At 39.8% G+C, this 144,179-nt stretch overlaps 1 protein-coding gene and 1 long non-coding RNA gene across 4 annotated transcripts; one reads left to right on the top strand and one right to left on the bottom strand.

Moving 5' to 3' along the window:
* Positions 1-25,754: 25,754 nt before the first annotated feature.
* On the bottom strand, positions 25,755-52,313 carry LOC125326861. The gene is made up of 5 exons (XR_007204041.1): positions 51,918-52,313; positions 42,970-43,035; positions 41,650-41,739; positions 39,931-40,052; positions 25,755-27,522 (listed from the first exon to the last, which is right to left on the bottom strand). It is a non-coding gene; the product is annotated as an uncharacterized LOC125326861 (long non-coding RNA).
* A 257-nt stretch (positions 52,314-52,570) lies between these two features.
* Positions 52,571-142,531, top strand: SLC24A4 (solute carrier family 24 member 4). 3 transcript variants are annotated; one of them, XR_007204040.1, is made up of 18 exons: positions 52,571-53,000; positions 55,273-55,380; positions 105,538-105,614; positions 106,817-106,891; positions 108,786-108,870; positions 110,399-110,502; positions 111,243-111,317; positions 112,304-112,329; positions 113,023-113,076; positions 114,127-114,269; positions 118,861-119,030; positions 120,952-121,096; positions 130,930-131,096; positions 132,489-132,603; positions 133,774-133,886; positions 134,507-134,572; positions 136,171-137,612; positions 140,001-142,531. XR_007204040.1 is itself a non-coding variant. In XM_048305407.1 (17 exons), exons 1-17 carry the CDS (start codon positions 52,844-52,846, stop codon positions 136,321-136,323), a joined length of 1,776 nt encoding a protein of 591 aa, XP_048161364.1. In that variant the 5' UTR covers positions 52,571-52,843; the 3' UTR covers positions 136,324-142,531. The 3 variants fall into 3 exon arrangements, 2 of the variants coding, with proteins under 2 accessions (XP_048161364.1, XP_048161363.1); XM_048305407.1 differs by having other exon boundaries at positions 114,127-114,212; positions 136,171-142,531; XM_048305406.1 differs by having other exon boundaries at positions 136,171-142,531.
* Positions 142,532-144,179: the final 1,648 nt, after the last annotated feature.

Here is a 144,179-nt window from a genome sequence, read left to right as displayed (position 1 = left end):
AGTTGGCTGCAGTCATAAAAGTAAAACCTAGTGATGGTCCGCACTCCGTGAATACTAAAGTGGTCAGCTCTCGGTCACTGGGTGTGTCCCACCATGGTGTTAAAGCTGGGTATGGTCAAGGTCTGAGTGAATGTCAGCCCCAATGTAAGCAACCTGGACAGGGACTGCAGACATGTGGTGGGTTAGTGATAGAATAAATGGGTTATACTGGCAGAAAGTGCCTGCTTGCTGCTGCATTTTATGTTGGCAGGACAGGGATGAATACCTGTTGAATGGTTTAATCTAGGTCTCACACTCTGGGGATGTGCATTTTTATCTTGGGATATAATCTTGTTCATATGGCCTTCGGTTTGTGGAAGCATAAAGGTGGCTTTAAGTGCCAGATGGGCCGAGAAACGTGGATTGAACTGAGAATAGAGCAGCATTTGCTCTTTGTTTTTCTAGGTTTTATCTACTTTGGTTTACTTTCATTTTATTAAATGTACACAGACATGCTGGCAGCTCCAGGGTTCCCTTTAGGATATGTACTAAATTCATTGGATAAAAATGGTAGAAAGTAAGAGATAGTAGTAGAGTTGCATGTGCACTTTACTTCATTGACTGACTTTCGCTTCAATAAAACATGAATAAGAAATGCTGTCATACGAGATATGATTTTAGGTACTCTTTAAATCTTCCCAGCATGTCAGGAGTTCAGGAATCTTCTGACTTACGCCATTCTTATATTCACCTGACCTTGACTCAAGTGGTAAGTGAGGTACAGACACTCAGGCATTAGTGGTAGGGGCATAAGAAAAAACTGGAAACATGAGCCTTTTCTCCAGTAAATGGTTGTGTAATGACTCACATGGTAATAGTGGTATCACTTCAGCTACATGTTGATGTGTGATGCGTGTAACTTTTTTTCAGATGATCCTGAATTTTCTCCTCAAGTATAGGAGGTACTTGCAGAGAGCAAAAGAAGTCAGCCGGCCAAACTTTGCTCAGCTTTGCAAACAGAAGCTTTAGAAATAGAATGGCCGTAGAGGGGCATTGATGTCAGAGCATTTCCTCAGTTGAAAGCAAACACTTGTCCTTTCATCCCTAAGGGGACAAAGGGAATTGTTAAGGAAAAGAAATCATAAAAAATTGAAAAACAAGGCCACATAGTGTGCAGGGAGTGGACTTAATTGGTTGCACTGGGAAATCATCAAGAAAAGTCCCTTCTTTTGATTTGATTCACTCCAGACAGTCTTTCTCAAGTTGTTACTTGCCTGTGTGTGGGGTAGGTTAAATGGCATATGTTTCACATTGCTGTAGAAGTATGCCTGAACATAGGAAGTAAAGTTTTTGGTTGATTACATTTTTTCCCTAGTACAAGGTCTCCAGGGGATCATCCAATAAAAACTGGAAAGTACTACTATTAGAAATAAATGCAGAGCCCTTGAAATCAAATAAAGCTCACATGTAATTATAAAACCCACTCAGAGATGAAAAGCCAAAGCCAATTAGCAAATGGTATCATTTGCCTCTCTGGGATTTTTTGCTTACAGTCTCCACTTTTTGTTGATACCAACCACGACTGTAGATTTGATTGTCAGTAATGCTATACTATTTTGCCTTAAGGAATAAGATGCTGCCATGTGCCTATTGCGGAGACACAAGTTTTGAAAACCCTGGTGTGCTAGGTGGACCCAGCGGTTAAGCACCCACATAGCTGCTTGCTCACGCCTCCTGCGGTGGGCTGGGCACACAACGGGAAGAACAAAAGCAAGAAAATGTCTGGGTCAAAGGAAAGTTCAAAAGTGAAGGAAGGAGGGTAGAGAGAGAGTGCTGTACTTGCCATCTTTCACGATCAGACCGATGTCCTGCTAGACTCTGAGCAATGGCTGTGCTGGAAGATGTTCCATCCCCTACCCTAAGATTCTCATCTCTGAGCATGAAGATACACAGTATGGAATATCCCTTCGGCCGGTCTGTGTCAGCTGTCCCACCTCTGTTCCCTCCCAAATCCTTGCCCACTCCCAGAGAGACTAACAAGAAGGCTTTGATGTTGTGCAAGCACTGTTCAGCAGTAGACAAAACCACTGGGGTGTTAAGCAACGCTGTTCTAGTCACAAACTCAAACACAGCAGGACGTGGTCCCCTGTGAAGAAAGTGAATTCCATTTCAGCCAGAGCCTGTATAACACATTTGGATACAGCCTTTCAAAATGAAGCAGTCCTTTCTTTCTTAGATGAATGAGGTGCTGCAGGTCTGATGACTGATGAGGATATTTCTGGCTATCTGAAGCAAGGTAAAATAAGGATAAGTCTGGAAATGGGTGAAGTACCAAAATAAGAATCAAAGTTATGTAAACCTTTACCTAAACTTAGGTTAAAAGTTTCACTGATTTTTTTTCTTCTCCCTCAAATGCTTAACATTTTTGTGGAAATATCTTACAAATAGACTTTAATCAAGTACCATGACAATTAATAGACATTCTGATACATTTCCAAGAATAAACTCCGAAGAGCTATCATATGAGCACTAAGAAGAGGGAAGAACTCTTTCTCTATTGCTTAAAAATTAAAGTTGAGTGGGAGAAAGTAGGAAAAAGGGAGGTGAGAGAGAAGGAAAAAACAACTTTCTGATTAAATCTTACTTAACTTTCTGAAAGCACGACAAAGTATCTAATCAAATAGCAGATTAGAAAATCAGATTGACTGAGGGATCTAATACGAATTTTCATCCAAAGGTGGCACTAGCCTTTTGCTGTTGGAGTTTTTGTTGTGAGCTGGGAAATGCAGATACCAAGAAGCTCTCAACTAATCCAATGCTTACCATTAATCCCAAACAAACCATCATTAGTATCTGGATTTATCCTGCTTAGTCCTTGCTGGATAGTGAATTATGTAACCTTTGTTTTATTAACATTTAATGGAAGCTTATTATCAGGTAGGTTACCTCTGGAATAAAAGGAAGGCAAAAAAAATGTAAATTTTCTGCTTTCTGTTATTTGTTGTTTGTTTGAGGGATTTTTAAGGACTTCTTTAAGAAGTGAGTGGGTACTTCATGATAGTTCCATAAATAAACTAACTTAAAACTCACCAAGTACATTGCTTGGCAAAAACCAGCTGTTTGAAAAATTACATAGCCCTTTTCTACTTACCTAGCAAGTAAGGTTGATAACATAACTTAGGACTACAAAAACTAATCCTTTTGGTATGAAAGAATTTGATGTGATGGTCGGGTGCAAAAACAGATACTTTAAAGTCTTTTCAACAAATGCCTATTCTTGTGTCCTCATACATTGGTGCAGACTGATTTTAGTAGGTGTGGTATGAATAAGATGACAGAATTTCCACAGTCATGAAGTATGGATCATTATGCTCAAGATCTTGGCCTAGTTAGGGGGAGGGGTTGGTGCTGGAGTTGTAAACAAAAGTCACTAGGTGAGCACTGCAGGGAAGGGAAAGGATTTTGAGGTTAAAAAATATGAAGGCATCCAGTGCCACAGGATGTTAGGATTTTTACATGCTCGTGATGCAGTATTGCAGTGGCTAGTAAGCAAGTAATTTTGGAGCAGTTATCAGAGTTGCATCAGAATAAATGCTGATCTAAAAGGAGAAAAAAGTTTTGTAATCCGTGGTGTAAAGGTGTATGCTGAGCAGCAGACCTGCAGCAGATACTCTGTGATTTGAGCACGTCTAATGTGTGATGAGAGAGTATGTTTAATTCTATTTACCAGATGTTTCCTTTAATTTCTCTCTTTTTCTCAAATGATAATGGTTCATTATCAAATTGTCAACATTTTCTCAGTATTGATAAGACTCCAGAGATGGGAGAAGTCCCAGCAGTGTCTGAAGCGTTATTTCATGCCCACTCTGAGAGAGAAGCAGTAATAAAGACTCTACTATGGCAAGTGTTGGTACAGTGCTCTCAACAAAACCATAGGCTGGACAGTCCTGACGTAAAACCTGAGGAAGCTCACTGAAGATCTCAAGTGCATTTTCAGCTGAGTTTTTGTGTCCTTCTGAGCTTACACAGCAGTTCAGCTCCTGCAAAAGGCTGAAGATTTTAATTGTTGGAAAAAACTCCAGAAAGATGGTTTGCTGTGCATATGAGGTGTTGCATCAAAGTTGTGCCTGCCCTTGATTGCCACATCTGAGATTATCACTTGACACACTTTGATAATGATTAAATGCCTTTCCAGAAGGGACAGACTAATCAAAAGGAAATTTATTTTTTAAAGCTCTTCTTGGAAGATTTCTAGTTTTTGGGGGGTTTTTTTGAGTTTTTTTAATAAAAAAAGCTAGTTGTTCCACTCACATAGTAAGTGGATGGCATCTTGACTGTTGATGAAAGAGCACTACAACTGTAGATAATCAGTCCTAGTGTTGAGTCAAATTTACAGCCTCTGTCTTCTAGGAGAAATTACACTGAGAGTAGTATAAGATTAGAGGAACTTCCATATAATTTTGAAGGCAATGTTTGATGCCAATAGAAGTAAAATGTTGTGAGGACTATGTTTGCAACTACCTTTTTGTTTTGCTACAACAAAACAAATCTGTGATATTTGAATGATCCAAAATTGACTCAAGACATTTTCAAAATTTGGTAGAAAGAAAGCAACTCTTTTATTAGATTAGGTGATATGTTTTGAAAATAGAAATATTTTCATAATATCACTTTTTTTTCTAGTAACAGGTTCTGGTTTTGCCAACAAATTTTATCTCTGGTGTTATTAGACCATCATAGCTACTCTAGTGGTATATACTAATGAGAAAAACTTTTAATCATACAGAATTCTAATGAAAGTGTTTTGATGTATCTTCAGAAAGAATGAGTTTAATCTGCCTGTTGCAAAAAAAGTGTACTAGGATAATAAAATCACTGACTGGGAAAAATGCCAGCGGTATTGTGAACTCAGTAACACAGCATTACATGAACTTTCCTGTGACTGTTTATATCTGGGCATATCTGAGCATTGACTGTTCATTTAGATTATTTTGGAAAGTTCTGAACAAAAAAATAAAGTTAGGTATTTTCCAGATATTTCCAAGAATTGAATGTGTTTGGTTTCACAAATGTGTAAGAAACCTAGAAAATTGTGGATTTACCACACAGGGTGATTAAAATAAAATCCTGATGTAACTGCTGATTCCCAGATTAAATGAAGCAAACTTTTTTGCAAATAATTAATTTTGACGTGACTATAATATTCAGTAAAACTCATAATGACAATTTCCTATCCCTTGAATCATCTGAGTGAACAGATGTCTAGCTCCTTAAAATACTGGTTTTATAATGCATGTATTCTACCACCTTGCAATCTGTATGCTTGGATTTTACAGCACATGCCAGCTTGTGCTGCTGTTAAATAGTATTAGGAGAGAAAAAGTAATGTCAGTTAGAGGAAAGCATCAGGGACAGAGGTTTGAGTATCAAGATCCTGCAAGGTATGCTTGACTTTATTGCCTTGTGTAGGTATTAGCTATATTCCTCTTTCCTCTTTATCGATTGGAAAATAGGAATGCAAGAGTAATAAAAATATGGCTGGCTTAAAAGAAAGGTTGAGCAATAATTTATTCAGCTGATAAACATCCACATTGTGACACTTATACTAATAGAGCATGCTTTGCTTGGCAGCCAAAGGGATGATAAAAGCCCATCATCTCTGGGAAATGAAATTACATTGGAGGTAAGAAGCAAAGTGTTAAGAGTGAGGGTAATTAGCAACTGAGTGCAACAGCAGCTGACAGGGTAGTTTCCCCACTGGGCAGAATTTTAAATTGAAGGTGAAAGTCTTATGAAGATTGAAGGTGAAAGTCTTGTTTCAACTCAAAGTTCTGAGCCTTATAAATAGTGGCTTCAGAACTGGACCAGCCATGTGAAATCCTCTGAGTACGTGTACATAAGATAATGGTGGGTATCTGATCATCCCTGAGGAGGGATCTGTGAACATGAAGTCTGATGCCTAATGCTTGTAGTATGTTCTAGGAGCCTTGGCTAAGAGACAAAAATAATTTTTCACTGCGATTATTTCATCTACTTTATAACAAACTAGATAAACTAAATCAGCTCGACTTGATTTGTATGTAAATTATCTAAAAAATGAAAGCACAGGATAAACTTTGTTTCTTACATTTAATTTTCTGATATACATGGATAAAGGAGTGAATTACAAAGAACATAGAGTTAAACCTTTGCATTAGAATGAGGATTGACTTCTGATCAGTTAATTCAGAAAGGTATGAAAGCACCAAGCACTTGTTGATTCTGAAGGTTTTAATACTGAGAAATCACGACGGATGTTAGCAGAGTCAAGTTCTCAAATATAACAATCGCGTTCTGAGTACATGAATCCAGCTGGGACGTGAGGTTGTTTCCAGCGGGTGGAGCTGGTGCCAGCAGCATGTTGAGATGGAAGTGTGCTTGGAGTGGCTGGCAGTACGAACTGCTCGTGGGTAAGAAAGCGTTGTCTTATGCCAAATCTTACAAAGGTCTCTGTGTGCCAGTGTTCTGACATCCCAAAAAAATGTGGGGATTCCTTTGATTTTAAACAATTCAACAAGCTGCCAGCAGAAGTGCTGAAATATGTGGTTTATTCCTGCTCTCCCCACCTCCCTTCTTTACTATAGGAATTACTGTAATGGAGAGAGATCACCTATAGAATTCAGAATTCTCCATCAGTGGTTTTGACCCCCAAATGAAATTTTAGTGGCAGAACATCTCCCATATGGTCTTCCAGTCAGAGGTTCAGCAAAGAAACCCATTCTTTTGTAAATCATATAGATAGGGAACTTTTTACAGATGTTGTTAAGTTTCCATAAGTGTCATCTCTATTATGTTTTCAGGGAGTTGTGCTACACTCTGTTTCTTTCCTAAACACCAGGTATTCTCTTCTCCAGATTTGACATGTTGGCAAAATGCTGCAATAGAAGAGAATCCCAAGGTAAAGTATTTGGGCAGAGCAGAGATCAGTGGCTTCCTCCCTAGCGCCAGTTCTGCTTAGACTGTGCCAGGTAGCGGGGAAAAGGCGAGTGCTGTGGGCAGCAGTGGGGACTCTGTTAGAGATCTGTACTGAGCAACAAATGCATGTGAAGTAGCAGGTGGTTATCTGAGCTAAGTTAAGAAAGATGTGCCTAGGCACATTAAATCCAGCTCGAATAATCTTCATCAGTGAGGACAGCAGATTTATGTTCCTATGAACAGGCTGTGTCTGAAATAGCGGCCACGGCTCCCAGAAGGGATTTTCACAGGCTTTGGCAGGCAGTCTCCCGAGGGATTTTCACTGGGTGGGTGTTCCCAGAACAGATCGTGCACATTATTTTAAGGGAAAGTTAAGAAATGAAAGCATTTCCCCTCTACTCGAACACTTGGCCAAGTCTGAAATCCTTCCTAGTTGGGTTCCCGCTCTGCTGACCTGCCTGCAAGATGCCTGACAGGTGTAGATGAGGCTGGGAAAAGTTCTTGCAGTGTAATGTTGGCTGTCCTTGTGTTAGGTGTCCAGGGAGTGTGCTGTACCTCTATGCCTGTGTATAAGCCCCATAAAACTGCAGAGGGAACTGGATGATGCCGGAGAAAAGGCAGCTTGCTTTGCTCCCTGAACCAAAAACTGGGTGTGCTACCATAACCCCACACCCCAGCTCTGTCCAGTGAGAGCACTGAACGTCTCTCTTTTCCAAGCCCACCAGCACAAGGAGTCTTGTGGCTGAGCAGAGGGGAATCAATCTAGCAGCAGCACCAAGCACAGAAGCAGGACACAGGGAGGGCATCTTTCCAAAGGTCACAGCCTCCCTCCTCTGCCCTAAACACATGGGGAAACTTTCTCTGCCAGTAGCTTCTTCCCATGGCTCTGTCCCTAGCTGCAAGCCATTCACTGTGCTGACTAATGAGGAAGCAGCATCTCCTAGAGAGTTTACTGAGTGTCCTCCTCGCCAGACCCTGTGCTTCCATTGTACCTGTTTGCCTTCAGGCCAGCTGGGTTCTGCATCTTTACTGAGCAAAATTGGATCTTGCCCTGGGAAGTTAATGCGATTGATCTGGCAGGTGATTTCCAGGATCAGTTCTGATAATGCCGGGCAGGTAAAGCAGGACAGGCTGTGAGAAGCCACATATGTGGGAATTACAGTGCTTCTTTTCTCCAGGGCCTGAGGAAAATTGTGGAAAACTCCTTCAGCCTAAACGTGGCTGCTTCTTAATCTGCTCTTTCTTATCTATATAATTACAAACAATCTCTGTGTCTGCTGGTGTCCTGGAAGTGCAGTGGCTGGTATGTGCAGCACTAGTGAATCCCACTGCAGCACTGCCCCAGGGCACAATACCCAAGAAGGATATGGCAGCTCAGAGTGGTACAATGCTCCATTTTGCTGTAGTTTTGAAAACCTGATTAATTTAAGGAACAAGTAAAAAAGTTTTTTGGTTTGTTTCTATAATGACTTGCTGTTCCATCTGCTGCTTTTTATTCTTGGGTGCCACTCAGCTAGCCAGCAGCTCAGGTGCCTGCTTTCGCAGTAGCAGTGGGACCTGCAGCTAAACACCAGTGGTCCTGTGCCCTGGAGCAGCACTGGCAGAATCCCCTTGCTTCCAGGGAAAGGTGGCCAGATTTCTCTGTGCTACACAATCCATATCTGTGTCATTTTACTTACCTGTACTTTGAGGGTCTGGTACATACATTCATGCTTAAAAATATAGTGAACAGCACCCTGCTGATATCAACTGGCTCAAGTCCCTTGGAATCAGTGAAAGCTGTTTTATTCTGACTGGCAAAAAGATGCATATAGTTTAAGATGTTGATAGCCACAGACAGACATTTTACATTCTCAGAGATCAGTGGAAGTGAGATGAGAGGGCTGGTCTCACTCTTGCACCCATGTTACATAAATTCAGTGCCTCTGGTTGTGGTAGGACTATCTCAGATTTGTGTGTGAGTGGACATGGGGACTTATGCTCTGCACCACATCACTCAGTGACATTTGTACCAGATCAGAAACTGGGAAGACAATGGCAGACCATGCATGGCATCACACTGCCCATTGGTGTGGTTTCTCACAGTAGTTTTGTGGCCTGGTCATTTCAGGACATAGTTAATTATTATTAGTAGTAGTATTAGTATTATTGCTATTGCTATTATTTGAAATTAGTTGTGAATGCACTGTTGCTTAGAGAACACCTGTGGATAATCAGGTAAAAAAATCTTCTGAGCACTGATGGAAAGTCTTTCATAACCATATCTTTCCAGTTTAGCTAACTGAAAATATTAGAAAGCCTCTGCACTCCTACAAAATTTAAGTTTTGAAACAGTTTAGTTTTTAACAGTTGCCTTCACCTGTACTATTCTTTTTTGCTATTTTGAGCTAATATTTATTGATTCAAATCTCCTAATAATGAAGGGAAGTCCATAGACAGTGATAATGCAGAAAATGTGCCTTATGGTCTATTATTTATATTAGACAAATCATCTTGAAGGTATTCATGCCAGGTGTTTGTGTTAAAAATCATACATCAGTCTTGGAGAACACAGGGTTTAGTTTTTTTATATCTGGATTGTGACTTCTGAACATGCTGCCCAGGGAGGTTATACAGTCTTTTAATCTGGAGGTTTTCAAGCTCCAGCTCAACAAAGCCATGGTTGACCTGTTCCAGTGTTGGAAACAATTCTCCTTCAAGGGAGAGATTAGACAGCCCAGGAGTCTCCTCCCAATGGAGATTTCTGTTATTTTGAATCTGAATTACATTTATCATCTTTTTGCACAGTCATGAAAACTCAACTTTTACAACTACATGAAGTCATAAAGGAAACCTTCTAAAGCTGAGACTTGGAATGGCAGGGATGGCAGTGTTAAAGAACATCAGGGCCTGAGAGTGCCTTCATAACAAACTTGAAGGCAGTTTCAGCAAGTTTCTGGCTTAACCTTGAGAACTAGCCTGAAAAAGATACTTTGGGACCTTAATTTAGGAATATTGAAAAGACAAAGTGACATCCAATACAATAATAAAGATCTGTCCCAGCTGTATAACTTTAGGATTCTGTCCAGTGGGGGATTCAGCAAGGATGATTCCCTGACTAACATGAATATAAACACTTTGCTCTTTATAGAAGTATGTGGGAAAGTAAGGCTGTCGGCTATATAATGTGCTGTGGAATCACCAGCATAACAATTCTGATCAGAGCTGACACCTCCCATCTGTTTCTATATGCAGTCTGTTCAGCATAAATCATAAACAGATGGTGTCATGGTGTCAGTGTCTCACAAGTCATGCTGCAGTCACCGGGTGTTAGCTAGGGCTCACTCGATGCCTAACTTTGCCACTTTACCCTTAATTGTTGAGTGTGTTTCATCCATAGAAATAACCTTTTATCCCTCTGAAGCCAACTGCTTGCTGGTTTCCATGGCGTGGGTGGCCAGAGAACAGGTTTTTCCACCAGCCAAGCTGTTCATCTTCCAAAGCTCCCTGGCTGCAGCACCATTGTCAACAAGTTTTTCAGAGGATCAGGGGCTGGTAATGCATACTGACTCCCTCCAACCCATTTCCCATCTCTTTGCCACCCACATAGTTAGCCTGATTCTCTGAGCAGCACATGCTTTCACTCTCTCATCCCACTAATTTGTTAGCTGGGGTAGCCAGTCCTTTTGCTTTACTCCACTTGATCTCACAAGCTAGGCAGGGCTGGAAGAATAGCCTACCTTCATGTAAAAAGCCTCCCATCAGTCAAGGATTTTTAAGGATTGGATAATGATGATGTAGGGCTTAACCCTTATTATTTGTGACTACTGTTGAACATCTGGCACTTTAGTGGGAGTTGTTTCTGGTTCAAAATCCAATCAGCTAAATTCTTCCTCTCTGATTTCTCCCTGAAGTTGCAGCTGAGCATATTCAACTACATTTGAATGACTGAAATTAATTTCTCTCTTTTGTGGTTTCCTCTTTGGTCATATCAAGGACTGAGTTTGAAATTCATCTCTCTAGTGCTCTGACTTAGAGCCCAATCAGCAAAGCTGTAGGAAACTCCAAAGTTTCTTAATTCTTCTTGATATTGTTGAGATCCACAGTCTTGGCTGTCCTGTTCAGCAAGAGACTGCTGCTTCAAAGCTTGGATCTAAGTCTGGACCTGATGACTTCAAACAGCTGCGAATCATCTGTGCCTCAGTTTAACTGATACCTCTACCAGACTCCTGGGCAACTGCTTTTAGCAGTGCAGCTGCAGCTCTGGAATGTGACATTGGCTATTGATGGCTCTGTCCCAGAACCCATGACACGGGATGGACTTTGTCCAAGGGGGAATGACTCTTAGTTTGCAGAGGCAAAGATCCAGAATATTAATTCCTCACCTCAGCAGCAGCTTTAGTTCTTGGATTTCCCCAAAGCCTATGTTTGAGAAAACCACTGTGTGAGTCAACAGCACCTGAATGTCTTGCAAATCAGAATAGCCAAAGTTCATCTGCTGTCTTGTCACTTTGACATGTGTCTGTGTTCAGACGTGAGGCACCATACCCTGATTTATTTCAAATCAAGCAACAACAGACAAAACTCCAAAGCAATTTTCAGCCTGAGTAATCACTGCAAATTTGCTCCAAATGTTGAACAGATGGAATCTGTATATGACTTCTCTGAGTATAAACACAAGCACTCTGTCATATTTCAATTGCTGATGTAACAACACAGTGTGACTCTTGCTAAAGGGAAGGTACATGAATTTGGGGGTCTGATTATTTGTTTTCTCAGTGCAGTATAAGATCTGGTGTATTCACTTGCAAATAACATATGACACTTGCCAGTTGGTTCATCTCCATTCAAATATTTAATCAGCAAAGAAGTAGCATGAGTTCACTGCAGAAGGTGTATCATTGATATCGAAACCAATTTAGGCTTAATTTGGCTTCCTCTTGCCACATTTGGTCACTTCTGATGTGCAAACTGGCCTGAAAACAGAAGTGGAAGGGGGGGGGTTCTGGCCCCCCTGGAGTTGTGGCCTCCTCCCCAACTGAAGAGGAAGGAGCCTGGCAGTCCCCAAATAGGGCTCATCCACAGTCTCCTCACTTCCTCTCTGGCTTTAGGAAAGTCTCTTAACAATTCGTGGTTGTACCTGTGAACTGAGAATAGATGGTTTGGGATTTGTTGATGAAAAATATGCAAGTTAATAATCTGACTGTTATGGTTTAATATGGGAAATTCAAATGAGAGAGTGAGGTTCTGTTCTATCTCTGCTGCTGGTGTTTGTGGCCTTGCATAAACACTGTTGTAACAAAGGAGGAATAAGGGTAAGACCCCCTTAATTCTCAAAGGAATGACTGGAGACCCCACAGTCTTCTGGTGAGTTGTCTGGGGCAGGTTATCTTGACTCTTCATAGGTGTTTCCCAGAAGGGACCCGTACCCTCTTCCCCAGTACCTCCAGAGGTGATTGGGATCACAGTTTTGCTATGAATGTGTGGAAAGCACATTGCTGCTCCCTCCCTCAACACCTGGCTTTAACCTATTTTCCTTCTATTTCAATAAATGAGCTGGAATATTCCTCTCACCTTCTTCCCTTTCACTGCAGTGAGTCTCCTAGCACTGTTCTCACCTCCTGAGCACCTGAGATTGCTACCCTTTTTCGTTCTTCCCTCTCTGTCAGCTCCAGACCTGTGCAGGATGGGAGGCATCCCAATACTGCCCCCCTTGCTGAATCCCCAGTGCAGCAGGACTCTTCCTTCAGAAAACTTGAGCTGCTGCAGACAAGTGCCCTGAGCTTTTCCTGCCACCTTTTCTCAGTCACATAAATTCATTACATCTAAAACATATCCTGAGTGGAAGAGGGGCCAAGCAGCCAGATGATTGCTGTAGCTGATTGCAGCATCTGCTGGAGCTTCATTAGTGTTTTAGCTTTTGGATGTAGTTGTGGGATAAATTTGCTAGCTTCATTTGCTTCCAGCAAAAGCTGCTTTAGGCTTATACATGTGTGGCCGAGAACCCCAAGGGAGGATTTAACACGGCAGACCTATGTGTTAATGTTTTACATAATGTTTGATAAGAAAACCAGCTGTCATTTGCTCTTAGTCAGTTGACTAGATCTTCAGCAGATTCCAACACTTATGGCAAATTTCTGTCCTGCTGAAAATGCTAAAGGTGTCAAAACCTCACACATAGTATAATGTTTGGGAACGTGCCATATTCTGAAATGTGTGCAGGATTTTCCAGCTTCCGCTCTTTCCTTTTAGATCTTACTAATATCATCTATATAAATATAGAGACGTGCGGATTTTCACACCTCAAACTTCTTTTTACTTCTCTGTTATCTTCCTCTTCTGTTTAATAGATGTCTTAAATCTCTTCACTGTCGGCAGGTTCTCATCACCAGCCTCCACCCTGGATCTAGTTATATCTGCTTGAATTTCTTTTTTTAACTCTTTTCATTCTTTTCTTCTCCATCAGAAAAAGAGAGAAGGGGAAGGAAGGTTAGAGCAGTGTTCCCAGTACAGATCTTCCAAGGGACTTCTTGTCTTGTGGCTGTGGAAATCAATTGCTGGAATCTCTTAGCACTGCCACCGCTGTCATAAAGTGCCAAAGTTGGCCCATGAGCTTCCTATGGTATCACTTGCTGACTCTGCTGCCTTGTTTGCGAGCTCTGGCTGATCTCATATTTATGACAGGCACTTGCTGTCTCCCCTTTGAAATCTATTATACTTATGAGCTGTCAAAATATTTATCAATAATATTTGTAACTGAGAAACTGTAATCTAGGGGTTAAGTAGCTGTTTGCGATTTTGTTTTTCACCTTTGCTATTCCAAGTCTGTGCTCTGTATGCGCAATTACTTTCAAACGTACAGATTCAGTCAGATTTTTGTTGCTTTGAGTTATTTTTTGCTGTTTTTCAGTGATGAATGCTGTGTCATAGCTTGTAAGTCACAGGATAGTCTCTGGATTCTCACATGATCAAGTAAAGGAAATTTATTTTAGTGCCCCAAAGCTCCTGCTAGTCCCTGCATGCTATGTACCTTTTTCAGTTATGTGCTGAGAGGCTGCATAAATCTTTTCAGGTTGTATCATTGCTGAGGCTTGACATCCTTTAACTGGAACCTCATCACCCTAAATGGGCTTTCATCTTTGCTGGCTGGTTTCCATTTGATGTTCTGCTGCTGCGAATTGGGAACTGATGAGTTTCATCCCACTGTTGATATTGTGTGTATTTAATAACACCTTGCAGTCTGATACAGTGCCTTCCTAATACTAAGCTAGGTAATTGTTCTAGTAGTGCTATGTATGAGAATTAAATGAAAGCACATTCAAAGATACAGGTATCTTCTAAGTGATGGAAAAAGACAGTCTTGCTTTTCACTCCGCTCCATGATACAGAGAGACACAACTGAAAAAAATGCAGACTTTGGAAAATCAGGATAATAAAATCTTGTTGAAAAAATGATCATTAATATGTTCAAGGCTGAGATTTGTCTTGGACGTTGTGTAATAAATTCTGTGGGGAAGGTAGTACCAAATGTTACCACTCTGATGCTGTGCTTTAGAGCTTTATCCCTCCTCAATATTGCTGCCCAAGGGTAATCTACAATACCATGGGTCTAACCCAAGCTGCCTGCAGCAGGAACAGCCTTTAACCCTGCATGTGCTTCACCCTGCTCCCAAGGGAGAGGACTTGTCTTGTAGGATTCATCTGGTTTAATTTTTCAAGAGCCAGGTCATGAGCAAATGTTCTTCCTCTTCACTAGTGCCACTGAGAAAGTGCTCACTTTTTCTTTTACAGTTTAGTATCACATGGAAGATGCTTTTCTGAAGAAAGGGCAAGGAAGAGCATGTACCTAGGGACCTGACCTTGGTCAGGATGTGGTACTGCAGATGCTGCTGAAAGAATGGCCACTAAAAGATCATGAGATTTGTGTAGTGTTTCAAAAGCTATCTGCTTGCTTACCCCCATAAACATAGGAAAAGACATCATGCTGTATGTTATTATGTTGTTCTTACAAAATCAGAGTATATTTTTTCAAACTAGGTAAACTGCTCTAAATGTGTTTTGTCATCTGAACAATATTTAGCCCCATTGGCACTTTTTAACTTTCTGCATATTTTCAACTGCTGCAGAATTTTAAATCCTTCCTATTTAATATAGCTTTCACTGTTTGAATCTTTGAAAAAAAAACTTGAAGTGTTCCCTGTACTTACACTTTTGAGAGCTGAAGCTGTGCCAGAATGCCTTCACAGATCCTGAAAATGGTAATTATAGAAATGGAAGTTAGATGTATTCACCAGGAACCTGCAATGTTTCTAGCTGCAAATAGTTACATGACCTAGGAAAGTTTAGCGTGGTGATCCTTGATAACAGAGGCATGTAAGAAATGTGGACCAAAGCAAGTACTTTTCCTTCTTTTCCCATTATTCTTACTATTTTCAGTATTACTTTTGGTCACACATGGCTTCTCAGAGGAAAGCCCCCACTTAAGTCTCTTACTGGTCTCTACTCTCTACAAGTTTATGTGACAACTTGAGCTGTGGAAGGCAAAGAGAAAGAGGGGCTATACTGGGGAGAACAGGACAAGAACACTGCTGGGTAAGCAAATGCCTACTCAGACATGGTGAAATCTTCTTTTCTCTACATGGAAAATGCTAATTAAAAATAAAATTCATAAACATCAGTGTTGGTTTTTTTTTTTTTCCATTCTCAGCAAATGAACTCCAGAAAACTCAGTTTTTCACCTTAGCCAAGTTTATCTATATTTTTGCTTTCCAAAAGAAAAACGTATTTTTTTTTAGAAGAGTTTTACTCAGAAAAATATTTGGCTGAAACATGCTCTAGCTTCTCTTCAGATCATATAAATCTTTCATATATAGTGTATACTCTCTCTCTGTTGAATAAGTTTTGGAATAAAATTTCTGGCCAGCCTCAGTCTTTGTACTCAGCACTGCAGCTGGTCTGCAGCCTCAAATCAAGTGGAATGTAGATTGTAATCATGCTGCAAATGACCTTCCTCCAACGTTTCTGAAAGTTGCTGCTTTTTGACGGAATATTTTTGACTTGGTAGTTCCTGGCGTGTGGCAGCTTTGCATGCACTTCTCCTGTGCTGTATATAGCTGGTGCTGCAAGTGCTGCTTCTCCAAAGGGAAGCAGGCTGCCTGGGAGGATGAAAACCTAAAGCCCGGGCATCAGGCTGCGTTGTACTCAGTTCAGGGATCTAACACGCATAAAGAGAGCCCAGCACAGCTTTGTGATTCCCAGGGTACTGATGTTCTCCTGGCAAGTGTTAAAGCAGCCCCCAACTTGGCTTGGCAGCACGTTTACCCTGGTTAGATTTCCCTGGGGCCCTTCTGCAGGCAATTTCTCTCTGCAGGGCTTGTACTCTGGGCATTAACAGCTCACAGAGTTTGTCTTGTCTTCTCAACACTACCTGAAGATTTATGTCTCCATGCAGAGACAACGTGTACCTGCTTCTTGGAACACTTTTGTGGTGTCTTTGTGTTCCTGGAGCTGTGCATGGGCACTGTTTTGACAGCCTAGACGCTGTCAATCTAGTCTAGAGGAAGTCAGTAAGAGAGTCATGAGGTCAGCTTCTCTCTTTAGTGAGCTGTTTAATGTTTGTGTTATGTGACTTAGAGTGAAAGGGCACATTTAGCTTATGGAATCTCAACAAACAATCCTGTCTTTGTTGAGCTGTGATGTCTCTGGTGATGAAGGTCTTGCATTGCTGATCTCAAAAAGGGCATTTTCTGCAGCTGATCTTTGAATAGATGAACAGATCCTCTAACATCACCCTGAAGACATTTACATATGTTTTGAAACAAATTTAGTAGCTAGATATTTTTCCTAACAAATGATGGCTTGTTTATGATAATTGAAGTAATTGTTTTATTCTTCCTCTTGTATCATCTTGTGGTAAATAATTTCTTTAATCTATCACAAAGCTGTTGAGAACATTTGGAGAAAAAGAAAAATGTAAAAAGCCTTCACACCCAAAGCGCTGCTCTGCCTCCCTGATCATTCTCACAGCCATTAGCTCCTCAGTGCCCCAGTTCAGTGGAGATGGCATCTGAAAAGATTTCTGTTGTTTTCTAGAAACCTTTTTGTATGAACAGTATCAAAAAGATGACAGGGAACATCCACATGTATTATTCACTGTTAATACCTATACTCTCTTTTGGTCTTTTTATAAACGACACCAGGTGAAGGAATCTGTGACGACCTGCAACAGAGCAACCTACTTAGCTCTGCTTTGTGGTCCTAAGTAAAGGACTGCTCAAAACTTTTTGCAAAATTCAGTAACTTTTTTTTTTTTTATCAAAGAGGCAGTGTTGGGTTTTGTAAATGCCTTACTTGCCTACAATTGCTAATAGTTCTTCAAATTACAAGAAATGTGACTGTGTAAGAAACTTTCACTTCCTTTTCTCTGATTATCTTTTAAATTTTGCCTGGAAAAAAATCTGATCAATTAAAATTTTTTTTGAAACAGTCTCTCTGAAGCCTCATTTCTTTATAGGGCCATATACACTGGTGCCTTTATGTACAGCACGCTGCTGGCTCTGCATAGTTCAGCAATGGCCCATCTCAGAAAACATCCTGAAGGGATAATTTCCACTGCAAAATCAACCACTCACTTGTAGATTCATCCTTCTCCACTGTAGATAACTAACCTAACTGAGGTTTTAGGGGGATCTTACAAAATTGTATCTCATTTCTCTCTGTTAGCAGTAGAATTCAGGGGTGGCAGAGCTTCTAACTTGTTTGACTAAAGTTACATGTCTGAAGTGTGGTGGGATGAATCCAGGTTACTGCCCCTTGCCCTTTGTCCATCTGTAGTGGAGTTAAAAACAGCATCACAGAGCACAGGACCCAGTCTCGTGTGTTGGAGGCTGCTCTTGTTATTCACAGTAGGGTTTGCAGCAGGATTTCCTGTGTGCTCTTGGAGTCCTCTCTGAAAGCAGAACTGGTGTTTTCTGGACGGGCTTTGTCCTAGTGCTTATTGCCCTCTCTGTGCTGTGTGGACTGCAGTGAATTGATTGCTTCATCCCTGATTTGCTATTATTCGCTTTTTGCCGATAGGAAGTTGAGGGAGCGAGAAAGGGCAAAAATATCTGTAAGATTTGGGCTCTTGGGGTTAAAAGGTTATCTGCGCTTTTAGAGTTGGTCCCTCTTTTGCTGACATACAGTCCTTTTCTGGGAGGGTGTTTGGGTATAAGACTGTGTGTCCATATAGCTAAATAAACCAACACCTGCTAGTGAGCTTAAGCACTGGACAGTAATTATCCATGTCACTTATTTGGCAGGTTACTGCCTTATGTGGCTGGGCTATGCCAGTTGGCAGTTGGCATGGCTAAGGGAAGATGATGCTCCGGAGACCACCCCTCACAGGCAGGATGGAAAATACTGTGCAGTGTCTGACCCCTCCTCTGTCCCCTGGCAGGCTCCAGCAAGCCTTGCTTCCTCCAGCACTCCTGCATGCCCTTATGCCCTGAGGCATGGCACAGGTATTTCTCTGCACTTGCTATAAAATCATCACTCTGCTGAAATCACATAATGTGTTTAAGTCATGTTATTTCAGGCATTTTGAATTAAACACCATCCCCTGTCCCAATTCTTAAGGATACAAAGCATTACAAAGGCTGCAGAGGACATTTACAGCCAGGTCTATGCAGTGTGGATGTGAAGATGAGCAGAAGGCTGAAACACCTATGCAGATAGGCTGAGAGAATTGAGGTGGTTCCTGAAGAAGAGAAGGCACCTTCCAGTACCTAATGGGGCTCAAGAATGGTGGAAAGGGAATTTTTACAAGGGCATGTAGTGGCAGGACAGGGGGAATGGCTTCAAACTGAAGGGGGGCAGGTTTGGACTAGATATTAGGAAGATATTCTTTATTGTGAGCATGATGAGGCACTGGCGCAGGTTGTCAGGAGAAATTGTGGATGCCCCATTCCTGAAAGTGTTCAAGGCCAGGTTGGGTGGAGCTTTGAGCAACCTGGTCTAGTGGAAGGTGTGGCCCACGGCAGGAGAGATGGAATGAGGTCATTTTTAAGGTCCCTTCCAACCCAAACCATTCTATGATTCTATGACCCACTGTGGTTCACTTGGCCCCAGTCTCGGTCCTGTTGTTATTTAGCAGCACAGCCATAGGCAGAGAGGCTGGAGGTCTGGAGCCAGGTACCTCTGTGTGGGAAGGGCAAATGACAGGGGTGCTGACTGCAAGGCCTGGATCTGAGGAAACTCCTGGTGTTTAGGAAAAATGGGGAAGAGACATCTGCAACACAGAGGCACTGGCAAAAGGCTCTTTTTTGGGCCAAAAGTAATGTCATTTTGGGATTTATGAAAGCTGATAGTGCAGCCAAAAAACGTTGCCCTGAAAAGAAGGTTGAAACAGCTTCTGTCTGTTGGGATTTATCTGTGCTGTTTGTCCAGGTCTCCAGCCAATAGTCTAGGGCAAAAGTCTAAAATTATTTATGTGTCCCATTTTAGGTTTCTAAAAGATCTTTAAATCATAGCAAATAAAGCACACCCTGAAATCAGGTAGATAGCTACACATGCATGAATGACTCTCCCCTTTGGGCTGGGGCTTCTGGGGAAAGTTGACAGACTAAGCCTGTTTTGTTTTGATTTGGGTTTTTTTTCTTTTTTTTTTTTTTTTTTACTTTTTTCCCTGAAATGCTATTTGATACCCAAGTTAAATGCAGCAGAAGTTGTGCCCACTGGGAACTTCTGCACATTTGACACCTTACTGAGGTTTGGCACTGACTATTAGAACAAAGGTAGGGTGAATGAAATAGATAACAGATGTGAATTTACCTATCAGATATCAGAGTCCTTCAGAATCACAAAAAAGAGATAGTTATTTCTGATAATTTCCTTCATGTAAGTCTGCAAGGCTTTTTTCCCTTAGAAATAGAAAATGGGAAGTACTTTTTGGTCAGACGTCCTCTAAATTCTGTGGTTTATGCTCCTTATAACTGCAGTTGCTGACTAGCAACAAGTGATTACTGTTTTCTATTGTTATTTTTAGAACTTAGATATAAATGGTGCAATAAAAGCAGAAGGGACAAAATAGTGTAGTGCTTCAAACTTTCAGTGTTTTGAAAACAGCTGCTGAAGTCAGGCTCATGCACTAAGCTGTGGTGTACCTGGTAATGCTGTCAAGAGCTGGGTGTTTGTGTCTGCAGTGTGTTAACAGCAAATCTGAGGTGACAGGTTTTACAAGTAAACCAGACATGACATCTGTAGATCACAACCTGTACCAAAACCCAGTGGCTGCATTTCCTAAGGCTCACTAGGAGGCATGAGTCTGGAATTTTCAGTAAGCCACTATCTGTAGGCTCTAACAGCTGGAAATTATGAAGAGTGTTATCAACTAATGAATGCAGAGTTAGCAGCTCACTGAAAGCTAACACTGCAATGCTGTGCAGTCATAAAGGTCCTTCTGTAACTACTATAACTTTTCGAACTCCATTTCCTTGTCTCCAAAATAGGACAGTGGGTAATCATGTTTGCAGAAAAGATCCACTGATGAGGAGAACCAGATTATAACTTGGGGATATGGTTGTTTGCCCACAGGCTGAGCAAGCCTCTTCTTTGTTCTTGTTTTGCAATGGCCTTTTGCTTGTCCTCCCCTTTTCCTTGAGTGTGGCATTCCTCTAAAGGGATCCAAGTGGGAAGGGCTGTAGGAGATAACCTCAATGACACCTGTATTCCTGTGCTGAGTATCCTCTGTTAGCTGATTCTGCAAGGGTTTACAGTCAGCCCAGTGGCAGGCTCAGCAGAGGACTCTGGTGTGCCCTGCATTCGTCACTGTCTATGTACAGCAGCAGTCCATTCCCTCTGAATATGGGCCATAACGGCCAAGCAGAAGCCAGTGCCCTTCTTTTGCTTGTTTTGTGAAACTGAAAGTAATATTTATGTGACGTTCATCTGGACTCTGAATTCCTCTAGGTTCACTCACTAGGTTTAATCAGCATTACTCAAATATTTTAGTAGCTTCCTACTGACCCTCAGGAGTATAATAAAACCTGAAATGGAGCAATCTATTTGCAACCCTTTAAGACAATGAAGATCTTTTCTGAAATGCATCCTCCAGGAGCACAAAAAGTAATAGCTTTCCATTTCACCCACCAAGAGGGATGAAGTTTCATTTTTAGTTTGACTTTTGCACATTTCCAACCTTTCTTTCTAGGTTTTACTAACAGCCACAAAGCTTTCCAAGCTCTCAGAAAGGACTGTAAGAAGCAGAGGTTTCCATAGGACGCTGGGGTTATGCATGGAATGCAGACATGGTCCTTCTGTAGCTCAAACATTGTACCAAAGCCTCCTGGTCCAGCCCAGTGTGGAGGCCCTGGGCAAGAGCAGGGAGTTTGATGGGTGCTCTGGTTCCCTTCCACCAGTGCAGGATGCACTTCATGAGGCCAAGAAAAACTCAGCTACTCTTCCCCCCTCAGTTCTGCCACCATTTTTGAGCCTCACCTGCAAGAACTTCTGCCCTAACCTTTGCTGGGATAGCAAATGCCACAGCCTGAAGTTTTATTGCATTTAGACAAACATTCACTGATGACAAAGCACTCTGTCTACAGAGTCATGTGGGGCAGGGACTTCTTTGCACTAGGTCAGTTTGCTTATAGCCATTTCCAAACCGGCCTTGAACACCTCCAGGAATGGGACATCCACAAGTTCTCCAGGCTACTTGTTCCAGTGTCTCATCACCCTCATCATAAATAATTTTTTTCTTATAGCTAATCTAAATCTAACCTCTTCTACTTTCAAACTGTTGCCTCTCATCCTGTCACTACAGGGTCTGATAAAAAAAACATTTCTCCATCTCTTGTATAAGCCTCCTTAATAAAAAGCTGCAATGAGGTCTCTCCAGGTTGAACAACCCCAACTCTCAGCCCCCTGACAGTTTTTTGCCCATTTTCCATTTCTTACCCCGAGTGGAATCTGTTTTGCCAAATACAGGAATTGCTAAGTGATCTCCCTGTCTTTATCTCAATACATGAGCTTTCTTGTTCCTGGGGTTTTTTTCTTTTTCTACCCCATCCTTTTGGGTGTGTGAGAGTGGAGAGTGAGCAGCTGGGTGGGAGTTTGACTGTCAGCCAAAGCTAACCCACCAGAGTTAGCATCCTTGAAGCACATTTAAAATACAAATATAGAACATGTTTCTTCCAAAATGACTGTTCTTGTGTGGAGTGTTTGCCTATTACCCACTTCCAGCCCCTTTCTCTGCTTAAAAGGAGTCAAATTTTACCACCCTGCCCTGTTGGCTGTGTACTACTCTGGCTTTCTTCCTTCCCTATTATAGCTGTGATTCAGAAAAAAAAGATTAAGTGTTGGCTGGAACAGAGATAGAAGGGAAGAGTAAGTGGTGCACTGACTTGACAGGCTGGCACTGGCTACTGTCCTGACCAACTGTTTAATGTGCATATGTTATTGAGAACTTAAAAACAGCCCATGGAGCAGGAATCAGGATCTGGGGCATCAAACAGTTGGACTCTCTTTTTGTCTCTGGGGGATCCAAGGATGTCAGTCTTTAGTTTGAGAGCGAATAGTGCAGGGAAATTATTTGGTGAAAAAGGACTCTCTTCTAGGGACTAGAATTTCCCAAAGTATCTTTGGCATGCAGCAGGTCTCCAGAGCTCAAATGGATCATGAAGGCTTGCATCACAGAGTTCAATTCCTTTCTCCAAACCAGCCAAAAGTGAGGATCTGGAATTATCTAACCGTTAGCTGGACCTGTTTGGCTTTAAACAGTCAGTTTCAGAAATGGGCTCACAGCTGACATTTCTAAGCAGACACAACTGCATGTTCTCCTTGGTGGCCTTCCCTGTTGGCTTGGCTCAGGCAGCCCTTTGCTTGGTGTGCCCATTCACAGTGAAGCCAGCTCCCCTTTCTACTGCCCCGTAGCATTCCCTGGGGAGCCCCAAACACCCTACCCAGATCTGTGAGCTCTCTCAGGTTCTGACAAATTCGGGTCCCCTTTGGACTGAGACCTCAGGTGAAAGTATTGAATTTCTCTACTTTGTGATTGATCCTAATTTTTAAAGAAGGCCTTTAGAAAGCTGAAACATTAGTGTGTTGTATCCTCTAACTTCGCACACCACACAGGGACAGGTTGGAGACTGCACGTCTGAGCTAAACAAATCTGAGACAAACTTCTTCTAAGACCCAACATTCTTAGCATTCCCTTGAGTCCTCTCTTCCTGTGTTAATCCAAACACCCTCTTTTAAAAAGTCAAGAGGCTTGTACTCTTCATAATCCCAAAAAGACACTGCTAACTCTGCTGCATTTCAATACTCTGGGCACTATCTGATCAATTGTTTTCTCATGGAGAAAAGGCAGATTTTTCTTTTATTACCATCACTCCTGGAAAATAGAACATAGAATAAAATTATTTCAATTGAAAGGGAATGCCAATGATCATCTAGTCCAACTGTTTGACCACTTCATGGCATGTTAATAAGGGAACTGTCCGAATGCTTCTTAAACACTGACTGGAGGCATCGACCCCCCTCTAGGAAGTCTGTTTCAATGTTTGACCACCCTCTTGTAAAGAAATGCTTCTGAATGTTGAGTCTAAACCTCCCCTGGAAACAAAGTATGCTAATAAACTACTTTTGTCATGTCTATAATGGGAAATACCTCTACTTAATTAGCTCAGTGGGCTATAGCATTTACTCACAATCGCATATAGAGAAGCACTTGGTTTGGGAAAAGGCTGTATTGTATGTGGAAGGGTTAAACTGGATAAGTTCTTCCTGCAGAGCAGCCATATGTGGCTGTTTTCCTCTCCAGACAGACAAGCCCAGCAGTAGCCCTTCGAGGATATAAATCATGAGTTTCTGTGAAGCTCTACAGTGTGGGCTGTTATGGTCCTGGTTTCGTATTTGATCAGATGTGAACCCAAGTCTGGCAAGGATGTGGTCATGTTCTACCTGAAAGGCTTGTTTGGGTTTTTCAGGTGATTTTTTTTAACTTCTTCCTGCCTTGGTTCCAAGTTCCTTAGTCTGGTTTAGTTGTTAATTGTAGACCATTAGCTAGAGTAATAAGTGTCTATTTTGTGTGACTCTCCTCTGAGTCATGAAGTGTTGGAGACAAGAGCAGCTAGCACTGCTGGAAATGCTGCTAGAAAAAATAATCAGAGTTCCAGGTGCTACTTACAGCCTCTTCAGATTAATTTTTCAAATTGTCTTTTTAGAAATTATAAATTATTCAGATACGAAAACTGTCATAAAATATATTTTAAAGTTTTGAGTTCTCTGTTCTTTCAGCATCCACGGCTCTCTGTACCTATAAACCTAGAAAGACTGTGTGAAAACCAGTGCAAAAAACATTACTTTTCAGTCACTGGTGACAGATCAGATAGGCCCAAGCAGCTGGTCCATCTCTGTGGTTGTTCTTTCTCAGCAGTACTACATCTTACTGAAAACTTTGTTCTCAGGTTTTGAGTATGGCTTCAGTCTGTCTCGCTGGGAATGCACAGTGTTGAGCAATGCAGCTAATTTTTCCCAATGAATCTAGTCATCTTTCCTACATCCTAAACTGTCCTGATGGTCTGTATACCTGTTCTGAGGTCATTGTACTCTTTTGCTTGACTCTGATCAGGCACATGTGCTCCTACATAAGCAAACACCCTCCATTCGGACGGTTAGCTCAAAGTTCTGTTCTCTTCTAATTTCAGAGAAAACCAAATCCTCTGTGGCATTAACTTGGTGAATTAAACTTTTGTTTGAGTTGAATTATCTTGAGAGACAGAAATAAGCTGGAATTGAAACTTCACAGCTGAAATACTTTGCTTATATTTATTTTGTTTGGCTGTACCTTCCGTGAAGGTAACTTAGACCCACTGCATCTTCAGTTGATACTGAGAAAGTAAGACTTACAGCTATCTTGTGGAAACACAGATTTGATTCAAATGATAGTAATATTTCTCTTCCATCCTCTCCATCTCTGGCTTTGTTGAAAACTTCTATTATTGGTCTGCAAGTTTCAGTAGATGATTGAAAATTTCTTTGGCACATCCACATGAAGCTTGTGGATGTTGTTTACTGTTCCTTAGGCTGTAACAGTAATTATATATCAAATGGCAGAGTGAAGCCTCTAGAGATTGGAATTTCCTCTAAAACATTAAGCCTGTGACAATGTTGTCCACCTCATCTAACCACATACACCTTACATATGTGTGCATAAACTTCTTCCCAATTTTACTTCTATCTTAAAAAGACTGCATTAAATCTTGTTCAGATTTAAGCATTAGTTCTTAGATGCTGTTCTTGGATGTCAGAGATTTAGTTCTCACCACTCAAGGAAATGCTTTTACCCCAAACAACCAATGGCAAACCTGCAGTGGAGAACTCCAGTGTAGCTGCCATAGAGAGGGAGTGGTGAATAAGAGGCAGAGAAGGGCCATGAGGGTGCACAGCTGTGCCCAAGTCCTGTCTAACCAAGCAGAGCTAATGGGTTTGACCTGAGGCTGGGGGTTGTTGGTACTCATACTGCTTACAACAGGAAACCAGGAGTCCTCATTCTGTGCTCCTCAGTGACACCTTGTAAACACAGCTTGAGGACCTGGAGAGTGAAGAATTAGGATGATTTAAATTCATGATTTAAATAGATACACTGACTATCTTATTGACTCTCAATGTACTGTTTATGTAGGAACCTCCATTTGAAACAACCCCTAATTAAACACCAGGAGAAAGAAGCCTTTACATTTTCATTGAGCTCCAACCAATCTTCTATTTTATCTCATAATAATTATTTTTCTATTTTATTTCCTTTGGATTGAGCCTAAGATCAAAGCAATAACTTTGTTAAAAAGCAATCAATTCTAATCAGTTTAATAAGCAGCAAAGTAATTGCTTTGAATAAATGAAGGGGTTGTAGCCAGACCTCTGTGCTATGAGCCCGTGCCTGCTGGCACTGCTCTGTGCTTCATGTCTCAGCCTCCCTTGGTCCCTGCCCCATCCAGTCCCTGTCCTGTCTCATTGTGTTGTGGGTATGTGCCTACTTTTCCCACTCTGGGAGCTTGAGCAGCTTTAGTCTGTTCAGCTCACATGAGAAAGGCCTGAATAATTACACCTTGGAGACTTTCCTGGAGCTGAGTGTAAACAGCAGGGAAGCAGAATTTTATTCACTTCCAAGCAGAACTTACTCAGCTCTTGGTATCCAGTGTGGAACATTTCAGTTTCTTACTTTTTTCACTTACCACTGCCCAGTCCAAAATGAAGCAGTAAGTTGATGCATGTGCTCAGGCCATTTACTTCCTAGGGCTTTCACATACCAGGGCTACATTTCTGGAATTCCTCTCTATTCTTTAAAACATAAAGCTCCAGTTATATCCAAGCTCCTGGTGTTAACGAGTTAATTTACTTTTCAAATTGCACCACTGATCTGGAATGCCAGGGAAGAAGGCAATGGCTGGCACTGGCATTAGCATTAGCCTCAAGATGGAAAGCAGCATTCATCCATTCCCATTTGACTTTTTTATTAATAGATGGTAGGGCACAGTGTACCCTCAGCAAACTGGGAAGAGTGGCTGATATAACAGAGGGTTATGCTGTCATCCAAAGGGCCCTTGACAAGCTGGAAAAATAGGCTGACAGGAACATCATCAAGTTCAACAAGAAGAGCAAAGTCCTGCACCTGAGAAGGAACCAGTGTATACTGGGGACCCCCCAGATGGAAAGCAACTTGTAAGAAAAGGACCTCGGCATCCTGATGGATGCTAAGTTGAACAGGAGTCAGCAATGTGCCCTTGGAAAGAAGGGCTAATGATATCCTGGGACCCATTAGGCAAAGCCTTACCAGCAGGTTGAGGAAGTTGACCCTGGTCCTCTGCTCAGCACTGGTGAGGCCATACCTGGAGCACTGTGTCCAGTCCACAGAGGCAGATGGGCACAAACTGAAACACAGAAGGTTCCCTCTGAACGTCAGAAGACACTTTTCCATATGAGGATGACTGAGCACTGGCACAGGTTGCCCAGAGATACCATGCAGTCTCCCTCCTTGGAGATATTCAAGAGTTGTCTGGATACAGTCCTCAGGAACTTGCTCTAGGTGACCTTGCTTGAGCAGAGGGTTGGACTAGAGGACCTCCAGGGGTCCCTTCCAACCTCAATCACTCTGTGATTCTGTGATCTTTTCTGGTTACAGACTGTAAGGCAGAGGATGACCTTGTCACTCAAATTTAATACTGAGTGTCTTTGCTCTAGCTAATGTAATGTATTAGAACAATTTCTTGGTGCAATTCTTTTCTGAAATCAAATAGCTTGAGCTAGAGTGTATTAAAGGGATCCTTCCCCTGAGACCTTTGGGATTAAAGGAAGGACCCACAGGAAGAATTTCTAAAAATTGATGTGACAGGTGAAACTGAGCATATCTGGATGCCAAATTACATGTCATTCATGGTCCTCCTTTGCCACCCACAACTTCCTCTGGATACACCTTTTGGCTTAGGCAACATGAAAACAGCACTGGGGATCTTGCATCCTTCTTCAAAAGTAAAAGGTGTGAAGCAATTCAGCAAAAGGTGACTCTTAGGCAGCTGGTGAGTAGGCAGGCCCAGGTACAACAGGGTGCTGAGAGGCAGTGTCACAGAGAGCAGGCTGTACACAGACATGAAGTAGTTCTTTACACTATGAAAGGTCCCATTGCACAGTACTTGGACTGTGCTTTTCAAAGTACACTCTGCATAGCTGTATTTTTCATTGAAAAGCTCTATTAAGCTTTACAACAAGACTGTAATCAATCACTACTGTGTTTTCTGATGCTTGTGAGGATCAGCTGGAACATGCTATTTAATATGAAAGCAGTGTATGCATAATTTCTACTGCAGATTGGCACTGAATAACCTCACAAATATATTAAACTGTTAATTTGACTTTAGTTTGTCTAAATGCTTCAATCGAGGTTGTGAATTCTTTTACTTAGAGAGCATTCATCCCTTTCAAAATAGAGCACACTGCTTGCCTTCCCTTTTAAATACCTCAGCTATAAAACAGTTGCAAACACTAAAGTCAAACCAGCAAAATATTGTGGGAATCATCAGGTGAATAATATTATTTTAAATTTACTTTCAGGTACTTTTCCTAATAATATCAGGGATATATTTCTTGTATTTGATGATGCACATTTGCTGATAAGCCAGGTACTAATTAACATACCCTGCACTTAGGATTCCCTAGTGACAATCAAAGAAAAAAGGTCTTGGGTATGATTAACAATCAAAGCTAAAGATAACAGCTGACTTCAGATCAATCTGATCTTTACCAGAATGCATTTGGCTACAAAGACATGAAGTAACCCCTGTAATCCTTTAAGTGAGGTTACTCCAATCATACAGAGGCCATAAAAATAGCACTTGAAATTTAACAGGTTTATGATGGCCAGCGCACTACATGAAGAAACATCAAAAGGAAATATTCATTATACATAAAGTCTACTTAGGCTCAAGAGGCCATTTAACACCTATGGCACAGCCTTCAAGCTGGGAAAAACGCACTTCGTTTTCCTATCCTGTACACAACCAGTTAACTCTCAGTTCTGCCTCTCTCTCTGCCCCTCATCTTCACTAAATCCAAGTGATCTCCTCTTATACAACATTTAGGTGACTTACTTTCTTTCGAGTGTGCTGTTATGCTCCACTCTAAATGTGATCAACTCTTTGCTTTTTCACCTTAATGTTCTGCTTTAACTATGCTGAATCCTAAAGCATATTCTATTTTGGAAGCATCCTAGCTTTTTGGCATGTTTATAAATCAAGTCCTCAGCAACCTGAAAGTAGAGTGATGGTTAGTGTCCAAGGCTGCAAATCAGCTTAGCTTGGTTGCTGATAAATATGACAGAAACACATGTCTGCAACTAGTAATTTTCTCTTGCTAGGACATTTTTAGGGGCAAAAATAGAAGATTTTAACACATCCAATTGAAAATCTCTCCCAGACATGTTATCTGTATCTTCTTAACATACTGTTCTGGGGCTGCTAGTGTAGAAAGAGCAGGGAGAACAATTTAAACCGTATTGAAATTGAGCAAATTGGATTGTGGTGGCTAAGTTCAAGTGAAAGCTTCTTGTAAATGAAGAGCTTACAACTATTTGGCTGGCAGAAAGCCATGTGATCTTACTCATCTAATTCGCAGGAGACTTCTAGATAGTGACAAATCCTACTGCTCCAGTGGCTGCACGTGTGCAGGTGTAGAATCACAGAGCTACTGCAATGAATAGTGAGGCATGAACAGCAAGAAGGGGAGACAGGATACTGTTGCTCTGTTGTCAGTGCTGTCACTTGCTCCCTGTGACAATTCTGTGACTGATTTCTTATTTATCACCTTAATCTCAAAGACTCAGCAATGATGGAATCAGTTCCCAGTGTGGTAGGTGCTCTGCAAACACAGAACAAAAAGGCAATTTCTGCCTCTAACCCCAAGCCTGCCATCTAAGAATAAGATTCAACGCAGCAGAATGCAGACAGCTTAGTAGGAGTATGGAGGATCCAGTGGAGACATTATGCTCACTGTCAGAGGCAAGTTGCTCCAGCTACCAGCAGCCTGGCTAGCTGGTGACATTTTGGTGACATCCTGGCTAAAGAGATTTTAAGAAATGTTTGAGGGTACACATAAGCACGTCTGTGGAACTTCATTGACCACTTGTGTTGTGCAAGGGCAAGATAAAGTAAGATGACATGTTTTAGGACTCCAAATAAGTGGGTCCTGCCACAGTCTGTTTAGAAGCGTATTTTAATCCCTGTGAGAATGGCTAGAAGACAAGAACTAGGCAGGGGTAGAGGTTTGAAGAGCTGGGAGTGAAAAGATGAGAAAAAAAAGACATTAATGCAGTTCAAGGAGAGGATAAAGTGAAGGATCCAAATAGCAGCACAGGAAAATTATTTTCTAGAAGGATTTTGAAGGAGACAAATAGATAGCAGGGATACTGGTAAAAACGACCTGGCCTGGCCATGGAGACAGAGGATGAGACACAGAATGGCAGGGGTGAAAGGATGGCAGTGTTTCCCAAGTGAGCTGGAGAAAAGAAAGGAGAGATGGTGGGACAGATGGTAGCCCTGTTGACTCTGTGTTAGAGATCACACATGTATAAGGAGCTATCAGACAGACAGATTTGCACGCAAGTGGAAGACAGGCCCAGGTGAGGGAGGGCAGCATTTTTATGGACAAAAGGCCAGAAGAGGTTGGGGACTCTTAGTTTCAGTCCAAATGCAGTTCATAGTGAGTTTGAGTAAATGTCTTACCCTCCTCTACACTCCCTGTCATTCAGCTACCTGTATAAGGTAAGGGTAGTGTTAATTGGATGGTATGAGATTTAACAGAAACAGGTACAGTGCTTAGAAACCTCTGCATGACTCTGTTATCAAAGTGAAAAATATTATTTACCCCAATCTAGAAAATACATTCTTTCTTTCATAAGTTGCTTAGGTGACTTCCAGACACCTGCACTAGCTTCATTGCAGGTAGAAGAAAAACCCCACCAAAACTAGGTCCACGAGTTTCAAGAAACTTTGCTAATCTAAAGGAGCAGCCTTGAAGACCATGAAGTTGTGGGGGCTGAAGGTCTCTTCAGTTTCCATTCTGAAAGACACCTTAATCTAGCCAAACATCTCACATGCATTAAGCCAAGAGACTTGCAGTGGTTTCCCAGGTTACAGTTCATTAGTGTCTGTATCACAGCAGACCAGGAAGAACACTAAAGTAAGTACAATGCAGGTCTCATTGTTGCATGGTGCTGACAGAGAACTCGCTTCTCATACAGAATACTAGACAGGCCCTGGTACTTCAGGTATTTTTAACTCGTGTTATGATGGGAGTTTTAGAAATAGGAGAGCTGGCATAAAGGACTGCACGTAAATCCACAGTTCACAGCGTAAGGTGCTGCTCTTTCAAGCTTATGGCATCTAACAGCCACTGTAATAAATACCCACATGTGGGGAGGATTGATTTGCTGAACATTCTGCTGGACTTCTCCTTCTAGAACATGCATGCTGGCAAGTTTTCCAGCTACGGGGGGGATGGCTTGAGGCCTGAGGGACTGCTGGAAAACAGGCACTGCAGGCTAAGACACCTACCCAAGGATGCAATCACAGAAAATAAGCACCCTTAGCACTCTCCCAACCCTACTCCAAGGAAATATCTCCTTTAGCTATGTGAAAATGTGCTACTTCAAGGTCATGGGGAGACTGGGGAGATTTTCTGCATTTTTATGCATTCACAGGACCTGACCTTGAAAGGTGCTCCCTGCGGGAAAACCACAGAGTCTGCACAGAGCTCCAGCAGGATCAGTGGCCACCTTGTACATGCAGCATTCCAGACATGCAGAGCATTTTCCGAGGACCAGGGCCATCAGCAATCAGACTAGGAGCTGGGACTGCTCATCTGCTAGAATCAGTGCTTGTCATACTAACTCCTGCTGCTTCAGTGGTCCCTGTGCTCTGCTCCCTGGGGGTGTCTCTCCAGCTGTCTTGTTCTGGCTCCTAGGGGCATGCAGCTTTGATGGTCAGTGTTTAATAGTGCCCAACACCACAGACTCCAGCACAGTCTTACCACAGATTAACAGAAGCAACAGAAACAGGCAGGAGGGAACAGTGCACCTTCTGTGCTTGGTGCTGTTTCAAAAGAACTGCATAGCAATATACACCAAATATCTAGAGTCTGAAGTATATGTCTGAAGTGTCTGACTTCAGAGAAATTAACAACTAAGTTTCATAGTGATTAGAAGCTACTGAATGAAAAGACGATCTTGGAAAATGACAGCAGGCTTCCTCTTTCCATTTTTCAACTGCCCTGAAAGGAGGAAAAGGGATCTTTGCAGAAACTCTCAAAGAATATATTCCCTTCCCAGTTACTTTCCTGGATGGATGTCCCATCTGATGGATGGGACAGCTCACTGCAGAGGTTATTGGTACATTCAAACATGAGTTTCATAAGCCTATTATTACTAGAATCTGTGGGATAATTAATGCTTGCATGAGAAGTTAATGAAGGACAAAGATTCTTTACTGCTGATGGTGTCAGTGAAACAACTGTCTGGAACATATGAAAGAGCTATTGTCAGTAACAAATTACCATTACAGAGAGCCACATGAATATAAATCTCTCAGGAAAGGTGACATGCTCTTTATTTTGTGGCTCTTATTCCAACAGTGACCCTACTGTCCATGTGCACTATCTCTCTGATGCACCCATTTGGCTTCTTGGTGGGTGTCTGTACAGTTGAAAGTCCCATCATTCTGCAGTTCTGACAGAGTCCCATTTACCTGCCACCTGAGACCTGTTCTTCTGTCTAAAAACGCCTCATCTCTTCTCAGTCCAATTTAACTGTCTTTTGTGATCCCTGAGCCAAATATCCAGATGCAGAGGCAGCATTTTAAGCAATATTGATGTCATTGTTGTGTCACCGAACAAATGTCACACACCCTTCCCCTGTGCAACGTGCTTCTGTACAGTGCTGCTAACCTGAGCTTTCATTCAGGTGGTAGCTTTCTCTCTCTAATGGCTAAGGGCCAGCAAATCTTTGGATACAAACTTGGAGGTAATTTAACTCATATCTAGTAAATCAGCTGGATGAGAGTGTGCATTAGAGCACAAATCCTGATTGAATTTAGGTAATCTAAAGGTAACAGGATAGAGAATTGTAGGTCTGGTTCACACTGTTAACATCATCTGCAGATAGGATTGTGTTTGCTACTCACTTTAAAATTAAATGTGACATACAAGCTAGACGTCACCAAAACCTACATTTTCAGTGCCTTTCAACTTCTCTTAACATGTTTAAGAAAATGATATATAAAACAGAATTGCTTTTCCTTTAAAAAAAATTCTTCTGAGTTCTACTTGGCTGATTAATGAAATGACTTTCCATGTGGGTCACGATTATCTGGCTGACTGGGTATGAGTTGATCCTTATCCCATCAGGCTGTGATTCTTCTGAGATTTCTACAAATCTCACAAAAGTGCCTAAAAACTGTCAGGTTTTCCACTAGATTTAATTTAGCTTAGGTTTGTAAAGCTGCCGGGGAAAAGAGAACTCCTTGTGTATTTGGCTGCTTGGAAAGTTCTTGTACTTTATCCCTGCAAGTACTTGAAAAGACTTGCAAGGACAAATTGGTGCATGGTTTTGCTCAAGATGTCTGTGCATTGCTTAGGGTTAAACCCTGAAAATGCATACTGGCCAGGGGAAAATTCCTTGAATATGGCCAATCAAGCTTTTTCATATAAAACTAAGCCTCCAATAGAGAAAAGCAGCTCATCCCACAAAAGCCAGTCTGGTACTTGAAGCTATAGGTGACCCTATATCCTCCTCATTCTGTTTTGGGGTGGCAGTTCATGTGTAGACCTGGATTCTGAACCAAACCTTTACAGTGTCACCTCTCTTGGTCATTCTCCACTGATCTTGCTAAGACAGGAGCCCATACCTTGTTTGCAGAGAGGTTATTTTCATGCCATTACTTCAGTGTGGTTACAGTTCAAGGAAGAAGTGTTTTTACTGAAGAGGAAGGGAAGGGCTGCAATGCTAATGTTGGCATCTTCAGCCAGGTAAGAGCACACAATGTGCCAACACAATCCCATATGTATGGAGCATTCTTACATATGTCCATGCAGGGATTGCATCCTAGCATGACTAAAGTTTTATTACAATTCTTTTGAAAATATCTTTAACACAATAGAGAGCAAAACTGGCTTGATCTCTGTGCAACCTTGAGGAGCAAGAAGGGGAAAAATTGGAAGATTTTTTTCTGTCCTGTATTACTGTAGTAAATATTACCGTATCCCACAGCCATATGGAGGAGGAGAGGTATCCAGCAGGCAGGAATTGTGCAGCAAGATTGATTTATGTAACTATTTTACAAACTCTTTTATAGACTTTTTTCTTCATAGTCTAATTGGACAAAGGATCAGCCACCCCCTGGGTGGATTGGTTAGAAATCCTAAACATCCATTGTCAAAATATTTTTCTACGGTACCATAAACAAAGCTCTGCAAGGTCGCAGGTGTTCATAGTTTATAGAACTTCTGCTAATCTCTTCGTGAGAGAGAAAAGTATCCCACGGGCTTAGAAAGAAGCAAGAAAATTCTTGCTAGCAGCATTTTTGTATCCACAGTCCTGCAATAGATCTATTTCAGCTTGAGGAGCAAGATACTGATGACTTCTCTGCTGCAAACTTTATTAGTCTTATAATGGTCCCTGTGCATTTGTATTGCTACAGACCAGCCCTGTTTGACATAAATACAGCAGTTAAATATTTAGTCATATTGGACAGACAAGATGAGTGAACCCTCAAAGGTCATGCAGGAAGTGTAGAACTGAGCAGGGTACTGACCAGTGGTTTGCAGTAGACATTATTCCACATAGGTGAAGCTGTTGAATGATTATACCTCAAAGTTCAAGGAATTCTACTTTCTGGAAGTGCTAGAAGTGTGGACAGAGTAAGCGGAGAAAGGACTTGTCTGTTGCATGGTGTGGGATGTCTGTCTTTCATAACACTAAATAGCATACAGGAAAATAAGAAAAAAATAAAATCAAAGAAACGTATTTATAGCAACACTGTTCATTCTCTACCCTTGCAGTGCTGGACTTAAGGGAGGATCAGTTTAGTAGCACTTGTCTATAGACGTGATGCAAATCAGAGTAAACTCAGCCACACCAGCAGCCGCAACTGGTAAAAACAGCTACGTGTGTTAGCAGGAACATCGAAACAAGACAAACTGTAAAATCCCAGTGATGCTTTAAAAGTCATTTAATCTTCAAAAAGACATCATAAATAAAAGGTTTCTTTGTGAGAAAAGCTCTGGAAAAACAATAAACCAGCATATCACAAAACAGTCAGCTCCTGCATTGTCGTTTCTAAAGAGGTGAAAGTGTAAGAAATTATGGGAACAAGACAAATGTGCTTTACTAACACTGTTCAGGGAGCTCACATTAACTACTAACAGCCATAGACATGCACATGTGAACACATCAATCTGCAAATACAGGACATAAGTGGTGAAGAGACTGATACAATTAATTGCTCATGAAAAGCATGCAAAATACACCAATACTTGTGCCAATGAAAATGGCAGAGGCAACAAACTGAATATAAAGGAAAACATGAAGATATGATGGAGAGTGATGGAGAGTGATGGAGAGTGGAAAACATTTTGTGTGTTTGTTCACATGCAACAATTGTTGCAGAGTTTACAAATAAATAAAATGAAAAATAAATAGCGCTATACTAAAACAAAAAGCAGCAACTTCAAATGTGAGATTCGATATGTGTATGACATGATAGAAGAAATCGTTTTCAAACATATGACTGGCCTTAACTGCAGAGGTCAGACTGCGACACATAAGTAAAAGTAATGTAACATCAAAAGAGAGTGAACAGCTCCTTTATGATCAAGAGGAGAAACTGGAGCTGTCATCCAGCAAAAATGAGTCACGTAATACAGAGAACCGAGTGTGATAGATTTTGAACCACAATAGAGACGGGCAGCATTCTCATTAAATTCAAGTAAAAGCAATCTCTTAGGAATGCTCAGAATCTTGTGTGATCTCAGCAGAAAGATATAGACATCAGCTTCTGTATTGCCAACAGAAAAAAAACACCCTTGACACAATGGAGGGTGTCCTCAACGTAAGGACTGTAAGGACATGGAAGGACTTCGATTCAAAAATCTAAGGATGGGGAGCAATTCAAAGCCCTTCAATGTTGCCACAGGGAACCCAAAATAGTTTTGGTAAACTGCAAATCTGCTCTGCATTACAAGAAAGGGAATGACGGGGCAGACATACAACTCTTGCCTTATCTAGAAGCAGCCTTCTAGTATAAAAAGGCAGCAACAGAAAATAAACTATGCAAACAATACAGACACCACTTTTTTGTGAAACATAAATGAAGCAGTCAGACAAGCAACACATCTGTACAAATACAGCTGACTATTCACACCCAGGTCATTCTTTCAAATACACCTCCAAATCACTCAAACATTGATACTTAGAAAATGAGATTATCAGTTTTCCAGGTACATTGGTACAACAGTACCCAGAAAAAGAGGGAAGTTCTTAACTGAAACAAGATGAGCACAGCCCCACAGCAGAGATACAACAAGCTAGTTATGGATATCTGACACAATATTAAGGACCTTTAATTGCAAAGGATGAATCAGAAAAAAACCCCCACCTTACAAGAATGGGGAAAGCTGAACAGACAGATAAAATTGCTAAGATTTAAAAAGAGGTCTGCAAAAAGCAAAGAAAATGGCAATTAGTTGTTCCCAGATAAAATATTTTGAATAGTTCTTGGTAAAAGTAACCTGTCACAACGTCTGATACTGTAGCTGGCTTTGCAGTACCAGCACTACTCCAGCTCACAAAAATGGAAGAGAGACACTTGCCAACCAGCAAACTCAAGAACTCTGAGTACTGCGGGGCCATATAAGGATCTAACTGTTTTGGGGCAAAAAGGGCAGACTTCTATTTCATGGGTACATGAATATGTACAGTCAGTGCAAACATGAGGCAAAATCACAATGATGAAAGATGGTGAAATATTCAAATCTTGAGATTTGAGCATCAGCTCTTAGAAAAGACATAGATCTAAGAACAGCTGTTGGAGAGAGCACTCAAACCTGAACTGCAGCAGCAGGACCAGCTGCCAGGGATGTCCTGCATTTCCTGGAGACATGCACTCTTGCAACAACTTGCACTCTTACCTTCTCTGGAAAACTACACGGTAATAAAGCATGAAAGAGCTACTGTTCTAAACTAAGAAGGAAACATTTTTTGTTGCTAAGGGAAGCCAGGGCTTAGTTAATTCATTACCTTTTTCATAGCAGATACACATATATATGAGTACAGAATATGCCTCATGATGCACATTCATGGAACGATCGCTATGTGAATTGATTAACTCCTTTCATAGACACGATCCTCAGATTTAGTTTTGCTATTTACATTCTAGTAACTGCCATTCTTGATTACAGTGTGTGGAGATGTTCCTTCTCTACCTTTGAGCACTGGATACTCTTAGCAAGCCAGCAGACAGTTTGGTGACAGCTGATAGGGGTTGCTTTCTGGCTTCTTGTGCAGATGATATTTAGCCACTGGGCTGTTCTTACGGATGTTTCTTCTTTAACTCAGTCTTCATAGACACAGAAAAGAATTTTTCTGCATTTTACGTCTTGTAAATATGCCAGCTTTAGGTAACAATTTAGCTCTTTCTGGGACAATGAAGTATCATCTGGTGTAGAGAAGTCAAATGCACTGGTACTGTGATAACTCTCCAAATATTTTTGGTTGCTAGTCTTGGATTTTCAGTCCCAGGCAAAATGTACACACATCAGAAATATAACTACAGTGTAATGGCAACACTTGTCTTTTGCCTCCCCGGTACGGAGAAGTTTGAGGCTTAAAATAGTGATGTGCTTGCCACATGGATAGTATTAGATAGACAGATGGTACACTGTTCTCACTTTGTAATCATACAACCCATATTTCCATGGACCTACCTACTGCCTGGTAGTCAGCATGTGAATACAAAAGGTTAACTTGTTAGGCCTGCCCTGGTAACTGGAGAATTGTCAAGTGTTTTCTGCACTGCTGAGAACGCTGGTGCATGGTGATTATTTCCTAGGGTTTTAAAATATATCCTTCTCTTACTTTTAATAACTCTTGCTGGAATGGAGAAACATAACAGAAACTGATGTGCCTTCCAAAGAGAATTCCTTCTCTCTTACTGTTTATATACACACAACTGGCAAAGTAACGTTCTCCTCATGCATCGTAATTGCTGACACAGTGGCATATCCTATAAAAGAGGTCCAGTTATCAGGGGAATTGCTACATTTCCTTTGAGGCTCCTTCTAACACACTCTCATGTTGTAAGTGTCCTAGCTTGTTATTACTCTTTTCTTTTTGCATTAAAAAATTCAATTCATTTTGTAAATCATTCACAATAGTGGCTGCAGTGATATCGCTGTTTGGTTTAAGCACCTTTTTCCATTTAACTTTGCCAGGATTAAATGACTTTCTATCCCTACTGTGTAAGCTCTGTAGCAGTTGTTTTGGTCCCTTTGTAGCTAAGCTTATCTCAATGTGATTTCTATTTCTTTGTTTCTGAAATACTACCTTCATTAAACTTTTGTTTTCTTAGATAAAGTATGAAACAAGCATTGGAGAGGTACATAGGGAAACCCATTGTATAAACAAGCAGTATCTTCTTATGCAGATATGAAAAAACTCTTTGTCTGGGGATTCTTCAGATATACAAAGAGAACAAAACTCTGCAATTTCTCTCCATGTACACTCTATTGGTTTTGCTGGGGTTTCTCCAAATAAAAAATCAAATTACATTACTGGGTTATTACCCAGAAATATGTTCCCAGGGCTCTATGTAAAGGTTTTCCTTAATTCCTACTTCTCTGAAATAATCTTGTTATACAAGCCTAAAAAATGCTCTGGGAAGCCTTAGTGAGACATATTATCTTTGATTTTTTCTGTTGCCCTGCACACAAGTTTATCTAATCAGATGGTGATTGCAGAAGCCTGGATCCATCACAGTTGTTAACATCAACTGAGGTTTGCAGTCTTTCCTTTCATCTCTCTTAGCTTGTCCTGAGACAGCAGTTTCCAAATTGATCCAAAGCAGCTATTGCTGGAATGACTATAAGGAATAGTTCAATAATGGTGATTGGGCAGAATTCATTTATTATTCTTATTCTTTTCTGCATGGTCATCTCTTTTCTATGGCTCACTATGGTGTAAGGAAAAGATCTGTTTCCTATTAAAAAAAGAAAGAAAAAATCACATTGATTTCTCTAGCCTCTTATTCAGGTTCTGTGCCCCATTTTAGTCATAACCTTGTTAGGGTCCTGATCACAACAATTAGTGCATTATACAATACAAAACCAGTTTGAATGCTGAGAGCTGTAATAGTTGATTAACTAACAAGTGAATCCTCAGTTTTTATGTTCTTCAAAAATTCTGTACTATAGGGCTGGGAGCCATTCAAAGTTTCAGTGTTTTGCTGTTAATGAGAGCTTTTTATGGTTTTATGGTTGCGTATACATAATGGTATGGGCCAAAGAAAATTATCAGCCTTGTTAGGGACTCTGAGTCCCATCTGTATTCTGCAGCACACAGCTATCATTCTCTATATTTCTTTTGTAGGAAAGTGTTTTAATTCCTCTTGGAATTCCTACTGTGAAATCACTTTTGGAGAAACAGAGAAACCGATACTGATGCAGACACTAACACATCTGCCTTGAGGATATTCTTTGTTTTTCTTTTTTTTTTAGCACAGCCAGCCTAGCCCATCAAAAGAAAATACAACTATAGAAAAGGCAAATGGTTTCTTCATACTTTCTTTTTCATAAACAAACACTGAAACATCCTACTGAAGGATCAAACTCCTCCAAGTATCAGCATTTAAACTAGTCACCAGCTATCTGGCATTGAAAACAAGTCTTTTTGTTGAGACTCAATTTCTTCAACCTTGTTTTGCAACCTCCAGTACTAATTGGTGCTCAAGATACATGGTGGACTAGCTGGCTTTTATATTAATTTTCATCAGTAAAGCCTCTCTCTATCTTCAATAAATTATTTAATCCTTTGTGTGTACGGATGATCATTAATAGTGATTCTTACTAAGCCTCTACATACACACACACATACACATACATATAAAATGTGCAATTGCTTTCATTTTACTTAATGGAGTTACAGAGTGATCTATAATGACATGACACTGTGTGCATGTTGTAAATAATTCAAGAGTGAAAGAAGCTGCATGAACCTACAGAATAAGTATTGCACATCACCTAAAATCAGACAGATTTGATTCCACTTCTTTAAAATTCCTCAGGTAGCAAGAGGTATGAATGAGAAGTTTAAAAGTACTGCTGAGCTAGAGCTAAAACATTTTCTCTCCCTCCCTCAAAGTCTGCTTCTCAGTGAAGTCTGAGACTGTAAAATATTTTACTTGCTAAATAGCATTAAATTTTTAAAAGTGTGATGTATCTTAGTACCTGAGTTCAACAGAGAAATCATGAGTATTCATTCTAGACAGATATTTTATCAAGGCAAGGAAAAGATGTTCAGCATTTTGGATTCTGTTGCAATGATTTCTGGTTGAGGCTTTTCCAACAGCCTAAAAGTAAGAAAAATAGCAGTTACGATACTTACCTGTTGTAAGTTAGCACTTGAACATCACTGGTGAGCATGCCAGTGCTTGGTGTCTGTTGGTCACAAGTAACTCAGTGTAATGCCCTCCACAATGCTCTGAGTCAGGTGCACTGTCTCAGGGACAGCAAAATGGTCTGGATTTTATGTAACTCTACTCACATGAATTGGTTCACCCGCCTGTTCAAATGTGGAAAAAGTATCAGGCCCTGGACATGATTATTATTTTGTGTGTGTGACTTTTAAAGTATTTTTTTGTGGGTGACTGGCTTACTCAGAGTCTTGACAATCAGCTGGAAGAGTTTTCTTATCTTAGGACTTAGTCCAGGGTCCATCACTAGGAAAAGAGTGATATTTGTGCTTATTAGAACCTCGTTTTTCACATTAGCTTCCTAACCACCACAAACCGTGCAGCAGGGCAAATCCCAAAAGCTGGACCTTGCTGCATTCCCACCTCTAACAAGTGGTGTTACAGGATGTCTGCCATGGCAGCTAACACAGCCATGGCACAAGGCAGAGTAGGCTGTGCCAGGCACAGAGCAAAGAGAAAGCAGGACGCAGCCTCGCTCTTGAAGCTTCTGATATGTTCTGGGGGGACAAAAACAACTAAAACAAAGCTGTGCCCTTTCACTTGGTTTTCTTGGCAATGGCACACAGCTAAGCCTCTGGAGATTTTGTGGGTTTGCTTTGCATATAATTAAAAATTCATTAATTAGGGTTAATTTAAAAACTGAAAACAAATTTTAAGGGTAGTTAAATCTTCCAGAATTCTTGCCTTTTTTTTTAAATTGATTTGTTAGAGTTTGTAAGGCTAACATAGGAAACAGTTCAGTTACACAATAGCTTGCTATGAAACATTTACCTCCATGATCTATTTCCAGCTTATCAACCATCTTGATAGCTTGGGCAGGAAAATTACAATACATTTCCAACAGCAAGAACAAAATACTGCATAAAACACAGCCCCACCTCTCTTCTTTTTCACAGTCAATGCCAACAGCATAACCAATTCTGTGAGACTCCATCAGTCCCAAGGCTAAGTTCAACTTTTTAAAATGACTGTGAAAGGGACAGCAGATCAGTTTTCTCCACATAAACATTTATTTAGCTGTATTTTTATGCTATAATTGAAGATGTGTGTGCATAGAAAGAATTGTATAAATTACCTTTTCTCAAAAGCTGTGGAGTGAATATACTTTATGATGATCATTACAACCTGTCTGATGCCACAGTGCTCTGCCAGCCAGTTGTGAATTGGCCTGGCTGTTCACTTCCATGTGCTCCCAAGTCAGCTGGGTATAAGTAGGATCTGCTCTTCAGGGTTTGCTGGTAGCAAGGTCTCGCCAGTGTTCCAAGCCTCAGTAGACCAGTTCCCTCATCCTCCCCTCACAGCTGACTGGGGTTGTGGGCTATATGGATATCTCATTTACCATGTGACCCTCTGTGCAACCCTCCAAGAGAAAGGCACTCTCAATACTTCATCAAATCAGTGTTTCAGGCTTGTAGCATCTGGTCTGCCCTCCTTCACCTCAAAGTTTTCCTAATGTGCAGTGGCAGCTGCTTACCTGAACAGAGGTCTCTGAGTTGGAAGCTCCACCAGTAACGCTTCCATCTCCTTGTGGATCACTGTTTCAAGGAGAATGACTTTGGAGGAACTGGAAATCAGTAAAAAATTCAGTTGGTCCCAGGCAACACCAAGGGTGACTTTTTGAGCATATTCTGGCACCCTTCCTGGGGAAGGCAGCTCTGGCACCAGCATACAGGTGCTCAGTGTGCAAGCCAGACCAGAGCTGCCAGTTTGCTAGAGGTGCATCCCACTCTACAGTCTACAATTATAAAATTTTTCTAGTGTTGACTGATGGTAATAATGGTTCTTCTTTTAATCATCAAAACATTTTCCAGCCCTGGGAAGGGGTTTTAGTCATCTCCAAGACACTTCCTTTGCCCACAAGTGAAAATATGATGGTCTTAAACATGATTTAAAAGGCTATAAAGAGCAAATAAAGCTCAAGTCTCCAATGCTTTGTTTCTGAATCTGTTCTTACAGAACATTTTGTGTGGAATACTTAAACGTATTAAGTGCTTCTGTGGTCAATTTGCTGATGCCTGAAGTGAATATGATATTCATTACAGAGCTTTACTTGAGTTTTCTTGCCCAGAACATAGCTGAAACATTGGATTTTCCTTTGTTACCTTCACTACAGGCAATACATAGTTCAGTAAAGCTAAGGCTGAGTAAAGTCACAGGGAAACATTTTATGATGTGAGCACAGGCAAAAGCCATGAGTTGTTCCTTCCCATGCTTGAGAGAGGTAATTATGGTGTTTCAGGATATATAGTGACAGATGGACAAAGGTATGCTTTCATATTTATCCACAAGTATAATTTAATACCCACTTCTGAGCAGAATGGCTCTGTGTATTCATTTGCATAATTGGAAGGAGCTTGACATATCAAGCTGCATTTTCACTTCCAGTAAAGCTAATCTTCTTTTTCCCATAGTCTGATTAAACTTTGCAAGTATCTTGTATCACAACTCTCCAATGCTCACAATGCTATCAGAAGGGAGTTTTGATTTGTTTGAGGAAGCTGGTGTTGCTGACCCTTAACAATACCATTTCAATTGCCTGACCTCGCTGATAAGTAACTCCAGTGCTCATCTCCAAAGGGTGGTACTATCTCTTGTGTCAGAAAGGACTTCAGCTACTGAAAACTTTGTACAGGGAAGTTTTATTTTCTTGTCATATGCAAAAAAGTGGCCTGTTGTGACTTAGAAGAAAGCAATATGGACAAACAGATGCTCAGCAACAGCTCAATTAATTATCTATTTTATAATTTCAAGTTACCCTAAAGCATGTCTCTGGTTTTACTGATAGATGACTTACTTTTATGTTTAGCTGCTTCCTCACTCCATTGTTTCCATGGTAACACCTCTGAAACATTGCTTCTTTCTGAGGAGATGAAACGTAAAGTGGCTGGAATATTTGAGTGTTTAAATATTAAATAAAAACAACAGAAAAAATGGTGGAGTGAGTCACACATTACAGGCAGGTGACACCCACAATATCTTCTAGTAAATTGGACTATGGGGTAGCGCTATCTTTGCTGTTCTCCTCCTGCAAGCTGAAAACAGCAGCCAGCTCTTAGGAGCTGTCCTGAACCTGGGCTATCCCGATGCTGAGAGGCAGCTGAGCTCACTTATGACCAAGCCTGGCTGACGGATCCTGCTGCTAACCTCTGCAAGGACTTAGGAATAGTAAAGAAGTCAATTTGCAAGACTGCTCTATTTATTATTTGCCAGTGATAAACACTTCTTGTTAAAATTGGCAATAACCACAAATTTTCTTGGTATTTTGTGAAAAGTCTGTTAGGAAGTTAACATGGAAATACTGTAAAAAGCGTTCCTGCCAATGTTTGAAAACACGCCAACATTTGCTTTGACCATGTCTTTTCACTAATGGTAACAAACATCATTTATCTGGGTTTTGGAGGGGGCCATGCTGCAGATGTGGCCATTTTTGTAAACTTAAGGGGAACTTTTATGGAGGATTCTCAATGCGCTGCAGCTACAGTTATGCCTCTCCTGCTACACCAACCCCTTTCAAATTCACAGTACAAGACTTGATCTTCAAAGTGGATGTAGTGGTGCTCATTTCCCCAGTCTAGTTTGTTTCACTCATCCTTCTGATCCACTTTGATTCAGGATCCCTCTGTCTGATTCCACCGATGACTGTGCCCAGCCTACTTGCTTAGAACCATCTTTTCTTGTGTACCAAAGTTCTCCCTTCTGTCCCTTAAATGCCTCCTCAGACAAATACCTTTTTCCTTCCTGTTCTGAACCTGGACTTCAAATCAGCCTTCTCTGTTCTCCCCCCTCTTCTCTGAACATAATGGGGAGCAAACTAACCCTCCTTTCTGATCTTTCCCACATGCGAAAACATGACACAGCAATGAAATAAATGTCCTGAATTCCTCATACAAAACCTCCACTGAGCACTATTCCCACTCACTTGGTTTCTCTGACTGCCATTCCCTCTAGACTACCATTTTACATGATTTTATACACTAAATTAATCTTCCTAGGACAAGGTTGTTTTCTTCCTACTGTCCATAAAAGAACCTGATTTCTACTAACTTTACAGAAATAAATGGTAAGAATATTCTTCCCCTTCTCTGATTGACAGTTAAAATTACTTTTAGCTTTAACATTATAGGTTTTCAATAGAATAAACTTCTGTTTTTGAAAATCTGTGGTCATATGAGGGGGAAAATTCCCAGAACTCCCCAAGCTCTGCTCACTAACGGTGTTAAAAAAAGATGCCAGCCAAAGTAGGAGGTGTAAATTTTCTTAACATTTTTCACCATCATTTTATTTTGAAAGCTTTGATAGGCAGTCAAACAGCAATTTCAGTTTAAAAATGGGTATTAAGTTTCAGAACAAGCCCACTCAACATTAGGGAGAGTTTATGTTGCCTTAGGAAAAGGGAATGAACAAGATGACCTTTCCAGGTTCCTTCAAGCATGTGTTCTACAAGTCACTGAATAAAGACAGTTCTCACCTTTCCAACACTGTTGTTTCAAGGACATCAGTTGTCAGGACACACGTTCCTGCACTTGTATATATAGCGTTCGGAGTTTGCAGTTGTTTTTTTCCATAGTCACTAAGGATGAATACTTGCTCTTCTTCTCTTTCTAATCTAATGAGGGAAAGGAGCTGCCCTGTTGAATCTCTCCCAGCTACCCCAACAGGACTTTCACTGGAGCTCTTTGGCCTTCAGGCTTTCAAGCAGTGACACCATCTGAGGCATTTTTTTTGTGAGAGAATTCTCCACCACTTCCTCCTGTGTATTCGTAAGATCAGAGCAGCCTGCGGTTTGGGCTAAAAACACATAGCTGTTGAAAATTTTTCTCATTGTAATGAATCAATTTCTGCTTAGTTAATCATGCTTCTCATTCTGAGGGACTAGCAAAGGGTTTTGGAAAAAATTCCCAGTAGGTATGAAAGCTAAATAAAGGTGTGGTTGACTGAGGTGTGTGAAGATGTCTCCTCAGTAACTGTTTTGAATTTCACTTATTTCAGACATACCAAAACTTTCCAGAAATAAAACAAATGGAGAGCATTTCATGGAACTGAATTTAGTTTCTTTATCTGGGAGCAGAATGAGATTATGAAGAGCAAACAAATGTGTTGTATACTGATGGAAAAAAGTGCTGTGATTAGCCTCAGTCCCTTGTGTTTAGCATGATGTCAGCTAACCTCATTCCTTACAGTTAAGGGTAAGCACAGTCAAATTTCCCCTATCCTCTGGGAGTAGGACTTAGTACTAAGCTCGAACCCATGTGTAGATTTGAAGACGAGAAAAGAATTCTGTTTACAGAGAGAGGAAGAAATGAAAAATTTGCACTGGGCCTAGAAGATCAAGAAGTGGGGAACAAAGTCGTGTAGCAAACGAGGGAAAGCACAAGGGAAGTAGTGAAATAAGCAGAAGAGAAAGTGACTGTGAGAGCAGAGCAGAATAGAAAGTCACTGGCAAAATGAAAACATAGTAAAATTAACTGACACTGGAATTCACTGGAGACAGCAAACTTGAGAAACTGAGAGAGATAGTATGTGTGTAGGGGAGAATATTGTCTTGGTTTAATATTGTCTGCTAAGGAAGGCAGGAGCCTCCCTTGGAATGGAAAATGTAACCCCCTTCCCTCCAAATTTTTATAATTTTGATATTAAGGGGCTTTCAGGCAATTATATGAGAAATAGGAATAACAGTTCTTTACTAGTATATATAACAAGGCAATAATACAGAAATACTGGCTTAACCTGACAGAGTCAGGATATGACCTGACACCCTGCTGGGCAGGGTGGTGGTAGCAGTCCCATGAAGGGGTGTATGAAGCCCTCTTTGAAGTGGTAGATACGGTTCTGTAGAAGCAGTGATCCTGTAGAAGGGTCTGGTCTTCCTCTGAAGGTCCAGTGGTGGTCATGTAGCTCTTGTCCTCTGGAAACCCAGTAGGTGAGGGCTCATTGTGGTGTTCCACACCTCAGATTATATCCAGGTAGGAATGCTTGGTTCCTCCCCCTGGGTGGAGCATCTCACAACGGGATGATGTAATTTTAGGAGTCATGCAGTGAGGCTGGATGGCCCATTAACAGAAGATATCTCCTGAAGGGAGTTGACAGGGATGTGTCATGGCAGAGATAAAGAACTCTATCCCACCTGGTTTTAAGAGATGGTGATAGAATACATACTTTTGGTTACATCTTACATTGTAACCTAAGAACATGCAGTTTAACTCCCATTTCAGTACGGCTTTATGCACATGCATGAGTTCTTCAAATCTGGCAAGCATTTAATCAGATGCCTATACCCCTGAGAAATCTAGAGGGCATTAAACATAGATGCTGTGATGAATTTGGAGGGCTTAGATAATATTGATTTAAGGGGGCAAATATTGAGGTTTTTCTAACAAAATCCCTTTTTCAGCTAGATGTTGATTGAAATCTTATGACCGAAGAACACATTGAATACCACTGATATGCATAATGTCTCTCATTCTGTCCGGCAAGAAGACATTTTGGTGGTCTTGGAGAAATGAATAAAGCCAATGTACCTAAACTGTGTTAACAGCACATGTGGGAGATCAAGAGTCAACTGACCTTATTTTCTTGCAGTTTAAAGATGACATCAAGTGTATAGATCTGGCTGGTACCATTTGTTCTTACTGTATGGCAGGAAGATTATTTACATCAGCTTGACCTCCTTCCTGGGCTTATGTGAGGTTGTTCATGGCATGAAGGATATGAGGAACTCTTGCTTGTAGCACCTCTGCATACTGTGGGAGAATCCCATTATTTTTGAGTTACTGTTGTTGAACTCCCAAGTAGGGTCTTGGTGAGCATGTGGCTTCTAGCAAGTGTTGAAGGTGGGGTGTAGTCATAGATGCTCCTCAGAAATACAAAGCAGCATTACCCAAGATTATTAAAGAGAAATCAGCAGTAGGAAAACTGCACGACATAAAACACAAGAGGAGCTGGGTAAATTAAAGGAAAACGTGGTTCCATATTTACAGTGTGAGACTGACTTCTTCAAGGCATTTAAATTTCGGTTCACAGTTCAGTTATTTACAGCCTTGGAAGCAAAACAAAGGTCTGAGTTAAACTACAGAAATAACCCTTTATTAAGGAATACTTCTGCCTTTGAAGCATGAAAAAATGCTATGTGATAACACAAGTGGCAACTCTCCACTAGAACAGGGAGGTAAAAATCTGAGAATGCACAGAAAGACATGGAGGATCTTAGCACAAGGGTAAGTCCTGGGTACTACAGCTGGAGCTTCTCTGTAATATAATGGTCCCAGTCAAGGGTTTACATTACAGAGGCTCTGGATGAACCCTCAGTGCTGATGCCAATAATGGACCTGCTTTCTAAATTTCAAGTATGGTTCAGCAAAGCACCTTTCACCAGTGCTTAAAGAACCATCTGGGTATATATATACACCTAAAGAGGTAGAGTGGCTGGAGTTACAGTTCAACACTTGAACATTGATTTACTTTCTGCAAGCTTGTATTGTCAATTCATATTTGTGTGTTCTCCTTTGCCAGGGACTAGGTCCTAAATAAACACAGGATTGCCTCTTCCTTGACAGTCAGGTAATTATGGACAGTGCCAAACTAAGGTTCTCTCCATGGCTCCCTTATATGAACCACCTGGGCCAAATACCAAAGGCAGGATCCCAGTCTCCTTTCAAACCAATGCCTTTCCTCGCAGTTAAATTCTTATGGCTTATGGGAGATTTTTGGGTCTTTTTTTAAGGGAACATGGTTGGCTTTTCTTTGATTTTATCTCTCGACCTTGCAGACAGGCCAGAGGGTTTGATACTGGGATGCCAGTTGTATCAGTTAGAAAAGCTGCACTTGAAAAGGCTCCTAGGGCTGGTTGGGTACCTGTCACAATCACCTTCTAATCATCCAGGCTTCTCAGCTGATGCACTCCCAGCTCTTCTGTGCTGGAACAGTCTTCATGGCCAACTAACAGGCCCTCAGCTTCCAGTAACCCTGCCATGCTGCTGCTTTTTCTGCTCCTTTTAGGGGGTGCCATAGAAAATTAATCCAAACATATTTCTCCTTCAACTCTCAGCAGCATCAATATTTTCTTCTCAGATGAGCTGCATTCATGGATCTCCTGTGAGACATTTCCCTAATTCAAAGCCTTTTGGCTGTTTCTCAGTTCAAGATACTAATTGTGCTTGAGATGAAAAACAAGCACATGTGGCAGTGCTAGATGAAACTAACATTAGTATGCGCTTCTAGTGAGACATTTTGGTGTGGGACATACACAAAAGTTAAATTATTACAATGATAAACACAGCAGTAAGAAAGAAGATTTGTTTCTTGTGTTTGGCTTAAAGACAAGTGCTACTTAATATTTTCTTCCTCTACACTTTGTTTTGATGATATTTCCCAAATATCTTTAATTTTCAAAATGTAATTCTTTCAGCATTCCTAGACCTAGTCTGGAAAACATTTTGTTCTGATTATACTGGAAACAGAACATCTGAGGTATCACCAAACCACTCACTGTGAAAGCATCACTCAGAAGATCATGTGTGTCTCACTCTTTTTTTTTTTTTTTTTTTTTGAGACTATTAATGGAAGGCTTCATCGAATTTATACACAGTTTTTCTGGTTGCAGTAAGAGATAGCAATAATTAAAGATTTAAAAAATAAATGCAAATTTCTCTAATGTCACCTTATGCAGAAAGCACTTGCTTCTTTTTTGCCTTCAACACCATGTCACTGTACCCTCATACACAGCATGCATGTCTTAAATCAGGTGTAATTGTTGGAACATCACTCCAGTAACAACCTCCATGTGAATGGCTCAAATGTACTCAAATAGACTCTCCTGGTGAGAGGTAACTGGAGCTGAATTCTGAAGCACACCTCTTCCCTTTGAGACATCCTGCACTAAGTGTTACTTGACATATTTCTCAAAAAAACGGCAACAAAATAAAAGTGATTCGGAATTCTTTTCTGAAAGTTTAGTATTCAAGAACAATTTTGAGGCTACCCTGTGATCACCAGACTGATTAAAAATCAGAAGCTTGTATGATTAGGAGATTAGTACCGTCTGAACTTTGATCTGCCTCATTTGTGTACACAGGAAAGGGAGAGACACACACCACCATGCTGAGAACTGCTTTCATGGGTAGCAGATTTTTCCTCTGTAAGGGATTCATGAAAGAACCCTTCACTGTTTTGGTTCCTGTTTCTTGCTTTCAGTGGTTCCCAGGGAAGGCCTCAAGGTTTCTATAGTCACTAACTGTTAACTCCAAACCATACAACTTTATAATAGCCAAAAAAAAAGGAAAAAAACTCTATGTCAAACCAGGCAATATTATAATTGCATTCCTGTTACTAACCATGTGCTTTGGTTTGATCCATGTGATATTCATAGGATCCGACAGAATTAATGAAAATCCCTCACTTGTGAAACTCAGGACCTCTAACAATGGTTCACTTCCACGGTCTTTGTGTAAACAACACATTGACACACTGTAGTGAGTTGAACTTGAGTTGATGGACAGTCTTTTAGACTAATGACACTTCTCACCATTTACATATTTAAACTGCACGGAAAGGTGAGAATTCCCTTTCATTCCAGCTCGCCTGTGGGAAGGTGAGTGGGCTGCGGAGACTCTGGGCCCCACCGGGCCAGGCCGGGGCCCCTGTCCCCTTCCCCTTTTCCCAACGCCGTGGCACAGACCCTGGGTCTCTGGGGAGGGAACTGTCCCAGAGCCGCAGGGAGCTAAAACCAGCCATGGACTGCCACACAGCTCAAACCAGCCATGGACTGCCGCACAGCTCAGACCAGCCATGGACTGCCACACAGCTCAAACCAGCCATGGACTGCCACACAGCTCAAACCAGCCATGGACTGCCACACAGCTAAACCAGCCATGGACTGCCACACAGCTAAACCCAGCCATGGACTGTCACAGCTAAACCCAGCCATGGACTGCCACACAGCTAAATCCAGCCATGGACTGCCACACGGCTCAGACCAGCCATGGAGTGCCACACAGCTAAACCAGCCATGGACTGCCACACAGCTAAACCAGCCATGGACTGCCACACAGCTAAACCCAGCCATGGACTGCCACACAGCTAAACCAGCCATGGACTGCCACACAGCTAAACCCAGCCATGGACTGCCACACAGCTAAACCCAGCCATGGACTGCCACACAGCTAAACCAGCCATGGACTGCCACACGGTTCAGACCAGCCATGGACTGCCACACGGCTCAGACCAGCCATGGACTGCCTTATAAGTGAAGAATGGTATAGGCGTTGGAACAAGCTGCCCTGGGAAGTGGTGGAATCACCAACACTGGAAGTGTTCAAATAATACGTAGATGTGGCACTTCGGTACATGGTTTAGTAGTGAATGTGTCAGTTGCAGTGTCTCTGCAATCCCCTCAAGTGTCACCACCCTTCTATTGCTCTATAAAATCTTCATACGGAAAACTACAGGCTTGTCAGCACTGCAACTCTCATTAAACACAGAAGAAGGGGGGTGGCAGACTAATATTTGCATCGCCACTTTGAGTAGAAGGGGAGGCTTTAGTCCCAGAAAACAGCTGATGGAAAGCCACATGAAGAATTAGCTCCCATCTATTATGACAGCTGACAGAGTATAAAGTGGCATCTCTACTGACATAGCCAATCAACACCTTCACTGGAGCTTAAAGGTCTTCAATGAAAAAAACCAAGTTCACTATAAATAAAGGTGCTGCTCTAAAGACCTTCAGTTGCCTTTATCTGGCTTCTATTGCTTCTGTGTCTGATTAGCCTGTAAGTTCTTTTGGTCACGGATGGCTTTCACCGTTCTGGGTTCAACTTTGAGATTTCCTATCTGGTCATGGAGAGAAATCAAGGGACATATAATCTGATTTATAATCTTCTCTACTACCTTTTTTTTTTTGTAGTAGGCAAGAGCTCTCAGAGTTGCTTTTCCTCTCTCAGCAGCTATATAGGGAATGAAAGAGAGGAGATTGGAGCACGTCTCAGTGCCATTCTTCTGATGTGCAGTTGTTTTCCTGCTTTAATGTCAATCAGAAAGTCAAAAGCCCATCAAAGCCTAAGTGCCTGTGGAGCTTGGACAGTTAAGACACACAAGTTTCTGTAGCTACATGCATGTCAAAAAGCAACAAGGTTAACATAACTGGTTCTCTTTGGTTCCCCAGCTTGAGTAATGCCTTTTGCACTTGAGACAACTGGCAGTCTTCAGCATGACTCCAGAGCAATTTCACATGCAGTGTGTACCAGAGTATCCTGAGCATTGTGCTGATGCATCTTACTTTAGTGGATAGAATTCACAAGCTAAACTAAAAACCACATTCGAACAATGATGGCAAAACAGAGGATTAGTGCTATTTTGTTTGTGATGATTGTTTATGTAGGCTATTTGTATTATAATCATGACACCATGAGAAACAATGCCAGATATGCGTTGTGTGTTCTGAAGAACACAGACAACGATCCAGAGGGAATCACCTGAAAGGCCTTCCGTCGTAAACCAAATGCTGTATCGAAAAGAAGATCAGATGAGTAAATCCCGTTTTGTCTACATACTCTTCCTCACATGCACAGCGTTTCTGGGAGGAATACAGAACCAATGCGTGTGCGTGGAGGAAGTTCCCACCACTCGTTGGCTAAGAGTAATCACTTAATTAATGTAAACATAAAATTTTAGTTAAAAAAAGAAATGAAATGGCGGTGGCACAGCCTGGAACTAACCACCGTTTCACAAAATGGGTCATTAATTTGTCACCTTGAACACCACTCGTTCGTTGCGCGCAGAAGCACCATTCTCCCCATGGAAGCCCATCTTGAAACGCATCTCCTAGAGACAGGTGGAAGAGCCCCGAGCAATCAGTGCTCCCCGCCAGCCCCGGGGCGCTGCTCGCGTTCCTGTCCGCTCCAGCTCCTCAGGAGGGACCTGGCCACGGTCCGCACCTCGGCACTTGCCGCTGCCCGCTCCCCTCCGCGCAGGGACGCCAGGCGCGACACTGAGAGCGGGTCATTCCTGCACCGTTTAGGGGAAAGGATTAATTTCGCCAGTTAATTCCTTCCCCCCGGCCCGGCGGTGGGGGAAGGCTCATGCGCGTTGCCATGGGTGCCGGAGGAGCACCCAGAAAGTTGCGGGAGAGGGGCGGGGAGAAGGGGCCGTGCCGCCCGCCGGGGCTTAGTGCCCGCCCGGCGCCGCGCTGAGTGCCCGTGGGCAGCTGCTCTCGCCGCGGCGGCTGAGTCGCCCACCTGCTGCCTACGGCTGGCGGCGGGGGAGGGAGGAAAGGGATAAACTTCAAACTTGGCCGGGCGTGCAGGGAGCCGCATGGATGTGTCCGTCCCTCGGCGCTGACTCGCAGCCCGCGGCGCGCTGTGGGGCGGCCGCTGCCCGAGGAGTGCGGGGCGCCGCCGCGCCGCTTCCTCCGCCGCCGGCCATGGGGCGCGGGGCTCAGCCCGGCCCCTGAGCGCGACGCCTCGCCCCCCCGCTCCGGGCTGCCGCCGCCTCCCCGCCCGCCGCCACCTGCTTCTCAGAGCTCCGCTGCGTCGCTGCCGACCTGAGGCCCTGGGCATCGGCTTCTCTTCGCGCTGCAGCCCGACCGATATGGAGACGTCCGCGGGAAGCCGCCGGGAGTGATCCCCGCTTTCTCACCGACCCATTTGGCCGTCCCCTCGGCGCCCGCGCTCGCTCCGATGGAGCTGGAGGAGACGCCGCTTGCCACCCCAAAGACCATGCTTCTTATGCTGAGGAAAGTTCGCAAGAGGCGGGAGATGCTGCTGCAGCAGCTGGGCTTCATCTGCGCCATCCTCTTCTTCGCCTGGTGCATGTCCAGCCTGCTCTCCAGAGCGGGTGAGTGGCAGTGGCGGCGGGACCGGCGGACCCCGGCAGGGCCGGGCGGGTGGCTGGGGCGGCCCCGGGGACTGCAGCTGCCCCGGGGCGGCCGGGCTTTGGCGGGGTCAGGTGGCGGTGGCTGTTCCCGTTTGGAGACTCCCCGTGGAAATGCCCCGGCGTGCGGGCGAGGCGGGGGAGCAGCACGGGTTCCTCGGGAGAAAGCCCAGCTCCGGGCGGATGCGTGGCCGCAGCCGCGGGGAGAGGGGGAAGCTGCGCCGCTGGCGCCTGCCCGTCCACGGCTCCCCGGCCCCGAGCCCGCCGCGCCTCTCGGGTCGGGAACCGAAAGGGCACCACGGGGCAGCTCTGTGCCTGGGAACGGCCCTGAAGGAGTTTCCCCCCTGCTGTTGCATCAGAGTGGAGTTGTCTCCAGCCGCCTGTGGTCCCCTCTGCAACTTCGGGCTACCTTCCGTTTTGTCCTTAGGTTGTAAACCTCCATCAGCTATAGCTGCTCCTTTTATCTCAACCTCACACTCACCCCCAACACCTCTCCCCCCGTTACCGTATAGATTTGACAGAAAATTCTGCATTTTAGGCTAGGAACAGTGCTAATCTTACGTTTTGCAGAGAGAGTATTATACAGTCTTTTGCATCCTTTGTGCAACTGCTGTATTGGTAAACTGATGCATTTATAATTAACCAGATCATTCCCACTTGTTTTTCTGCCTGCTGGCACAGTTTGGGCTGTAAGTGTGCAGTTTCAGGTCCTCATCAAATACAAAGTCTAAGGTTGCTGGGACAGCACTTGGGTCTCTAGGTAGGGCTGCCAGCAGTCCTTGAAGATTTAAGAACAAAATCAACTAAGCCTATCACTAAGCATCTCTGTTTAATATAAGAAACTCAGATTTCAGCACAATTAGGATGGGTCATCTGCTTAAATTATAGCTGAAGTTCAAGTGTGTGCTTTAAGGAAGAAAAATCTGCTGGAACTTGTCATAGTTTGTAATGCTCTTGTGCTCAAATTATTGCCTGGCTTGTTTGAGCTGCATCTATGATGGCAACAAGCCATCCATATAAGAATTCGGTGTCTTAGACCATATTGCTCATCTTAAAACTTTCAACTTGAAAACAAGTAATGGGGTTATGAATATGCTTGCACAGCTTGAGGGGTTTTTTGGTGCAGTTGTTGTGTTCTAGAACTTTTTTATGTTTTCATGAAAAATGTCATGACTAATGAAAGGTTTTAATCTCCTGGGTTATCAACTAAATCCCTCATAACCTAATTTTTGATGGTATGCTGCATCAGGTAGGGTTTTTTTTTAGCTGGCTAATTTGCAGTACATATTATCCATAAACACCAACCATCTGTTGTCTATGTTTCTTATAATTGTGGCTCAGAATATTTTACTCTTGATAAACTAACTTCCAAACAAGATTTCTTTTTCCAAGAGTCACTAAGAAAACACAAGCATTACATGATGAGTGTATAAACTAAAATTGGCCAAGAAAGAATTTTTGTTGTTATTATATTCATTTGAAATAAATGATTGAGGTAGAAGTGATTTAATTAAGAGGCTCTATTCTTTCTTTGATTATTATAATTGCATATGGTACATGATATCACAAGTGCACCTGTACTCTCTTTAACAGGTTTCATTGAGAATGATTCTGGAATATGAGTTTTGGCAAAAGCTCCATTGACTGCTAAAAAAGTTCGGGTTTTTTAAGACTTAGGAGGATTCACTGTGATTTCCATTTTCTTTGACAAGTTATGAATGGTTTGATATTATTAAGCATACCCAAGACTGAAAAGTTCAGAATAAACTGAAATGTAACTGGAACATATCCATATGCATTTTATTTTTTCGTGAAAGCAGTAATGTAATATGTGCAAGTACAGATGACTAAATGGAAGTGTGATTTTTGCTCATGTCAGCATAACTGGGCTGGTTTCATCTATAGGAACTGCTAAGTGTTGACTTTCACAGGTACAGGCTTCAGCATTTGCTTGCTGCAGAATATTTTCCTGCTGTGGGTAACAGCCTAGTGTTCTGATAGTTCTGATAGCCAGGACATGCCAAGAGCTTGGATGTGGTGCCTGGTTGCACCCTTTGGAGCTAGGGGCACCTAGCACATGTCTGTTTTCACGTGCTCCGGTCACACCTTGGATTTTGCCCCATTTGCATTCTGATGGTCTGTCCATGCTCCTTGATAGTGGGCACATGTAGTCCAGTAGGGATGATGCAGGAAAAAATTTGTGCTAGTGGGCATAACATCTTTTTATTTAATATAGGCCAAGAATCAGCTATTCCAGACAGAAGCATTGTATCAGGAATGTGGAGGAATAGAAGGTTGATGGCATCGCCTAATGGGACACACGAAGAGAATTGTACAGAGCCAGGTAAGATGGGAAAACTTTGCAATGTCCTGTAAGCTCTTGAGATGTATTGAGTAGTTTTGTCATGACCAACCAAGCTGCATTGATGTGTAACCACCAGCATTAAACTCAAAAAACCCCAACAAACTAGGACTGTTCTGTGTAGAAATAAGGTTTATTGTGCTACATAATGACATGATTTTATGTATCAAAGGTAATGTTTAGTTAGAGGAGTGTTTTGGGATCATTGTGAGACTAGTGCTGACAATTTGATTTCTGTAGTTTTGTTCCTTTGGTGATTATTCATTTCTGTCCAGCTGATGCTGTGTGTATTGCACAAGTCATGAGAGCTGTGCTCCTCTTAAAACTGTGGGTAGCTAAACATGCAGTGTTTTAGATGGCATCTGAGCGCAGTGATTTATGTTCATTACCATTACACAGTTAATCATGTTTTGCTAGTTTAATGATAAGCTATGTATTCAGAGTAGGAATTTATGTTGTGTGGAGGGGGATGATAAGTGATATGGAAACCCTGGAATCCATTTTACTTCAGGATATCTATCTTGGCCAGGCAAAAAAAAAATTGATTGAGGGCAGGAATAGATGATGCATTTTAGTATCAGTGTTAGTCCACAATGCTTTCATCTTCCCATCTGTCTTTCCAGTGTGTATTTCCTTTCTCTCTTTCCTGCCTCTCTGTGGTTTATGGTGTGTGGGAGATGAGACATTTTGCCAATGGCACTAGCCAAGTTAATTTAAAGTTCAGATTTTTTTTTTTAATGTGACTCTTTGATAGCAATGGAGTCTATGCCTTCTTGCCAACAGTGTCAAATGAGTTCTAGGATACCATCAGCCCCAGGTACTAGGAGAGTTTGGAGCAGTATTCCTGCCCTCACTTACATGTTTGTTGTAATACTGAGCTGCCTGTTGTGTAGATTGAGGATCACTACTGTGCTTATACACTCCTAAAAGAGGGGTGGAAGAACATTGCTCAAAGTATGTGGGTCCAAAAGTTTTAACTGTATCTTCTTGATGTCCAAGAGCTTCCCTGTGCTTTTGTTACAAACTTCATGGGTCAGTTTGCTGTTGTCTGCATCTGTAACCTTATGATGCTCTTGATTTGTATGGCAAAGTTGTTCACAAACAAGAAAGAACACAGAAAGGACCTTTTGGAAATACGTAATGATTCTTGATGAGTAGTCAGAAAATACTATTCTTTCCCACTTCTCTTTCATTTTCCTCCGTGTGTGGATGCATCAATGTGATCATGTATGTTTGCACATACTTGGCAGCATACTTGGAGTCCAGGCAATGGAGGCCACAAAATTGTAGAAGCTAGATCAGAAGGATACCTGTCAAAGTTCTGATGGGGACTTCCATTTAGCATGAATGAGAACTTTTTCGCAATGATATGATAAAACTACCAAGGCAAAAACATGCATGTAAATTGGAATTCTGGAAGCAATGCTGACTTCTTCACATGTTTAAAACAAATAGTTCGGCTTCCTCCATTCTTCTAAAATTGTAAGATTAAAGAACAATTGGAATGGATAAATACAGCTGGGTCATTTTGATATGCTTTCTGAAATTCAGGTCTCTGAGGTACACTTTTCTCTGTAACCACAAGAGATGGACACAAGGGAGGTCCAAATGTGCCTCAGGATGCTGAAGTTCTAAGAAAAATATCACAAGACTTGCGTTAAATTAATAATTTCCAGTCACAGTGATGGTGGTAGCCTTTCTTTTAAAAAGTGTTTCTTCAGTTAGAACACAGATTTCCAGATCAAATCTGTCACAGGATTGCAATTGTAGCATTTTTAATCACTTCCTGTTATTCTGCAGTTATGTACTGCTTATCACTGTGTATCTTCTGCAGCTGAAGGGGGAATTGAGATGCTGCAAGAGTGACTAGATGTAAGCTGCAAATAAAGGGAACATCTGAAAATAGCTGAAAGTGATGTTTGTTGGGCAGGAGTGGGTCCATAAGAACCCATTGTTGTTGTTGCTCAGTAACAACTTCTGTAGATTTGGGGTGAGGTTTTTTGTTGGCTTTGTTTTTTATTCTTTTGTTTTTTTAGTGCATGAGATGCTGACTTGCTTTTTTTTTTTCTTTTTATTTCTTTTCATTCTTGTCTGGTAGCCAGGGATTGAGATTTATCATGTAACGAGAAGGTAGCAATGACTGAACACTCATCAAAAAGGAGCAAGTAGCATAGCTCATCTTTGTGGGAATGTAGCTTCCCATGAATATACACATCCCATCATGTGTAATCACATGACTACAGAGAGAGAAGTCCCAGGAAAGGTCAAGAGACTTGATGGAGATTGCATAGAAAATTGGTGAGAGTGTGGATTTTCAGTTGGAATATGAATACATGGATCCCTGTAGGCTCCTTTATGAGATGTAGTTATTCTTACCTGTGTCATTTCTGTGTCTGCTCTAAGCATGAGGGGCCATACAATGTATGTATGGTATATAGCAGTTTTCTTTTGTTATGTGGATGTTTTTATATGTTTTTAGGATACAAGGATTTCATAGTACCTTGAGAAATACCGGTTCTTGCTGAGAGCCTGTTAATCCCCTGTGTCATTGCTGTGCCACTGATGTGCTCCCTTTTCTTTAGCTTTCCACACAAGTCTGCAGCTTTACCTCCCTTTTTCCAAAGGCTTTCAATGAAGTTAATATATTTACCACTTCACACAATTTTCTTATTTACGTGTAAGTAAATAAAATAAAAATCCTTATTGTTAGAAATGGCAGCTATAGAAGTTTATAAGACCATGAGATCCCTGCACTTCATGACACTGGCAAGAAAGGCTCAGCCTTTGTAATATATCTTGGGATAAAAACTGCGTAAACTTCTAGAAGTAATGTTAGAAGCTTGTGGGAGTTGCTATCTTCCAGAAACTCACATAATCTACACTGTTTGAGATTAGTCTCATTTGCTGAAGTAGATAATTTTGTATTGTGTTTTTCTGGAAACATTGATAATGTTTCTGGGGCCATTGTAGCAGAAGAGAAAAAATGCTGAAGTCTTGGCAATGCTGTTTTTAACAAGAACCAGAGGACCCTGAAAAATGAAAAGAAAATATATGTATGTGTGTGTATATAACTAGAGGAGATTAAAGATTCCGTTAAAGATCCTTCCTGGCTTTAAACTTCCCCATTGTTGAAAGCTCCTCTGCCATGATAAGATATCGGTCTTTATGTTGTCCTGTAGGCTAAAGGGCTTATCGATTGTATGTAGAAGGCTCTCGACTTTAGAAATTTCATGAGAGCCTGAGATTTTTGAATTATGAATCTTATGTTTATTTGGTGTTGACTAACTCTCTGGATGGCTGCTGTGGGTATTCCTCTTGGAAGGAAACCAAACTACCTTTTCTTTATGGGTCTGGGTAGATTTCTGTGGGAGGAGGAGTTGACCTGACCCTCACTTAAAGCAGAGAGATCAGAAAGGAGGAGTAGTTGTCTCTAGCATCTTAACATATCTCATTAGTTTGCAACCGATTTTTTTGCCTTATCCAAGCTCTCACTTCCATCTGCGATCAGCTCGCTAGCTTGCGGTGCCATCTGCCCAGCAAGTCTGATTTGTAGCTTCTCTGCTCCAATGGCTTGCCTCTTGTTTCAAAATGTTCCTATGTCTCCATGTCCTCCAGAACTCCCAAGTAATGTTTCCAGGGCACTTACAAGGTGGGGTGACTGGGTGTCATGATGTTTCTTACCACGTCACTCCACTGGGGCATGTTAGGCTATTAAACAACTGATCCAGACTCTGCTGTTGCGAATATTTTCAAGTAATCCCTGTATACAGACAGAAAATATTTTTTTTTTCTGTGAATCAGAAATGTATGGAAATTTATTTCCATTGTCTTCTGACATTAGTCAGTGAGTGGCCTTGAAGCAGAAAGGCAGGGGGATTTTCTTGCCCATGGTTTGTCAACCATGGACAGTTCATGAGCTACACTGGTTTTAAATAGTTGGTGATTTGGTTCAAGCATGTTCCTCCCATTGTTATTAGTGGCTAAAGATTAGTTGTGGACTGGGGGGAAAGATGGTTAGCATTTCTTCCTGAGCCGTGCTGCATTTTTAGTTTACAATTAAAAGGCACATTGTAGCAATGCTTTCTGTTCTTGCAGTGAGAGTAAAAGAATCAGTCCTCTACAGTAAAGTGTATTTTCCAGTAGCATGTGTGCAACTGAGTTCTGACTCAGGATCAAAGTCATTAAGTCTGCGTATATTTTACACTGTTAGTTATAACCTTGGGGACTCATGTAAGATGTGATACATTGTAGAGGAACTATAGAAGTCTTAGACAGTTTTGTTAGTGTACCATAGACAGAACAAGAGCCTGTTATTTTTTGCTGCAAAAATTGATGATGACTAGAGAAGACAGGACTGACTCTTCCAAGCAATTTTCCAAAGGTGCAGAAAGAGTTATTTCTTACACACTTGTAGTAAAGACATTATAGGAACTATTGATTTCCATTAGTTTTATTTAACAAACACAGTGCTTATTTAAATGCATAAGTCTTAACATGATGGATTGATGTATCCTTTTTTTCCTTAGTTCTTATAGAAACCTTAATATAGAAGATCATAAACTTAGAGTAATAAATGCTGGTGGAATATGTAATTTTGTGCTGATGTAAATTTTCTTTAAACAGTGTGATAGTATGTATTTCTTTTAAACAATGCGCTCATGATCTTCCCTAGATCAAACTTCCATTTCGTAGCAGGGATAAATGCCTTAGACCTCCACTTTAAGGATGTGGTATTAATAATTTCACTGTAAACCTTTGTTTCATGAACAGCCTAAAAATTAGTAAGCTCAGCATGACCTGCATGTGCTCTTACTGTGCATTCATACAATACCTAGCACAGAAAGACCATGGTCTCATTGAGATAATACAGGCAATTACTGTGTTCTGTTATTTGCAAATATTCCCCACTTGCATATTAGTCAGACTTGTTCTCTGCCTTGATGCATAGAATATGTGAAACTATTGCAGTATGATAGATTTATCGATAGTGCATAAATGTGGATTTAAAATATTTTGTCACTCCAGTGTGTTATGCCCTGAAAGACCAGGAACGTTATCAGCCATAAACATTCTATTTTTGTATTGGTCTAAAAGGAAATGAAAATGAGGAAAGGCTTAAGAAAAAAATTCTTAGTTACTTTATGCATATGGTGTTCACATAACATATAGGTGCAGTGTCCTGTGAATGTGTATTTATTGATGTAGTTGAAACACTTACTAATCAGCTTGCATGTAGCTTATTTTTGTAGCCCCTTGTCATATGGTGGTGGGGTTTTAATTGTTTGGGGCTTGCTTCGGGTTGTTCCCCCTCACCCTGTGACTCCAGACTCCCTCTTGACGCTGTAGATGCTGAGTGGTAAACTTTATTGATTGTGATCTCATTTGTATGGCTTCTGATTCTGGGGAAGATACATGTGTGACAATGTGAAACTACTTCTAGTGGGATAGTTGATGGCAAATGACAAACACTTTATTACAAGTTTTTCTTATGTGACTGCCAAGGTCTCTTAAATCAGAATTCACACCTATGCTGAGGTTGAACTTCTGACATTTTTGTATGGCCTATGAATGTGGGTATTAAATGGTTATACAGGTAGGTGTAGTTGAAGTTAGCTGGGAAAAATGGAGGGGTTTTTGGTTGTGTTGGGTTGTTTTGTTTTGTTTTGCTTGTTTGTGGTTTTTCTGTGAACCAGTGTAGGAAATGTGCTTTGACTGAACACAGAATTTGGAAAATAATCATCCTTCTTTTTGAGCTGTTCATTTTCTAGCAGCGTATTAATACTGGCATCCAAAATAGTAGAAAGAAATGAGACAAACATCTCTCTGTGCTTTGACTCAACCTGCCAGCAGCATCCCCTGGAGAGCTGCGAACAGAAAACGAGCTCCAGGGTAATTTATCCACTTCACCAGGTCTAGGTGTCAAGTTTGCTGGAAGCAGTTTAACACACAGTAAATTAAGGTCTGACTAAAATGTCATGTAGAGATGTAGTAAACAAAGGCAAATTAAACAAATAGTATTTTCTTATGTTACTGTATATTCTTAAACCTAGTAAAAATATTACTTAATATAATCTTCATTTCATATGACTCAGATTTATTTACAGTTGGCTTGGGTCCAGTTGAAGCACGCTGTGGATAAGGACTTTTATAAACTAAGTCTTTGCTTTGAAACCAAGAAGCAGGCCTTAAACAAAAATTCAAATTTTTAAAATGTAGCCACTTCAGAACTAAATTTAATGTCTGTGGATGCAGGTTCATACTTGAAACATCCAGGTTGAATACTCTGGAGTGCTAGACTAAGATCTCAAGTTTCCTATATTAGCCCAGCTTTAGTATTTAGATACCTGATTTGCCTGTATTTCAAACCACATTACCTGAGCATTCCTTAGATGTTAATGTAGCAATAGTGCAACATCTCTTTTTCTGTAACTGCAGACAACTCAGCCAGAGACCAGCTGTGTAAATTATTGGCCTGAGGTGAAAGAGGAAATGTGCGATAGAATCAAGTCCAGACACCTCAGTTTAGATTTGGGCTCCTGGAAAAATGATGCTTGAATGAAAGTTTGGGCTAGTATGACCTCCTGAAGTTCCATCCAACCTGATCTGTCCTGTGATATGGTATGGAAGTCAAATGAATTACATTTCACTCAGGATATATGTGAAATCCTGAATTTGGGATTTCAAAATCAAAGTTAACGAGACTTGGGCGTGCAGCTCTCTGTGCTGTTGCTGACTGATTCACCTTTAGTGGGGGATAATGTGCATGTATTTGGATACGTTCTTCTCTAGTATGACCGTGGAGATAGACTGTTTTGTGGATATGTGCCCCATTTTCCACTCAGAAAATGGTGATGTTGGTATAAAAGGTGTGTTTATATGTACCCATCCTTGTCCATGTCTGATATCACTTCTGTGATGTTGCCTTGTACTTCAGCTGAGACTGAAAGCACTGGTGTCTCACCTTGTATCATGTGCAGTTGTTACCGCACCTGACATTTGTAGGAAGTAGGTTGAAAAGGCCTTGTAAATCAGCCTGTGAGCATTAATCCATACTCCAGGGCTTGGCCTAGCGCTGTCTTTATGAGATACTGGTTGCTTGACAGATGCTAAAACACTGGATTCATCTCTTCATCTCTGTGGTCTCAATGTTTCATCAGTCTGTGGCTTGGACCACCAGTGTGGAGGATTCAGACAAAACTGTACAAGCGCAGAACTGGGCTGCAGGGAAGTAGATTGTGAAACGCACCTAGAGATAGAAGATTGTCACCAGAAGCTGCAAGAGGAATGGAGAAATTTGGGGGTTGGAATTGTGGGGTAGAAAGGCTAAGATTATCCTGTCAGGCATCCTGGAGCTGGAGGATAGATGAAAGAGACATGTGAGTGAAGGGAGACTGAATTTGGATAGTGAACCATGGGAGAATCTTGGGAATAGCAAGGCAAAGAGGTAGGCCCTGGGAAGTAGTAAGCAGAAAAATTGATAAAAGAAAGTGAAAAATCAAAATGTAGAGAGAGGTTTGGTTTTTGTTGGGCAAGGAATCTAGAACTTCATTATGGTAAATTAGTTTTAAACTTTGTTCTGCCAATATTTCTGATAAAAACCCTTATAATTGTTTTTTTCCAAAGTTATAAATTTTATTATACATATTTAGTTCTGTATTCATTATGACAATGACATTTTACAGAATAGATGTGGTTACCCACCTAGCAGGCTGAAACCTGCTGACAATTCAACTGGCATCAGTCCTATTCTACCAGGAGGCAAGACTTTCAAGCAGTAAAGAGTGGTGGTTTTCTGTATTATTTGAAGTTGACAGACATTGAAGACATTTTATTAGAAATTGTAATAGCCTTAGTAACCGAGTCAGATTAATTCCTGCTGGTACTCTACTGGTAAGTTGTAGTACAGCAGAGCAAACACTTCAGATGGAATGCAGGTTACCATGTGTATGTTGTCAGCCAATTGCTTCTTTTTTGCAACATGAGATTAATGGTTTTATATTAATGACAGGTGCTGCATTAATGATGCTGAGGGTGACATTATCTGCCCATAGTGAGTAACAGTGGTAAATGTGCCTTCCTGCAAGCAAGAAGATGATAATTTAGACTCTGCGTGTTCAGTTTCCATACATGCTTGTTGGAAGATTCTCAGAGATTGCCTAAACCTGATGAATTATTTTTCTCCTGCATATGATACACTCTGTTGTTTAGTGGGTTGAGGGTAATATGATTGAATCTATTGCTATTCAAAGGTATTTAAACCTTTTAATAGCAAGATGTAAGATATTCACAGATGGTGGGAAACATTTAAACTTCTGGAATGGAATTTCTGAATGATATTTATGTTTAGAAGTTTAAATTGACTAAAATGTGGAAAATAGATTTATTACCCAGTCCCTCCATTTACTTTGAATCAGCTTGTGCTTTGAGTTTTGTGAGCTCCTAGACCAAAACCAACTCTTTGAGAGAAGCAGTTGTCCTTTAGAGCCTCAGGGAGCATATCTGTGCTCATCAATACATCATGACATCAAAACATCAATACAACCATGACAGTTTACAGCAGCTGAGGCTCTGCCCTACAGATTTAGTGCTGGATGGTGGGATGCTGCTTCTGTTTTTCTTTGATGAGGATTTTCTTCTTTTACTTTTCATGCCTTTGCAAAGGTTGCATTCTGTACTTGATTATGTCATGCTTTTTTAAATCTCTCCATAGGATCTTTGACTGCTGTTGCCTAAAATTGTAAGGCTTTTTTTACCTTCTGAAGCCTTTTGCAAGCCCTCTTCTTCCCTGTTGCTGCTGTCCTTTGTCTGCTTCATTTACCTGCACTGACACTTTGAGATGTTTCCAATGTCCATTTACCTTTTCTTGTTATTTTTATGCAGACCCTTCCAGAGCAGAAGATGAAAAAAACTATCTGGGATATTATCACTCTCTTCTTTCTTAAATCTCACATCATGAGCCATGAGTACCACGGTGCTCTCAGAAATTGGCCAGGCAGGATTGGCTAGACAGGGAAGAAGTCAAAGCTAGCATATTAATTAGTCCTGTTTCAGTGATATTTCACTAGTTGAGAGTGGGAGGTCCATATAGAGCTATAGTGTTGTCTGTCCTTGTTATGAGATGCAGTGGTAGTCCCCAAGAGTGCCTAATGAAAATGGACAAGGAAAAGCAAAAGAGGACTGAAAAAACGCTAAGTGACTTACCCAAAGTCTGCAGAGAAGGTCAAGTCACTAGGCTCCATTCCCCCCCCCCCCATAATCATAAATTGTAGCCATATTAAGTTCATTGAGCCTGGAGCTGTTGCTGCTGCCACCATCACCTCTCAGCCCTCCTTCCTGATCAGCTCCTGACTTGACTCTTTTACTGTGCTTCTTAAAATGAAAGATACAGCTTTTCACAATAAGTAAAGTGTTAGCACTCCCCAGCTAGTTATAAGTGGTAGCTCAATGCTACACTACAGAGCACTTGCGATTTCTTCCTGTCTTCCACTTAGAGGGAGAAGAAGCCTTGGAATGTATAAATCTTTTTAGTTGCTCCCTAGAAGGGGGTGAGTACATTCCTGGCTGACCCATCTTTGGGCCAGCTGCACTCCACAGAGAATGGAGATGAAAAATTGTGACTGGGGAAGTTGCAGGTCTCTGCTGTGGTGATGTTTCTACCACTGGGGAATGCTTTTTGGGACTGCTTTTTGGGACTGCTGTGTGAGAGGCACTGTGTACAACACCAACATTGTTGACATACCAGGGATAAAATGAGGACCTCTTGCTGCTTGCAGGCTGAAAAAGGAAAGAAAATGTTCAGCAGTATTTTCTCATGTGTGAACAAACCTGTGCTTGTGCCTGACTCAAAGCTCTTTGAATTTTTTTTTTTTTTTTTATTTCATGGAGGGTAAGGGGAGGGTGTATCTAGGCCAGTTGACTTTTGAGTGCAGAATATGTACTTCAGATTTGAAGTTAATCATTTAATCAATTGTGTTTTTCAATACTGTATGTGTTTACTCTAGTTATTTGGTTGTACAGGGTTGTTTAGTAATAGCACGTCATGAGGGAGGTCTTACTTGGAAAGACTATCTGGGATCATCTCCAGAACTGCTTTAATCTGTGGATATTTAGGGCAACTAAGTTTAGTAAGTACTACTTAGGTAATTAAAGGTTGGAGCTGGGCTGCTTTCTCTGCAAGACAGCAGACTGATAATGGGAAGTTAGTCAACTTGGTTCAATGCTATCTTCTGAATAGCACCGAGCCTGGTCACCCAACTCAGTTGTATTTTTCTATTGTCTTAGGGGGGTTTGAAAGTCAATATTATGTTTCATGTAGTCTAGGAGGTAGCAAAATACCTCAAATTGCTTAGGTTGAATGGAGTACTTAGAGCGGGTTTTGAAACAGTCACGATACCCATTTTGCACTCTGAACTCTAATTTGCTTTAAAGAAAAGAATGCAGACTGGCTAAAGGATGATTAAGTCTCTGCTAAATAACTACTTGTGAATTTGTTTTTACTCAGTGTTTTACCAGTTGCTCCCTAGAGATAGGTACAAAACCAATTTGCACATGTAAGAAAGATGTTATATTGAAAAAGGATAGTTGCCCATATCATGCAACTTTTTCAGGGTCTTAAAAAGTACTATATAAGTTTCTATGTAAGCTCAATGGCTTTTAAAATTGTTCATATTTGGTGGAGTGCATGAAATTACTTGCAGAATCTCTTGGCTTTATTGAACACTTCCAAAATTTGATGTTTTCTCCCCCATTCTACTTGTTGCTGGATTGAATACTACACAAATGTCACTAGCATTATTATTATTCTGGGATGAAATTGCAGATGGGGTGGGAATAATGATGTGTGTACTCTCTGCTTCTTACAAATAAAATTGTAATCTTCACAACTAAAATTCTTTCCTTCCATTCAGTAACCAATTCCAAATATTTTGGTCCTACTGCATTGCTGACTCCAGGCTGGACTATGAATTAAGCAGTGCAGTTCAGCTCTGAGGAACCTCTGAGGATACTTTCTGACACGGGCTCAACTCTGTGGGTTAAATCAGTCCTCCAAAAGGTTTTCATCTGTGAGAGGATGCACATCTGGTAATTTGTGGAAGAGGTGAGAACCTCCTGTATCCAAAGTGTGAAGGGGAGAATGGCTGTGTTGGTCAATGCTGGCTGTGTGCCTGTGCTAAGACTTGTGACATCTCACTGGGCTGACTGTGATAGGGGGTGATACGTCCTGACTCTCGAGTGCTAGCAGACATGACCCCAAACTGAGATCTTGAGCATTATTATAAGAAACCAGATTATTATCTGTTTTGTGTAGAAGACTAAGTTCAGTGACTAAGTACTTAGTGGAGAGAAGTTTTTTGTTCTTTTTGTTTGGACTTTTTTTACAACAAAATGTTGCATCTCCTTTTGTAAGTAACTGATATTTTGTAAGTCTGTTGTTTTAATGGCAATTTTATTATAGTAGCTGTAGAAATTTGTGTTTGGTAGTTCTGTGCATTGACATGAAACATACCCTCAATTCTAGCTGTGCTTGCAGCAGTGAATTTCTTTGGAACTTTACCCTATATTCCTTCAGTCCAGAAAAAAACCTTTTTTTTTATTCCCCAGGGAGCAAAAATATAATTCAACACTAGCAGGGAACCCTGATCTCTTTATTCCTTCTACAAATATTACGTATTTGGTTTGGGCTCTGAACATGGAAAGCATCTTTATAATAGTAAGCCTTGTTCTCCATAGAGAATGGAGATGATCTTGGGTTTCCCAGTGGTAGATTTGCAACTACTTTGGTGCCACAATATAAATTCTGATTTAGAATGAGTGTAAATATGATGTAGCTTGTCAATGAGGCACCTGTTTCTTGCCCTCAGACCATTCAGTTCATTGCTCTGATTGTTTTGTTTTTTCCTCTGCAAAAATACCTTTCCTCCTTTTCTGTCTGTAAAATTGATCTTTTATATGGGAAAAGCAAATGGTTTGCTTGTTTTAAAGTAATGTAATCAGATTAGGCATTTACAGGAGTAAAAATTCAAATTTACAGTCATTATGTTCCCAAAGAATGCATTTATATTCTGCTAGTATGTGTACTTAAATTTTAAGGAAACAGTAGTAACTTTTTTCTTCTTTATGCAAATACTGTAACATACCCTTTGGTGTCTTGCTATTTTAGTTGCACAGTGACTTTATATACTTAATCTTGAAGAGGCATTTGGGTCGTACTATTTAACAGCCGTGGGTAAAAGCCTCTTGCAATTATGAGATTAACAAGAGTTACACTATGTTTTGATTTTCCTGAAGACTGATGCGTGAATATGTGTGTGCTTTGACTGGATATGTGTTTGACTTTATATTCTCTCTCTTTTGGTTTTTTCCCCGCTATTTTTCCTTTAGAGAAAAATTCTGTTAGCGGAAAGATTTTCAAAGAATGTAAAAGGCTTAAATGCCATAGGTGTTCCTTCACATGCTTCTGTGAGTGTCAGACACCTTTACAGCTGCAAAGTAACAAAATCCAAGAATAGAAATTTGGAATTTGGCTTTACTGGCTGTTGAGCTGTATGGCCTATGTTTTATGAGAGGATAATTTGGATCATTTGATTTTCTTTAAAACAAACTTGGGAAAGTAGTAAGAGTTTTCTCCCTTCTGGGAAAATGTTCACTCTCCAATATATGAAGTTATAAACATGTAATTAAAGTTGTGAGAAAAATCATACTGTTGTAAGGTATTAATTGCTGGTAAGTTTATGCTAACTGTAAAATAGCTCTGGCTTTTTAGAACATCATGCATCACTGCATTTATTAGTTCTTAACTAAAATATTTAACTTTATGATGTTGAATAATTTTATGGAGAAAAATACCTGCTAATTCAGAGGCTTGAAAGTAGTACCAGGTTGGCTTTCATAAATCAGCACAGCTCCTATTTCTTGATGTTGTGTAACAGCTGTTGATGTGATGCTGCAATTTAAACTTCAGAAAAAGCTGATTAGTGTAAACCTCCCACATAGTGTTGAGGACAGGCTGTAGGCACAGCTAAAGTGAAATGACCCATGCAAACATGGTCACATTTCAGTATTATGGGAATAGTCCACTCTTGCAAAGTTAATGTAAATGTGTGTATAGGTTTAGAGGTTTGTATTTATTTACTTTGTTTTGTATTTATTTACTTTAGGTGTTTTGATTATTTTTTTGTTCAGTTGGTATTTTCTTGATCTACTTTTTGAAAGCAAAACCTGTGGAGTGGAGTGTTGCAGTTGAGGTACTGGTGCACAGAGGGCAGTACTTGGAGGGACCATTTCTGCCTCAGGACCAAGCTGTCTAGAACTGGAAGTTTGTTACAACACTCCATACTACAGTGTGTTCATTTCAGTTTGAAGGGCAGATTTTTAAGTATACTCAAGGTGGATCTAATCTGTCATTTCACTTGGCTCACTTGAGCCAATATTCAGGTTTAGTACAGCATTTATGCAGAATTTTCACACTGATCATGTAATTGACCTGAAGTTGTTGATCTTGTTGTGAGCTGAGACCTTCCCAATGCCTTGAGTATCCATTGGAGGGGATCATTCATGTTTCAGCCTGTGTTTGGACAAAATGGGGACATAGACTCAGGCAGGAATCAAAGGTTTTGGGTTTGTTGGGGTTTTTTTTTTCTTCAAAGGAGTATTTTGGTGGTGTACTCTTCCTAAGCCACTGTTCACATCAGTAGGACCCCTATGAACACAGCAAATGCAGCACTGGACTGCTTTATCTAGGAGCTTGCTATTATTACCTGCGCGTATTATCTGCGTGCAGGCTCTCTGATTTACGTGAGGGATGACATGCTCTTAAGAAGCACTGCTACTCAAAATGGAGAATGGACATTTTGTATGTCTTTCGTCTATTATATTTTCGTGGTCTGTAAGTCTAGTGTGTGAGCTGACCATCTAATGACCTTTAAAAATGCAGCCTTTGGAGAGATGAAGAGGGATTTGTTAGTTGGCAGATTTGTGCTAGCAAGCTTCAGGTTATTTACGGAAGTCTGGAATTTTGTGCTCTTGGATTTAAAGAATACTGTGTAATTCAGATCAAAGGCAAAGTATTAAAATCTTAATTCCACTGAGAGAAGTACCCTTTATTTTGGCATTCTCAGACATTATTCTCGATTGATGTTACTAATGCACCTTATAAAGAGAAAAAAGTTAATGTTTTCTCATAATTTTTTGTGAAATAATTTTTCTTTCACAATAGGACTACGTAGCAGTCTGTGAAGGTTATTTGTAATTTTAAACAGTGAAACTGTTCTGATATTAAATCAGACAAAATCATAGTTACTGTCAGGTGTTTGCATTTCTTCCACTAATTATATAGTGGAAACATTGACATGTTCAATGTCATTGTCAAAGTACTGAAATATCCCTGTGTCATCAAAACTATTAAACAGTGTATAGGTAGGAGGAGGAAGGAAGGGAACCAAGGGAAAGGACATTTCAAAACTATTACAGTTGCTGTTCTAGAAGAGTGTTTAAATCTGTACAGATGGAAGATGCTAAATTGCATTTCTGTGGACTTTTACAACCAACTTAAAAATTCATGGGTTATACATCTGAAAAAGATCACAGTGAAACTAATTTGTCTGGTGGAAAGCAAAGTAACCATTGCTTGAAGTGTTTCCCTCTAAAATGATGAAAACTGATCTCAGTGTGCTGTCTGGTGCACAGAAGTACCTTGAATCTTGGTAGATGACTTTGGGTGGTAAAGCAGAAACTGTAAATCTCTGTGTTTGAGGCTGTTTGTTGTCCTTGGCCTGTGGAAAAGTGCCAGATGACGGTAGAAAGTGTTCTATGTGGTCTGAAAGCACTGTGTCATCCTTAAAGTTTAGTTTCTTTACCGATTTCTGTGCATCCAGAGCTATGGAACAGATACTGGCAGTGTAATAAAGCAAAATGTTCTTGTAGTGTGAGTTGTACCTCTGTCCATAGAAATTGTATCTCTGACAGTGAAATAATGGGGTATAATACTGAAAGCTAATTGATTCCATTCTCATAAAAGTCAGTAAGGAAAATTCCCTTGAACGGGAAAGAGGAATGTGGTGTAGAGTGGGATTTTAAGGAGCTCAGTACTTAGATATAGACAGATTCTCTGTGAAATCTTTAGAGTAAATGTGCTCAATTCTCTGGATCTCAATTGGAGTTGGATGTCTTTGGCAATCTCACTAAGTGCATGCTTAGGTACCTGGACATCTTGGCACTTCAGCAGTAGGGGAAAAGTTAAATAAAACTTTCTATTGTGTTTTAGAAGAACTGTATTTTCTTTCTGAAATGATGTAGGCCTCTAAACATGAATACCTGCAGTGCGTCCAGTAAAGTTGGTGAGGACTTCTGAACACAAAATGAGCTTTTGACAAGTGGATGAGTAGCCCTCACTGCAGAATCTGTCGCAGTAAACACAAGGAACAGATGAGGGACAGTAAAGCAGCAGAGAGCATAAGTCTCTGACTGTAGGAGAAAACTCATGTTCAAAAGTTAGCAGTTCTTGTGGAGCAGGTTGGGAACTTTGGAGCTATTTTGCCTTGCTAGCAACACTTTCTTGTTCATTTTGGACAGGCTTACTAGCAAATGTGCAAGGATGCAAAACTGTTCTGCTGTATGAATCAACTTTAGGGCTATAGTTGACATAGTTATAGTCTCTATCTTTTGGTTTTTTGTAAGGAGAGGTTTTCTCCTTAAAATTTCCTTGAATTAGTGACCAGTGGGGTGTGACAGAACTAGTCTGGAAATGGAAGGATTTAAGTTTAACCTTTTCAATTAAAATGGCCATAGTGGCTTGTGCTGAATTCAGTCTTACTGAGGTGTGTAAGGAGTACTTTGAACACAGCTAATCGATCTCGCCTCTCTAGAGGCTTTGGCAGATTTCAGTGCTCTTTCACCTTGCTGCTGGAGTGTAGTGTTGCTTAGGTGGAATGTAGTTGTCTCTTTCCCCACATGAAAGCTCTGCCCAGATGAAATTGCCTAGGGAACCTGCAAGATAAATAGGGAGGTGCTGTATTCGTGCTTCCTCCAGGGATAGGTAACTGCTAATGCAAACTTTATGGATGATTTATTTACTCAGATTCAGTATTAATCCTGGTTTAGTGCAAAATTTGGTAGTTCTCATCTAATCCTCTATGTTTCAAGCCTTATTTGTGCACTTTGACTAAAAATAGTTTTATGTCTCACAAATGTACAATGAAGTTTTGTGATTTAGACAGAAATGCTGTGCTACAGTAACGGAAGCTGCAGAACGCTTGACACTAGGCAGTTATGTTATACTCAAGATACACTTAAATTGTTTCTCAAATCAAACATTGCATTTGAAATAACTCCTCCCTGAAGATACTTAATGACAAAATTACAGACCTTTCAAATGACATCTTACGCTAAAGTTATTTTAGCTGCAAATTTTAAATAATATTCACCTGTTCAGAAACAGTGATGACAGTGTTTTGGATTTTTTTTTTACCTGTTTAATATTTGGCTCTTTAGACAGTAGTGAGCACTTACCATTAAAAGTTTGGTTCCCTGTAGTGCATATTATATTGGTTGTTTATGGTGAGAGTAGCTTGCAAGTGACATCAACCATTTAAAATTGAGATTGTTAGTCATGGAGACCATGTTTATCCTCAGTGGAGACAAGCATCCCAAATAGCTTGTACACTGATAGATGAATTTGGTGTCTTACTTATCTGTTCTAAAACAAGCATCCTTTATGTGTTACGTTAGTGAAATTCAGTCTCCAGAGACACAGTTCTAAGTAAGTTTTGGTAATGGCCCAGCTAAGATGATGGAAAGAAATGTGACCAACTTCTTTCTTAATTTGCTGTTTCTTTGTAATTCCTTTAAGTTTTGCCTATGGCTTTTCATTTTGCTTTGACTTGTCTTACGTTTTTGTGAGTTGCTTTCTTCAAGAGACTTTTCTATGTTTTTAGAAGAATTTGTGTATATGTGACTTTGAATGATGTTTTGTTGTCTCATTTGTGTTGCTGCAGCAATCACTAGTTTGTCTCATAGAGCAAGTGACAAGAGATGTATCATATACCTGGACATTTCCTTTATTCATGTCTTACTGATTATATATAGTAGAGGGAGGAAGTTTAGAAAGTAAGAAGTAGGATATTGTGTGTACTGTCACCATTTGCATATAGAGAATGCGATTTAAAAATGGCAGCTGATGCTTTCTGCCAGGATTTGGATCTCTCATTGAGTACGAGAAATACTTTAGGACTCTTGTTCTCTCCCTGCTCTTCCAGGGTGGCAATTAATCTTCTAAGCATTGTTAGTATAGAGTGCTCCAAATCTACTCTTCTCACCAAGCAGGCATTGCTGACTTCGTCCTCAGATGCTGCTTGTCACCAAATTTGTCATGCGGGTTCCTTTAGTCAGGCAGCCCAGCCACCCACTGGTGTTGCTTGCTGCCCCAGGCTACAGCTCAGTGCTCTTCACTTCTGATTGAAACCTGCACTGAAAGATTCAGTTCTTCAGAAGGCCAAGTCTGCAGAAGCTGAGACTGTTCCTTAGACACTGTACCATCCATCATCTTACTGGTTATCTTCTAACCAGTGTACCTTTGAGTGGTTTTTTTAGTGATTTCTTGTTCTTCTGAGCATGCACACATGATCTATCAGTAGCAGCATTATATATCTTCTTCATACTATGTATTTTTGAGTTACGTATTTAAATAATTCCCAGTCATATTGTCATTGTACATTATCACTAGCTCCTGTGTGGAATGTCACTGATATGTGTGGACTGCCTGTTTCATTACTTACTGGTTTCACTTGCAAAGTATCTTTCAGCTGAGTAGGTAGTAATTAGATGTCATAATTTTTAGGCACACATAGTAATGCTTCTTCCATCCAAAGAATGTAAACTGTAATAAACTTGGGGCACTTCCTGTAGTGTGGATCTCTTTTTAACTGGAGGAGTTGAACTGAGTGAGGCTATTTATGGGAAATCTAAGGAAATTGGTCTATCACAAGAAATTGATGTGGTACCATTTGTGCCTCTCTCCTGCTACGCTTACAGCTCCCTCCTCATGTTCACTTATTTATCTTATCCCTTTTGGGGGAACGTCCCTCACCTCCCAGATCCTTGTATCAATACTGGCATGCTTCTGTCTGTTCAGCAGTATTAATGTTCTGATTGAGTGACTAGAAAACAAATATTAATGTGGGTGGGGTTTTTTAATGTAAATAAGTGTATGCGTTTGTTGCACATAAAAGCTGGAATACTTTTTTCCATTTTTATAGTCTTTATAGTCCTACCATGTTCTCTGTTCTCCCCTCTGTGAAAAGCAAGTCCACCTCGTATCAGTCAGATGGGTGCCCTGTAGCAGAGGAAGTGGAAATTCATCTGACCAGCCAAACTAATAGAAAGGAAACATGCAGTACCTGAGTAGACACCCTCAAGAACAGTGCTTATAGCCATGTTCCTCTGCTGTAGCAGAGCATTTCTGTTATGTCCTCTTACTTTGGAACAGCAGCCAAGCCTGTTCTTTTCAGACATTCAGTGGTCAGCATTATTTTTATGATTTTGGGCACTTGTGTGTAAATGGATGTAAATAAAAAAATGCCTTGAAGCACTTGTTAAATATAGATTTCTTAGGGAAACAGCTCAGTATTTTGAACTCTGAGAGACAAGATTGCAAGAGCAAGCCATGTTCCTTCACCCCTACAAATCGATGGGCCCTGACAGTATCTGCCTGAGGATGTTAGGAGAGCTGGCTGATGTTGTGAGGCCACTCTCCATAATCTTTGAGAAGTTGTGGAGATCAGGGGACATCCCACAAAACTGGAAGAAGGTGAAGATCACCCCCATCTACAAGGGCTTAAAAGAGGATCCAGGAAATTTTAGACATATCAATCTTACTTCAGTCCTTGGGAAAATTATGGAATGAATCCTCCTGGAGGCTGTCAAGTCAGATGAAGCACACAGTTGGGAAAGGACAGTATGGATTCACCAAGGGCAAATTGTGCTTGACAAACTCTATCATCTTCCTTGACAAAGCAGTAACCCTCTTGGCTGATGTGGGGCGGTGTCTTGGGGTGACTTCATGATGTGTATCCCCTATCGCTGCTCTATGCCCAGAAATTAATTCTGTGCCTTTCTGTGCCTTTAAACTGAGCCTGAGAGGGGGGAGAGGAAAAAACCGAGCAAAGTTTTCAAAGCAGTTGTTCAAGGACACAGGTACACACTCCTCTGCTGCTGCGGTAGCAAGAGCGGAGGAAGCATCCTGCTTGCTTTTTTCAGCCAGTTTTCGGCTCCTCTTCTCTGGAGGGAGATGGAGAGTTGAACTTAGTCCAGAAGAGAAGAAGGGGAAAACCAAAGTCCCAGGAAAACTGTTTCAACATCAGAACACATTGGGAGAATTTTCCACTGAGGCCTTGGAGGTGGGCCCATGACCCGGCTCCAAGGAGGAGGAGAGAGACTACAACTGTGGAAGGACTCTGAAATTTTCCCAGATTTCTCTCCACAGCAAGAGGTTTTATTATTTAGCATTATTATACTTTTCCTGTGTGTTTGTTAAATAAATAGTTTTTATCTCTTACACTTTCCTCTGAGGAAAATTTCTTTTTCCCCAAACCTGGTGGGGGAGGGGTGGTTGTAACGTGCCTTCTGTCAGAGGATATTTTCCTCCAAATTTGTGCAAATTGGCACAGGTGGGCAGCGGGCATTGTCTACCTGGATTTCTCCAAGGCTTTCACTATGGTTTTCCACAGCCTCCTCCTAGAGAAGCTGGTGTGTTGGGGTCTAGAGAGGTGCTCTGTGCAGGTGGGGAACTGGCTGGCAGGCATCACCAGGGTTGGGGTAAGCAGCTCCTTTTCAAACCAGCAGCCTGTCACAAGTGAGATCCGCCTGGGATTTTGAGCACAACACTTTAATATCTTCATAAGTGATCTGGAAGATGGGATCAAGTGCACCCTGGTGAAGATGGCTGATGATACCAAACAGTGGGGAAGTGGACACATCAGAAAGGAGAGCCACCCTGCAGGGTGACTTGGATTGGCTGGAAGAGTGGGCTAACAAGAGCCTTAGGAAGCTCTACAAGGACTAGTGTTAGGTTTTTACACCCGGGAAAACATCATCCAGGAGTGCAGCACAGGTTGGGATCTAACCAACTGGGGAGCAACTCTGTGGAAAGGGACCTGGGGATCTTGGTGGACAAGCTCGGTATGAGTGAACAGTGCACTTTGGTGGAAAAGTAAAGACAACAGGGTGCTGGTTTTCATCAACAGGGACATCAGCAGCAGAGATAAAGATGTCACTATCCCACTCTACTCAGTGATTGTCAGGTAACATGTGGAATACTCTGTTCAGTTTTGGTCTCAGCAATAAAAAAAACAGCTGTGCACAGGCTGGAAAGGGTCCAGAAAAGGGTCATGAAGGTGATCCAGGGACTGGGAAGCTGGCCATATGAGCAAAGGCGGAGGGAACTGGGTTTGTTCAGCCTTGAGAAAGGAAGGCTTAGGGGACACCTTTTCACCGTGTTACAGTATTTAAAGGGTGGCTGGAAAGATGGTGGAGACTCCCTTTTTACAAGGAAAAGATGAGGGTAATGAGTACCAGTTACCCTTGAGGAGATGCTGATTGGATGCAAGAGGAATATATTTCACATTGAGAACGATAAGCCACTGGAATCTCTCCAGGGAAGTGGTGAATTCCCAAATATTGGACACTTAAGATTTGTCTGGACAGGATGGCTGGAACATCTTATCTAGACTGTGCTTTTGCCAAAAAAGGTCGGACCAGGTGATCCTTCAGGTTCACTTCCAGCCTGGTATTCTATGATTCTGTGTTCCTCTGGCATAACTGTCTAAAATCCCATAGGGCTGATTTGCCCAATTGGGAGATCCTGCTGTGTATGTCACATGCCTGCTGTCACCGACGTGTGTGTGTGTGTAGTGAGTGATCCAAGCAGGAGCAGAATATGGAGTTGCATTTTGTCTCGTGAACATTTTGTTAGTTTTGCAGTGTTTGAATCTGCTAGTGGGTAATAGATGTCATCCCAGGTGGATACAAATAAAGCCTGTACAGTATAGTGCATCCTACTCTGTTTTTGTTTACTCTAGATAATTAAGGCAAAATTGCTCTTAAGTAAAATGTTTAGGAGGTGGGTTTTTTTTTCACAAACATGTATTTTCCTGTCTCCATGTTCTACTAAGCAAACAGCCATAGTAACCATAAGTCAAACCAGCACAAGCTTCCAAGTGATGAATTATTATTAGTACATTTTTGCAACCTCATTAAATAATCTAAAAGAGCTTAATGATATAAATCTACATCTGTGGATGTTTTAAGGAATTATTTCAAAATCGGCTGCCAGCTTGATCTCATGCAATGGATAATTAAATTATGGCCCTAATTCAGGAGAGCATTTAAGCGTGTTGTTAACAGAGTCTGCTGAAAGTAGAAAATTTGAGTGCTCCTAACCAGAGGCCTTGGAGAAAAATTAGTTTGTATTTGAACTGATATTACTGTGGGAGGAGGGTGCTCTTTCCCAAACCAATGAAAAGTGAAGCAATACTCTTGAAAAGAAAGATATTGTTTCCTCTTATACAAGCAGTCTGTCTTGTGAATATTAGGCATTCTATGCATATATTGAATTATGATCAAGATTAGCATAGAGCAGTGCTTTTAATCTCGAGGAGTGAACATCATGTCACCACTTCATTTCTTCTGTTCTGAGTTTACAGCTGAAGCTGACAGTTTCTTCTTGAATGAACTATTGATCTCATTCCAGCTATCCCCAGGTCCCCTGGCCAAGTCCTTCTACAGATCATGTAGCTCTGCAGAACTGGCCAGCGGACAAAAAATCAAACATTTGGAGCTTGCAGAAAGCAAAGAAAAAAGTTGAAAGAGTATGTACCTTACCCTTTTTAGGGATCACCCCATCAGTAATTTTGTTTTTCTCAGTGATCTTTTTATTAAGCAAAAGTATTAAATAAATATTTGTCAGAAAATTGAGTCATCTGTGAACACATGCTAAAAGAGAAGAAATTGTGGAGTACATTTTGATCTAAACCCCACTGTAATTGTGAACCATTTTCCAAATGTCTCTTGAAACTGTACCTGCTGTACTGTAAGCAAGATAATGCCTGCTGTTTTTTACTACTACAGATTATCAGATGTGCTGTCTTAGAGTGTTAAGGCACCTAGATGAAGTTTTATTCTCAACATAATATTTTCCAGTTTAAAAAGGGGTATTTTGGTTCTGTTCATATTGTGCTTTCTGGTAATATCTGCAGCAGAAGTGCTGATAGTGAAAGAAAATGGAGTTCCCAATTACTGGCATGCACATTAATTGCATACACATGCATGGATGTCACACATCCATTACACACTTACACCCCACACATGTGACATACGACACAACTGAGTGAGAGAAGAAAATCCATCTAACCTCTTTAAAGAGGATACGGAGATCTATAGCAGAGCCTACTTTTATTTTTGTAGCATTTTTGTCTGTCTGGGTGAGTAAGGGGATTTATACAGCTTCCCATATGCCAGTACAGCCAATCTGTCAGAACCTGGCCTTAGCCACGAGTAGTACGCTAAGATGCTGCTCCTGGAGCAGTGCAGCTGGGTAGGAAGGGTCTGGAAGCAGGTGAAATCTTACAGCTCCTTTTGCAAGATGCTGGCTCTAGTGATAAAACTGACTTAAGAAGTCCTAACCTTTGACTTCTTGTTTATGACTTGTTACTCCCACTTACCTTTACCTTTGTTGTGCTGTAAGGAGCTCAGGTAAAGTTCTAGGTAAAGAACTTCCTTATTGGAAGGTATCTCAAGGTAGAGGTACATGCACAGCTTGGATGGTAGGAAGAAAAAAGCAGGAAAAAATGCTGTGACGGGGCACATACAAGACAGGAACTTCCTCCTCCAGCTTTGCCACCACCTGAGACTTGGTGGGCTTTTTTAATTGCATGTGGATTTACATGAGTAGTGCAGCACCACCTAGGAAGGCTCATCTACTCTCCAGCCCTGCACAGTTGGAGGGTGCAATACTGAAATGCCCACAGTGTGTCTTCAACAGTGTTCTGCTGATTCTGGGACTTCCAGAAATCTAAGGCTATATGTGATTCTTCCTCTATCAGGATAATACTTCCATCCCTGCCCCAGATAAACTGAGGACTGAGGGACACTTTCTGTTCTGAGGTGTGAGGAGACATTGAAAGAGACATTGGAAACAAGAGAATGACTTCAGTTTCCTATAAGGAGAGTGGATACTGAGTGTGGATCTGACAAATACTGTATTCTGAAATCTGAGCATACATGTCCAGACATGGCAGTCATGAGCCTCAGTTACCTTACTGCCTTAATCATGAGTGCTTCAAATATGAACTGTTTCTTACTCAGGATGTATTTTTTAAGGTTAAAAATTCTTTCAACTGCTCTGGTAAACACAATAGTGCAGGTATATCAAGTGACCCTGTACCTAGGACAGTAGAACAGAACTGTTTCTGCATCCCTCATACTTTATTTTCTTTTTTTCTCCTATCTAGTGAATGCAGTTTGCAACCTCTGTTCACTCTTCTCTAGAATCTAGATATTTGAAAAGCTGTTCTTTTCTTGTGGAAATCGCAATCAATTACTTTCTGTGCCATGCTAAAAAAAAAATCAGTAGTCTTGCAGATAATTTTCTTACTGATGACATGAAAATTTTCCACTTGAGGGTAGCTCCATGACAATATGAGAAAGCTCTGAATATTCAACAGCGAAAAGTTTGTAGATGTGCTGCAGGCAGGTGTGTGATTTAGTTGGGGTCACTGTTGCCATTTTGGAAATGAGCTTAAGGATCATGTTGGTCTGGGAAGTAGTCTACTATGTAATTGTCTTTTCATTCTAGGTACAGGTGTTCTCAAAGGAACTGTCTTAAGGCCCAATTCAAAAAGGTTTCTAGATATTATTTAAGCTAATGTTATTTGCACATTTTAGTGCTTTGTCGAAATGGTGTAATAAAGAAATGAAAGCATAAAAGTTATATGCAGGTGTCCATACTCAACTTTGTATCGCTGAAAGCTGTTATTAGATTATTAGTTTCTTCTGTTGATTTAACTCAACATTTTATACAGTTTGTAATAAAGTCAGTCAAATGCAACTCTTAATTTTGCTGTATGTTGGTACACTGATTATAACACTTGTCTTCTGGGGAATGACAGTGCGTTTCAGAGGCTCTTTTAAAAACACTGAAATTGCTACTCTGTCTGAGGACCACTCTATTTTCCTTTCTTTTATTGACCAAATTACATGTAAAATGTAGGTTCTTACGTGGTGGACAAGGGTTTCTCCATCTAAGTAAAAATTTTGAAATTTCCTCAGTTTCATGCATCAAGCATTTCTTGGCATTCAGTATACTAAAAGCCACTGGAACCAAAGAATTAAAGCTGAGACACATCTCTTCTTTCTTCTCTCCGCATGCGTAGGGGTTACAGTTATGTACAGTACCTTTAGCATTAGATGGGATTTGTCTGCAGTTGTTTCTTGCCTGCCTTTTAGAAAGAAGTTGGACTGCATTGTCTATGAAATTGGGTCTATTTTATATTGTATCCAATTTCCATTTTGACTACATTCAGCCAGGGTTTCGTGTGGATTTTTGTTTCATGCCTCAAACCTTAGGACAGTGGTGGAAGTGCTGTTGGGATTTTAGGATGAAATTTACTTTGTAACTAAGGAACATTACATATTTATGTTGTTGTCTTATCACTAGCTTTACCATTGTTGTCCATGCTGTGGCTCTCACTATTTGGTTGTATGTAGTGAGGTATGTGCATAAGCATTTTGTTTAAGGAAACAGCTTGATCTTTTTTGTCAGTAGAGTGCTGGTACTGCAGTAATGATAAGAAGTAGATGCTGGTCTACTTGATACATGTTCTCACTGCAGTTAGAAGTATTTTTAATCTCTAGAATAACCTGGAATTCAGTGCTGCACGTATGCTCAACTCTCTTAGTTCTTTTAAATCTATGAGTATCTAGTTTAGGTGTTCTAGTAGCTGCTCAAGCTTGTGTATTTCTCCCTCTGGCCCATAAGTACTTCCCAGTGTGGTCTCTTTATGGTAGTGCCTATTTCTCACTGAGCACTCTGGAATTACTTAAGAGAATTCCTGTACATCCAGCCATCTAGCTGAAGAGACTGGGAAGAGTGTCTGTGCATGAGGACTGAAGATCATGATCTCTTCACCTACTGCTCTTTTAAATGCATATACTTAAAGGACCTTCTCACAACATGTAAATGACATTTTTTCTTGTTTTGAAGTACTATTAATTCATGTTTTTTTTCTAAAGTCATTTGTTACTGCTGTTGTCCTTAGGGATCCCTCAGGTGTCTGTCATTGGTATTCTTTTTTCTTTTCACTACTTCACTGCCATCTTTATGGCAGTGACTCTCATATCTTTCTTTTTGAATTGCTTCCTGACTGTCCTCAAAATGAAGCTGCTCCTAAGTTATGTCTTCTCCAAAAGTGTTCGAAACTTTGCTTTTGTTCACTGAGGCTGTCACCTTTGGTGAGACCTCAGGAGAGAGACAGCTTATTGCTTTGTCTCATATGGCTTGTAGCCAAAGACATCTTTCTTAATATTATTGTTAGGTAACAATAAGAAATGGAGGAAGGTAAGCACGCCAATAAATGTGTTTGGAAGGCCCATTTTCCAGCAAATCTGTGGTTCTTCACCTTCTCCTTGCCCTCTCCCCCTCCCCCCCCAAGTCTTTTCTTCACTCTCTTTTCATATCCCTACTAAAGTAGGTACAAGTGATGAATTGCTGAATCTGACCATTTTCCTGTTATTGCTAAATTTTATCCTTCCTTTTGTTCCCAATATTCATTCCTCTTGTACTCTTTCTGGGCTTCTTACCATTCATGCTTGCAACTTCAGCACTGTTTTCAGCACATTTATTCAGTTATGGAGTACAGCTAAAACATGTAAACACAGCAGTCACCTGTTACATGTGCATATTTTTGATTCATATGCATATTAGTAATTGGATAGTAATTAGCTACTATTAGCTAATGCAGATATTTTTCCTCTTGACATTGAAATCCTTACTTTTGAAGTGTTCTTGTTTGTTAATGATGTACAATATAGCCTACATTTTCCTTATTAAATTATTTATGTGTTTGATGGCATAATCTGATATTTTATTAAAAATAAGATCTTCTATAATGTGCCATTATCACACCAGCTTGAGATTACTCTGATTGTAGAAGTTCTCTGGATCCAGCTATTTTCTTCATTTTTCATGATATGGATTCAGTGCAGTATAAACTGTTTTGCAGTTGTGGCACTTGAGTGGTGCATCTGGCATTCAGCATCTCAGCCTCAGCCCAGCAGGGATCATGTGGCAGGCAGCAGCACTCCCTGTCAAGGGAAGCTACAAGCCGTGGGCTCTTTCCGGTCTTAGTCACCTCACCCATTTCACTGTGGTTACTCTCCATATCTGAACTGCAAATCAGAAGCAGTTGTCCAGCTGGGGTTTTCAGGGTGTTCTGAAAAGATGTGTGGGATGCTGCTTTCACAGAACAGGTTGCAGCAGGTGTTTACCTCTGTGTAGAATATACTGGTATGGGCATATGAACCTGGCAATTTCTCTTCTGAAACAATGAAGAAGAATACAGAAAAAATTATCTGCTTCATGTATGTAAGACCTGGGTAACTGTTATCTTGCCTAAAAAACAAGTGGATTAATTTGCTGCGTTTGGTAATTGCTTTATGTTTGTGCAGTGATGTCTAAGTATCGGTCTGGAACTAAGTTATTCTAGTGTAATATGATCTTATAGCACTAAAATGTAATGCTGTTTGTGTCTATAATGTGCAGATACGCTACATTAGCCACCAAGAGCCCCTGTGAGGAATAGAACCTGCTTTTTACAATTATTTATGGAGATAAGCTCATGTCTGCCTCTGTCACTTGGGAACACAGGAATACCCATACCTGACTAAAATAGCTCAACATCTTTTTTTTCTTCTTCCAGAAGTGAATGCCTCACTGCCCATATGCTTATCAGAAATTCGAAATAATTTATTTGATAAGTTGTTGAAAATCCTGCAGTTTCACATCTCATCATGTCTTATGCAGTAATGATGCATAACTATACCCTGGGATATGAGATCCTTACCTGATAGAAATGAGCATAACTGTCCCGAAGTCTTTGAAAAACTGGCATTTTCATCTGGCAGGAAATGGAAATTACCACCAAGTCTATCATAATTTCACAGTAAAAAGCAAATGAATGTTTTAACAATGAGCATAATCCAGCTTCAAAATAGATTACTTAGCAATGTAATGTATTGCTTTAAATCCCCAGCGGATTAATAAAAAAATGATTGTGTGGGGTTTCTTGGCATAACCTATCCTACTGTAGGCTAAATTGAAGATTAATATATCTGATTAGAAAGGTCCTTTCTGGCTCCAAAATGTGCAAGTCTATGAAAACTAATTGGAAAAGGGACAAAAAATAGCATTTGCTGTGATGGAAACTTTTGCTAGCATATCACCTCACTGATTTTTGCATGTGTTTGATAAATTGATATGAAATATTCAGAGAACAAACAATAGTGCATTTCTGATTTGAAACTAGGAGAGTACTGAAAAAATGAACCCCTATCAAAGGAAACATTTAAAAGAAACCACACCAGTTGCTCTTTGGAAGAATAGTAGTTAGCATTTAGAAACTTGATTGTTTAAAAAAAAAAATAAGAGTAACTGAGGAAATGGGCACTCTGCCTCTTCCTTTTTGAATACTGTGAGTCTTTCAGATTCTTGGACATACAACTGCATTTGAATTTTTTTGTTGTTTTATTTTTTTTAAAGATTTCAGCCTTTCTGAAGCAGGACTGCCCACAAATGAAGCATGTATTTCTAATATTAGACTAAATGGATTGCTTTCTCCCTTCTAACATCAAAAGTAGTGATGGGTAAGCTGGAAGAGATTTTTCCAAGATCCCTGTGTGCTAAGAGTGACTAAGGTGTTTCATACAGATGACTTTAAATCAGTAGGCAAAACATTATACCAGAGCAAGCTGGACACCTTCTATGCAGTTCCCAAGAATCACGAGACTTCCCTAAGCCCATTTTTGCACATACTTGATGTTTTTAGGTAAATGTTTGTATTATATTGATAGATAAGTAGAATGGAGATCGTAACTTTAACCACTTTTCAGGCAGTTTGTACTATTCTTGGTAAAAAAGCATTCTTGAGTTATTATTATTATAATTTTGATTGGTAAACTGTAAGTTTAGATTTAGAGAATTTGTACTATGGTTGGGATAATGATATACATTATTTATTAGTACAAATTCAAAAGCACTCGATCTTTCATTTTCTCTTTTTTCTTTTTTTTGCTTTGTGTATCAAAAGAGAAATTAGAAATTTCCAAGGCAAATGGCATCTTACAGAAGAGGTGAAAGGTTCTTGTCAGCTTACTTTGTCAAAAGCATACACCTAATTGTTTTTTCAGTATACTGACAAGGATTTACAGATACTTTGCTCACTTAATTTTCTTGCAGAGGGAGTAGTTTCTTTGAAAATTATTTTCAAAATTGCCTGATATTCTTTTACCTAATTTAATTGCTGGCAGTTGATGATATTCTGGCATCACATACTTTCTAGCTCAAAGAAAGGAAGCTGAAAAAGTAAGAATAGATTGGTCCTAAGGGAAACTTTGACGAGTTATATATGCATAGAATTAGACATGAAGGGGATAAGTAAACAGCAAAATGAATTTTTAATTGCCACTTGAGCATAGTGTGTATTTGTGACTAACATTCATGATATTTTTTTCTTTGAAACATGCTCCTCTGTATTTAAGAAAAGCTTGGCAGGTGGTGTTTTTTGTATAACAGATCTCCAAAATGAAAACTGTAATAAAGGAAATTTACTAGTTCCTCTAGGCTGTTTCAGCATGAGGGATAGTGTTAATGCTCAGTCTATTTTTAGGGGGTTATCTTACAGGACAGTGGGTGATGTATGTGCGCAAGATTTTTCCATACATACTCAGAACCTATGGAAGGTTCGGATTCCTTTTTGTAATGGCATTGCAATTACAAAAGAATCTATTTAAAAATTGCCAAAAGTTTCCGGCAGAATTTTAGAGGTAATTAGAAACTTAGCAAGCTTCTGGTTGTAAAGAAAGGCCTGTCTGCAAGTTGCTTGGCCTTTGTTCAAGCTTTTGACAGTGAAAGCAAGACAGTTGATAGTGTTACTGTTGAGTGTTTTAGAAAGCAGCTGTGTCCATCCTTCAGTGTTAGTTTCACCTTTCCTTTTGTTTATATCTCTAGTGAGATATACCAGCTTATTCTTGAAAGTTTTATTGCTATTTGTTGTCAGGAATGCTCTTCCCTTTGCAGAATGGAGGACAGTGGATTACTGTGTACAGGAAAATCAATTTTACAGAATATTTAGACACCAGGATTTGGCAAGATTTGTGTTCTGTACTAAATTTTGGTGCTTTTGTTTGACTAGACAGATGCCAGCTTGCACTGTACCTAGCCAGAGGTACACCTCTCTGCCAGTAGCCTGGGACAGAAAATAAACATAAGCACCCAAATATGTGCAGGACAAATAGAATTGAGGTAGCTGAGCACACCAACTCACCTCTTGTCTTTGAGAAGAGACTGGTCTGGTTGCTGGAATAGAGGCTTTTGGGACAGGTTTTCTGTTAAACTATAGCAGTTCACATTTTATTGAATTTCATGCACTTCCTCATTTATGACAACAGAAGACGTAAGTAAGGCCTTTTGCTTTTTGGATTACGTGTTTCATACAGGAACTTTTCTTATTTAGCAGAGAAAGCGAGGGGGAAGTGGAATACTTTATAAAGCAATGCATTGGGTGCCTGTGTACCAGATACTTAAGACATTTTAGCATGTTTCTGTCCTTCTTTGCTAAGGCTGTGTATCCTAATATTGATAGAATAACTAAAGAATTAATTTATCTTTTATGACTTGCCAAGCAGCTAAGTGTGTAAACAGGTAAGCACAATGCAATTAAGTGTGCTGTGTAATCCTCTGTGTAATCTCAGCAGAATGCCCCTTCATCACCTGATAGAAAGATCATCTCTTATAGGATTTGAGGGGTCATGCTGCTTTGTATCGTGATCTTTGCTAATCCACCTTACGTTTTCACATTGAGATTTCACATTTTTCTGCTTGTAACACTTAATCAACTTATATTTCTGAGAAGATAGTGGCATGTTGTCTTGCATGCCTGGTAGTCATCATGAAGTGGGAAGTCAACAGCATTTACGAACAGCTTATTTGTTAATTAAAACTGAACTGTCAGTCTTGTGACTGGAATTTTGTTTGCTACTTCTGCAAGAAATACTGCTCAGAGATCTGATTAGATATGAATTATGTCTTCCAAAACAAGTGATAAACGAAATTAAAACCACCAAAGGTATGTTACAGTGATATATTCTGCACTGGTTGACATGTAAATTAGATGACCTGGTAGGTTTTGTTCGCTTAAAATCTGTATCCATGGCAATCCACACCAGGTGGTGCTGTAATACATAAGCTTTGCAGTTCTTATTCCTAGCCGAGTTAATGCTTTCTTTGGAGGGTAAGCTGTATATTGGCACTTTACTTTTTATTCCAGGTTCTCTGAAAAGAGAATAGTTGAAGCAGTACGGGACTCATCTTGAACCTTGATTTTTGTACGAGAGATTCTGATTCTTTACATACAATACTGGGAGCTGAACTCTTAGATTGTCAGTATTGGCAGCTTTTTAGCTGGAGATATTTATTCTGTTTTACATGACATTTTCAATTGTGTTCTGAGATGATTGGCATGTTAGAAATGTTACTTGAAAAAATTTGAAATATGGTCTTAATGGAATTTCTTGTTAGATCCATGGTGTTGTATCTTATGTTACATTGCATTACAGTGCACATGGAAATCAGAATTTTAGACATTTTACCCCTAGTATCGTGGAATCTGAACTTCCCAGATGAAATTTGCACAATTGAGTAAGGAATTTGGATACACACTTTGAATAAAGTCAAAATAGCACTAAATCCTCCAGTCATCTTTGAAAACTTGCATTTTTATTCTTTTGCTACTAAGTTTTCCTCTTTTGTCCTGCAGTTTTGTAATGGCAAGAATCATGCTTCTGGCTTCTTAATTGCTTTTTTTATTGTATGGGACAAAAGCTGTTTATCTCAGTTGTTCTGTATCCTGTTGTGACCAGACTTAAGATTACTGGTTTTGAGAACTTTTAAAAGGTGCGAGTAGAAGGAGAAGGGGGAATTATTAGATGTTTGGGGCTATATTGTAGTACAAAAGAGAGCTGTATATTGAAAAGACTAGGAAGAATATATAGGAAAATTTTATATACCCTTGCTCTGGCCATCAGTCTCTTAAAATAAAAAGCCCTAAACCAATCCCCGAATGCAGTCTCTTTATTGTTTTCTTACAGCTGTGTTTCATAACCACTTTCAATTATATTCTAGTTCAGTAACTTAAAAGCAACGTGAAAACTGTTCTCTGATTTTTTTTCTTCCTGGGGTCTGTAAGTTTACAAACCTGTAAACAGGATACCTGGAGAGATACTTATTCCTGTGCCCTGCCCCAGCTTTCAACATGAAGCACAGTCCCAGACTTTGGTTTTGTATAATGTGTTTTAATGTCTAAACTAGCAAGTTTAACCACACTGTAAGGTGATTCCCAAGATTAGGGTCTAAAATAAAATGTAGGAAAGTGACTGAGATGAAAGAAGGTCCTGTGAGTGCTGGAGAGACAGAAAGGCTGTGGATTAGAAGTGCAATTAACAAAGGGCTGGGAGCAAGTTTGGTGTAAAGAGAGTGGGAGGCTGAGGTAAGCATGGGTGACAAGATGGAAATGTGAAGCTGAGAGCTCAAGAATTGACAGCAAATGGTCAGCAAATACCCAGAAATAGGCATCTATGGTGATGATACTCAGACTTCGTTTGGAGCACCTGCATTTGAATAAATTAGCCAGATAAACCTTCTGCACCTCCAGTCACAGAAATACAGGGCTGGAAGTCAAGTTTTGGGTCATCTAGACTTTGTTTTTGGGGCAGAACTGGAACAAACACTCATATAGGAGAATCAGGTCTTAAAACACTCAAAGTATCTTCTGCACAACAAGAATACACACCACCAGCCCTGAAGTTTTATAATGGAGGTAAAATGGAGCTTATTGTCTGTTTCATTGTAAATATAATTGCAAGATCTCTAATAATTAGGACTTTGGAAGTGATATTTGATAGTCATTAAAACTGTTCACCTTACCCCTAATGATGTGTTCTTTCTTTCTCATTTTGGTCTGGAGTTGCTTTTAAGTATGTGTCATTCAGCACAGTCTTCTAATAATCTCTGGCACCCCATTATATTGCTTGTTTATGTTTTAATAAAAGCTAGAATGCAAGTTATTTTACACTCTTCAGGAGGGTTATATAATTTATATGGTTGAATGGGAGAGGGAAGGTATATTAATACCAAGTTAAGTAGGGGATTACTTGTATGTGGTCGTACAGGTGATTCAAACCAGAGCTACCTGTTTTGCTTGGTTGTGCAATTCAGGGAAGTCCAAGTAGAAGAGGATGCTTCCAGTTCATCCAACTCCATTCTTTGCTTGGTGTAGTCAGTCTGCTTCAACACACCTGATAAAAAGCAGTATTGTTTCTGCCTCTGCAATTCAGTGATTCTTTTTGCTGGTGGAAAGGCAGATGCTAACAGGATCAGATAGTCTCAGACTTGATAGAGTTTAAACCTTCGAAGCATGAAATGTAACACTGTCTAATAATATTTTCTCTGAGATCACAATGGCTATTTTGTGACTCTACACAGCATATACTCACGTTAGACAGTATTTTTTTCCTTTCCTGAATTTCTGTTTAAGAGGCAAAATCTTGAGACTGTTATGTTTGGTACCACTGAAGTCTGAGATATTTTCATCAAAATCACCTAAATAATACATGCACATAAGTATTATAGACACATTTATCAAAACTAGAAAAACACAGCCAGCACACGTCTGTTTGATAGTGTTAACTGAGCTTTCACAAAAGTCGAAGTAATAGCAAGTCCAACTAACAAATGTCTAAACGATCTAGTCTCCTACATCTCAGTAGATGTCTTGAAAGTGTATTCCTTACTGTTACTGGCATGTTTACGTTTGATAACAAGAAGGGTATTTTCATAGCTTGTCCTTTAATGTGGACACTATTATTTACCAAGTCTTCAGTTGTAAAACCTCTTTGCATCTCAGTTATCAAAAGTGACAAAATGGTGAGATGGGAAATGGGTGATCTGAATGATCTGAATCCAAATGGTTTATTCAAGATTATATGTCAGGGTATTGCCTGAGTTGAGGACAGAATAGTAGCCCAACTGTTACAGTTTATTAATTAATACTGTTCAAAAGTCATCCAACAAGTAATTTAGATTTTGGCAGAGAAAAGATTTTAAAATCTAAAGAAAAATGATGAGTTGGGCCAAAATGTGCAGTCATATTTCAGGGAAAAGCCGCTGTGAAAATAATTGGGGGTAAGTAAGTACTGCTGGGTTTAATTTACTGTGTTTTAGAAATCACTATTACAAATTATTTAAGTCTTTCTGATCACCTGATTTGAACTGCAAGTTTTACTGTTCAATCAGGCTCTTTACACATTAGTTATTTTTGTGGGTTCTTTGATGGGAGTTACAGTTTTGGTGTTTTGGTTAAAATGTTTTTAACATCTGTGTTTGCCATAGGTTCACTCCTAATGAAATATGTGGGGTAATTGGGATTTCTTTTTGTGTCCTTAGGGAGACCACTGGGACAGTTATTGATCTATCTGTATACTTCTGCTGATACTATTGTCACTCTGTTTATTCGTTTCTCTTGTCTTCTTTGGTGTCACGCTCTGTTGGATATCTTATGCTTTACTCATAGTTTACTTGGCCTCCTTTTTAGTTTTCTTTTGACATAATTCATGTTTCTTCCTTCTGTTGCTTTCTTTATGACATCTTCATCTCTGCTGGTTTCAATCATCGCTTCTTTGATGGTTAATTTTCACGTATGTGTATCTGTGCCTGATTCTCACATATTTTTCTGTTCTCAGATCTTCAGGCTTTTCTTCCTGGATGTCCTTGTGTCTCCTGAACACATCCCTGAATGTTTAGTCAAAAACAGCATTTTGCATCTTAGTAATTATTCCTTACTGTGCATGTTTTGTGTAATTTCCCACTCCTCATTTAATTTTCTAGACTTCTCTCTGTATGTTCTGCACTTGTTTCAGTCTTCTCTTTTTTAGCTCTTTGTGTCTTCATAAAAAGTTTTTGATTTTTTCTTCCTCGAAAACCCTGGATGTACATACGGACAGAGGAACAAGATGCTGGAGAGCAAACACTGTGGAAAGGGACCTGGGGGTTGATGGCAAGTTGAACATGAGTGAGGAGGGCCAACCATGTCCTGGGGGGCATCAGGCACAGCATCACCAGCTGGGCAAGGGAGGGGATTGTCCTGCTCTGCTGTGCTCTGGGACGGTCTCACCTCGAGTGCTGGGGGCAGTTTCGGGTGCCACATTTTAAGAAAGACATTAAACTATTAGAGTGCATTCAAAGGAGGCCAAAAGAACATTGAAGGGCCTTGAGGGAAAGCCATATGAGGAGCAGCTGAGGTCATTTGGTCAGTTCAGTCTGGAAAATAGGAGACTGAGGGGAGACCTCACTGCAGTTACAACTTTCTCATGAGGGGAAGAGGAGGGGCAGGCACTGATCTCTTCAGTCTTGTGACCAGTGACAGGACTGAGAGAATGGCCTGAAGTTGTGTCAGGGGAGGTTTAGGCTGGATATTAGAAAAATGATCTTCACCCAGAGGGTGGCTGGGCACTGGAACAGGCTCCCCAGGGAAATGGTCACAGCCCCAAGCCTGACAGAGTTCCAAGAAGTGTTCGGACAGTGCTCTCAGATGTGGTATGACTCTTGGGTATGGTCCTGTGCAGGGCCAGGAGTTGGACTTGGTGGTCCTTGTGGGTCCCTTTCAGCTCAGAATATTCTGTGATTCTGTGGTTCTTATGTGCTGCTTTTTTTCTGTTAAAACCTTTTACTCTTGTAGCAATTACTTTATCAATAATCTCTTAATCCTGTTGAGTGTTCTCTATGATTTCTTTTTGGTTTTATGACATTAACTATTGTGCTCAGCTGTGTTACTGTTTACATAAGTTTTACAAATAGTGTATTTGGAATAATGTATTTTAAGAGTGCTGTGAAGATAATCCACTATTTCAGCTTTTCTTAAGAAGGAGAACATTCCATAATGATGGGATGACTTTTGTGTGAACTGTTTAGCAGCTCTGCTTTGTTGGACTTGAACAGTAGGATGTTCTTTGCAAAATTAGGCTACTACTTTTTTTATTGATTAGTATGTGCAGGCCTGTGATCTCACTTTCATGTCTCTAGCGTGTCAGTATGGTAGTATTTAAAGGCTTATTTAAAGTGCAGCTGACATTTAAGCCAAATGCATATAAACTGGGTTTTGGAATCTCCTCTAAACACTTCCCTCTTGCAGTCTATATCCCTTAACCCAGAGCTATGCCAGTGGGGTGTTTTTTTGGGCTTGTTTCTTTGTTTTTGGGGGGGGAGAAGGGATGGGCTGGGGCATTTTTTTGTTTCTTTTTGTTGTGGTTTGTTTTGGTTTGGGTTTTTGTGGTTTTTTAGGTTTTTGGTTTGTTTTGGATTTTTGTTAGTTTTTGTTGGGTTTTTTTGGTGGGAAAATAAATGTATGATTGCATTTCAAATGTGTGGAGAATTGTGACTTTGTAAAGACTGTGGTTTTGTTTGTTTTTTTTTCTATAGGCATTAACACTGTTTTGTGTCCTGTATCTAGTTTTCCTACAGCACTCTTGCTGTCAATACCTTTACCAGTGCTTTATTTGGAAAGTTATTCAATGTTCCGATGCCTTTATGTGGCTGCATTTATTGTTAAGAAAAGGTTCTACTCGTCTTTTGATTGTTCATGTCAGGTATTCATAGTACAGTGTTCCCTCTTTACATGTTAATTTTAGACAATTGCCACCCCCTCCTCAGCTTCTTCCAGCTGCCACTGACACCGCCTCAGCCTGCTCGTACACCTGTGCCATCCTCCTTTCCTTGGAAGTTGTGCCTTCTCTAGATTTTCAACCAAATTTCTTCCTGCTTGATGAGGTGGCAGAGGAGCCCTGTGGACTCCCCATCACTCTTCCTTGGCTGCAGCCTTTTCTGTCATTACTAACATTGCTGGTATTTGTTAATGTCTACAGTTATTACTGTATGTGTCAGAATCTGGCATTCCTTACATTTTCACCGTTCACAGCCCAGCCTTGTGTGTGGTGTGTCACATCCAAAAACCAGGGCAGGCCTCTTCCAGTGTGGAACACCGCTTGCATCTGAGTCCTCTGATGATCTCCTGTGTTCCAAATACTTCCACAAATAATGGAGTGTAGTTCAGTCTGGCAATCACATTCCTAAGTGCCACAGCATCGCTTGAGTAAAAAGGGTTAGGCCTCGCTTGGGCTGCTGTTACTGTATGTTACTGTATATGGCTGGAATTCTCTAATACCTCAGGCGTTATCCTTCTGCTTATATCCTTATGCTTCCTTAAAGGCTCATATTAGAGTTGCTTTCTATGAGACATTTGCTGTGGGTGGACATCACATTTTATTAGAATGACTGAGTAATTCAGAGCGTTCCAGGGCTGCCACTCCTTCACCATACAGGTAGCAGAGCACAGTGCCCACGATGTCTAGGTTAAAGGCTGGAATAAGGAGCCCAGTTGACATTGATGTCTCTGCTTTTCCCCATCAGTTGTGTAGAAAGCCTTACATTATGGCTTTGAACAGCATGGCCTGTGTACTAGCTCAGCTTTATTCTACAGCCTGTGCTGGTGTTGTAGCTGCATGAACTGTTAATGGTGTGAATCCATTGGAAAAAGGACACCAGTGCCATTGAGTACAATGGCTAAATTGTCAACATATGTTTCTCAGTAAGTAGAATTTTGTTTTGCCTACTATTGGTGTATATGTAATATATAATTGGTATAATATACAAGTATAATAATTTCTCAGCGTAAATAGTGCTGTAGTCTAACAGAATGTAGTTTTACTGTTTAGTTACAGCTGGAACTCTCTTCAGTGAAATAACTGCAAAGGCAAATATGTCTTTGCTTGGCGGCTTTATTTTTGATAAGATTATCACAGGAACTTTATCAGAGTAGTTAAATAGGTGTCTGACTCTAAAAAGAAGTTGGGTAATTGAAATGAGACAATGTTAATGGGAACTTCTGTAACTGGTGGGCTGGATTTGTGCTGATGACCTTACTCGGATGGAGCACTCAGCCCATTATGGAATCTAGGTCCTTGATTTGTGCCGTGTAATTGTTATGAAACACCATGAAAACCTTTTCTATGTTTTTTGAAATATATCATCCAAACAGTTTTTCTACTTCAGAATTCTTTTGTCTAGTTCTAAACTCAAACTTCAGAGCAACATTATGCACTTAAAATGTTTGCACTGTTTATGCCTCTGAACCTTTCTAATTAAAGCAAAATATGTGGGCTGGAATCTCAAACTGATGTAAATCAGCAGAGCTCCATTAACTTCTTTAGAGCTATGCTTCTTAATTTCAGTATTAGCTTTTCAGCAAAAATGTGGTTAAGAAATGAGAGTTAAAGGGAATGGAAATTAAAATGAGTTTTACTCTAATTTATGTCTGCAAAGTGTAAATATGTTAAAATCCCCATGTTGACCAAAAAAAATCCATACAATTATTTTGCTCAGTGAACCATTTAAGCTGTTGATTCATCTGCAGGCACATTTCAAAATCTCCCAACTGTTAAATTTAGGAAGAAAAAACCAAACTGATAAAAACAAGCTGTTACTTGGTTAACTGCCCAGTCTTGTACTAAACCACAATATATGCTTTCACTGTAAGAATGGGAAGGGGTTTGTCTAGTGGATGGAACAACTGCTGGAAATCAAACTGGTACATATCATTCCCAACTGTGGCATTAATTAGACCATGCAGTTGGGGAAATCATGTTCTGTCATTCAGCTTGTGTCTTCACTGCAAAATTAATTTGAATGATCTATCTTGAATTAGTTTAACATCGACGAGAGCAACTGCGCTGGAAAATAACGCATGAGCTTCACACAGTGATTGAATGACTGCAGTGATTGTATTAGTGGCTGATGAGAGGTGCTGAAGTAAGCAGTAACTAGTGCTTTCTGACAGGCTAGCCAACTGGAATCAAAGCACTGCCATGCTCAAGTTAAGGATTTTAAAAGACATAATCCATTATTAAGCAAGAAAGGTTTATCAGGCCTTACTGTTTCACAGACCAGGTACAAGATTTTATGCACAGTATTTGTTGTTTGCCAAGTACCAGAAGAAGCATTTTCACAGAAGAAAGAAAATGGTACTTGTCTGGTAGTGTCCTTTGGTGTTTACAAGTCCTTGATTCTAGGTAAATTGAAATACACAAACAGGTCAGTTGGCTTGCTGTATTCATCAGCTACATTGCGCCAGGCTGGTGAAGGGAGTTAGAAAGAGTATGAGGCACTTTCATACATTTTCCCTCTGACTGTGAAAGAGATTGGCACAGTGACACTATTAAGTTAGTGATTTAGTAATCCAAAATGGGCATATAAAGAAGTTTTGAAATGTTAGGTCTGGCTCTCTGGGCAGATGAGATATGGTTGATCAGATCAGCAGTTTAAGGCTCTGTTTTTCTTACATCAGGTGAAAGCAGATGAAGTTTGTGGTGAGGCTCTGCTGTCTTAAGTACTCACTGTCCTAGTCCACATTTTTTCATTTTCTGACCACTCTTCCAGCCACCTTCTGCTTCTGCAGTCATATTCTATCAGATTTCTTGTTATGACTGTCTCTGCTTTCTGGTGCACAGCAGGAGTACAAGGAACCACCTTATTTGTGCACGTTGGGTTTTTTTCACCTGTTTGAGGAAAATCTGAATAAATACATATAGAGAGAATATGAACAGAATATATATGTATGTTCTGTGTATTTCTAATATATGTTAGAAAGTTGGAATTGCCTCTTCATCTAAACTAGTACTAAGAGAGCAAAATCAGTTTCTGAACTACCTGATGTAATGAGATGAAGATGATACAAGTTTATTTTAAGACAAGCTTATTTTAAGAAGAGTAATGCAGTGTTGTTCCTATATGGGCCGAAGTGAAAGCACTCTGTGTGTTTTGCAGCTTTGTGTTTAGGTTCATTGAATGGCACTGCAGAGTGTGATGTGGGTAGTACTGGAGTCTCACCTCATTGAGACCAGACTCAAAAACATCCTTTGAATGAGCTATATCTACATGTGTTTTGTGGGCACCATCGTGGTGTGATGTTTCTTAAGAAAATTTTGGATGTTATTGTGAGATTTTTAAAATTTGATGTGTATGGTCTCAGAAAGTGCTTTATAATATGTGGCCTAAATATGTGCTACTGTTGGGTATGATTAGATGAGTATGTCATTTTCTCCTCTTGTTGAGAATTTAGTGCATATACTTAACTGATTTTTTTCCTCCTTCCTTAGCTTTCAGATGCTGATTCTTTTCCTACCGTGTTCTGAGACTCCATAATTCTCTGTATTTTATAGTTACCTCAGTGATATTTATAGACAGTGATTGTTTCCCGTGGTGCCTTTCTGATGGTCCAGGTAAACGTACCTTTCTTGCTTCTCAAGGCCGGACAGTATAGTTTGGTGCCTGTTAAGCCTTTTGCAAGCGTCCATCAGGTACAAATATATTTTTGATTTTTGGGATTTTCTGCTGAATGTTACCTCATAGTCTGTGTGCATACTGAGTAGTAAACCGTTGCAGAATAAGCTGGAGAGAACTCAATAATTTGCTTATCAGGCAGCGAAGTTTGGAAAGAAATTAAAATCTGCTGGCACTCTCTAAATAGTTCGCACTATTGATGGCTACTTTGGCATGAGAAGCGCTGCCCTCTGACTTGGTTTCAGACAGTACATGCACACAGGATTGTGACAGGATTGGGATGCATGGTTTTACAAAGCAACACTCCAAACTTGCAGCTTGAGAATTTTTGCAGTAATGGAGGAATACCTGAGTTTAAGTGAGCTATTTGTAGTACCAGCAGCAGTGAAGCAGAAGCTCCAGCTATGACCTATATATCCAGGCTTCCAGCTGGGCTTGTGCCATATGAGCTGAAGCTTGTGTGACAGTACTTCCCCTATTAATGGTGTCTGACCTAGCTGGATTAAAGGGAGACGTGTTGTGTTAAACTGTACTTTCTTCTATGCTTAACTTCTAAAGTCTAAAAAAAACCTGTATGGATGGTTGGGCCCATGATTGGGCTGTGACATTACTAAATCGATGTACCTTTTTTCCCCTTATTTCTTTCCTTCTGCTCATTTCACTTCAGTGGCTTTTGGCCTTGTACTCCGCTTTGTGTACCATTGCTCTAAGTAGAGTTTGTCTCTTCTTTCTGTGAATTGGTATGAGCTTCATTGCAACATTTATTTACAGATACTAAATAGTCATGGAATAGGATTCCATGTGCTAGAACACAGCATGAGAAGGACTGTAATTTTGGATCGTGAAATTATTGTCATGTTTATCTTACTACTTTCCAACAGTGGACTCTGTTGCTGTTTGCCTCTATTCTACATCAAGATCACTTTTATTCTGGAATAATTACTATGCATTTAGGAGATAAATCAGTTTCCCTCCCTCAAATCTCCAGTGCTGCTTAATATGTGTAAGTCTGCAGATGTTCTAAGAAAGCTGGTTTTTACTTACTAGATTTCATATCAAATGTGAGGCTGTTGAAGTATGTAGTAGAGGCTAGAACCTAAAAGAGATTGTTCTTGAAGTACTGCAGTACTGTTTACAGCTTCTTACTGAGTTTCTAGACTAATGAGAAAATGCTCCAAGGGATGTTGTCTGGGGAGGACAGTGCAAATCTGCCATTTGAAAAAATATTTGTGTAGTAAAGGAATCATGAAATAGGAGCTGGAGATTTAACTCTCAGTTACCTTAGATGGGATTACTAATGTGGAAAAGGTGAAGGAGATGTTAGTCTGTGGCATAAGAAACATGTTGACGTCATTTTATATTCTTGAACAGAAACCACATGCTGGAACATTCATGTATTTGTGACTTGGAGATAAAGCATATGAACTGAGGAGTGATGCTCGTAATCCTGTGTGCTCACAAAGTGTAAACCTAGCCCTGTAAAACTGTGATGTTTGTTTAAAAGATAAACAAGTCCAGGTCTCTTTTCTGTTTGTCTTCTGGGTTTTGTAAATTTTTAGATTTTTGGGCTCAGGCCCTCTTCTACAAACACAAAGGCTTGAAGCAGATTTTTTTGTTTTAAGTGAAAGCGGATGTTCTTACATAATTGCATGATTTCAGGACCATGGTTTCAGAAAAAGTAAAAAAACGAATATTATATGTTTTACAGAGAAGTAATGAGAGTTGGCTATTCCACTTGAGCATGGCTCACACGGAAAAACTGTTGTGCTTCTGATTTCCATATGAAAATGAGTATTTGAAAGCACCAAGGGGGTACATGGAACCAAAAATTATACTAAATGGTTGACTTCAAAGCCTGACTTCATCCAGAGGTTTTTAACACTGTTGGAGGGGGTTTTTTTGAGAGCTTAGTAGGTGCAACTTGAATTAATTTTTCAAAATTCAACTTCCTTCCAAAATAAAAACAAAATTCAGAGAATTAACTGGCAGATTGCAGCTTGTGGCATCAACAGCCTGATTTTTATAAGGGCTGGGTAGGACGTCTGAGTTCCTTGAAAATTTTGGCTTGCTTGTACTGAACTCTCTTGGGTATTCTGGCCTCAGAAAGGTCACCAAAGAGGCCTTAAGGCCTCTGCCTTATCGCAGCATCTTTGAATTTCACCTGTTCGTCTTGGTTAAAGGAGCTTTTTGGACAAAGCACAGGAAAACTCACTGTTGGAAACAATCCTAAGTTGGCATGGGTGGAATAAATGTTTGAGTAGGTCTTTTTACAACTGCCTTCCGTAATTTTCCTTCTATATCTAGAAAGAGAAGCTGCTAAGTAAGGAAATGAAGCCATGCCCAACTTCATTTTATGCCTTTCTCTGGTCTTAATATGACTTAAAGTCTGCTGTTGCTCTGCTATCTCATGCCCATTTGTTTCTAGCAGTTTGTTTGACTTAATCTTAGCCTGGTATAGTTTCTGTGCTATTTCAACTTGGAGAATGTAACAGTTTTACCGGAGGGTTAAAATCCCTATTTGGATGGGGTATATTTTAAATATTAAGTTTCCTCTCCTTATCCATGCATTTGGGGAAAAAGAAAGGTGTGTGCCAATACAACTGCTTTTAAATGAGCCATGCTGAAGCTTTTACTGAAGTAGAAGGGATTCAAAAGCCTATTATTATGCATTAACTGTACTGAAGGCACAATAGCACAGTTATGTTTAACATGGACTTCTATTCTGAATGATAGCTGCTGTGGCAGCTCTTGTGGTTGCTTATTTCTTTCTTCTTAGTGCTTTCTGCATGTGATCTGTTCAGTTTTCAAGTAACCTGGTAGCTTTTCTGGCTACCAGCTGTTCAAGCTTAATTTGTGGTCTGGCTTGGATCAAGTCAATTTTGCCAGTCATTTTGCTATTTGAATGTGGTTGTCACTTCTACTGAGGGTGTACCAGGCAGGAAATAGCCTCATATTCTGTGTTATTTGAGGTCTATCTCCAACGTGTGTAAGGAGGTAGTAACCACCCTGAAGAAGGACAGGTAGAAGGAGCTCGGTTGTACAGAAAAGTACTTTTGTAGTCATTTTGCAAGCAGAGATGTTAATGGAAAAGGTTCCGTGATATTTTATGAGGAAAGATGTTATTTCCTGTCACTTCATTTATATCTGTTCATAGATGCAATCGTCCTTCTTACTAGCTCTGAAATGGTAGCCAGCTTTTACTTTTTGAAGGGCAGTTTTGATCCCATTGTTCACGTGGCATCAATGGAGTAATGTTGGAATGGACTAATAATGCATCCCTCTGCCAAATGAGGTCTTCAGATGTTCAGAGAAGAAGATTTCTGCCTTGAACCAAATTCACTTAACTGATCCTTCTTGCTTGCATTTTCAAGCAGCACAGGGAAGATTTTCTTCCTGCTATGAAATTCTGTAGTGTGGGGAAATCTGTCAAGGGCAGCTTCTCTGGTGGTTGTTCCTTGTACACTGCTGAGAGAGTAATTTTTTTGTGAACCAAGGAAGAGATAGTGGTCTACTCTGATTGCCAAGCTACTTATTAGGCATAATGCAACAGTATATGTAAGAGCATACTCAGTAACAAAATTGGCGAGTTAATACCCAGTATGTGTAAAAGTGTCATTCTGTGCCAAATGGAGTGGGTCATTTCAAAGGGGGTCACTAGTCCACAGTGTCTTAAAGTTATGTTACACTTTTTGTAATCTTTTCAGTGAAGTGCTACGACTTGTCTGGTTGATTTTCAAAGCCTATTGTTACAGAAACCAGGTTGTCATTTTCCCCCTGGCAATACAGTCTATGAATAGATCTGTAGTGAAATCCCCTTGAAGATGCTATTGACATGTCAGACAAAGCAGCTTCTTCTTGGCGTTATTGTGAGGTGAACAAATTGAGTTTATAAGTGATGAGGCTGAACAATTAGCATAAATACTTTCCATCCTTTAGTTCTGGAAGAGATTTTTGAATCTGACTGGGAGTAAAAGAAAATTCAAAACAAGACCTTAATTGAGCTTGAGCTGATAATACCGAGACCTCATAGTGTGATGTTTGATTCTCCAGCTTGTTTGCAGCTGGAAGGCTTACCTGTGAAAAACACAACGAATGATTCTTTTCTGTAGGGATGAAAAGTTGCCTGACCTTTTAATAACTGTCCTTTTTATGTGAGTCACAGTATTGATTGTTAATCCAGTCATTATCCTTTTTCCAAAAGGTGATCTTGCCAGGGACATCACTTTTTACCTGTATTTAAAAAGAACACAGCCAATCTGAGTCAAAAACCCAGCAGAGCCAGAGAGCTCTCTCCCTCATATGAAAGAAGATGCTGTAGACCATAGAAACCAGTGACTTTCAGGAAGAAAAAAATGAGAGGAAGGTGGAGAGGGGACATAAAATGTATGAAGCTCAGAATGGGAAACCAGAGGCAAATTCCATGTAGAAGACACAATTTTTTACTGGTAACTGATGTCTGTAGTTAATTCATAGAACAGTCAAGAGGTAGTAAAATTTAAACCTGTTCACATTATTCCACAGGGCTTATTCAGTTCTGAGAACCAGAATTATTCCCCCAGAGCTGGGAAATGACATGTTGTATCTGAAAAAGTTGCACCAGTGCTGGACCCTGCCAGTGTTTGAACTGCTTTGCCAGCCTTGGCTCAGAGTAGTGTAAACAGAGCTGAGGCAGTATGAGTCAGTAAGTGAAAAAGGGGAGGAGGTGAAAATTAATTTTAGTACCCTGGTTTAGGAATCTGAGGTGTAAAATAAAAGGGTTGGTGTCCATAGGTGGGGTTTTGAAGGATACATACATGTTTTGTTGGGAAAACAAGTGTCATAATAAGAGAAGATCCCAGAAGAGTTCAGAAGTTGTATGAATGGTCTTGGAGGCCAGGGAGAAAAAAACCAAACAAAACATGATCCCAAACCTTGGGAACCTTTTAGAGTTATTTTGAGGACATTAAAACAACACAAAGCTAATACATGAAATGCTGCTCTCTGATTCGCTGATGCATCCTCATGTTGCACTACTTGTGTATCCTTGTGTCATCACTGACTCCCTGGATCAGGAACTGGGATTTCATTGTGCCTTTCAATTTTTTGGTTGACAGATAATTCTTAATGTGTTTTTTCATTATTTGACATTGACTTAATGAGTACAGATACTTTCCTTTTTTTATAAAAGAGAAAAGAAACTCAATGTAAGTCCAGGATTTAATAAGGTCTTAATTCTACTTTCTATTGTAGCTAATCCAGTCTTGTACAGATATTTTCATAACTTCATACTGATGGAAAGAGAGTAATATATATATACCATAAATATACCATTCTTTACAATCATATATTAAATGGATTTAATGGTTGAGAGTTGAGTCAGTTATTTGCTTCATAAGCTGCCACTTTATCGTTGCACATATAGTCACACTTGGGAGTCCTCTTTTGATTGAGCAATGCAGATTGAATTAATATACCAGAGAGATAAAATTTTCTCATAATTCTGCTGTTTATGAGGTGAGGGGTATGGAGGAGGATGCTTAGTGTGCCTCCTGCCAGATGGTACTTTTCCTGCAAATAGAAAGCTTGATCTTTGGCATCATGTAGTTTTACATGGATGCACAAATGCCTCTTGAAGAAGTTGGGTGGTGTTTCAGATAATTTCTTTGCACTTCATTTGGATGCCTTATTGTTGCCCAGGTAGTATAATCCATGAGACGAGTTTACTAAAGAATTATGTCTACAGAAGCATCCTTGTAGAATTTTTCAAATAAACATGTATTCCTGATTTGCTGTAAGACTGCTGCATGGGTTATTATCCAGCAGAAGATGAACTGAGCATTTGGGGGAAAACCCACAAGTCATCCTGCTACAGAAAACTGGAAACAGCTGTCTAATGGGAATGGGAGCTTAAAGCTCGGTAATTCTAATTTTTTTCCAGATGGCATCCAACATTATCAGTGAACTGTTCTTTATTTCTTCTTTGGTCCTCGTAAGATTTATATGTTACCTGCTTTCATGTTTAGATGCACTTGCCCAGTGTACCATTTTTCTTCACTGACAATTTAGTTAAGGGCATACTACCTTGTGATTTTACGAAGAGTTCTTTTAAAATTTGAGATTTATGTTTATGTTTTTCATTTTTTTTAGGCTTCCTGTAATTCTTTAGAAAACATACCTTTAATGTACCCTGGAACATTTGTGATTTTCTAATGACTATTCAAATCCATTATATCTAATTTGGGAAGTATTATTAAAAAGTATATCATATGACACGTTTTATATTTGAGTAAACTAGTTTCACTGTGATGGTAAGATCTTTGGGTTTGACTTTGTTTCCAGTATTGACACTACATTACTTAACTAAAGTCCATACTTTTCTATGAGCAAAAGCTACCCGCTTTTCTTCTCTCAAGTACACAGTTAGCATCACAATATTGTCAGTGCACAGGTTGTGCAAGAGGATCAGATGAGTGTATTATGTCATTCCCTGAGCCTATTACCTACATGTTCTGAGGTCAGCACTGTCCTTCTGAGACTGTACCACTTGCACCTGAGCTAATGGGTGAAACAAGACAGGGGACCGACCCTTTTGACATTCATGGTACAGACAATATGGGAGGATGCTTTCCAAGTTGCTAACCATCTTTCTGTAAGGATCTTCCAACTGCACTGATTTTGAAGAGCAGTATGGGCTAAAGTCACAAATGTTTTAAAAGCAAGAGTAGTTCTAAGACATGCTTATCCTATTTATTGCGACTCGGCTGATACAGGACCCCTGCATTCAGGGCGATGTTGTTGGAAGGAGTGATGATTTTTTGGCTTTCAAACAAATCTAACAGATTAGTACAGAATTATAAATTAGTGCAGTTTGAAGTACCATGAAGTCTGCTGCAAGTTCAACTCCTGTCAAAAACTGTTGACATTTTGCTGCTGACACCAGGTAATGATGCATGCATTTGCTTGACAGGTACAAAGAAGCTCACTTCTGCACACAGTGATGAGTTTGTTTCCTGTCACTGAGGCACAATTGCATGTGTATGAACACAACCGCTGGCCTGGGGAAGATGAAGATCTGGAATGTGGAAAGGGAATTGTACATAAGCAGAAATACGCTTACGTGCAGAGGCGCCTAAAGCTGTTTGCAGTGCTTAAACAAATGACACAAACTTGAAATATTCAAGCTGGCTTGTGAATATGATTATTGAAGGGGTTAAAGGGGAAGTATGTAATTCTGTCTTCTGTCTATCCTTCATCCCCTTACAGCTCTTCTCAGGGTGAGTCTGATGATCAGCAATCCCCAAATGCCAGGGTGAAGGGGTAGGCATTGCAATCTGTAGCTGTAATGTGTCCTGACGGGACAAGAGGAGCAAGATGTAGGCATTAAAGGGGGCGGTGAGCTTTTGTGTACATCTTGTACCTAACCCTCTTCCTGCAAAGGCAGAGCTGATCGGACACAGCCTTCAAAAATCTACAGATCCATTTTCCTTGTGAGGAGCAACATTTAAGAGTTGTAGCGGGCTTGAACGCTTAGCAGGTGTTAAGAGTTGGTGTGTTTGTTGTGAGTAAATCAACTGCTAATAAGGTGAAGAAATCACATGTCAAGGCAGGTTATAAAACCACAGATCCACGTGGTTGTTGAGATGATTGTCAGGCTTAGGAGATTCTGAAACTCAACTTCATTGGCAGTCTGCCTGTCAGAGCATGGGTAGGGCATGTGGAAACAATGCTCCCACGGTACCCAGAATTAATCTGCTAACAGCCTAAGTCAGGGCAGGTGTCACCGGCATGCCGGGGTTGCCCCAGCTGCTTCGTGCCAGGTCTTTGCTCCAGAGCCATGTAGGCGGCTTGTGCTGTGCAGCTGCTCTTATATTCTGTTCTGAGGCATGCTGTTTGCAAGCCTTGTATAGCTCTTTAGCCACAGGCAGCTCAGCCAGAGCTTTTTATCAAAGGTGAATCATCCTTTCTGTCATGCCATAATGAAGGATTTTTTTATCTCCATGAGTCAGAGAAAAAGGTGGTGATGTCCCCTCCAAGTCATAACTGGATTAAGCTGCTTTTGTTTCCCCACTCGTTTAATGATCGGAGAGAGGGAACAAGCTACAGAATGATGGCAATTTCAGTATAGGCTTGGCTTTCTTGGTGCCCTCTCTTCCTCCTGAGATCTGTGCTGGATAAGATGAGCTGCAGGAGCCGTGAGTTTGCAACGGTACCAGCAGGATAAATATTTCTGTATTTCTATCTGGTTTTAAGATGATGGGTGTATGTTCCCCTCCTTTTTTTGGCAAAGGTTAGCCCCATTAGATGTACTGCTTTTCGTTTAATCTCCTTCTCCCATCTGTTCTGTCTCTTTTCAGTAGAAACCAAGGAGATGTAGCTCCCACTCAGACAGCCAGATAACTCCCTCTCCCCTACACAAGAAAATATCTCTGTGTGAGGCAGAGCAGTGCCTTGCTGTGCACACACATCAGATTGTACCATGAGGGCAGACTGCTCTCTCAAACTCTGATAATGTCGTATTCCCTCCGTCAGCTTATACAGACGAGGGAATGCCACTGCTCCCTTCAGTTACATCTTGTTGAATCCCCAGGCCTAAGATAGGACCCAAGGGAATCCAAACAGCTTTTTTTCTGAGAAACCAGGTTATCATAGCAGTAGGTAAGGAAAACAAATAGTTTAAAATACTAAAGCCATGATATAGCTAGTAAATAAAGAACAGTGCATGTAGATAAGGTATACAGAATTTATAGATGAGAGTTAGACCAAACCTATGGTTATTTGGATAATAAAGCCATAAAGACAGCAAATGTTTATACTGTAAAACTCCATACTGTACCTTGGAACTCACTGGTAGGTGGCCATTTCATTAAGGAGGAAATCTTGCCTACCAAGCTCCAGAGCTTTGGTTAATTTCCCTGACTTTTAAAGAAGATCTTGAATTGTCTCCTTGTGAGAACAGCTGAGTTCTTTGTAGAGAGGAGCATTATCTTTGAGAAAAGCTGTCTTCATGTTAATTCATGTAATATTACCTCTGTGAGACAAGCAGGTATTTATTGCAGGTAGTTACTTATTACTAATACTATTATCACCAGAATATACTGTTACCACTGTCTATGAAGCAGGGCAGTTTGCAGTAAAGCTGCTTTGCTTTTGTTTTGTGACCAGATGCCTAGGCTCATTTTTATTTTCTGGTTCTTACCCTTGATGTCCTTGGGACTTCTGATTTCCTGTTTGGTATTAACTTCAGATAAGTAAAGTCACCTTAGAAAGATTAGAAAAATGGTGATTTTTATTCATGCTTCTTGAAACCTCAGTTGATACTAACTTAATCTTTTTTAGCGTTGTACTGTGAAATACTATACAGTCAAGTGAGATTACTGGGTAGGTAGTAGCTTCCCAGATGACCAATCCATTTTGCCAAGTTAGGGGACAGGGATATATTCCTTGTGCTGTACGGTGGCAGTAAGGGGATGGCACTTCTGGCGCAAACACCTGTGATGGGAGCTGCATGTCTTTGCATCCGATTATGTGTAAAGATCAACCTCATGCAGGGTCTTGTTATCATTGTTAGAGACTCGGGCCAGGGCTCTGTTCTTTCCTTTCCTATGAGTATTCTCACAGCCACAGCTTGAATGGAGGAGACAGAGGACAAAATGGGGGTTGGAATGAGAAAAGTCGTGTGTGTGTCCTGAATACATCCATGTGGGCATGGTATTTTAGGCAGTGATGTAAAAGCAACCATATTGTGTAAGGTGCCAGCACCTGGAGATCTGGGTCTTTTCTCCCACAGGAGAAGTTTCCTTATTGCTTTTTTAGTTACTAATCACTTTGGTTAATATTAGTTTTTAATAGGCAGAATTTATTAAAAAAACACATGCTTTGTATGCTTACTAATTTTTTACCATACATTATTTCATGTGGTGGAGAATAACTTCTCTGAAAAATTTTCCTTTTGTCAGTTAATGAATTTGACAAGAAGGTTTTAAAGCTGATGGTATTTCAGTCTTACTCCAGAAGAGTATTCTACTCTCATGGAGGGAATGATATTACATGGAGGGAATGGTATTTTACTATACTAGATATTACTATATTACTATATATAGCAGTGTATTGCTACAAGAAACCTCCTTGACTGTTACATGCGTATATGCTTCTGTTGGCATCTTAAAACGTTTATAAAACATATTAAATAGATTGAAGCGTTGCAGATTGCTGCATCTTGACCAGTAGTCTGTACTGTGTTCCTCTAAGAGTAAGAATGTCAACTGTGATTACATAGTGTCTCAAAACTACAGAGCAGTAAAGAAATTCTGAAGTGGCAAGCTGTAATGTAACACATCAGAAGAGACACTTTTTGTTTGGTCATGTTTCTACAGATGCATCCTTATTTTTCATTCTTCCACTTATACACGCTGTACATTTTTAAAAAAAAAATATATATAATTTTCTTTCAGCCATTAATGAGTTTCCTGAAGATTTATTTACAAATAAAGAACGTCAGCAAGGAGGAATTCTGCTTCATATCATTGCTGTAAGTTTTCCTCTACTGTGCTTCATTTTTGTTTTCCTTTTATGTTACTTACTCTCTTTTTTTTAATAAGATACTAATCATTATAGTGACCTTACTAAGCAGAGTTCTGTATGTATCAACAAGTTCTTAATACTTGGATTTGAGTATTTCTAATATGTCTATATGAGTACAAATTCTTAAAAGGTAACACCTTGGGGACGTGGTATAGTGGTGGACTTGATACTGTCAGATTAAGGGTTGGACTTGATGATCTTAAGGATCTTTTCCAACCTAAGTGATTCTATTACACTATGATTCAAGAAAATGATGCAAGTCTGAATGCAGTGCCTATTCATTCATCCCCTTGGAGATAAATCCTGGCAGAATGGATCACATGACTTGTATTTCGTGTTGTGTAAACAGAGTGTGGGATTCCTTTGTTGATGACATCGAGCATGATGTGGAAGTTTCTTGAGTCTCTTTCTTTTCTTTTGTGCCTCTATGCAATAGATGCAATTATAATTTTAAAAAAACCCAAACCAACCCTGAAGAATGTGGAAAATACCATGTGGAGTTTTATTTTCTATTGTAGTAAAAACAAAGCAAGTGAGGCCTGCAGGCTCCTGGTTATCATTTCCAACTCAGGGAGGGTAAAGTAAGAAGGAGCTGTGTTTGATGGACAACAGCAGGATTAGGCCCACTGCATGGGCACAGCACATAAAGCTGCATAAGACAGTGGGAGAATCACGTGTATGCAGGGAAAAAGGATAATTCCTATGAGTTTTTGGTGTAGTGATCCATGGCCAGGGTCCACTTATTTCCAGGTGTAATTGTTTCCTGAATATTGTTAATCAGCCTGGTTTTACTTTCTGTTTAATTACTTGGTCTGATAGTTAGTTAAAAATATAGAGCATGGCTACATAACTTTGTAAGCTTTACCCGTTACTTTTTGTTTTATGAAATCTATTGTGGCATCCTGTTCTGTCAAAGTGTGGTACCTTTCATATTTTAGGGTCTGACAAACATTCTTGTTCTAAATGAGATCTTAATTCAAAAATCTGGTTTTACGTCATAAATTTATCAACAGGGAGATTTTTATTTGGAATAGAATAAAAATTGAAGCTGTATATTTCTGCTAATTTGAATAAAGGTAGCATTGCCTTTTTTCCTCTTTTCACGTACAGGAAAAATCTGAAGTATCCCTGAATTTGTTTTCTTTATAGGCTCTATATATGTTCTATGCTTTGGCCATAGTATGTGATGACTTCTTTGTTCCATCCTTGGAGAAAATTTGTGAGGTATGTTAAAGAACCTCATTACTCTTTTAGAAATTTATTTAGAGAATATTATTTAGAGAACCAAAAATTTTGTGTCATCATTGTGACATTCCTGTCAACTTTTTGGCATTGATCCTTTTCAAATGATTTGAGCTTCCATCAAAAAATGAACCAGTGGTCTGTGCATACTTGTTCCTCTGGCCACACTCAACCAGAAAAAAATCAAATATTTAATGAGATCGGATGGCAAAGCCTACTCTTAAATACCTGAAGCATGTAACTAGGAGAAGTATGGGTTATGGATGAATTGGGTTTATTATTGTACTCCTTTTTTTAAAAGTAACTTCTGAAAAGATATCGTAGATAGAAAAAGGAATGTGTTGGCTATGCAAATCTTATTGCACATCTACCACTGTATCAGCAAGGAGAGAGGAAGTATATGTGGTCCTACCATAAAGTGGAGAAAAGGGAAAATGCATGAGAAAAGTATGCACCTTGGATATGGCATGAGAATACTTATTTTAAATGCAAAAAACCCAAAACAAAAACGTAATGCCTTTACATAATTTTTGAAAAGACTTGGCAAAATTACGTGTAGGATTCTGAGTTGATTGTGACAGGTTAGAATTTATACATGGCATGTAAATGTTGTGTTTAGTAGTGAACAAAATGAGTACATAATACAAATGCAGATTTTAACTCCTTTTTAAATGAAAATCTCACCTCCTTTTTGCTTTTAAACAAAAATAAGAGTGATCATTTTCTGAAAAACTCCTGGGGGGTTTTGTAGCTAATTAAAAAGTCTGTTTTCCTATGACTAAACATACTACGTTGGTCCTTGATGTTACTATGAGGTACAAACTTACACTTATCAGTAGAAGAACAAATAGAAAAATAACAGAGGTGATCAATAGTAGTAAAATACTCAGTTGGGATCTTTTCTTTCCCTTTCCAGGTGTTCTGTATTCAGCATGCACCTTAGACACCATATTTAAGTCATACCAGTTGGTTGTACCAATTACTGGTTACTGATCCTTCATAAAACCTTTACGTCTTGTCTCATGTTCTGCTGAACATTTAAACAGCTAAGAAGAGTTCAGATAGCACACTTAGGTTTGAGCTCCTGCAGCAGTATGACTGGTAATAGATGATGTTTGTGTTTTATGTTTTGTCAAGATGTGTAGGATGCCATTGTCATCAGCTTAAGATGTTTTCAGGCAAACTGCTTGAAAAATACAGGATTTTTTTACTTCTCCTTTTGTCACTAGTTACTTTTCTGTCCTCAAAAGAAAAATAATGTACTAAAGATGAGCCTAGTGACTCTCAAAAAGGAAAAAGCTGCTCCATAAAACTGTGTTTATAGTTTGAGGGAAAGATCTTCAGACTGCTAAATTGATGCAACGCTTGTGCCACTTGTGGACCTGCACATGTTTATGCTGGTCTGAGAACTCTATAACTCTAAGTTATCTATATCCTATTAGAGCTTAAGAGACACTGTCATAAAAATAGATCTCTCTGCCATACTGTGTCTCTCTGCCTCTCCGTGTCTAATTGGACTAATTTTATCTTTGTCAGTGGACTCACTGTTGATTAACAGAGTTGAAAAGTGAAGCCAGAATCAAGCCTGCTGTTTGTAGGATTTATTCACAAAGGTTATATTTTTCTGTTACGGATTTTTATTTTCAAATTTTAGAAGCCCTGAGAGTTGGGGAATTTAATGATTGTGTTTAGAGTTCCAAAGGTAAATTAATGAAAACAATTTGAGATGTTTACAATCTTTTTGAATGTGTAGAGATACTTTTCTGTAATCAGCTCCATGTAAGCCACAATTGACTATTCATTTACATACGTAACTATAAAACTCCACAATGTAGATACAGTATCAGTGCTGAAATTACCAATTGTTTTCTTCTAGAAACTACATTTGAGCGAAGATGTTGCTGGAGCCACATTCATGGCAGCAGGGAGCTCCACCCCAGAGCTGTTTGCATCTGTTATAGGTATGGAGCCCACACATAAGCTTTTTTGAGATCTGCTGCTGAAAAATCAGCAGCAGATCAAGCACAGGTACCCATTCTCCTGTCAATTTATAATCAGCAATTGCAGCTGTCAGCTAGTCTGTGGTTCATGGTGTAATTCACTACTCAAAATATCTCATAAAACTGTGAGTCTCCTCTCAAAACACAGAGAGGAATGTTTGATTCTGAACACAGGAAGCAAAAGAAGAGATTTACTGAAGTCCCCTGAGACGTAATTTGATATATTTGGAAAAAGATTAAGAGCAGCCCTGAGGAGAAAGACTTGGGGGGTGTTGGATGATGAGAAGCTCATCATGATCTGTCAATGTACAGCCAGTGTGTACTTGCAGCCCAGAAAACCAACTGTATCCTGGGCTGCACCAAAAGCAGTGTGGCCAGTAGCTTGAGGGAGGTGATTCTGCCCCTCTACTCCACTCTTACGAGACCCCGTCTAGAGGAAGACACCTTTAAAGGACATCTAGTTCAGCTGCCCTGCAGTGAGCAGCAACATTTCCAACTAGATCAGGTTGCTCAGAGCTCCATCCAACCTAATCCTGAATGTTTCCAGTAGTGGGGTCATCTTTGTGCCAGTGTTTCACCACTCTCATTGTAAAAAATTTATTCCTTTTATCTAGTCTAAATCTACCCTCTTTTAGTTTAAAACCATTACCCCTTGTCCTAGAGATCCTAAAAAGTTTGTCCTCCTTTCCTGTAAGATCCCTTTAAGTATTGAAGGGCTGTAACAAGGTCTCCTCAGAGCATTCTCTTCTCCAGGCTGAACAAACACAACTCTCAGCCTTTCCTCAAGGCGACCACCCGCACTGCTCTGTCCTCAGCTGCCCTTTCTGAACAGTCCATAGTCCTTGATAGCAGCACTCCAGTTGTGGGATGTGTCTAACCAAATTTCAGTAATGCAACTAGGTTGTAGCTTTCTAGCAGCATGATGGCTTAAATTTGAAAAATCTTTAGTAAAGCCTTTGTAGGCTTTATCCTGACTGAGGTTTTTACAAACTTTAGGGAAATAGTATACAAAGGAATGCACCATAACCTCACATCCAACTTCTTGAAAAGCAGTGACTGTAAGCCTTTAAGGCTCCCTTTAGCAATCAAGTAACTTTAGCAAAAGTTGTTTGATTTCTCACCTTGGAGAAAGATTTCTGTGCTTTAAATAAATTCCCTGCTTCTAATGTGACTGGAGATGTTTTATACTCATTTGAATGGATTATTGCACAACCACTAACCAAGCTGTGAAACAGAGAACTTGCTGTTGAACTAACTAGTTAAGAAGTCATTTTATAAAAGTATATATGTATATAGAGGTTTTAAGCCAAAATTGGGGAGCTGCTAGCTAGACTAAAAGTGCAAATCATTACACAGAGAAGCGAGCCTTTATTATGAAACATATTTTGGTTAATCTTTGAAACAGTCTCTACTTCACAAGTAGTACATGTTCTGAGTGACTTAAAATTAAATGACAAAGGTAGTTATGTGTGTTTTGCTCCCTCTGCAGGTGTATTTATCACTCATGGAGATGTAGGAGTTGGGACCATTGTTGGTTCAGCAGTTTTCAACATCCTCTGCATTGTTGGTGTCTGTGGACTGTTTGCAGGACAGGTTAGTAAGATACTTGTCTTTATGTAGTTCAGTTGCTTACAAATTAGGGGTTTCCATGAGCAAATATTAAAAACAAAAAGACAAAGTCACAGACAAAAATGGCATTGTGAAGAATGTCAAGGATTGGAAAAAATTTACAAATGCTTTACAAATAGCAAATGTTTCTGAAAAGTTCAGCTGTGGTTTCAGCACTCTGAACATGTAGCATACAGAGGAAACTGGTTCTTCTTCATACAATACTGTGTTTACAGTCAGCTGATCAGTGGCATCTGCTGATCCTTCCTGGTACTGATGACAGTCAAAGAATCTGGGACACAAGCATGAGATTTACTCCTTACTCAATAGATGGTTAAACTGTTTATCATATTTTTTCAGGTAGTAAGTCCAGTATATCCACAGATATAAGGAATGAGGAACAATTGATTTGCTGCCGTACAATGAATTGTGCTTTACAATTGAAATTATGACCAAATCAAGTATCATTAGTAAGAAATGTGTTTCATTAATGGAAGTTGCTATATGATTTTTATTACTAGTGCTTATTATAGATTCATTGTCTAATAGACTGATAGATCTTCACGGTAGCATAAAACTGCATTTGCTTTCAGAATAGCTGCTAATAATAATAATTACTCTGCTCACACACCTAAGTTATTTTAAGATAGGGGCCTTTTTGTTTGTTTGTTTATCTGTTTCTGAAGTGGCATATTTTTGTTGACTGCAGCTGTGGTATTTTTCAGGTGGTTTGTCTCACCCAGTGGGCTGTGTTCCGGGATTCTATATACTACACAATATCTGTGATCATACTTATTGTTGTAAGTAGTTCTCTTATCAGCTGTTGTGTTTCATTGCTTGAATTTTTGGAGGACTAGTCTGCTAACTATTGATAAATACTGGCCAATGATTATTTTCCTGGCTAGTTCTAGTGGCATCTGGAAGTGAGGGCTGAGCTCCACAGTGTTGTATAAATATGAAAATTTCATACAGCCCCATGGAATATGTGCCCATCAAGTCCATCTGTGTCCATTCACTTTGTACATAGGGTTTGTACAGTTCTGCAGGCTAGGAGGCTACTGTTACACAGTGCACATAGCACTCTCCTCTGACCTAGGAGACTGCTTGTTGTGGAGGTGAAAAATTTTGAGCTACACTTCTATTTTAAATAGGGAAGGTGGCACTTTCTTGCTTCTACGCAGTAATTTCATTTCAGATTCTGGGTAGATTTTTCCACATAGAGCACAGGTGAGATACCACTTTGTTCATCTAGAGCGGTGTGGTAGTTCCTGAGTGTACACATTTAATGTGTTTGGTGGCAAGGCAGGGAAGAATCCACTTAGCCTGTATTTTGTAATACAAGTGGATCACTAGCTATGTGTTCAGTAACAGCAGTTACATAGGGTGGAGTAAAATGTGTATAACCACATGGCCCAAGAGGAGAAGTAGAATGGCTGCCTCTTTTGCTAAAGCTAGTCTAGCTGTTAAAAGGACTCAAGTATTTTTGGAATAAGTGTCTTTGCTGTCATTTGCACAGCACGTGGGTACATGTGTGCATATCTGTCTGTCCTTCACATGCTTGCACTGTTTCACTAAATAGTACTTACAGCAGCCACTGACAGAGATCCAGGCCTTGTTCACAAGGTTTGTGTTTTGTGAGGGGCACAATCCATACAGTGGAAGTTCTGGTTAGAAAGGGTCAAAACTTGATTAGGTCTGTCTAGATATTTGCTAAAGAAATTTGACTGTTTTTCGAGAGAGATCAGAGAAATGGTCAATTTACGTGTTTCCTGTTTTTTCCTCCTAGTTCATATATGATGAGAAAATAGAATGGTAAGTTGTGTTAAGTTATTCTGTACAGTCCTGTATTTGCCGTGAGGCTCACCAGTAAATAGAGTTGTTGTGTAATTCACTTTCATTCTACACAGCGAGAGTATGAGCTAGATTGAACACTTAGGAAATCCTATGTATTTTCTTTGGATTTAGTTTTTATGATGGTCAGGGAAAACTAAAAGAAAATGTAAGAACCTGGAAACGTTAAGGACATACATAGGCTGTATGTAAGGCCTGAAGATTCCCATGTGCAGAGAGGGTAACTAAAACTCTTCTGCTCTGATTTGGACTGTTAACATTTATGGGGGTGCCAGGTGTTCCAAAGAACACCCCAATGTGAATCCTAGTGTAAGATCGTAAGCATCTGCTAACAGTGCTCTCAGAGTGCCTGGCCTCTGCTTCAGCACCGAAATGACAGAAGGCCTGGGTGTTACAGTCCACAGAGGGTAGCTGTGGTTTCAGTATGCAGCACATTCCTGAAATATACGCGTTGCATTTTGTTTGCGTGTTTATTGAAACTTGATAGTCTGCTTCCCCTCTCATTCTGCTGAGACACCATCTAATCTTAGTGCTGAGAATCCTGTGTGCGCAAATGTGACTTGTACCAGATGTTTAAGGCACACTCCTACATAAAACTTGTAAAGCATACAGCTGTTTCAATGGCTTTCTAACACTTCTTTCTGTCTTTTTGAGGTGGGAAAGCCTTGTACTCATCATTATGTATTCATTCTACATACTTATCATGAAGTAAGTACTTCTTCCTAAACCTTTTGGGTGTTAACTGACCATCATTCTTTTGGTCCTGTTTTATCTTTGGCCTCCCTGCCTGAGGGCAGTACAGCCAGTGATGTTTCTGTGTAAGGTCTGTTGGTTTTTGTGCTTAACCAGTTTAATTCTAGATTTGTGCTCAGTCAGCAGCAAATACTTTCATGCATCTTTTTCATAGTGCACAGAGGTAAAGTAGCTTTCAGAAACAGTTGAGAAAAATGTCATTTATACAAAGGTATATAAAACATCTGTGGAGTAGTCTGTATTGTAAGGACACATCATGTCAGCTCTGACACGTATTTTGTACTCCCTGGAGAACAAGGTCTAGGACCATTAGACAGAGTGCTAAGCATGTATTTATCTTCAGACCATCTCATACCGGGTTGTATACTGACATCTTCTTCTGTTGTGTCACTGCCTCTGACAGGAGAGTCAGAGGTCTGACTGTTACTGCAAGTGTCTGTGAGTCCACCCTTCTATTGCAAGTTGCTTAGACTTACATCCCTTGGTGCCTTCCCTTCACAAATCACCCTGTTGTAACACCCTTTTCTCCTACATCAAGTCTTAGCAGAGTTCATTGACAACCCTCTTAGATCCCACCCTAGTGCTAAAATAGATGTATGCTGTCTTTAGAAGGGTGTGGTCAGCAGTCCCAGAAATGCTCAAGAACCCCCCCACAGGGAGCACAGTACTGAGAGAAACAGTGAGGTGAATTGCGAGCTGATGCAGGAGGAAGTATAGTGAGGGTCCTGGCTCCAAAGTCCACAGCTTCAGCGTTTTGCCTTCACTAAATCTGCTCTAGTGCCTTTTTGCAGTTTGCTACGTATCATGAGAGATAGGTGCAGTCCTTGCTTTCCTGTCAGCTTGCCACTGAGTTGGACAGTCCTTTCTCTTCACTTCCTATTAGTTGTCAGAGAACATGCATCTAGGCTTTACTGCTTGCCTGCATAAGTTGTTCTCAGATGCTTAAAAGCTGGCTAAGAAAATGCAAAAATCCAACCTTTTCAGACCTCTCGTTTGCACTTTCAGGTACAACATGAGGATGCAAAATTTCTTCATGCTTAAAAGCAAGAATGTTGGAAATGGTGACACAGTCAACAATGAGCTGGAAGATGGTAATAAATGTTACGCTTCTAGTTATGACGACCCGTCCATTCCATTACTATGGAAAGGTAAGGCTGAGCAGACAGGACTTGGAGAAAGAGTAGTTCACAGGATATTCTTTTTATTTCTTTAATGCATATCAAAACAGTGTTACTATTCAGTCGTAAGCAGGGTTAACTTGATAATTCACCAGTCATGCTGCCACATTAAAAAAAAAAGATTTTTTTTTAATAGTCTGAAAACAAGCTGCTTTGCACATTGGCAATTTTCCTCCCTTTTTATCTCCTGTTCAGTGATGAGCTACAACATTGTGAAATAAGTAAATTTTTTTTTACCAGGAAGAAGGCAATTTTCACTTCAAAAATTAGTTTGGAATGAGAAGCTTAGATGTGGATGTTGAAGGAAAAGACATGGGTAGATCAGTGGGCAAGAGGGATTACATGCTGAGTTCAGATTCTCAGACAACTGTTTTTCACATGCCTAAATAGGCTGTATACATCACCAGGCACATACGTAAAATTGAAAAATGCGGGTTCTTTGCTGTTTGTGTCTTTGTCATAAAGGAAAGAAGATGATATCCAGCTTCTGGTACTGAAAGTAAACAAAAATACCTGAGCATTTTTGGCTTTTTTTCTAAGCCTGTTTTTATCTTTGTCTTATCCCTTTTCTCTTCCATTCTTTCTTTTCTCTGTAGAGCAAAATCATTCCTACTTTCGAAGCACAAACCCTGTAATTTAGTGAGCACTTGGGCTGCTCTTAACAAGTGAGGTCTCCTCACTTTGTTCTTTGCAAACATCTCCCGTTCTAGGAGGCTGAGCTCATCAGCAGTGTCGGTAGCATTGGAAAGATCCTCACGTAATACCAAATAATGGCAAGCAGGAATTTAGGGCAGACTCAGAGAATCACACTCTGCTTTTAGTATTTAGGCTGGGATTTCTTCAGGGTAGATATGGGTACCTGCAGGTTTATTCAATGACAGCACACTGCAACTCTGGTCCTAGATAAGGTGTTTAGGCAATACTCATTTAAAATTATTTCTCCTAGGACATTGTAGCATAATTAAATGAAGGTGACTTTGAAATATTTTCATCTCATTTTATAATGAACTTTTGTGACCATTGAGTAAGATATAGTGAGGTCTGTCTGTTTCATGTGGATGTGTGTCATGCAAGGTTCCATAGATGCCTCCTGTATTCAGGTGGAGACATGGGAAATGGTTAATCCAGTAAAGACCACAGATACTAGTGGGTTTTACTTTTGAGGCATTCATTGGGTTCTGATGCCATCTCGCAGCAGGCTCTGCTCTCTGGCTCTTGTGCTAAGGGGATGATAGCGCAGAGTGCTTGCCTGTCCACCCATTTCCTTTTCCAGGAAATGTGTAGATTACTGAATGCTTGTGAAGAACATGCAGAAAAGAAGCAAGAAGGCTTCACTAGCAACTGTCCACAGCAGATTTCTTTTCTGATTTTCCCTCAAAGATGCACTGACATTGCAGTTTCAGTCAAATTCCCTTTGCCTTCTCCAGCACCCATTACACAAATACATGCTGCATTGGAGGAACAATTGTTCAAAGAGTGTAGGTACTTTCATAGGCAAACATGCCTGGGATGAGAAAGTACAGGAAGAAGAGATTAAGGATTTGGAGTGAGCAGTGGGAGTGGAGGATGGCAGCGTTAGCCTAGCTGCTTTATGTGTCAAGATGCTGTCCTAGAAAACTGTCACATGCCTGTCTCTTGCTTCTTCCCTCCTGCTCTCTCAAAGTATGCCATGACCCATCAGTGACTCCCTCCTAGTTGACACATGCTGGCTTCACAAGCTGAGCTGCCTTTTCCCCAGCAGCAGCTTTCAGAAAGGAGCACTGCTAATAGCAAGGAGAGAACTAGGGCGGGCCTCTTAACAGCTTTCAGGATCCACCAAAAAACCTCCCTTGGCTTCATGAAGGTGTAGGTTTGACCTTAATGTGATTTTCCACTGGAGGAAAACCTGATTACTCCCCATAAATGAACAGTTGCTTTGGGTGAGGAACTTTGTTTCTAGAAAGGATAGTCTGTTGCTCAGGGTGCAGGTAAAAGGTGGGTTCACACACTGTAAAGCTCTTTTATGCTTGTAAGTTTCATTACTTTCAAGAGGTTCCTGTGGTACAATATAAAACCTTTCATCACTGAAGTTTCAGAAAGACAAAGGAGAGCTTTTCACCATTAAAAAAAAATTCCATTTGAAGGGTGAGTTCTGCACACACAGGTAAAGGCAAAGTAGATGTACTTTGTGAATACTGCTCCAATTTTCAAAGTACAAACACGTATTGCCCTTGACTTTTATTATGTTGACCCAAATTTCCACCAGGTGGCATGGTTTGACCCTTTCCTGGAACCAGAAATTTGGACAAAAGTGGGTTTCTGAGGGCCTGATCAGAGCTAAAGTCATCAAGAAGCTTTCTGTTGATTTTGACAGGGCTGTTGGTGATGAGCCTTTGATGGTGAGCAGTAAGTTTGTTGGAAAGAAAAGCTATTCCCAGTAGATTTTTTTTAAGGATTATCACAAAGGAGAAGGGCAAAAGGCTTTCTCCATTTCACATTTCTTAAAACAATTTTTAGGTGGAGTTCATACTATATAGAGCTAAGGTATGTATATTTACAGGCACAGGGAGTCAGACTGAAAATAATAAGAGCAATGTGCTGCAGTAAGTCAAAATAGCTGCAGTTACTTATATGTATATTTAGCATGAGGTATTCTACATCAGTGCTGAGTTTTTAATCATGGTACTTTTATCAAAGCTGAGTGTTTGTTCACTGTCTTCACAGGGCTCTAAGCAACAGTTTCAGAGTAACTTCATTGCTTCCATGTTTTTCATGACACTGTAAGATGAAGCATTTTGGTTAATTCTCTGGAGAAACTCACTTGGGAGCAGTTAACCTGATGAGACTTAATATCTGGCCTTTTTGCCATACCAACAATGCTGTCAATTATTTCTTTTTCTTCAGTTAAAATAAATGTTAAGTTGATGTGGTTGAGCCCTATTCTGTGAGGACTGATTCCTAGGAAACTTGTCTGGCTGTATATTCCTTCACAGAAAAGCTCCTATGCTTTAAGAGTCATTGGAGTGGATGTGCTCCTTATTCGCATCATCAGCCCCAGTACTCAGCAAAGTTAATTTGATTTAGATGTCGGGATGGAGAAGGATAATTGCTCCTTTACATTTAGCAAATGTAAAATTTCTACTAGTTATATTCTGTATTAGAGATGTTAAGCTGCAAGCAAGACTGCAGAGTGGTTTCTTTGAGTAGGGCACATGTCTTTGTGAAACCAGAGATCTTATGTTTATGACACTTCAGGTGACCCCAGTGTACTCACTGAACCCATTTTAGTGCAACAAGGCAAGACCCTCAGATGCTGAAGGGTAAAAGTTACAGATGTGTATTTGTAATAATCGATTTTTCTTGGTGAATCATTATGGAAGATGTATTTCTTGAACTGCAAATATGCTAGAAGATGCTTTAGACAGCAAAGCCTTATTGCATGATGTGACTTAGATGCATGCATGGATCCAGTCTTCCTCCTGAAAAACAAAAATATTTCAGCACTGTAGCAATGCAAAAGGGTAACAATATAGGCTTCTGTGTGTTTAGAACAGGTCCATTTTAATTCCATTGTTTGAGTTGAATGTTTTCTTAGATTTCCTTTGCTTCCTGACTGGAACCATGCACTAATTATCTTTCACTTCCACCTCCTAAATTCTCTTCCTCTTCTTAATGTAAGTAACAATGCAAAAGGGGAGGGAAAGGGGGAGGCCAAGCTAAGCAAAGCAGAAAACAAGCAGCAAAGAATTTTTTTTCCTGTACATATTATTATATGTAATAATTAATATTTATTATAGTCATGTGTGTATTTCTTGCCCTGCTTTCTAACACCAAATGGGTATGTCTCCTGTCTGCTGAGCCTTGCTCTGCTTGCTGTGTGTAGTCTGTAGCATTTGTGAGAATACTGGTTTGGTGGTGAGCTCCTAAAGTTCTTGCCTGTACTTGTGTTGATTCCCAATAAAATTTTGTATCTATGTGTAGAAACTTTGTTAAATTTGTAATCTTAACCGTGGTAGGGGTTCCTTTATATTAACAAAGGCTAGCATAGATATGTTCTTGACAATTGTTGTTTTTCATCATTTCAAATCTTTTCGTGTGAGAGGTACTGGTAATATTCTTTGAAGGTAAAGTGAAGATTTCCAGAAGGAGTGAGCACATTAGGGCCTTCTCGATGTGCAGCACCTTTATCCAATGGAGTAGCTTTAGAGGTTTTAGTAGTGCTGTCTACACTGCCACAGTGCAAACACTTTTAGAGAAAGAGTACAAGACCCTAGTGGGACATAAGCAAAGAAAGCTGATACTACAGCATGAGCAGCTGGGGAAAAACTGCTCCCACTAACCTGACAGTGGCTTGGTGGCTGCCTTAGCAGAGTGAAGTCCCTTTCCAGCGTGTGATCTAAACAACATGCCCAGCTGATGAGGAGATTCACCAGGCTGCAGAAATATAAAAGTAAAGTAACTCATAAATTCAGGCATTCAGAAGAATATTACCCCCACCTGAGCCTGAAAAGACCTGGCTCTGCATGATGGGATGCATGGTAAGATCAATTACACTGTTAACTCTGTCCATTGTGATCATTAGTGAAGGGCATGCAGCAGTATGGCAAAAACAGTGTTATGATGGTGGATGAGATAATCTGCTCCAGTCCTCCCAAATACCGGTTCCCTGAAGCTGGATTACGGATCATGATTACGAATAAATTTGGACCACGCACCAGAATGCGGATGGCAAGCCGACTCATCATTAATGAGGTACGTTCATTAGGAGAACAGTAAATGACCATGAGCCAGAGGGGTCACCAAAGAGCTGTTTTCATAGTGATTCTGGAATTTAGATTCTCCCATGTTCCTACGGATGGGATAGAACTATGTCTTTCTCTAGCAGCTATGTGAGAACAGATTTTGAAGATTGATTCCCAACTGATGATGCTGCCTGTTTTAATGGGAGGGCACTCAAAAAGGAGGGACTATCTTACCTCACTGACAGAAGATGTTTATTTCAGTGTGCATTTGTGCATATGTGCACATTTAGATTTTAATTGCAGCAGAAGGATTGGTTTTGGTTATTACAAAAGTGGTCAGGTTAAAAAAAGGGTCATGAAGACAGCAACCAGAATTCTTAAGAACTGCTCTTATATTATCAACACTTCAGGACCACTTCAGAGATTCGCCTACTTCTTTAGTATTCACTGTAGTCCTCAACTCAAAATAAAAATGGACCAAAATATTTTCATGAAGGGAATTTGCCCTGGACAGTTTCAGTTCTCTCTTGATACATTGTCAGGACTGTACACTGCTTGTTCCACACCAGGCAGCTGAAGTGGCAGGGCTTGGCAAGTGAGGCTGTTTGGAACTTGAGTGAAGTACTGGGGGTGAAATCTTTGGCCTACCAACCTGGGTGCTATGAAGGCAGGATTTTATAATTTGCTCCCACAATATCAAATACAAGAGGTATTTACTCTGGCAAGTAAATAGATTTCAGTACCATAACACAGTTCATGTGTTTAGCCAGCCTTATGAATACCACACTAAAAGATAGCACCATTAATATATTTGTAACAAAAATCCAATTTAACAGTAAAATAGTGAAAGGTGTTATGGTCAGGAGCAGAAGATCAGAGAGGGCACATGGCAACAGTTGACTGTGTAATTCTTGAAATCAATTCATTGATCAGAGAAAAATTTGTAGTGGCTGTGTGGATAGAAAGCTGATACTTGCCCTTTCAACATCTGCAAAAAATGTTCTGTGAACTCGAGCATTTTGAATCTATGGTTTTATGTATTCTCAGTTATATATTCACAAGTTTTGCAAAGTATTCAGATATGATTTTTCTCTGTTTTTCACTACAGTATGTTAATACTGCTTTCAGAAATTTTTTTGCATGTTGTGCAGTTACTTTAGTTTTCAAGGCATTTCAGAGCACTTTTTAGGAATTTTGCAAGTTTGTCATGAAAAGAGAACACTTATCAACCCTGCATTACCTCATCAAATGAACTAAAAATATTTATTTTTTTAATAAAAGTAAGACATTACTGTTGCATATAACAACCCCCAGTGCGTAAATGGGTATATATACTGATGTTTAAAACCTAATCCCTGTAATTGTTGTATTGTGTATTGGAACTGCAGCATGTCTACAGGGCCAATTATGAGCTTCATGTACTGGGACAAGGGCAATAGGGATTAGTCTTGCTTTTGAAATTAAAAATAGGAAGTTTAAATTCACCTCAGTGAATGGAGATGAGAAGGAGGGAGAGGAGTTGTATCTGGGAATGAGAGTTCCTGGATAATGAGTCATTCATAAGCCAGCTCTAATTGTGCAGAAATGTCTTGAGTGTTACCACTTGATTTTGGTGTTATTGCTGATTTGAGTGGGCACTATTGAGTGAGAAGTGCTTTAGAATAACCACATTGATTAAAACATGATGTGGAAGAACAAATATTACAACATTCTCCATCAAGGCTTGAAAGACTCCTGCTGGTAATTTTGAAGTGGATGGTTAGTGTGGTGAAGCCTGATGCCTGATGAAGACAGGTTTGTTTTTGACTGAAAGGAAAGTTTTGAGGAGAAACTTCATGGCTTATGTGACTGGGGCTCAACAGACAGTAAAACTCAGATTTCACAAAGTAAATCCTTTCTGAACTATGGCAGTTTTTGTTTTGACACCGCAGCGTCAGCGGTTAATCCAATCTGCCAATGGCTCAAGCAAAGCACTTCAGAACAGGAGACAGGAGAATATTGAAAATGGAAACGTCCCTGTGGGGAACCAAGAGGAGGAAAATGAACAGGACAATCTAACTCCATTTTCAGTGCCAGGTAAGTCTTACTTTCTAGGTGTTCATAGTACTGAAAGAGAAGATAATTTAAATGCCAAACACTGGGTTGTAAGAAAGACAACATATGTGGGGAGAGAGGAGGAAAGGGATTGGTTTGAGCATCTGAAAGATGGATTTGCTGACAGTAAAACTGGGCTGGAGGCTGGATGACTAAAAGCAGATCTTAGGATAGTGTTTTCCAGTCATCATAGACAGCCACGGTAGAAGTGCTGATTTGCCCAAGGTGAAGGGAAAGCGGGAAAGGGAAGTTTATATTGAAACACTTCAGACTGACCTGATGAGCACTGCACTACAAGTAATTTTGAAGTCAACAGTTAATAATGACCTGCTGGAAATTTCTAGGCCAGAGGCACCTTGGTGTATAAATACATAATAAATTGATTCAGTGACTGTAGGGGGGGAGGCTTCTTGCATGAAAAGGAAAAAATATTTATGGGGAGAAAGAGTATTTAAAATTGTTAGAATAGCTGTATGCAATAGTAGTCACCTTTTGAAATTTTTTTGAAATTCTTTGGTATGAAGGGCTATGTATAACCAACCTCTTGTGCTAGTGCCCTTAGCACATTGCAGGTTGACTCTTGCCCAAATGCTTTGGAGATTAGGCAGCAGAGATGAGATCAGCCCTCACAGACGTGTAGTCTGTCACATAGTTACTGTTTAACACAAGTATTGCTCAGCATGGGTAAATACCACATGCAGTGAAAAAGAAGGATTTTCCGTGTTGTATCTAGTTTCTTAGAGATCCCATTGCTTCAGTTGCTATCATTGTAGAAGAGATGTTTGTGATTGAGCAAACACTGAAGCATACTACGTGAAGACTAGATGATACTGTATGTTTTCGTGTGTTACTGTGTTCCCACAGGAGCTTCTTGCAGTCAGCAGTTACAGATTGGAGTGAGGAAGCAAACTAATTCATGGAAGATAGGCCCATTAGATGGGCTTCTGATCATTCATGAGATAGTGAAAAAAATACTTTTATTGTATGGTGAACTAACAGGATCCAAGTCAGCAATATGCTTGTGCACATGAGCAAGTTAATGACAACAGTAATAATAATAATAATAGTAATAATAACAACAGAAACTAATAAACAACTTCTAAAAAGGAAAAATATCTCCCCAAACCATCTAAAAATCATAGAATCCTATAATCAGTAAGGTTGGAAAAAATGTCAGAGATTATTGAGTCCAGCCATTAACCCAGTGCTGCCGAGTCCATGCTAAACCATGTTACTAAGCACCTCATCTGTGCTTCTTTTGAACACTGCCGGAGACAGCGATTCCACTGCTTCCATGAGCACTCTGTTCCAAACCTTGACCACCCTTGCATGGGTTGGCAAGGAAGACTTTTAAACTGAGATGTTTTTAACAAGTTTTTGGATACAAGTTTTGATTAGGGTAGTGCAATCATTCATTTCTTCTTACGTTCCAGATGGCTTTTTTATGAATAAAACATAGATTTCAGATTAGAGCTTCCTAAGCGTGTGACATTCACAATAGACAAAATGCTCTGAACTAAATAGGGAGTTATTACGTATGTCACTGGTCTTCTTTAAATGCAGTTTTTCTGCATTTTTGAGAAAGTCTTTAAAGATAAAGTAAGGTTCAACAGGCCAGAGTGGAACCACTGGTGATGCAATTCATACTGAAGGGAGCAAAAGTTCAACATGAACTCAAGGAGCTGTGTAATAGTGATTAAGTGATTGTATAAAATCCTCATCATTACCTTCAGGTTTTGTCACTCCTGTTGTCGGGCGATGATTATCAATTGGTTGGATTCTCATTGCTCAACTCATATATTCTGAGTGAGAATTCTTTTATTTTGCTTTCAAAAGCACCACTTTAATAAGTTTGGTGAAAATGTGAGGACCCAGCATCATGCTTTGTTGTTGTTTAAGTACTGTGGCACAATCAGTTGCCTAAAAAACTCCTGACATTTAAAACTGGCTTCAGGGAAAGGTAGTTTGCAGTTTCCCAGAATCCCCTCTGGTTTTCTTTGGTATATTTTCTGTCCAGGAATAAGGCACGTACATTTTCTAAAGATCAGAAGTTCATGTATTTTTTCAGTACTGTAAAGTGTTCTGTGAAGGATAAGCTTTCAGTTTTCAATTGGACTTTCCAATTCAACCGGTTGCGGCGTCCTAAGTAAAAAATTCACTCTAGTATTTTGGGAGCTGCAACTGCAATGGCTGTGAGTTGGCCCAACCCCTTTTTTTGTGCTGTTTTGTAGTCACATTTTCTAGCCTAGTTTGGCATTTGACTTTCTTTCTTCAACTTGCATGTTCTAGATACTTTTGCAATAACAAGTTTGTTTTTTCCGAAACAGAAGTAAATGTAAGGGAAGTGTGAAGTTTCATCTCTGAGTGATTCACAGTAATTATTTGCCATCTCAAAATGCATCTTTTGCATTTTTTTTCTTTTTTTTATCCTCTGTCAACAGGAGTGCTCAGCAGTAACTGTAGGGCTTTAGCAAGCAGAAATAGAGAATACAGTTGTCACATGAAAACAGTCTCAAACAGTTTCAGCATATATCCCCTTTGTCATGATGCCTTTTCCTGGTCTTAAAATCAAGAGTCCAGCACGGTTAGAAGGGAAAAAGGGATTTTACCTTGGTATTTATTTTAAGGATCCTTAGGTGCACCACGTCCAGGTCAAATACACCTCGATGCCCACTGCAATGCACACCCTCAAAAGATCTGGTATAACATTATAGGTCTTACTAATTAGCATATCTATCAAAGATTCCCCACTCAGAGGCTTGAATGAGCCCCCTTCCCCAAGGAACCTTCCCCTGGATGGTTCTGTCTTAGTTTACAGAATGTGTTCTGGAGAGGACCTTGGGGTCTGGGGCACACTATCCTCTACCTACGAAGCTTCTAAAATGTTCAGTCTCCTAGCTTAACAAACAAGTCCAAGAATGTAGGCAAAAAGCATTAAGAATACAGAAGTTGTAAAAAGGTATAAAAGGGGTTTAAAAGAAAAGGCAAAAAATCATCATGGCATCAGTCAAACATCCAGAGAGATTTACTCCCAGGTGTGGGTGTGGTTCAGGCCCATCCTGAAACAGGAGACAACATGCAGTTTTTGTGGAAGCTGCGTATGATATCATTCAAAGAGCCTTTGCCTTTGGTTTCTGTGTGGGAAAAACACATTCTCTTTAAAAGAGGAATTTCTTTCTTGACCTGACCTTTAGACTATGCTGAATATCTCCCAAGAGAAAGGCTCATTTGAAGCTTTACAATTTGATTACTCTACAGTTGTTTGAAAACAGATCTTAAACTTATAAAAAAAACCCCCACAGATCAGAACAAAATAGGATGAAACTGGGCAGGCATATGTTGACAGCAAAATGGTGTGTTAAAGCCCTTGCATAGCGCAATGGTCTTTTAGAGCCCAGACTCAGAAAAGCACTTCTGTGCAGCTCTTAATGGATGCTTAAACCCCTTCCATTGTCACATGTTCTGCACCCTTTAAAATACTCTGTGATCTCAGCTCCTGATCATTTCACAGGAATGAAGAACTACTTCTCTTACAGGATTGGAGCATGGATGCATTATGTAAGTCATGATGGCGTTAGCTAAAACAGGAATAATAATTCCTAGAGCTAAAACGAGATGGCAATAAAGGAGATTAGTAATCCTATCCATTTTTGTTTGGATCCAAAATAAAAAGATAGCATGTAGGATAGAACCAAAAAAAAAGTAACACTATCTACTTAAAGCATTTAAAATGTTTGTACTTGGTCAAAACAAATGTTTGTCTCAATATTCTTACTCCGGCCATGATTTTATGAAGAAACCTGGGGAAGAATGAGACAGGACAAGTTATTGTTCAGCTGATTTCACCTCAAGGAACTTCCTGCTCTTGGTGTAAAATTTTGATTTGAAGTTCCTTAGTGGGTTTCTTCTTCATTAACCTAATGTCTAATTGTCATTGAATCTTTGCAAACATATAACACCCACAACATCCTTTGGAAAGGATTATTATTTTGTGAAGAATCTTTTACTTACTTTGAACCTGGCTCCTACTTGCTTCATTTAATGTCTTCTTTTATTGGAAACATGGTAGACAAGTAAACCCAGTGTACCTCACTTGAACACTCAGGATACTGCAGCACTTTGTTAAACAGCAAGGTTAAAACATACAAAATAAACCAGGCCAAAATCCAGCCAAGTCTAACAAGGTATGGGGAGTACCTCTGTTCAGTTACATCTTATTTTTGTTGAATGTTGTCCTGTATAAACGTATTGTACCTCTGAGAGAAAAGCTCGTTTCTGGGTACTGGAGCAAATTCTTGTTTGTAGACCAGTTTCCACTGTACCAAAAATGTGTATTTAAGAGAAAATTATTGGTATAAGTCCAGATATACAAAGTGTGGTAAAGGCACAGGCTGCAAATAGAAATTCGAGTTGTTTTGGACAGATTTCATGGTCTGGAATTTGGAACTTGTATTCTGGAAAATGAAACTTCCGAGAAGAATATCAGTAGGTTGAAAAATTGTCTGTTTTGGATGAGGATGAGAAGAAAAACCTTGGTATTTTCCACAGGAAGAAAATATTTCCAAAGGTCTGTTGCAGGAGAATTGCAATAAAAATATTTTAATATGTCAGCTGCCCACTTGGAAGGCTGTCAAAGACTGAGCCTCTTTGGATGCTGTTTTACACACTACACAGCCTTTTTCTAGTGTGATAATTCAAAGTCTCTTGCCCCCACATTTTCTAAGGGAAGTTGCAGAACTGAAGTCAGTGTTAATTTTCCTAATGAGAAATTGAAAGCTATTTTCTGACAATTTTTTTTTTAAATTTTGCAACAGACATTTTTCTGTGGAAAATAATTGTGATGGAAAATTCACAATGGATCTTGTTTGTTATATCAGTTTCAGTTGTTTCTATACTGAGTACCATACTTAGGAGAAAAATTTGTAATTCACTGTTGTGTTCTGGATACTGCACATGACTAGAAATTAATTAAGTTTTCAGATTGTCTAATTTACTTATATTGAAGTTTTCCAATCAGTCTGAACTCTGATGAACAGCATTTTCTAACAGAAATTTGCTTGCTGTGTGGGTTATTACAAAGCTCCTAGTGTAGAGGCATGTGTGTTGCTTTTACACTTTTTCAAGTTGAGAATTGAACTGATATTGAAAATAATATGTGGGTATAAATACATCTTTGTAAATATAAAGCTTAATTAGAACCAAGGAGACGGGTGTTTTGAAAATCATTTTAATTGGAGAAAAAACAGGTTGGTTTTTTTTGGTTGGTGGGTTAGGTAAAGAGATTTTAAAAGATTAAAAAGGAATTTAAAAACTTTAAAAATTATTAAGTGAAGCATGAAAAAAATTTGCAGCAATAATCTTTTTAGGTGAGCCTGGATGTGCCTCATTTTTCCTCTAAGTTTACCATCAACAAAAAAACCCCTGGAAAAATAGCAATCAATAGTTAACTTCAGGAAGCCTTTCTCATTTCAATTAGAGAACACCTTTCCCAGTTTTCAAGTTACCTTAAGTAAGAGATTTATATGAATTCATAAACATACAGTTATGAAAATCCTGTGTGCCAATTAGATTCATGCCTTTCAGGGATGTTACTCTGTTTTTAGATCAGTCAGCTAATCATTGCTTTGTGTAAGGAGATGCGTCTTTCACTTGGGAAGGTTTAGGCGTGTTCTGAAGTAACTAATGTATGGAGCTGAGATCTGTGCTTGACTGACACACTTTTAAAGGGAAAACTAAGTGGAAAAGCTGTCAAATTTAGCTAACTACACCTAATGGTGTAGTTACAGACTCTACTCTTTTTCAGTTTAAACTTGAAGAAGTGTTTTCTCTGCAGCTTATTTACTGTGACATGTAATGGGCTGCCTGCACTATGTGCCTTTGGAAGTTCAGTTTCAGACTAGCACTAGCTAGGTCCCGTGGACTAAACGCCCATTATTACTTGGAACACTTGTAATTTTGTGCCTCTGGTTCAGCTTTATACCAAGGAAATGTTTATTGGTGTGATACAAGGCTGATCTGTGTTGCAGACTAAAATAGAGTAAATTGCAAACCCAAAAATATGAAGTGGGGTCAGTCATCACATTTGCTTCAAGAGTACACTTCTGATCTAAAGGTAGACACAAATGTAGTTTCACACTTTTATATTGAGCTCCTCTCAGCACTCTTTGAGTGTTGCAAATAGGACTGTGTTTTTTCTGTAAAAAGTGCTTTCTTTAGCACCTTAAAGAAATACTTGTTTCTTCTCAGTGCTGTGATGTATGTTTCTGTCTTTGTTCGCCAGGACACTATCTGTATGTGAAAGTAATTATTGTGAGCATAAAACATCTGGAAAGATGACTAGCCCAGGAATGTATTAAAAATTAGAAAAGAGCTCTTTGTTGTAGGGCTGCCACTTCATTTTCAGAAACATTGTAATCAAGCTCTTTTGTAATGATACCTCTCTGAAATACTGGCATGCTTGGCTTCCAAATATCTGTGGAAACAGAAAAAATGGATGTATGAAGTAGTGCAAACAACTTCTTGCAAAAAACCCTTAGTCTTCTTGTTTTACAGCAGAGTGATGTGAACAGAATGTAGACCAGTGTTTTTTTCTGTAATAAAGCAATATTCTTTCATTATTGTTGTGGGGGGAGGGGTGCAAAATACTCCTTTCCTCTGTTATATGGGTTGCTGCAGGAGCCTTTAGACCCAGGGCTCACAGGAGTGGGTGGTACCACTGTTAAAACTACTGTGCTGAGGTCTTGTAATGAGACAGAACAGCTATTTATTGAATAATGGCCTTAATGGGAATGATCATTTTCTTCCTTGCAGATGTAGTAGGGAGCTACTCAACAGTTGTAAAACAGATTGTCATGACCTATAAGCATACTTCACTTTAACCTCTTTATCATTAAATCTTTTTAATTATTATTTTTGAGTGGGTGGTCGAAACCAAAACAACAGAACAGCAGAAGAAGTACTTTGAAAAGAACTAAAAAAAAAATTATCTTCAAGCTGTGTATTGATTGTGCATTCATCTAAGCCGTGTGAAATGAATAAAGTCATCAGTTTCCTGAGGAAATAAAGTCTCACTTCATTGGGGTTGCTGCTAAATGTACTTAAAGTCTTAAAAACCTGCCAAGTTACAACATAAGAGTAGACTTCTTCAGCACTGTGTGCCACACAGGTTCCATGACCCAGCATAGCAGGAGCTGAATAAAAAGGCCTGAGGCAAAACAAAGGCCAGATACACATAAGGTTTTGTATAAAAGTTTATAAAAGCTAGAAAACCAAAACACAGAAGAGCAGACAATATAGAATGTGTCAAGTACGCTGCTTTGGCCATGGTGGTTCCGAACTGTTCCAGGCTAACTGCAAGTGGCCACTCAGCTTCTCTTGTTAATCCAGCAAACCCCAGAATTACACACAGCTATTCCCCAAAGTCTCAAGCCTAGCTGCCAATGTAATGAATGCAAATGTCACTCCTACCAACCCTCTAGCTAAGCAGTTTCAACTCAAGACGTTGTGTAGGTAAAGCATCACCACTAGAGCCAGGAATTTTAATCTGACACACATCCATTCAAACTCAGCAAAGATAATGGAAAGGCAAGTCCTCCTCTACCAGTACTTAGGTTTTCCTAGAAATGAACAAGCATAGCTATGCTGGTGGTAAGGGACTATGCATTCTCAGTTAAACATTTGTTTAAGTAATTCAGGGTACTAGATAGGATCCCAGACAAGATGCATATTCCCCAGCAGAGGCTGAGTGCATTTATTCTCTCTTTGTTCTTAAGGCAAGTCTGTTTCTTTTATTTATGTTACTGAAAAGAGAAATGGCACTGCCTATGTGTAGCAGCACCAAAGTCAGTCAGATTACACCAACACAGATCAGAATTGGATCCATAATTTTTTCAGTCAATCGTCCACTGACCCTGCATTTGGAGTTACGTGCTGAGGATATTACTGGCCTAGACCACGCTGACTTGTTGGACTATGAACCAAGCTTAGCCACTTGAGTAGACAAAGAGTAAAAATTAACTATCTAGGAATCTTTAAATAATCCAAACTGTAACAAATTAAGCAGGACCAGGTATAAATTACCATAGGATATTTCGTAGAATATTTACAGGGTTGTTAAGAAGTAAAGAGAGAAGTGAGCCAAGAAGTGTCATTTTCTGGACAGAACAGGTAAAAGATAAGTGTTTTAAAAAACATCTGTGCAGCACTATGTGTAACCAGAGGGGAAAAGGGTCTTTCCTGTGAAATCTGTAATAGATCCTCAGTGACATGTAAGATTCTAGCATTAGAAATGACCCCGGGAGACTTCATTTTTAGTAGTAGTAGTAGTAGTTTTATGCATTAGAAGTTCCACAGCCACAAGCTATAAATGGGAATAAAGAGCAAAGCTTAGTCTAAGATTTCGTGGTGAGTTTATGACATCTCAGAATTCACAAGGAAATCTCAAGTTAGGAAGCTGTTTCATAACTCAAGCAAGAAAATTTAGTTCTAGAATATATACAAAAGTAAATGAATAAAGAATTGCATTTGGACTCATCAAATTAAATTTGACTAGTAAGTAGCCTCATAAATGATAAAAGTATTAGTGATTTTTAAATGTTTAATATGAAATTTCATTGCATCCTGGTGCAAATTGGTCCAGAAGACTGAGTTCAATTCAATTAAAAGCACTAACAAAAATTCCTGTTAAACAAATCTTAAATCCCAAAGTCTTTGCTGAAAGAAAATTACTGGTGAAATTGATAGGAGCTGGATATTAACTGTTCTTTCTAATGTAGCTCAGTAACTTCACTGGAGGATGTGCCAGATAATTTTCTTCAGTGTGATCAATGACAGCATATTTTAGTAGATCTCAAGCATAGCATTATGAGTTAATGATGGAAACCCCTACTTAATTCTAGCATAATTCTAGCATAATTCTAACGCAATGTAAGGAAAGCCCAAGCCAAAGTGGCCATGATGTTGGCTGGGGTACTTTCACTTAGCCTGATAGATAAATTTGTTATCCTACTTGAAGGATACGGCATGAACTGTATTAATAGCACCCCATTTATGTATGGCCCAGTTATAAATAATTCTGTTTTATATCTTGAGATTACATTTGCAATGCTGTAAATTTAAAAAAAATGACAAGGTGTGTACCTGTCTTCAGCGATGGCAGTTCTCGCATATTTCTCACCAGCTGATTTTGGAGAGCTGTACAAGGGAAGTCACTACATTGTTTCCTTTTCCAGAAGTTTTCTTTTACCATCTCAAGGTGGTGCTGATGGAGAGACTTAACAAATCTAGATCTTCTAAGTAAACTTCTGCCCAAGTTAGAACAATGAGGCATGTGAAAAACAATTGCCATGTTCATAGGTTGGGTCTTGTGCTTCTGTTTTCTGCTGTACAGAATGTACAAGTTATTTTCACCACTTGGATTTTGATATTCCTATTCAGGTGAGGGGGTGGGGTTTTTTTGGTTGGTTGGTTTTGTTGTGGGAGTTTTTTTTAAATACTGGATCAGTAGTAACACATTTGAAAGAGCAACAAACCTGATTTAATTTTGGTTTTAAAATCAGCTGTGATTTTAAATCATTGTAATTCTTCCCTGGATTTTCATAGACCTTGGCAGGCTTAAGTATAAGAAGATTCTGGATGTGCATGCTGAACTGGGCTGAAAGTGACAAGGCCAGTATAGTTGAAAGGTACACTGGAAAATGAGCTGGCATGCACGATTGTAAGCATCCTTCTGGGATCATCTGCTCTGCTCAAACCGGTGTAACTGAGCCTGGGATAGTGATGGGAAAACTTAACTGTTTCTTTCCTTTGTCCTGCAGATGGAAAAATGAACAAAGTTAAATGGCTTTTGACATGGCCATTGATATTTGTGCTCTTTACCACAATTCCAAACTGCAGCAAACCACGCTGGGAGAAGTGCTTTATGCTGACATTCGTCTTGTCCACTCTCTGGATTGCCTTGTTCTCCTACTTCATGGTGTGGATGGTAAGTGTATGTACCAGGACTTGGTACTGAGTGAAATGTGCATCTCAAAGTATGTAAAAATCTTCTGTGCATTTGTTAAAGAAAGCCATGTAATTGTAGGGCAGACTCTTCAGCTCGTACTGTAATTATTATAATTTTAGCTTTCTGCTGCCTTTTTTCTGCAGGAATAATTGGGTCTTTACTGTATAGGGCCCGATACAGTACAGGAAGGTACTGGAGAACATCTCTACTTTCCTCAAATGCCTGTCAGGCACCTCTTTATGTTTCCTCTCATGAAGGATTGTGTTTTCTATATACATTTTGCAACTTTCTGTATAATTCTCGCATTATAAAACAATTCTCTAACATAGACTGTGTATAAGAAATTCATATGCCAGCCAAAGCCACACATTTATATGATATGTCATACTCTGTACCTTGGTTCCATATGTAGCTATCCCTTTCACAAATGAGAGAGGTGCTCATTAAGGCTGCAACACATACTGCTTTAAGAGGCGGCTGGACTGTAGTACCTTGTTACCAGTCTCAGCAGGAGAATCATGGCCCCTTCTATTTCTAGGTCTCTGCTTGCCCCTGAAGATGAGGTTTGTCAGTGAGTTCCTAAAATACAGCTATTCTTTAGTGAAGGGTCCAATTTTCCTCATGTGATCAACTGTCAAACTATTTCAAGAAAACAACACATAGCCTAGAAGACTTCCATCTTTAGCAGTCTCAGCAGGGAAGCAGCTGTCTGTCCCTGGTTCAGTCTCCTCTCTCTCACAAGCCTATTTCCTTTTAAGCTGCCTTTTCTTGATGTTTTTTCAGCCCTCTTTCGATGTTCCAGCTAAATACAGTTCCCTGTCCTTTCTAAGAGCTCTGCTGCAATCTTCAGTGATTCCCTAAGCTGTTTTAAAGCTGCATCTGGAATATCAGACGTGCTCACTCGAGATTATATTAGAAGTCATGCAAGAAACTAGTTCCTTCTTCATGTGTTAGGTTACAATAAGTTCTTTCTATCTCTGCCACTATATTACAATATAATACTGGTTGCAGCTCTTTTGAGAATAGAACCAGTGAGAAATCTGCCATTTGTGGAACCCAAAAATACCCCAAGCCCACACACTGGATTATGTCTCCTTAAAACATCAGTATGTCATGTAGAATAACAGGAAATTGAGTTTTGTTTGTTCATAGAATGTTGAATAATAAGACCCAAAGTCCTTTTCCTTTGCACAGCATTGGTTTTAGGCTGGTTTTTCCACAAGTACTTAATTTGCAGAAATGGATGAGTATTCTGAGTCTGTTCCTGTTGGGGTCCACACCAGAAATCAAAGTTAAGAGTATGCTGCAGCTGTATTGGAATGAGGAGACTTTCTAAATAGGATAAGTTAATCTACCTTCCTCCTTGTTCAGGTGACTGTGATTGGATACACCCTTGGGATACCAGATGTGATCATGGGCATTACTTTCCTGGCTGCAGGAACAAGCGTCCCAGACTGCATGGCCAGCTTAATAGTAGCAAGACAAGGTACTGTGTCTGCTGAAGCATAACTGCAGTCTTACAGTGTGCTCTGTGATTTGCTTCCTCCATACACACAAATTGTCAATGCAATTTTATCATTTTATTTTTATTTTTACTGTTTCAGCACCTCATTAAAAGCCAAAACACTTTGCTAATATTGTGAACCAAAAAACTATCTTTTGCTTATTGGGACTGGGCATTCTAGCATTCTAGAAGGTAAATCAACACTCAGATATCCCATGCATGGTATGTATCAGTGAGGGTAAAAAGACAAAAGTTGCAGACGAAACTAGAATATCAGCTATTAAAAATGACATTGAAGAATATATACTGACCAGCACTTCTCCATGTAAAGCTTGTACTGATTTCTAGAAGACCTCTCAAACCCAAGGAAGTGAAGTGTTTTAAGAGAATCTGGTAGAAGTGATGTTGCTCCAGGCAGAGTTCTCATCCAAATGCAGGCCTCTTTCCCATTGGAACATAGGAATAACTGCACTGCACAGAGTTTTGGGTTACTGACAGCTACATCCTCCTCAGCTGTCCATTTGAAATTGTCAAAGGCTTTCTAATTTATCTTTAAATTTTGATAAAGTTTCTTTATGTTTCTTTTTTACTTGTAAAATGCTGGTAGCAACATCTCTTCCAGTTGTTGAAAAACATTAAAGCTGGCAGTGTGTTCCTCTGTACAGTAGTAGATTAAGAAAAGGACCTAATTTTATTCTTTTCCACTATTTCAATTCCCACAGCCTTTTTTTTTTGTCAGATAGTGACATCTCCAGCACACATCTTTGGGCAAACAACAAGGGCTTTGCCGTGATAAATTAGGTACTCAAAAGCCCCACCTTTGTAATTTGAAATAGGAGTAGTGCTGTTAAATATTGCTTGCTTGAAATGTGTTACATATTTAAAGTATATAATTTTCCATGTTGGCATTATTTATTGTGTGCAGAATATTCTCACAAAAACAGTACAAAAAAGTCTTCAGAATTATTATGGAACCACCTTTCCACTAAATTAATTTGGCATGTGTTACGGAAATTATCTCCGTACCTCAGATACTCTGGGCAGTTCAGGGGGGATTGGATCAATGCAGATCATTCCCCTCCAGTACACAGAATAATGGCTGAATACTTTGATTTTATCAAAGAGTTGTTTTTGGTTTTTTTTTCTCTGTAGGCCTCGGTGACATGGCAGTATCCAACACAGTAGGGAGCAATGTCTTTGACATTCTGGTGGGACTTGGCGTTCCATGGGGTTTGCAGACCATAGCGATTGATTATGGATCAACTGTATGTATACATGACAAATCTTTAATTTGCACTTCTATTTTTTAAAAATCCTAAAAAGAAAGCATGCAAATAAAACAAGTTTAAAAGAAAAACCAACCTGTTGAGCATGTTATTAGTTGCTAAATAAGGTGTTACTTCTTTGCCAAGGAACCCAACGTTAAGGAAGCAATTCGTGTTCCACAAGCTGCAATTAATTTCCAGTTGGTCAACTGGAGTACATTACACTGTGTAGCAAAAAAATACTGCCATGGATGGAGCCATTGTCATGGCTCTATAATTTTCTTACTATGCAACTTCCAGTAAACCTGTCTCTATGTACCTTAGTATTTTTGTCACTAAGATCAGAATAACAGCATGTCTCTCTTCTGAGGATTTTTAACATAAAATCCATTATAAATGCTCACTTCTTTTTAAATGGAGATGGGATTGCTTTGCATTCGGATTGATTCCTTGATCTTCCTGTTCTTCATTAGGATACATCTATTAAGCATTTGCATAGTTTAATGTATATGAGGCACTATTCAAAGCAGAAGGTGGACTTAAAATCAGTAAATTGATTTTTCATCTCCAAAGCACAGTTATATGGTCAGCATTTTAAAAGTCTTTTCTGATTTCCACAGGTTAAAATAAACAGCAAAGGATTGGTTTATTCAGTTGCACTTTTGCTAGGATCAGTGGCACTTACCGTAAGTATTAGAGCATCTACAAGTATTCCAATTTGAAAATACTTACTAGGTATTTACATGTTACAGAAAGATAAAATAGAAATATTTAGCGTTGATTCTTGTGAAGTATCATTCTTCTAACAATGCCACCAGTTGAAGAGCTACCATTGTCCTCAGTGAGGACTGAAATCTGGCATTTGGTGTAAGAGATGCTGGATATGTGTAGGTGTAATGGATTTCAGTGGCAGTGTTTAAATTGTTGAATCCAACAGTACTTCTGTGGTCCTGTGTCCATACCCCAGGCCTGTCTCTACTTTGTGCTGAGAGAAGACCTGGTGTGCTTAATCACCCTTTGCCTTTGTCTCTGATTTCCAAAACCAGCCTGGACTAATCAAGTGCTGTAGCCTAAACCCTTAATGAAGACTAGTCTGAGGACTGTGAACCCCAGGACTTGGAATAGACATGCTAAATGTCACTCAGCATAAGACACCCTTGTAACACATGACTTCCTAAGGTGAAACAATAATTCTGTTTGAAAAGTCAATTTTGCTGGTACTTAAGGTCTGATCCTTCTTGACTCCCAGGTAATGCTCTGTAGGAAGAATCAAATCAGGTATAAGGAATCAAAAAGGTATAAAAATATCCACTTATACTAATGTCTTTCACTGACTGCTTGTGGAGGCTTTGTAGAGGAGGGGGTCACCACTGGAGATTTCACACTGTTGCATGACTAGGTCTTACAAAGCTTCACATCACCTGTGCATGACTTAAGTGATAGAATGACCAGGGTGACTTAAGTGATAGAATGACCAGGGCTGTTCACTCTGCTACTAACTTCCTAATGTGTCTGATCTATAAGGTGTGAGAGCGTGTTCCTTCCTTTTCTTATCCCCAGCCTGCCATACTGCACAGTGCCTGTGGAACAACACAGATGTTCTGTAGACATTTGTATCTGGTGTTGCTGCATGGATATTTTTTATCAACACTTTGGGGGAAAAATGGGAGGATTATGCAGATGTGTTACTGTGCTTTTCTTCATGCTTTTCTGAAAAGAGTCTTTTCATAGCAGAAGCCAGATCACCTGAGTTTGAGGCATCTATTACTGTCTCATTTGTTCTGTTGAGTATCCTGATTTGCACAGACCCTCCCAGCAAGCTCAGTGGAGAGTTTTGAGCAAAATAAGTAATAATTCAGAGGAACTCAACACCATGGAAAATAGATGCCTTCATGAGGACTTCATTGCTTTTCTACCTGTAACTTGTAACTCCCTTTAGTTCTGGAGCTCAGCAAATCAGCAAGGAAAGCACCTCTTCAGAAGCTGTTGAAAGAATGGGCATTAGGTGTACTGCTGTGACATAAGGGATCTGGAGGAGAACACTTGAGGGAGGACATTCATTTAGTTTAGTTCATAAAATATTTTGTGAAACAGTCATAGGACAGCTGAGAGTCAGAACAGGGTCAACAACATATGTTGCCTTTCTGATCTATAAAATACTGAGAATGTGTTTTTGTCTTCCTACAAGATCTCTAATTCAAAATACTCTCATTTTTAGCTTATAATGGTTGTTTCCAAAAGTGTCCTTCAGAGCTTAATTAACTGACACTCTGTTTGCTTGCAGGTGTTTGGAATCCATATAAATAAGTGGAAACTTGACAGGAAATTAGGCATCTACGTGTTGCTTCTTTATGCTGTTTTCCTGTGTTTATCTATAATGATAGAGTTCAATGTCTTCACCTTTGTCAACTTCCCTATGTGCCGAGAAGAACTTTAATCCACAACAAGGAGAGAGACTGAAATTCTTCTGATTACACATGCTGTAAATCACAGGAGGCATTTCACATTTCTACCTTCTTTCCATCAGTAATTTGAGTGTCATTCCTGCTTCATCAGCTAACAAGCACTTTTACCTATACGGAAGGAAAACATACCTTTCTTTTAACATGCTAGCTGAAGGCAACCAAAGCATTTTCCTAACCTTTGGATATTGCTGCTCAGTCATAAAGCTACATGGATCTTACACAGAACTCTAAAAGGACCCATTTCTGGGCATTCTGTTGTGGTTTTCATTCTCCTTTTGCAGACAATCAACCACCACCATCAAGGTTAGCAAGAGAATGGGAGAAAAATCTTATAGTTCTTTTGGTTTTGACATTTACTTTCCATGGAAGGATAAGAGGCAAGTTCAGAACCTTTCTTGGCTCAGTAAGAATATTTAAACTACAGGACCAGAAAGTCCAAGGCACATATCATGGCATGCACTGTTGAGGACATCATTTCCCACTTCAAGTGCTCTGCTTATAGAGAAACTACACTGACAGTTTTTGATGGCAGTGTTGGATATGTATCATTCTGTTCAATGAACAATGTGGCAGAGAAAGAAGAGGAAATGGTTGTATGTTGTATCACTTGTGATGATGCACACTAGAAGTCAGAGTATCTGCATACTGAAGAAGAGAATTTACATGCAGAAATTCATACTTGAAAAATATGTTTTATTGTTAATGAGGAATGCTGTATACATAAATATAAACTGACATTTGTGGAATATTACACCACAAGAAAAACTTTGCATTGGCCATTGTAAGCCCATTGTGTAAATTTAGAAGAAACGAAACAAATAAAATGTAACTGGGTGCTCAGTAACTATCAGTTATTGTTATCAGCTGGGAGTAGTAGCTGAACACAGTCCAGACTTTCTGACAACAAAACCCACCCTGATTATGATTTGGTTCGATTCCGTTTGATTGGTGGGAGGAAGAAGCTCATTTCATCAGTTGAGAAGCTGGTGTATTCTTTACCATTTTTTCTTGTTCCCAGAAGCTTAATGAAGATGGGTGTCTGACACGGAGCAGTGCAGATAAGAATCACCCTGACAAAAGCAAGTCTGTCAAGAGAATGGGGTCCTTGATTTGATTGCATGCAAGTTTTGAAGCATGATATACTTATTTTTAACCCCAAGTAGAAGCCAAGTTTTGATATCCTTTCCACCAGCATAAATCTGATATAAGGAATTACTCTGGATATAATTGACAGCAAGATCCAGCCCAAAGTATTAAAATAGTGGGTAACATTCCACATTTTAGCAGTGATATAATTGTAAATCACTGAGACAGCATATTTTGAATTGCTATTAAACTTCAAAAATACTTCGAAGCTGTATGTGAATGATCACATAAAGTTTCTAAAGAAGCACAGTTACCTTTATACATAGATTTTTTAAATTTTTTAATGTTTATAAACCAAACCAAACCTATCAACTGCCAGTTGATGCGTTTTTAAATATATTAATATTTTCCATTAAGACTCTATCTAAAAAATTGTGTCAATGAGAATATACTATAAAAACTTAGCAAATAAGCACTTACTCAGAAAGTTCCTTCTTTTGACATATATGACAAATAATTATGTTTAGCCAGGTGGCATGCAGAATACTGTTTACACCAGGCAATGAGTTTACAATTAAAACTATTTTTTAAATTATTTTAGAATAAATTAAAGAGTGTATCCTGCTGCTGGGTTTTTTTTTAAGAATTGGGTCCATTCAATGTCATTCTGAAGAAAAAAAGAGTAACACATTTGTTATTTGCTTTACATTTTGTTACAAATGTCAGTATTAGTATCCATTTAGGGTTTCTTACCTTAATTAAACAGTTATGTCGTTAAACTAAGAACTAAAAATGGGCACAAATACAGCATTACTAAAATGCTTTATTGAATAGGCAAGAACGGCAGTAAACACATTTTATCTCAAGTATGCCAGTGACCCCATTTCCAGGCATTCACAACATTTTTGCTGCAGTATGAAGCTGAGGAGATGGAATTCATGTTCATCTTTGAGTCTTCTGTTGCAGAAAGGCTGTGAAAATGCAGCATACTGCTGCACCACTGTAGGAGCATCCCTCTCTAGGAGCATCATTACTCTCTCCCCTGCTGTCTTTCAGGAAGATGGTTTACTGCTGAAAATCTGGTGATAACTTAGATTTGAGACTGAAAGGGGCAGAGAGAGAGGCTGAGTAAATGGGTTTTTTCCTATATTCTGCTGTTGTGTGGTCTTGGAGAACTGTCTCCAAGCAAACATTTGCTCTCCTGTGCACAGTTCAGGCAGCTCAGTTGTTTTTACATAATAGTAGTTCCAAAGTCTGGTTTTGAATGCCTAGTGATCAGCTGAGTTGACAGGGATGAGGGCATCAAAGTTTATAGTGCCAGATCCAGCAAACTGTACTGTACCTTCATATTTCTGAGCCAGGCAACTTCAGAAGAGTATGGGCACCAATCTTTTCTGTAGCAGCTGACTCAGCCCAAATATGCACAAATTTTGTTTGCTAATTCCCTAAGTCCTTCACACATCATGTGGAATTAGTCTGCCTAATCTGAGTATCACCTGCTCCAGAAAACCAGTGTTGTGTTTTAGCAAGAAACAGTCTCAGAATCCAGAACAACCCTTACAACATGTGGCTGGTTCCTGTAATCTACAGCTCTCCCTGAGGCATAGACCCACTTCAGGACAATTTATATTGAATTCTAATACTGCATTTCATGGGGTATTCTCATCTGCATCTACTGCTATGAGACAGGTATCATGCCATGCTTATCATTATAAATAACATTAGCAGGATTCTCCTTTGACACCACCACATGAGCAAGGATGTATTGTTTGCCAAAGAATTATGAGATGCTGTGTTAGGGCCTTGATGACATGTAATCATATGAAGTAGTTCATGAAGTTCCTAAGTAGTCCTTACCCAAATGCTAAAATGAATAGTTATACACTAAGCCGTGCAGGTAAACTGAATGGTCCAAGAAAGATCTGATTGACAAATTGTTGTATTTCAGATAAACCCTCATCAGAATGTATCACTAATTCAGGAGGCTGATGCCGAGTAACAACAGACTAGTCCCTTTCATGTGTGTACAAAAAAAAAGAAAAACATTAGCTTGTGTAGTTAGGAAACAATTACAAATTTTGCCATTTTCTAGTTAAGAAAAGGAGTCATTTGTGCTTGGCTCTCCACAGTTAGCACAGTTCTATACTGCAGCTGTTCAGATTGTATCTATAAAATTTTGTAGCCATTTTGTTTTATTAACCATTGCAAAAGATAGCTGGCTGAGTTTGGAATGTATGTCACAATGTTCTGTAAGTTAATGTTCAGCTCAAGAGTGAAAAGAAAGCTGGTGGATGTGAGAGAGAAAACTGTTAGTGTGATCTGAAATTTGCCAGCATACTAACACTGAAAAGTAATACAACTCAGAAAAAGATATCCCATATCCAGCAAAGCTTAACTTCAATAGGTTTGATTCTATTTTAAAGCTAAGCATCTATCCAAGTGCCTTGCTGGATTGTGTCCTAAGATGACAGCGGAGCATGGTTTCTGGGTTATCATATTCTGTTCTTTCCATGTTCTGTTGGTTTTGTAGGCTAAAGATTTTATTTCTTTTTCAAATTAAAAGGTTTGACCAGAATCGGTGGACTTCTGCTCTGCTGATACCACTCTGGATTTCCACTCTTGTAAATAAGAGAACTCGTTCCTTGTCTCAGACTTCTAAACTCTGCATCTGTCCTATGAGCAGGATCAAAACTGAGTTACAGCTGGCCAAGGAGGACTTCTAGCAGCTCTTTTGTGCTGCAGTTCCTGTGGAGTAGCACAGTCCCATGTAGACCCATGGGGTGTAATCCTGTCTGTAGCAAGGAACTGGGAGTTTGAGTTCAGCAGTGTTTGATTCCATTTGTTTACCATAACAATTGTACTGCTTTATAAAGTATTTCTTGAGTAAAGATTTCAAGCTCAGGATCTGCATGTCTAAATCTAAGAAGCTACAGATACGGTTACCTTCATGTCTCTTTGATGATCTAAGGATTTCTCTCTGGGCTGAAGTCTAGCCTAGAAGAACACCTAAGTCTTCCCAACAGGTACAGCATAGTCAACCATCTTCCTTCTGGCTCAGTCATTGGCGTGCCAATTTCATTTTGTTTTTATATGCTTGCGCAGCTGTAACAAACAAAATTAGCTTCTGGATTTAGATTATACTTGTGAACTTTCTGTCAACATGTAAACAAATGGTGAAGGTCTTTACTAATCTAATACTTAGCAGTTATAGAGAAGATTCTATTCTGTCTTTGATTTCCTTTGTGACTCTGCTTTAATTACACTTGTTTCTATTAGGTGTTTGCTCTAGTTACACAAATGCCTCATGAGTTTTGTTGTCTTCCTTTCTTGGATTTCTTGCAATTGTAATGCCATTGACTTGTGTCCTCCTGTTAGTTGGTTTTGGTAGAGTTCTTTAAGCTGTAGAAATACTGTCTGATTATTCATGCCAAGGAAAGATCAGACATTATGTAATATGAAACAGACACTAAAATAACTCTGATAGTAAGGTGAAACCAAAGAATCTTCCTAATTGAAGTGCATCACCTTTGAGCATAATGTTCTGTCGTTGCAAGCCTCAGATCTCTCTGTTATTTGTGTTTAAACACTCAGAAGAAAATCTCTGCAGCTCATGCATTTACTACACAATTTTCTTTTTATTTTTATGAGTCTGAATGCCACATTTTTCATTTTGTTGGATGGTGAGATTTATGTGATGGTTACACAGGTAAGTGATAGTGTTTAGTTCCAGCAATTCTGTACCAAACCCATTATTATTCAACTGAACCATTTGGAACAGTCTGTATGCAAGTGATCAATGTCCCTCTGAAGAAGGGAATGTCATTCTACTGGTGTGTGCATTCCAGATGCTGACCTAATGTGTACATGTTTAAAAGCCTCCTTTTGAGTAACTTGAGCATACACTTTTCTGCCATTTTCCCATGTGTGAGGTCCTGATGGTTTTTCCCGAGATGTCTATGCAATCCTCTACATGGCTGTCCTGACACGTGAGATGTGTGCATCTGCTTCTCCACGGCCCGAGATGTGTAGTGATTGTGGAAATCTGTTCATCATGAGGTTCTGCTTGCTACCATACAGTGCACTGTCTGAAAGAAATGAATGATTATGGGAAATTAATGCCATTTGGATATTTTCTTAGAAGAATTGCCAGTTGGAATTTAATCCCGTTTATTTTTCTTTTTTACTTGCACAAAGAATGTAGGCTGTCATTGCTGTCCTATCACTGAGATGGTCTTGATAAACCTGAATGACAAATAAAAGACAAATAAAGATTGGTTTGTAGCACTAGGCATCACCATCACAAATTCTAAAGGTAGCAAAATATATGAAAACCAGACAGATATACTCTCTAGAAAGATTAATAACAACTGAGATGCTTCCTTTCAGAGGTTTTTGTAGAAAGATTATGGCCTTCATTCATATACCAGTTATGTATGCAAAGAAAATTTGTAAATCTGCTTCCCCAGCAACACCTGTGTTTCAGATGGCTGTTCCTGCAGCAAAGTTATGACCAAATTCTTGACTTCACATTCTTGGGAGTGGTGCCAGTGTTCATTAATGTCCTGGTAGCTGGCACAAATTAGTGTCAGTGGAATTGAGCATAGAATTTGGCTCATGGTATCTCCTCTGTTGCAACAAATTATTTGAAGTCATTTATGGTCACTGAAATAACTTCTTTTAAACCTTTTAAAAACCCGTGTTTCATACTTGCAGGCATTTGCGGTGCACCCTTCAGAAGTGCATCACCTCTTTAAATATTACAAAAACTTTCTAGAACTGCTTACTTTGAAAACAGAAGGGGATGGGTTTGTAAACTAAAAACCAGAAATCTCTCATGTTATTTTTTCAATGACTGTGACCTTATGCACTGTGAATGCTCTGTGATATGGGGTCCATTGTACAGATAAATATGTCATGAAATCCAAATGGATTTAATGTGATAATTTGTTACAAAATGTTGGCATGATATTTGATTATTTTTGTTGTGAGAATTTTAGAAAATAGTTAACTCAGCATTTATAAAGATTATAGCAGTCAGTATTATAATGCACTATATAAAAATATGTACACTATCAATAAATTATATAAACAAGAGTGTTTGCTGGTTTTCTTCTCAGATGATTAGTAGATGTGAAACATTCTCATATATATTGTTGAAAATCTAAAATTTCAGGACCTAAATAGGATATGTGCCTACACTTTTTTGGTGAAATCTGGACCCTGCTGAACTGAGGGACAGAAGGTCCATATTCTGTGTATTCCAGGGAGTATTGCCTGGATCAAGCCGTTATTTGGAGTGAGTTAAGTGTATCAGTTTGATTTGCAGCAATTCTGAAACACACAATTTGCTCTTTTGGGACTGGAAAACTGAGAACTCAGTTTGCCGAGAGCACAGGTTGCTGTACTGAGTCACTGATGGAGAAGCAATTCTGGCAACCTCAGAAAAACCCCTGCATTTTGGCTGGCTCATCCTGTGGTATGTTGGTGTCCAGCAGGTTCACACTGAGTACTGCATGCTGATGAGAGGCTGGAAATAAGGTCCGAAGGCCACACAGCACTGTTTTCCTTTCCCGTTCCCTAGGCTCTGGAGATACTCCTTCTCACCCTTGATTGCCCATTTCCAGCATCCTTGTAGTCCAGTTCAGGGTCTGCAGAGACTCCTGGTATATTGTATGTAGTCTGTGGTACAGTCTGTGCTGGGCTTAGGAAAAGCTTTAAATGCAGTTCTTGGAAAAAGAGGAGCTAAGGGTTTATTTACTTCATCTTGTGGCCTGGTGTATTAACAGTTTCATTAGACAAGAGTCTTCTTGTGAATACTCCCAGCCAGTTTACTACCAAGAGATGCAAGTTAAAACAAAGCTTGATCTTCTTTTTCTTAAGCACTGTGCATGAGACTGGAATCCCTACTCCTGTATAAACCTGTCATTAGCCACTGTGGTCTTTTGTGTATCTACAGAAAAGTCTTATGGAAGAGTAGGAAAAGAATATTCTGCATTCTTTGAATTTTGCACAGGAGTTCATTCTTTAGTGTATGCTAGGCTAAATTTTTGTAAGCTGGGGAAAGCAAAAGATTCCTTCTTGTACATGGAATTAACTTTTAAGAAGCAGAGTCTGAATGTGAAAAGTACCTCTTCGTTTAATCCTTCCATCCTTGGCACAGTGACCCGTCATGATCTGTTATGTAATAGGCTCTATAAAAGGCACATAATCTATGGATTAGTGACAATAGGCATGACAGTTCCTAAGGGCTCCCATCACATGCCTATTATTGATGCAGCCTCTCCCTGCTCTATGGAAAGCAGAACTGTCGTGTAATCTGGGCATATTCTGAAAGCCCTTTATTGTAGCTCAAGTGCTCATTGTACTTAATGGCTTCCCCCATAAGCCATTTTTAAACCTTTCCAACCCAGCTGCATAAAACTACAAAAAAGGGCTGCAGGATGCTGTGGCTGAAAATGGAAAGGGTGAATCAGTCCTAGAAGAGATATGAATTCCTCCTGTTTGGCTTGGATTTATAACAGAGGAATGTCAGTTTGAAGTAACTGGATATTATTTCATCATTTAGCTTTTGTATAATTATTTACTTCCAAAGTCTGATGCTAGAACTCATTGTCGCATACTAAACCTGTCAAATCTCTGGCTCAAGAAAACACCTAGTAAAGCTTGGACAAAAATCATCTTCATTTTCATACTTTAAGTATTTTACAGAAATGCTGAGTATTTTGCAGAAAATATGAGACTT

Source organism: Corvus hawaiiensis, chromosome 6, assembly GCF_020740725.1.
Source record: "Corvus hawaiiensis isolate bCorHaw1 chromosome 6, bCorHaw1.pri.cur, whole genome shotgun sequence".
NCBI classification, from domain to species: Eukaryota; Metazoa; Chordata; class Aves; order Passeriformes; family Corvidae; genus Corvus; species Corvus hawaiiensis.
The sequence above is the reverse complement of the archived record's forward strand: the minus strand, read 5'-3'. Positions and strand labels throughout refer to the sequence as shown.

What these genes read in the sequence shown, in the direction of transcription:
- SLC24A4 (XM_048305406.1), top strand. Translation starts at nt 52,844, where the DNA reads ATGGAGCTGGAGGAGACGCCGCTTGCCACCCCAAAGACCATGCTTCTT. An exon ending in AGAGAATTGTACAGAGCCAG is followed by an intron (nt 55,381 to 105,537) that starts GTAAGATGGGAA and finishes ATTTTCTTTCAG; the next exon opens with CCATTAATGAGTTTCCTGAA. An exon ending in CGATTGATTATGGATCAACT is followed by an intron (nt 133,887 to 134,506) that starts GTATGTATACAT and finishes TGATTTCCACAG; the next exon opens with GTTAAAATAAACAGCAAAGG.